The sequence below is a fragment of the Lytechinus pictus genome, chromosome 15 (genome assembly GCF_037042905.1).
Source record: "Lytechinus pictus isolate F3 Inbred chromosome 15, Lp3.0, whole genome shotgun sequence".
NCBI classification, from domain to species: domain Eukaryota; kingdom Metazoa; phylum Echinodermata; class Echinoidea; order Temnopleuroida; family Toxopneustidae; genus Lytechinus; species Lytechinus pictus.
The window spans coordinates 18,169,064-18,290,959 of record NC_087259.1 but is presented as its reverse complement, the minus strand read 5'-3'; the positions used below and the strand labels follow the sequence as shown (position 1 = coordinate 18,290,959).

Genomic DNA, 121,896 nt, shown 5'->3' with positions numbered 1-121,896 from the left:
ACCCCAAGAAATTTAGTACTGCCAACTCTTTGTAAATTAGTATTTTCGAAAATTATATTACCTGGACGTTCCTCTATGATATTACTAAAGAGCATATAATTTGGTTTTTTGGAGATAAAGGGATAGTTTATTAGCTTTGATCCATTCAGATACATGTACTAGTTCGTGATTAATGGTGGCAAGCAAATGGCGTGGATCCTTATGGGAGAAAAAAATATTAGAATCGTCAGCAAACAGAATAAAGGATACATTATTGGAGGACTTACAAAAATCATTTATGTATGTAAGAAAAAGTAGGGGACCCAAAATAGAGCCTTGCGGAACCCCACAAGTAACAAGTTTCGGAGTTAAAGTTTTCGAAAGAGACAAATTGTTTTCTATTGTCTAGGTAGTTCCTGAACCACTCCAAGGCTATTCCCCTGACTCCATAATAATTAAGTTTGTGTAATAAATTTTCATGATTAATGGTATAAAAAGCCTTGGAGAAGTCCAGGAATACCCCAACAGTATGTTGAAACTTGTCGATTCCGCTGGCAATCTTATCAACTATTGTTAATAATGCATGTGTAGTATTGTGATTTTCACGAAAACCAAATTGCAAGGGGTTCGTCGTACGAACAAATATCAATTTTTCAAGTACTTTAGAAAAACAGGTCAGCAGTGATATGGGTCGATAATTACCTAACGCAGAACTGTCACCTTTTTTAAATACAGGTATAACTCGAGCTAGTTTCAGCGATGAAGAAACAATCCCAGTAGACATACATAAATTATAGATATATGCCAAGGGTTTAACAATGGTATTACAATTCTTTTTTAACAAAATGTTGTTGATGCCATCATGCCCCGAGCTTTGCTTATTTTTTAAGCCATGAATTATATCCGCAATTTCTGCCTCATCTGTAGGAGAAAAATATATTGAATTTGGGTTGGGGTCATAAAAAAAAGCAGTAAAGTGTTTTGTAGAGTCTGGTGATCATCTCTCCCGCAGTATGTAGACATGACGAGCTCCAAGATCTTATCATCTGATCCTTTCTCCCACAGTATGCACGGATTTGAGGGCCTTTTGCACATCTACCTTCTGAAAAAAAATATTACGATGACAGATTAGGGACTACCTAGGTCACGGTGGCTGATATATATATATGAAGGACGTTCTACAGTTATGTTCATGCGCATCATGATCTGCGCATATTTTACACTCTGCGCGCGACGTCACAATAGACGAACTTGTGATTTAATCAGCTGTAGGTAATGTGAACTGATTTTTTTCTCCTTATCTTTACTAACCGAAGATCTGATGTGTTATTTTAACAAGTTAATAACCTGGAATTATTCCATGGACCATTTTTTTATTCCTTTACAATTTCAAAATAGTTTCTCTGTAGTGCTGCAAAGTATGATGAATATGACCCCGAGTATGAATAAATGGAAAAGTGGTTCGGAATTTTTCCTCACATAGATACTGCTTTTGGCGCGTTTTCGGGTGTTTTAAGAAGCATATTTGCTCTAATTTGCTGATAGTTTGAAAACAAGCACATGAACCCATATTTTTTAAAGTTTGAACCTCTTAGATATACCTTCCTCTACAACTTTGTAAAGTTTGGTGAAAATGACATGGGTTTTGAACAGAATGCAGCATTTATTTTACTTCTCAATAAGTTTGTTATTGAAATTTGAAATTTTTGAGGTTGAGCATCTTTCCCCCAATTTCTAAGAACTGAGAGTGTTATTAGACTTAAATGAGCAAACAATTGACAGCAATATGCATAGATTATCCATCTTGCGGATATAATTATTAATCATATTTCAAAATTTAATGAAACTTTCATGGATTTTGACTGAGTAATAGGGCTTTAAACTCAATGTTGTGATCTCGTGAGGTCTAAAAATGCCGAATTCTTTTGGATGCGCAATTTTTGAGAACATCTCATCCATTTTGGGTTAACTTTTAAGCTCCATAGCAAAAAATTAAGCACATGGACGCATGTAAATTTTTGCATATTTTGAATATTCATGTGCTTAAGTATTTATGTGGAAAGTATAATGAAAACGACATGGATTTTCAATATTTATGAGCAGGACTACGGAACCACTGGCATTTTAGACGGTATTAGCAGACTTTTGCTTGTTTTCGGCGCATTTTGGGCTGTTTCAAGCAAACTCGCAATACTTTGGACACTGATAATTTGAAAACGAGCACATGGACCCCATGTTTTTAATATTTTAATGTCTTCAGAATATATTCTTCTACAAATCTGGAGAGTATGATGAAAATGACATGGATTTTGAACGTTAAGGGGCAAAACTACGGAACCATTCGCATTTTAGACGGCATTATTAGACTTTTGCACGTTTTGGGCGCAGTTTGGGCGATTTTCATGCCAACTCGCATCACTTTGGACACTCATAGTTAAAAAACGAGCACATGGACCCCATATTTTTAACTTCCCTACGCCTTTGATATGCATTCCTCTACAATTTAGCCGAATATGATGAAAATGACATGGATTTTGAGAAAAAGTGCAGCTTACAAAATACTTTTTAAATTTTTTTGTAGATTCACGTCTTTGAAAATTAGTTTTTTCCGAGTTTTTGCACAATTCTTGCCAAATGAGGGCGCTTCTGACTCCAAATAGATATAGTTTTACAAATTAAAAGACTTTCTCTTACTTTGGTAAACACTTTGTTATTATCTTGAAAATTTGATGAATTTTGATGCGGTATTCACTGAGTATATGATTTAAACTCATTTGGTGAATTCGTGAGTTCTAAGAGAGGCACAATTCCCTTGATTGCGCAAAATTGCATATCATTCAAATACGGCGAATTTGAAGATCCGTAGAAAAAAAATTTGCACATGAACCTATGTTATTTTTTGCATATCCATAATGCATAGATACCAAAGTAACTCTCTGTAAATTTGGTGAAAATGACATGGACTTCATTTTAACTGTGGAACGTCCTTAAAGGTCAAGTCCACCCCAGAAAAATGTTGATTTGAATAAGTACAGAAAAATCAAGCTAGCATAATGCTGAAAATTTCATCAAAATCGGATGTAAAATAAGAAAGATATGGCATTTTAAAGTTTCGCGTATTATTCACAAAACAGTGATATGCACAACTCAGTGACATGCAAATGAGAGAGTCGATGATGTCACTCACTCACTATTTCTTTTTTTTTATTGTTTGAATTATACAATATTTAATTTTTTACAGATCTGACTATAAGGACCAACTTGACTGAACCATATAGTATTAAACAATGCTAATTCTACATGTTCAGGAGGAATTAATCGTTGTTTCACTTGACAATGAGGAGAACATTAGAATATTTCATATTTAATATAATAAAATACAAAAGAAATAGTGAGTGGATGACGTCATCAGTCTCCTCATTTGCATACTGACCAGGATCTGCATATAACTGTTTTGTGAAATTAAGCGAAACTTCAAAATATACTTCGCTGGATATTTATGCTTCCTTTATCATCATGATTATCAGGGAGCTGAGAGAAGAAGCCATAAGGGTTGTATAAGGTGCATAAGATGTTATACGGGTGAATGAACGTATGCCTCATACAGCAAGTTTTTTTTATTGTTCAAGGGGTCTTAACATTTTCTTTCAGATTTTCAGGGCGATTCCATGCTTAGAAAAATCCGCCATTTTCACATTTGTTAAGCTACTGTAAAACAAAAAAACCAAGGAAATTCACTTTGTTTCGTGGTGGTAATAATTAAGTACTACTGTATTGGGTAGCCATTTAAAAAAGTGACAATCAACAAAAATGTGTTGTCCATGGGTGAATTAGAGGTGAAAATGTTGCGTGTCGTCCAGGATTCCTGTACGATACACAGCATTTTCACCTTTATTCATCCATAAAATCAGACATTTTTAGCTGGTTATCATTTTTTTCACACTACTACTCACTCTAGCTTTGTCATTGACGAAAAAGAAGAAAGAAAAGGAACATTTGATTGCTCATGCATTCACCTGAGAGACAATAAATTGTCGGAATATCCCATGCTGCACGCATGGAATCGCCCGTTTACGGTTTTTGACCGAATATAATCAGTCGTCAGTACTTTCATAGCTTTGTTCATAGATAGCTCACTTAAGCGTGTAAAAAGGAGTCGTCCTATAACAAACCTTGTTTTCACCACCATAGGGATAGAGCGATTAAAGTTTTTATCCTTTTGTATACAAGGACAGTATCCCTTAACAGAAACCACATTCCTCAAATAAACCCAGGATATCTTTCGTTGATATTCGTCGTTTTAGTCATTTATTTATCATGATGAGGGTTTGTTTATTGGTCACCGTGATCTCTGCGATGGTTTTATTTGGCTTTACTCGCGGAGAGGAAATGTTTATGGACCCCGATGGCGCTAAGTGCAAAGTTCCAAAAGTTGAGCTGAAAATGGTAAGGATTTTAACTTTCACTCTTCATTACACGGTATCATGTACTTAAAAAAACCCGACATTTCATTGTACACGCTAACCACGCTAATGGCGTCGCGGCGCAAAATGGAATGTTTTTTTGTACATTCATGATACATTGTTTTATTTTGATTTTCATGGAGGGAATGGAGTCTTACATAACCACTCATCCTACGAACGAGGTTATAAGTCAAACTCTCTTACTTTTACATTTTTTAGAACAAATTTTGTCTATGAGTACGGCTCACATACCACTAGTCCCATCCCCTACCTTTTGCTGTATGGCAAATGGTCGGGGATGACGAGTGTACATGTACATAACCAGGAACCGACTTGAGAAGCCAAAATAAATACAATATTCGTAGGATTTTTGTGCAATTTCTAAAAGACTTAAGCAAGAGGAAGAGTGAAGGAGAGGGGGTGGGTATGATCGACTAGCAGTTTAAGTTTGATTTTTTGTTTAAGTTTGATTTTTTGTATAATTTTGTTTTTTCGTATCGATCTGGGGAGGGGGGATATATCCCCAAATATATCAGTTGTGGGTGTGGCCTGTATTTTCACCCCCCCCCCACAATTTAGGGTGGAACATTGTAATAATGTTGAATCATAATTTATGACACGTATGATCATGATGATAGTGAGGGAGTAGAAGAAGAAGAATGATGATGAGATGATGGTAATGATGATAATGATGATGATGATGGTAATGATGATTTATAGACCAGCGGAGTTTATTTGTAACAAATACTCGCGTGTAGATGGGGGGAATTGGGGGTACACCCCAAAGAAGTTTCAGAAACAGAAAAGGAAAATGGTAATTTGATATGTTAAACTGTCTTAATCTATTCCAAAATTAGATTTTCACATTGAAAAGACTAAAAAAAAATTGCTCGAAAAGTAAGACATTTGTGACACATTCCAGGGTGTGCCCAGTCATTTCTAGAGTCACCTAGAGAAAATACAAAACAAATGAGGATTGAAAATTACAAGAGGGTATAAAAGGGAAAGAACCGTGAAAACAGACAAGAATAATGAAGATGGCCCATTTTCGGGTAAGTATTTACAAAATTTCAGCTCGCGGTTCGCGCTTGGATTATTGATATCATCCTTACGTAGTACCTAAAAGCTTTTAGATTTTCGAAATTTGTGTCATGGGCGTTAGTTTTTATTGCGGACGGAAATCTCTCAAAGTGATTTGCACGTGTTGTTCATGACGGACACAAGAACTTTTTTTTTCAATGGAATCACCCAGATATTTTTGTTTTTATTTTTGATGACACTAAATTATAAGCATGTTGTAATATGAATTAACAAACAAAAGCAAAAAGGCAGATAATTAAAATTAAAAATGTATATAATTGTCTAAGAAGCGCTAATGCATATTGTTATTATCATTGCTACAGTCGAAGCCCTGAAAAGTATTATCATTCACTGATCAATATTTCACTTAATTTTTGAATTTCTACAAAGCTGAAACCAGGGATTAACATACAAACCAAAAGGAGATCTGAGAGGACCACAGGCCAACCAATGACGTTTGAAGTCTGGTACGATGAGTCAGTCCTAAACTCAACAGAAAAAGATGTCGTCATTGTAAGTGAAAATAATATAAAAGCGTTTTACAATGTAGATGATTTAAAATGTACAAACAAAATACATTTAGTAATTATTAATTATAAACTAAAATAAAAGATCAAAGTAACTGTAATTGGAGCTATGATGAATAGGCTTTTTCATCAGATAAATTAGTGTTCAATTTGGATCTGAACAATGTGATATTAGGGAAAGAACGAATAGAAACTGGAAGAGAATTCCACAGACGTAGTTGGGCAGAACTGGAAAAGGACCTATCACCTCAGGGGCCTAGGAACGATTTCTAAAGGGGGGGGGGGGCTGGTTTGGAAAAAATGACAAGAAAAAATCGCTCCCAAAATTAAGGTGATTTCGGTCAAATTGAGACGTTTTAGCATAGGCCTATATACCAACCTGATTCCCAGGGGCTGATGCCTATGATGTGTAACATACGAAGTACCCCTAGACAAATCTTGGCAGTTGGGTTTACTTCAGCTTCACCCTCAGCAACCCCACTTCCAACGGCCATGTATCACATTCATGACATTGGTAGTGACGTCAGTGATCACTCAGTTAAGACATGTTAGAGTGAATTTAAAGTGCAGGCCTACATTTCAATGTTTCACATAACTTTCACTTTAAAAAGGGAAAAATTCACTCAACAACAAATTAAAGTAACCCTTGATCTAATTGAATTTATTAACCACTCCGAGGAGTCAGTTATTCACTAGTTTAAGGTTTTTTTAGAGAGTGGTCTTTCTCTTAAATTGGTATTTCATAATCCTAACTCAAGCTACATCGACTCTCTATTCTTCATTAAATCCCAGAATACTACTCAGCAAACAGTCGAATTGATATCAAGACAACTCAGGGTGAAGGAAAGATTAAAAAGCTTCATTTTCCCCAGGTAACATTTCAAACCTTCTTGTTATCATTTGTTCTTTATTCATTAATGAAATTGCTACTAAACATTCTAAAAAAAAGTGGTCAAGATAACTAATCTGTCGGTGTATGTATACGCCTACTATACATTTTTGTGACAAATCAATCTCAATAATGGCATATGTTTAGCCAAGTATGTTTAACAAATATGCGAAAGAAGGCCCTATTAGTCAACGGTCTCATATCATGCATATAGATGGTTTAACCGCCATCAAATGTAATTAAAGTTTTCATAACAGTTTTTTTTTTGTAAAATCATTACTCCGTTAGCCGCCAAATATTTACATTGAGCATGTTAAGTTGATGATTCAACTGAATTTCAATGATTTTAAAATCGACCACCTTATTTGAATTATAATTTTACGACGATATTTTAACCAGTTGCTATGTACCCGTCTTCAGCAAACGCAAGACACCATTTTTCAAACCAACAGCAAATCTGTCTAAAAATAGACCAAACGGGTCGATTAAGCCGTTTCATGCATACTAACGTCTAGATGGAGAAATAATAAATTTACAAAATAGTGTCGTTTTCTACCCGTTTTTTTATGTTCATATGAGCCATAACAGGGCTACGAAACGACTACTAAATGAAAACTTGAAGTTGATCACTGTGAATGATAACATCGATTTCTCATTTCCAATGGCAGGTCGTGTGAAACCGGGTCATACATCTTCAATGGAGAAGTGTTTAACTGCACATGTGGAAGTCCCACTTGCGGTTTAGCGACATTACCTGAACATCATTTAAAAGTAGGTATTCATGTCATTGTTCAAATTGATTTCCTTACCCCGTGTCATCTACAGAAAAAGGCATATGAGGATTACGAACACAATAATATTATCTTATATTTTTTAAAGAAATCATCATTCCTAGTATGGCTTCTAATATTTCAAGCACCTTTGTGTTTAAAATAGCTAGCCCCTGTATTTTATTGAACTTAATGTATCACATGCTTTATGTATAATTTGATTATCAGTCTTTGACTATATTATTTATCTCAATATTCATTTATATGTGAACATGTTAATTTGTTATTGACTTATGAATAAAGTGCAAAACTTCTGCCAAAGAAGAAAAACACTATTTATTTTTCACAACTATTAGTCTCTATTCTGCCTTCAATCATTAAGTTGCCAGTTATAAACCCCAGCATATTCATTATCATCATACTCGTTTTGAGTACATGTATTTCTGCTATTCCGTAAAAAAAAAAAAAACAGCAATTCATTATCATTCATTCGTACGAAATTCTCTGACAAGCAAAGAGAGGGAGAAAGAAAAGGTCCTCAAAAGGAGGTGCATTACTATCATGATTATGAGTCCCTTTTTTCCAACTCGATCCGCGCCTGACATGCCATCTCCATCATCATCTTTGTTATTATAGTTATCATTACTATTATAAATAATACTACTAATAAAAACACAACATTTATTATGCGCCCTCTGTCTACTAAACTTTTCCGAGGCGCAGATTTGAATAATTGTCATTTTTTCTTGTTGCCGTTTGTCACGATTGTTGTGGGTTGACTATCCATTCTTTTCCAGCCATGTCTGAAATGCCAACGAGATGAAAATGGGACCGAGTACGACTGCGAGCCCGAACCAGGAGGACCAGAGGAGAGAGGAATTAACGATGTCCATTTCGTGCTATATGTCACCTCTGTAAATGCATGTACAGAAGGACTTATTGCATTCGCCGGCCCATGCTTTCTTGATCTAACATTCAATAGGTGGGACTATTGCTTATATTGGCCTATACATAAAATTATGCATTCGATATCTTCAATTTTCACCCCTATTATGCAGATGACAGGATCATAATATATATACTGTCCATTCAAAGATATCTGGCAAAACTCTTGCCCAAAAATGAAAATATATAATCCTTTCCCATCATTCTATCCATGTTTTCAGTGTAACAGTCTTTTAATTTCATTTCAAGATACTAACGTGATCTTTTTTTAAGATCACAATATTTATTTTGACTAATGATTCGAATTATTTTGAACCCCAAGACCAATTGCAGGGGCAATGAATATTTGCCCGGATTCTCTCAGACAATACGCACCGGAAGTAATTCAGCAAGTTGTTCAGCATGAAATCTACCACGCAATAGTAAGTAAAAATGGTGTGAGAAATTGAATGTACAACAGTTTTGGCAAATGTGATGTACGTTGCAGGCTTGTTTGTAATTCCTCACACTTCTATAACTATTTTTCTGTAAACATTCGCTTGATCCAGCGTTGAGGCATGGCTGCTATGTCATCTCCACCCGACAAATCGTGCGATCAGATAGCTAGGCTAACCTGTATCGTCTAGTGGTTATGACACCGGGTCTCGAGTTCGATCCCTGGCAGAGGCGTTTTTGCCCTCACCAAATATTTATGAATAGAGTATATTTTTATGGTAATTTTGTTATTAATTGATTAGATTTATTTAATCAAATTAATTGTCTAATGACCTTTTTTCACAGCACGACAAGAGTTTCCAAAGCTGTTGTACATTTGATTTTTTACATGCTTACATACTGTACATTTTGTTTGTAAGATCACATCAGCAACTCGAGCATTTACGCGTATATCGAATGAAAGTAAAGATACATTATATTCTTTTGGAGTGCGGGGGCACCAGTTTAAAACGGACAAAACTGTTTATTTGCACAGCACAATGTCAATCATGTTATGTATAAGATAAACAAAAATTTAGGGGGGGGGGACAGGATCTATGAATCTTCGAATAAGAAACGCACGACTGACATATTGTTAATCACAAATTCTACAATAAATACTTAAGGTTTTTATTCGTATTTTGAAAGTGGATCTAAAAGCAACACAGTTTCTATTTTCTCCCTTCCAGCCTAGTGATCACGTCATTAAATCTAGGATAAATTGCCATTATAATAGGATATTAAACAATTTTGAACGTAAACTATTCTCTCAATCGCATATAACTATTCGCCTTCCTAAGCTCAAATAAATGCTTTTAAATTCAATCTACTTTAATCTACTATGTGGGGGCATCGTGGTCGACTAGTGGTTATGACGCTTGTCTTTAAATCTGAGGGACGTGGATTCAATTTCAAGCCATGACGCGTTTTCCTTCAACAAGAAATTTACCCACAATGTGTTTTTGTGCATTACTGTAGAGCGCTTAGATACTTCTGAAAAAGTAAGTCTTAAGCGCTGTCTAAGCAAGAGTAATGATTATAATTATCACTTTGTTAAAGGGGACTCAGCTCTTTGATTCCCTCCATAACTCATGTATATTCTAGACATTGACTATCAATAATCTTTCCAACCCCACCTTAGTGACCAGTTGCTTTATTGCTTAATGAGGGGATGTGTGACCGCCCCCTATTATTCAGTTTCAGTTTGGTTTATTTTTTATATCTCACAAAATATCAAATACAATGTTACATCCATCAAAAGACGGTAAAATCACTTATGATGAAATAATACATCACAATATTTAATTATGAATAAGACATAGATTATAAAATTGAACGTTCAGATTAGATACAGATATATCAATAAGATGACGATATGAAGGGTCAACTATTTAAAAGCCAGATCTTGTAATTTTTTCCCTATTTATAAAATTAGAAGTAATTTTCAACTTGTTTTAATATCAATTTGTTACCCAAAAAGGAAAAAGAGAGAGACAGTAAAAAATATTGCCAAAAAAGAAAGAGATAAAGAAGAAAAGAAATAAAAACAGAGGAAGGTGGACTGACAATAGTTAAGCGTAACAATCGGGAGCCGAGGAATTGCCATTAATTATATATGTTTAAAATATAAGTTTCCAATTTACGTTTAAAAGTATATATAGCCAACTGGAATCTTTTAAATCGGTGAGAAGATCATTTAAAAATCATGAACCTGTGACAGTTGTATTATGTGAAAAAGCTGTACGAATACGTGGAAGATGATAATAATGCCTTTGACGAGTAGGATAGCTGTGAATCTCGTAATTCCTTCTAAATAAGGAAGATACAGTGGTGGGTAATTCTTTTCTTGAGAGAGTTGAAACATTAACATTCCAAGGTTAAATGCATAAAGATCATAGATTTATAGAGCATTACATGATTGTTCAAGGCGTTAAAACAAATAGAAAATAGGGGACAAACGGACGAAAAAAAGAAGAAGAACGGTGTACAAACGAGAAATCTGAGCCATTATCTCTTTATTTATCCTAAATTCAACTGTGAAAAACAAAAGTGACTTCACATTTAGGTTGTCGAGCTGCACCCCTTATCAAAATATCCGGGTGCCACACTAGTGTCTACATCACAAGAGGTAAAATATTACATGAGCTGAAGAAATATGAACTAATCCTTCTCTTTCCTTTTCCTCGCACAGGGCGTCAATGTAGGTATGTTTGCATTTTTTAGAGATGAAAATGGGGACCCATTAACACCCCTGCAGGAAAATGGTTTTCCTGAATTTGACAGTAGGTGAGATACAAAAGTTCTAATTTTTTTTTTTATTCAGATTGTATTGTTCCTGTTTGTTCGAGAACGAAACGAACGATGATTTATTTTCCGAGGCAAAGATATCGAGCACGTATATTCGGTAGTAATTGTTTGACACAGAGCAATTAAAATTCTATAATTTTTAAAGATCCATCTCAAATTCATTTTCTAAATACAGTATAAAAATATGATATTATATATATATATATATATATATATATATGTATATGATATTTAAAATTATAGATTTTTTGTAGAATTTCCGTAGAATCAACACGTCCATAAAATGTAATCATGACGTTTCAATGTGGAAAAACGAAGTGTTGCCGTTAGGAGTTTAATAAAGGACAAGTCCATCCTAACAAAGAGTTAATTTGAATAAAAGGAGAAAAAACCAACAAGCATAACTCTGAAAACTTCATCACAATCGGATGTAAAATACGAAAGTTATGACATTTTAAAGTTTCGTTTAATTTCACAAAACAGTTATATGCACATCCTGGTCGGTATGCAAATGAGCAGACTGATGACATCAACCACTCACTATTTCTTTTGTATTTTATTGAATAAAATATATGAAAAAAAAAAAATCAAATTTTACCCTAATTGTCATATAAAACAAAACTTTATTCTTCCTTTAACATGTGGAATTATCATTATTTTCACAGTTTATGGTTAAGTCAACTTGGTCCTTATTGTCAAATTTGTAAAAATTGAAATATTGTATAATTCAAACAATAAACAACAAAATAAATAGTGAGTGAAGGACGTCATCGACTCTCTCATTTGCATATCACTGAGTTGTGCACAATTATAACTGTTTTGTGAAAAATAAGCGAAACTTAAAAATGTCATAACTTTCTTATTTTCCATCTGATTTGGATGAAATTTTCAGCGTCATGCTTGTTTGATTTTTCTCTATCTATTCAAATCAATAATTTTCTGGGTGGACTTGACCTTTAAAGTGACTGACGTATCTTTTTGAAAACAGCAATGTTTTGGGGGAGAATTTCTCTTGACAATGATGAAAGCTGGTTAACAAATTCCATTTGCGATATCCACTCAAACCAGGGGCTTATATTTTTTCTAGTAACTCATCGTTTATAACAAAATTTACTGGGCTTCCTACTCGATACCCCTCTAGATCATGGTTGTTCCTAAGACTAAATATTGTTTTTCCTTCTTTAACAGTGCTGGACACTTCAAATGGAGTGAGCGTGTCGCTCGAACCAAGACTTTAGATTGGGATATCCGTGGAGGGACAACACAGCGGAACGTCACAATCTTGGTTACACCGAACATTGTTGTAAGTGCAAACGCGTTCGGGGACTTCGGCCATATGGCGTTCCATATATAATAGGCTGCTTTGTGTTCCTCAAGGAACCAAGCTTGGTCCTTTGATATTTATGACGCGGAGACACATGCCAATATCGAACAACGGTAGAAATGTAGAGCATTCATGAAATTCTGGAGAGAATGAGATCTGAAGAAGAAGGGATCTGCTGTACTTATGCAGGGTATCTCGAATTCATAAACTCGATCATCTAAGGTTGACATGCAAGAGAAATGATAGTAAAATTCGAATATCTGACATGTAAAATGAAAACCGTGCACACCCGTTGGGCAATAATCTGAGATGAGTTGTTAGCTGACTAATGTCCGGTTGATAAAGAGTTTTGAAAATGCGCACCTAGTTGAAGTTGGACCTGAAGGATTACGGAGGACGGTCCAGGTAGGCCTAGAAAACTATACTGAAGAATGGGTTTTTAATCTTTGTGTTTTGTTTCGTAGCGGGAAGCTCGAGAACATTTTGGTTGCGACTCAATTGAAGGTGTTGAACTTGAGGACGATGGCGGTGATGGAAGTGCTCTTAGCCATTTTGAGTCTCGGATATTCACGGTAAGGTTGTCTCTGGATGTGTGTTTTTTTCATTCGCCGTCAAAAGAGTAAAGAAGGCACCAGGGGACCGTTTCATCAACATTTTTGTCTGACAAGTTGTCAGATCTGACATCTTTCCTTGATTCTGATTGGCTGAGAGGCACTGTTACTATAGTAACTGTCGGATCAAATGGGACTTGTCAGATAAAACGTCCGACAAGTCCTTTCATGAAACGCTCCCCCGATTGAAAGCGAAAATCAATATATAGTATGCCTTGCAATAGTAGATCTTGCTGGAACTCTCCATGCTCTGACACCTGCACTCCGTAAAACGAATTTATGTTTGACCCTAGGACTGATTATTACGATTGATTGTATAGATCATGACATAATAATAAATCATTCAAATAAACCTTAAAGGTCAAGTCCACCCCAGTAAAACGTTGATTTGAAGAAACAGAGAAAAATCAATCTAGCATAAAGCTGAAAATTTCATCGAAATCGGATGTAAAACAAGAAAGTTATGGCATTTTAAAACAGTGATATGCACAACTCGGTGACATGCAAATGAGTCAGTCGACGATGTCCATCACTCACTATTTCTTTTGTTTTTTATTGTTAGAATTATACAATATTTCGGTTTTTTTTTACAGATTTGACCATAAGGACCAACGTGACTGAACCATATAGTATCAAACAATGCTAATTCCACATGTTCAGGGAGTAATTAATTATGATTTCACTTGACAATGAAGAAAAAAATAGAATATTACATATCTAATGTATGTGAAATACAAAAATAAAATAATGAGTGGATGATATCATCAGTCTCCTTATTTGCATACCAACCTGGATGTGCAGATAACTGTTGTGTGAAATTAAGTGAAACCTTAAAATGTCATAACTTTCTTATTTTACATCCGAATTTGATGAAACTTTCAGTGTTTTGCTCGTTTGATTTTTCTCTTTTTATTCAAATCAACTTTTTGTTTGGGTGGACTTGTCCTTTAAACATCATCGAAAGCTATACGATTCTTTACGAAAGACCCTAATGGTCCCAAATCCACAACGCCCATATTCTGCCATTCCATTGTCACCTATTGGTTCATGGAGTAAGATAATTTCGTTTCTTTGAGTGCATATAATTTCCATGACATAGACTTAAAACGAAATGGCATGGTGATTTTCAAAGTGACTATACCATGTATACAGATGGATAATAATACAATCATTATTAGTATTTACAACATACTTTCGTAATATTTGTTCATTAACTTGACAGAAGAGTGTTTATACCATTTGACAGTGTGAAACGTGGTAACCAGCTTGCAGAATTTTATTGCATTCAAGGCGGGAATTATATGTGTGCAAAATAGAGGTCCACTGCAGCTCTCGTTGCATTTACCCCTTCGTCCACTTTAGACGGAATCGATGGCGCCGCAACTTACTTTTGGTCGGAAGTTTTCTAGATTAACCTTGGCATGGCTCGAAGATACAGGATGGTACGAAGTGGATTATGCCTATGCTGACCCGTATACCTGGGGCCGTGGTCTGGGCTGTGGATTTGTCAATCAGAGTTGTAAATGGTGGATGGACACCCAAAGAGAAAGGTGGGAAATAATTTTTTTTAAATCAAATTTCATTTTATTCTACTGAATGATGATGATGGGGATGATGGTGTTATTGATTCGAAACTTTATTACAGTAATCAATGATTATATGTTCGATTATGTAGGCATATTGTTAAAACATTCCATTATGTTGGCCTACTCTCTATATGAACATATTACAACTTAAATTTATGGATTGAAAGTAGGGTTGTGGGTCTAATTAAGTGCTCCGGATTCTTGTTTTCCCCAAGAGGTGTTGAAGGGGGATTAAAGGGGTCCATATTACAAATAGCTCCAAAAATTGGAATCAAACTCGAATTGCGATTAATCTGAAGAAATATCTACGTAAAAGTAAACCAATCACAGTTCGGTTTTCATTCAAATCTACCGGCTTTTTTAATCGGGTACAGGTCTTCAGACTCCCTGCAAATGAGCAATGTATATACACCTGGTATCAACACCTGAGGTCTGTAACACAAAGCTTAGCAATGGTCGTAGAACAATTTTCTACGATTGATTGCATTGACTACAATGTACAATCAATCGTGAAAATCAAGCGTACGATCAATCGCTAACCTTTGTGTTACGGGACCCAGGTCCTTCTTTTCCTATATATATATATATGTAGGAAAATAATGACCAGGGCGAAGCTCACGCCTCTCGTGCTGACAGTGGTTCCCTTGGTTCAGATATGAGTTAACGAATGCTCAAATTGAATCAGTTAAACACTGAATATTCTATAAAATATGGTAGATCAGAATAGACATTTTAAAAAGGATTAAACGATATTGTCAGTCGAAATTCATGTTCAAAGAAGGAGATATATTTGAGCACTTTTCTTCCAAATATTGCAGGCGAAGTGCTTCAAAATATTATTCATAACCACTGAAATATACAGTAGAAGCCTTTCTATAACTTTGTTTACTTCATGTTTCAGTGAACTTTCCAATAAAAAGATAGGGTAAATTATGATATTATGATCTAAAGACGCGAAAACTTTATTGATCCCGATGATATTTTTGTAAGTATTTCACAATACGAAACGTAAATCAGCAGTTGTAAATGCTCTGTCTTTAAGTATAGGTATGGTGATGGATTATTCTGTAAGCAAGAAAAAGAAGAAGCAAGGGGAAAAGTAAGATGGTTTCCTGTAAGTAATAAGTTATTGTGTGAATATTGAGTATCTTGTTGACATATCATCTCGAGAGGAAACTATTATTTTGTCTTTGTTTGATTGTATTTAAGTTTACGGTATTAGAATGATAAAATTAACGTGCCAAACATTACTTTTATTTCAAACTGAATTACCTCGTGCATAGCTCCTCACGAGTCTTTCAAGCATAAGGTGCATCAAATAAAGGCCCGGGGCACTTCCATTGACGAGTGGATACCATGCGCGACCATGGGGTCTCGAAAAGCACCCTAAACACGTATTTTCAATATTCTGAAAATGCACCCCTTAACAAGTATTTGCATGTGAAACCCTACCCTTAACAAGTATTGGAAACAAAACGATACTCTTGGCAACTATTCCCTGATTTGACCCCCTAAACAAGTACAGCGTTATATCACTGACGTCGGTCGCCGGTATACCTACATCATTGGGTTTAGTACAGCCCACCTCCCACATCTCGCGCAAATCGTACTCTAAACAAGTAGTGTTGACTCTTGGGGAAAAAAGTACATCCTTTATAAAACATTTTAGTCTTAATCTTTTACACCCTCGCAAATTAGACCCTAAACACGTCCCAGTGTGCAAAATATATGGGGCCCATATGGGTTACTTGTGGGCTTATCAGGGCTAAAAATGTGGGCCCCATATGCGTTGCCCATGTGGGCTATGTATGGGCCCATCTGGGCCCCTTGTGTTTTTTGCACCGTACACCCCGTCTGGGGCCTATATGGGCCAGGGTTTCGCGTGGGGTAAATATGGGCAGGCCCACATCGTACCCATGTAAACCATATGGGGCCCATTTGGGCTATGTATGGGCCCATATGGGCCCCACCTGGCCAATCTGGGACCCATATGTACAACCTATGTGGGGCCCATTTGGGCCAAGTGGGTTTAGTGTGGGTTGAATATGGGCAGGCCCACATTGCTCCCATATGGGCCCCATATGAAAACAATACTGTGTTTTTATATGGGTCCCATGTGGGCCATGTGGGTCCACGATGTTTTAATCAATTAAAAAAATATATTAATTTGTATCAGTAAGGTGACTTTATATACAACCCAATACTCTAATCCTTATCATTTTATCATATCCTATAATCCTACATTCTAACCCTAAATCCTAATCCTATCCTAATCCTATCCTACACCTAACCACTGAATCTTGTTATTGACTTCTATATATAGAGCGAGTTTGCTATACTTGACAGGCTATGGTTAATAACAATTTTCAATATTTAACCTTGCAAATTTTCTCCTGAAATTAAATGTTTTGATTTTTAATTTTATGGTAATAAGTTACATACTTTTCTGAAACTTTTCATGGTGGAATCCTTGCATAAACATAAACATATTAATTGTTGTAGCCGTATTAGCTAAAATTTTGGTCATTTACTGTTGTGATGAATATTCATGAGTGCAGTCCAGATCAATCATCCAGTGATATTGAGCTCAGATGTGACCCATCTGGGTCCCAGAAGGCTTATCTGGTACATATGGGCCCAGATATAACCCAGATGGGTCCCACATATTTTAGCCCATCTGGGTCCCACTTGGAAATGCCCATCTCCAGCCCAGATGATATTCATCTGGTACATATGGGCCCAGATATAACCCAGATGGGCCCCAAGTGGGCCCCATGTGGACCTACCCACTTCTAGCCCATATGGTTTCCATATGGGCCATATGGGTCTTAGATAACCCACATTGGACCCATATGGGTCCCAGTTATTTTGCTATCTGGGGTGTTCTCCTTTGAAAATTCAAAATTTTTCTTTATTTTAAGATGCATTAACACGATTAGAACCTAACCTGTGAATTAATTGTAAGATCACAAACATTTTTTTTTATCTGTAAGCTATTTATCATCAATCGAATTAGCCGTATACATAGGGTACCCGATAAATCCCTAAAATCAACACTAAACATGTGATTTCTAGAAAAGGCAGGCATTCCAAAGCGAACTTTTATGGGGTTGAGTTCTCATCATAAGTGTATCAAAAAATGTGAAAATGAAGAAAATCTTTGTTTTCTTCTTCTTTTTTCCCCCCTTTTTTTACCCCTTCGAGATTTACCAACAATGTGAAATATACCTTGATTACTATCTATGTCGAGCTTTAAAATACATGATCGGATTTTAGTGTCAAGTAACAAATGCAAAGGCTAACATACTAATTAACATTTATCAATCAAACATGAAAATAAAGAACGGATTTTGTCAAAAGCTAGAATTATTTATGAAAGATATAGGTTATTCTCATATTTGGGAAAACCTATATACATTTTCTAAACGACATCAAGTTAAATCAGTGGGTACAGTTTCAGGAAGATAGATACTGGAAGAGAATTATTGTAGTAAACTGAGAACGTATATAAAGACCTTAAACGTAGGCCCTACATAGAGAAATATTTATAACTAGACATTGATAATCTATAAGTTAGGAATTATTTGAAGATAAGAATTAGCAATAGTAAATTTATGACTGAACAAGGGCGACAAAAACAACTAGAAATCAATCAACGTACTCGCGCCCATCCTTAACCCGCAACGAGAAAAATTATGATAATAGGCCTATACAATAGTGCCGTCATTTAGAGAACTGAGCTAATCAGGTTACTTCTTGTACATCATGCAAATAAAAGTAATGATTACGATATAAGTAAAATTTATGTAACTAAATAATATGAGTAATTATAATGACGGACTATGATACATTCGTGTTAATAGATGACGTCATGGACGTGTTGTAATGACTTAATTGTAATATCTTGAAATCAGTAAGAGTTTAGCAAAATGTTTAATAATGTATTTTCTTTTCGAATGGACACATATTTTGGCGATTGCTTATATTTACTTGTTTATATATATATATATATATATATCTCTGTTTTGCCACGTTCATTATTTATAATATTTGATGACAATCCTAAACTGTGGATTTTATTTGAATAAATTGATTTGATTTGATTTGATTTGTAATTTCAATGTTCTTCAAAACATTTTTTTTTTGACCAACCGTGTTATTTTGTTTTGAAATCCTCCTAATATAGTGATTTACCCCCCCGTAAAAAAAGAGAAAAAAAACAAACAAACAAACAAACAAACAACAAACAAACAAATTAAACAAAACAAAACAAAAACATACACACATTTTGATAGTTTTTCTTCTTTTTATGAAATAATTCCCCGTGAAGTGATGAGTTAACCATTCCCCTGCACAATATCTAAAAAATGCGAGTGCGAATTAGCGTGAGCAGATTTTTTCCACGATATAACGGCCTATATTGTTCCAAGCCCCCCCCCCCCTCGTCCTTTTCTTTAATGTAATAATAATAATAGTTGGGCATTTATAAAGCGCCATTTCCTTTCGGTTACATGCAAAGCCCGGTCTCTCTCTCCCACTTTATCTTTTCTCTTCTCCTGTCCACTCTTATTTTTTTCCATTTCCTCTCCTTTTTGTTTTCCTCTCTTTTTCCTCCCCCCCCCCTGATTTTTAGACCACCAATATGGGGGTGGGGGGGGGGGCGGTCCCTTCGGCCCCTGTATCGCCAATGTATACATACAGACCCATTCGATACACAAATGTGTGTGCTACCTATGGATTTATTATGTGTCTATCAGTAGATTAATAGATTTATATCAGACCACATCGCCTACAGAGATACTGCATATGGCCAATTATTAGTTCTACTATTTTATGTGGGTTGTAGTTTGGAGGATTAATTTGGCCCCGTATGGGTTTATGTCTCAATATTGGCTTAGGCGATAAGCCACACCGCCCATATGGAAACAACATGGGGCCCATATGGTTTTATTATATGGATTCGTGGGAGGACCCATATGGGCCCATATAGATACTACATGGAGCCTATATGGTTTTATTTCATGGGTTCTAGGTAGAACCCATATGGGGCCAATATGGGTTAAATATGTTTCTATCTGGGCTCAGGCGATGAGACACATCGCCCATATAGATACCACATGGGGCCATATGGTTTTATAATGTGGGTTCGTGGGAGGACCCATATGGGCCCCATATGGGTTTGATATGTCTCTATCTGGACTCAGGCGATAAACCACATCGCCCCTATAGATGGCGCATGGGGCCCATATGGTTTACTTATTTTTTGGTTTCAGGTAGGACCAATATATAGGGCCCATATGGGTTTGATACGTTTCTTTCTGGGCTCAAGCGATTCCATATACATACAAAGTGGGGCCCATATGGTTTTACTTCGTAGGTTCTAGGTGGGAAGACCCATGTAGGCCCCATATGGGTTAGATATGTCTCTATCTGGGATCAGGCGATAAGCCACACCGCCCATATGGAAACAACATGGGGCCCATATGGTTTTATTATATGGATTCGTGGGAGGACCCATATGGGCCCCAAATGGGTTTTATATTTTTCTATCTGGGCTCAGTCGACCCAGAAATATGCCACTTCGCCCATATAGATACCACATGGGGCCCATATGGTTTTATTATGTGGGTTCTAGGTGGGAAAACCCATATGGGCCCAATATGGGTTTTATATGTTCCTATATGGGCTCAGGCGATCCATAATTATGCCACTTCGCCCATAAAGATACCACATGGGGCCCATATGGTTTTATTATGTGGGTTCTAGGTGGGAAAACCCATATAGGCCCCATATGGGTTTTATATGTTTCTATCTGGGCCCAGTCGATCCATAATTATGCCACTTCGCCCATATAGATACCACATGGGGCCCATATGGTTTTATTATGTGGGTTCTAGGTGGGAAAACCCATATAGGCCCCATATGGGTTTTATATGTTTCTATCTGGGCCCAGTCGATCCATAATTATGCCACTTCGCCCATATAGATACCACATGGGGCCCATATGGTTTTATTATGTGGGTTCTAGGTGGGAAAACCCATATATGGGCCCCATATGGGTTTCATATGTTCCTATATGGGCTCAGTCGATCCATAATTATGCCACTTCGCCCATATAGATACCACATGGGGCCCATATGGTTTTATTATGTGGGTTCTAGGTGGGGAAACCCATATATGCCCCATATGGGTTTTATATGTTTCTATCTGGGCTCAGTAGATCCATAATTATGCCACTTCGCCCATATAGATACCACATGGGGCCCATATGGTTTTATTATGTGGGTTCTAGGCGGGAAAACCCATATGGGCCCCATATGGGTTTTATTTGTTTCTATCTGGGCTCGGTCGACCCTGAAAAAAGACCACATCGCCCATATAGATACCACATGGGGCCCATATGGTCTTTATTATCTGGGTTCTAGGTGGGACAAACCATATGGGCCACATATGGGTTTTACATGGTACATGTGGGCCCCAGTAGGCCCACATGATTCCCATATGGGCCCCAGATACTTTGCTATCTGGGGTAGTTCCTAGCGAAAATAGATACCCTTTTTCATTATTTTAGTGTTTTTTACACCCTTATTACGTTAAGTACGTAACGTGCCCTATCTTGAAAAAGACATCCTTTTTACGTGTTTTTGGTCGCGCATGGTATCCACTCGTCAATAATGTAAGTGCCCCCCCCCCCGGAATAAAGGAGGCTCTGTTCAGCCTCTTCTGTTTGTAGGCGCACATAATATCTCTATAGAGATATATTTTTACTGCGACTACTCATCTGCGAACTTCGCACGCGAAAACCAGTACCAACATTTTCAAAGGCAGGCTCTACACAACACGAAAAAGAAGAAGGAGGAGGAGAAGAACAAGAAAAGGGAGAAGAAGAAGTAAGAGAAGACAATAATTTGGAGATAGGCCCCTAGCCATCACCTGATAATGAGCAGTGCACGCGAACTAAATGTCGGCCTCCAAACTTTTTAGTCATATTCGTCATTGGTCATCTCTGAAGTGGGACCAAATGGTTTTTATTGCCATCTTTGCCACGTGATATAAATCTTGTAACTCTCATTACCGGATAAATTTTGTGTTCCTAATACAATAAGCAAATCAAAGTATTTCGATTAATAATAACTTCAAAGAAACAAACTCGGTCAATAGAGTACCGAATTGTGACGTCAGTTGCCATGGTGTCATGGCGGGCTGGTTCTAAACAGAGTCGCAGCTGACGATCGTCTGTACACATTTGTATTTGCAAATGACTTTGGCTCGTCTGAAAAGAAAATAGGTTGCAAGTGATCAAATTCGGATAGCAGCCATTTTCTCCTATGAGAAACACGCGCTTTCATTCGGCGGGTTCATTTGTTTAGAACCAGGCCGCCATGACACCATGGCAACTGATGTCATCGCTTCGGTACTACCACAGCTATGGTGAATGGGCACAATGCAAGATAATTTCCTTGAACACTGTTGAATGTATTGAGTACTGATGAACTGAGGAGCGACAACTCTTATACAAACTTTGCTCATTCTCTTGAGGACGACAAGAACACACCTGTCGAAACGTCGAGATTGGGTGGTCCTTTTCAGGACCAACACTTGCCCAAGAAAGATACATTGTGTACCGTGAAACCTACTACACTATGTATAAAGTCAATATATATACGTCTGTCATAATCATCGTCACAATCTTTCATATTTTTCCCGATTTTATATACTTAAGTTTATCATTTCTCTCCTTTCTTTTTTTTCGCTTACGCAGAGGACTATCTTTAGGTCCATATTGCGAGAATCCAACTGAACTAATGTGCAGCGTGGATAGCAAGACTGCGGCGATTTGTACGAACACAATGCACAACGAATTATTGCCAGAACAATATCAGGTGCCTGCACCAGTTTCAATATTAAATATTTTTATAATTAAACAAGGAATATGTCATTTAATTTGGTTGATTGAAAATAGAACTTGATCAGATTGTGTTATACATCGTTAATTTGCAAGTGTTGATTAGTAACTTCTCTGCTTGACTCGTTAAATTGGGATGATGATTGAGCGTACTCCAAATATGAAAGTTTCCAAATTTACTTGATTTTAAAATGAATGAGTGCAAGCCTTATACAGGGTGTTTCTAAAAAAGGTAATCGAAGTTACGGGTCAACGAGTTATGTTCCTTCGAAGGCGAAGGGTACACTTTTTCCAAGTTTTGGGTTTTGATGTACAACCAATGTGAAAATTATTTACCTATGAATTAAATTGAGTTTTAATGTAATATCAATAAATGATTAATGGAGATTTATTCATTATTGAAAATGTCATGTGGGGGTGATGCTTTATCCATCGCTTAATAATATGTCTTAACAAACCATGAAAATACTACCATCAGATGATGTATTTAATTCTAATTGTTTCATCCCCATTTCCAGTATTTTGATTCATTCCCTGGGGTGAATGAGACGGATTTAGGAAAGATTGGCGGTGCTTACATCAACCTAGAACACTGTCCTCTAATATACGTAAGTTGAAGTAATTCTCTCTTTACCAGTACCTCAGTAACTATCTAAAATGTACACGTCATTCCGCCATAACGTACATGTTTATTCAAGTATTCAAGGTAATTGATGTTTCTTCTTTGTATATCTAGTTACGGATCTTCAATTATTCTGCTATTGATCATGTTGATGACGGATATTAACTTTGATAAACCCAGTCCTTGTCACGCAGCATGTAGTTTACTATTGCGAGGTATATTTTGTTATACGACCTGTCGGACATGTAAAAGATAATAATAATAATACATGTGATTTCTCAGGCGCCAAATCCATTTAAATCTAAATGTTCAAGGCGCATAGGTAAAAAGGAAACAAAACACTATCCAATAATACGAATGAGGAGTAGTACAAAGATTTAGTTTAAATGATTCGACGGAGTTGATATCACAGATATGTTAAGGGAGGAAATTCCAGAATGAAGGCCGAGCATGAACAGAAAGCTCTTTCCCCCATTTCGTATTGCCTTTTGGAACCAGAAGAAATCCCGTTGTTTGCCTATCCTTTACACAAGTTTTAAGGTTGTGGATCGAGATGAATTCTCACTTTGATTTTTTCTAATCATTGATTATATCTTGATTACAGCCTCTCAATGTTTTACACACCAATGATTACAGACGACAAACGTGTGACAAAGGTTAGTGAAACAAGTAATTTCATTTGATACGATCTTGGCACTATATGCATGATAATGGGTTTGTTATACGCTACACTCTTGACTGCACTTCATGCCGGTCCTGCTCCTAAAAGAGTTCTGACGGCTGCCTGACTACCAACAATTGTGAAATGTAAAAACTGTACAGCAGTCTATAATTGTATTACTTTTATCAATGCATCTGTTTTAGTAAGAATATATGCCGGACAATGCAACAACTTTCAAATTTCGATCATGGGATTGATGATCTCATTGATGATAGGGTAATAGATTGGATTATTTCCACTTTGTATACCAAGGATTGTCACATTCTTACAACTCTAACACAGTTATGACTATACCTACTTGGTCTACTTTCATTTTGGTAGAATTACCATTTGGTCCAACGATCTATCGTTTAGATTTATATGATAGCGGAAATGGTCAAATTTTCACTGCGTCTTTTTATCATTTTGTGCTTGGTCAAATGATAATTTGGTCTACAACATGTCATCTAACATAGAGTAAAAGGTGTCAGACCAAGTGGATAAAAGACAGAATGGCCCATATTCTGAATCGGGTTCTCAGGTTTAAAGTTGTGGTTCAAGTATGGAAAGCCAATTGTTACATAAATCACTGACAGTAGAGATATCATATCTCAGCTCATTTGGCTCTCAAATCATTCATAATTGTCCAGGAAGTATAAAAGATGTTTGGCTTCACCATGGATGAATCAGGAAGAGCACAGTAAACATAAGAAACATACAACTTAATTAAAAAATGCACTTTTGGCTTCCCATAATTTTAGCACAGAGTTAGACCATGGTCCAAGTTAAACCTGACTTCAGAATACGAGCCAATGTCTACAGCCTTTCTAGCAATTATAAAATAGTAAATGTAAATTGGTAACTGGCAAGTAGGCCAAACGGTAAGTAGATGATTTGGTTGGAGACGAACAAGGATTAGACCATATGGGATAAGACCAAACGGAAAGTAGAAAAATCAGGAGTAGACCAAGTGGCAATTTGCCACCAGATGCGAACTCAAAATTTCTTTTGTCATAACTAAATCTCTGGAATCTCAAATGGCAAAAGTTGTATATAGTAATGACAGTCAAATATATTCTTTTACCCTTTAGATTTCAATAAATGTGACAGCAACCCTTGCAACAATGGAGCGACTTGCATGGATGTAATAACAGGTGTAGACCAAGTGGTAATTAGTCTAGATCTGGACGTTAGTAGTTATTTGTTTGGAAACCCCTACATCAGCCCTCACTTTTTTCACCTTCTTCTACTACTAGTAGGAGAAGGTGAAAAGAGAGTGGACTGATGTAGGGGTTACCAAACAAATGACTACTAACGTCCAGATCTAGACTAAGTGGCAATTTGCCACCAGATGCAAACTCCCAATCTCCTTTGTCACAACGAAATCTCTGGAATCTCATACAGCAAAAGCGCGTGTAAGCCAGAAATAAACAGCACTGTTTGATGTAGTCATGACAGTCAAATGTATTCTTTTACCATTTAGATATCAATGAATGTGACAGCAACCCTTGCAGCAATGGAGCAACTTGCATGGATGTAATCACAGGCTACTTCTGTGCTTGTCATGCGGAATATGAAGGACTCCACTGCGAGTACGGTAGGTCAAAGAGAAAAGGGAGACCGTTTAGTGGTGGTTTCGTGGGTTGATAATCAAACCAGAGGTGGCGCTATGGAATTTATTTTATTTTATTATATTTCAGGGGAGACGACCTAATGTTATGTTGGGTTAATTTTTTTTTTCAATTGAATAACCAGGGAGTTTCAGGGGTTACAAAATTTACCAGATCCATACCTCTATTTCTTACACTCTTTAATGTTTTCTGTTTAATTTCCTGTTTTCGTCCTCTTTAAAATACTTGAAAATCATAGGGTAGACGACTCCTAACCAATTTATGTGATACGTCTGAATCAAGAGTTACAGCAAATACCTGTAGACCTAGATGTTTTACAATAAGATTACTGCCCTTTAACAGGTTGATTCTTTTTCCCCCAGTATTTTCATGGACATGCTGGGCAATCACGTAATGGTCATTTAATTGAAGTAGAAGAATATTTGTAGGCCTGTATTTGTTACCTAACATTAAGTGCATAAAATAAATGTAATTTCAATACTCAAATCAGTACTACTCTTGTGGGTTGGAATATGACACTTTAAATAGGAACATATTTGAAACCAGCTATCTTCTTTTCTCGGCGCAGGTAAAACAATTTGCACCTCATCTGATCGATGTGAGAGAAATGAGGTTTGCAAATATGGACTGTGTAGCTGTGGAGACGGTCGTATCAGGACAGAGCAAGGTTGTCAAAGTAAGTCATCCAAAAGCAGTCGCTAGATTTAACTTTGTGCATAAGTAGATGAGAGGCACTAGTACCATGAGCGCTTCTTTGAAACACTGACGTACCCCTATATCTTTGGGCGTTATCAAACAATTCCAGAGAGAGAGAGAGAGAGAAAGAGAGAGGGGGGCGGGAGGAGAAACTTAAGCGGGATATCTACAGGTTATGCCAATGAAATAAGAGATCCAAGTTTTCTGGTGATATCAAACTCGTATAGAAGTGGAATAGTATCATCAGCAGCAGTAGCAGTGGTAGTGGTATTGCAGTATACATGGTAGTATTTGTAGTAATATTGGTAGTATTAATGTTGCTGTGATAGTAGTAGTAGTAGTAGTAGTAGTAGTAGTAGAAGTTGTTGTAGTAGTAGTAGTGGCTGTTGTAGTAACAGTGGTGGTGGTGGTATTAGTAGTTGTATTCGAGGTAGTAGAAGTAGTAACAGCAAACCAGCAAAAGTATAAATGGTAGTCATTGTTGTATGAGTAGTGGTAATAGTGTTAAGAATTAATGAAATGGTAAAGTTGATGGTGGTTTTCTTGTGTTCGTATGCTGCTAATTCATTAACACAACCACAATGAATATATTATATTTTGTATTAGTTCCCAGACGGTTTGATATGAGTTTTGAGCTGACAGAGATCAACGGGTCACCTGTGAAATACCTTGACTTCCTTAACACTAGCATTGGAGTGATAACGGAAGAACTAGAATATGCGGTAGGAAAACACACACCCTTCATAACAGCAATTATATCGTTATGAATTGACGAAGAGGACTGAGTTCATTATTTCAGTATGTTCTTTGCGAATAGTTGCGATTGTAAACAATAAGTCTTCGTGATAACCATGTATCAAAGGGTTCGAACAGGTGACTTGTATTATTAGTATAAATCTGACAAGATACTTAATTACACTTGGGCTTTTTTTATATCTCTCTATTGGATATTTTATGCCGATGTGACGTCACACTGGATAAGAATGAGATTGAGAAGACAATGGTACTTGGAGACGAATCTGAAAAGACACTTAAGTCATGGAGCCCCATGCTTAAATGTTTAAAGATGAAGGATTTGTCCCAAACCTCAATTAGATTGGACAGATTTTAACCCAAGATAGATATGATATGATATAAAGCTTTGATTTTTTTTTTCATTTATCATGAATAGACTGAACAAATCAACCCCAATTAAAAGGGAGAATTACTGTGATTGGTCTTTTTTTCAGATTAACCATCGGTTATCAAGGTGGGAAATATTCGTGAACTCTGTCGTAAGCGTCGACATCAAATCATTTTTGAACGGAAATTCCGTAGTGGAGGCCGACATCGTTCTTGACCCGAACAGTACATCAAATGACGTCATGATTTATGAACTAATGACGGATAATTATTACTTTGCCGCCGATGACCTGTCGGTTGGAAACTCATCTTTCACAGTGAATGTTACTTCTATTGCTGTTCAAGGTACAACATGGCTCTCAATAATGATGAATTAAAATGGAGCGCTTAAAGCTCGAAAGACAGATAAATTTTTCTTCTGTAAAAAATATCCTAATTTTGTCATCAAATTGGTATTTTATCAATAGTCTGTCAATACCAAAATTATTGATTATATTAAATTCTAAGGCAAGTTAATGAAAAAGAAAGTTCACACATTTTTGTGGATGATGAATTTTGTAGAACGATTTGTTGACGTTATAGCTAGGCGTCGTCATCTTAAACACAATCTTTGTCTAATTGAACGCAGTGTAAAAAGTAGTGTCTTACCCAGTTTTTCTTAAAGTCCGTATACAAAATTCCTTTTGCATGGACTATACAAATACTTTATGGTGGATACGTGCGAACTTTATTTTGGGTTGTAAGGATGGGATGCTTGGGATGAAAGTCAAATCCCCTTACCATTTCAAAGCAGTGAAAAGAGTGAGCACTGAGGAGAAACTGGGAAAATTGGGAGGAAAGCTAAGAGAAAAGAAAGAAAGTAATTTTTTTCGTCCTCGAAAAAAAAAGATTGAAATGACGTTGAACATATCTTTCTCATTTAGATTTGAATGAATGCAATGAGACAGAATACTCCGCTTGCTCTGTCTATTCTGCCTGCAACAACTCGGTTGGTTCCTATCAGTGCACATGTCTTCAAGGATTTGTAGATCAAGGAGACTCCATAGATGGACCAGGAACGCTCTGCATCGGTAAGAAAGTGTAATTATTTCATCACAAATATTATACAGATTTAATAGACAGATAAGACTGGTAGATTACAGAGTCCAGTGTGTAGCGGCAAAAGTTCTAGTCAAACTAGTAGAGCATCTTTAGAATCATATGAGAACCCAAACCTGTTCACGTCATAGTTGACCCTATTCTAGTCGGACAGAGGAGATCAGGACCCCATATCACAGGTTTTTTTTACAATCAAATTAATCGGTGCCAATTAGAAGAAGAAAAAATGCAGTAGCACAAAAGAGTTGATTTAACATGTTTAAGTCAGTGCAGCTCTTGTTTCTTAATGTTTGAGACACGAAAGATAAAGCATACTATTTTGAGCATCTGGATTAAAAAAAAATTGTTTTTGTCATTTTGTTATTTTATATATAGATATCGATGAGTGCAGCGATTCGTCGTTAAATGATTGCTCTCCGTTTGCTGAATGCACCAACACACCCGGTGGATACGACTGCGTTTGCCTATCTGGGTATACAGACTCTACCCAGAGTGATGGAAGGATATGTGACGGTAATTAGCAGTTCACACTGTTTAAAATGAAATTATTTTAAGTCAGCGCTTTCCTTTTGATATTAGATTACTGAATCTCGCATAATCATGACCATGATATCACTTGCCCCTTTCTCCTGTTTTCTGTCTTGAGCATCTTCCTCGTTCATCTTTACGATATTGGCTTGTCTGAATCTAATTTATGTACATTTTGTTCTTCCTCTGTTGAAAGCATTTCACATCTGTTTTGGGACTGCCCTGTAACTCAACAATTCATTCAAAACTTCCAAACCTCTTTTTTTAACAATGACGTGTATTTTAATAAGAATTTACTTTTGTTTGGTTGCCCCTGACGCTCAATACTCTACTGTAAACCGTTATATTCTTTACGCTAAATATTTTATTTTTTCGACACGTTGTAAGGGAGATCGGTTGTGTTTTAGTTCTTTTAAGAACGTATTGAAACGCTATTGTGAAATTGAAAGGGTTCTTAGTCAAAAACATCATAATTTTGTTTTATCAATAGATAATAGTACGCATGTACAGTTGTTGTAAACATGTTCGCTTCATGATTTTTCTGTAAATTGAATTGATTTCGTGTTTGATTTTGAATAAAATCTTTCTATGAAAGAAAAAAAAAAATAATAAAATCTTCCTCGTTCAGACCACCCTTACGTATTTCTTTCTGCATCATTTCTGTCCATGTTATCTCTGATCATTTTCTCTCATGGTATCTCTATCTCTCTCCCTTAATGAATTATTGAAGATATCCAAACCTATTTAATGAATGAAATATTGAATGAATTTATATCTTATCTCTTTTCCAAAATCAGATATCAACGAGTGTCTTTCTCAGCCATGCTTTAATAGCGGTACGTGTAGAAACTTCAAAGATATGTTTACCTGTGAGTGTGCTACGGGCTACGAAGGACAGTACTGTGAATCGAGTAAGTCTTACGTCATAATATAATCATTATACATTTTTGAATAAATTTGAGTGAGAATGGGGTGGCATTAACCGGTAATTCACTCGTCACGGTAAAATGGGTCATTTGACTCGAATCAATTCGACTCTCAACTGTATAACTGTACTCTCTACGTATAAAGACTACGTAGAAATAAGAACGAAATTTAACTTATTGCCCCGAATCAACCTCTTGCTCTTTCATCGATTGATAATTCAGTACTCCAGATACTCTCTCTCTTTTCTCTTTTTTTTTCTGCCGTCCATTCCCCCCTTCCCCCTCTTATTTGTCCTAATCCTTTCCTCTATTTCTTTCCTATATTCCTCTATCTCAATATAACCCCTCCCTCTCTCTCGTTCTTTAGTGATGGCGTCCTGTGAAAATGACGACCAGTGCTTCACACTAGGTCATGAGATATGTAGTACTTCTGGGTTATGTACTTGCAGACTTGGATACCTCAAAAGAAATGGAGTTTGCCAAGGTAAGAATATCAAGTACTACCTCCAACTTCGCCTCTCTCTCTCCCTCTCTTTACCCTTTGTCCCCGACACAATCTTTCTATATGTAGTTCTCTTATTTATTTTACTAGATTTTTAGATTTATAACCTTTTCTTCCTACCGGTCTTTGCATTTAGTTTGTTGAACGATGGAGTTGTTTGGGAAATGTGACGATGATAACGAAGATATTGATTGATTTTTTTGTTTCATTTCCGATGGCTGCATGAGGTTACCAAAAGTTTGTATTAAACCATGATGATAGAAAATGTGATGATAATGATGATAATAATAACGATGGTCAGTAATCACTTTTTTTTATTTTAACTCTGATAATAATCATAATACTAATATTGATATATATTGGAAAAATCATAAGTCCATATGATTTTTATTTTATGAAAGTATTCGTGATTATATGTATATGAAAATTATATTATTTACCTTGCATTGATTTCTATTTATTCAAGCAACTGAAACGTACAAAGGTTCACTGCGTTTTATATCTATCAACGGATCGCCTTTGCTTTACACTTCTGCTCTGGCTGATCCCTCGAGGGAAGGGTTTCAACAATTAGCTCAACAGCTTCGAGGCACGGTGAGGATTCCACATAACCTTTCCCTAAAACTTATAACATTGCAGTGATGAGGATAATGATGTAACAATACATCTTCAACGCATCGAAGGAAGGCATTATCTACGGAAATCGACCTTACATAAAAGGCGCCATCTTCAGTCACACCAACGAATAAGACTCCATACTGACCAAGGGTATGCCATTGATAATTACGTAATAGACTTGGTTGGTCTGGAGTCAATTTAACCGGTGTGACTACGGCATGAGTGGGGTTGATTGTACATGGTGCTGAGATACTACTCTCGGACATTTTAATGAACGTCGTCTACGACGCGACGCCTTTTCTGATGGCGGATGAGTAGCGATATTGTTGAAAAGTACCTACACCAGCTCTTTCTAAGTTTATGTATCTCCTTTCACATTTAGACGTCTAAGTTGGAGAGTATACGGGGTTGGAAATTTAACACGTTCACATGATTGCATTGGGAAATTAAGGGTTTTGCCGTATATCGCACATTAGAACGACTGGAAAGATATAAGCCATTATCTTTATTTCGTTGATAATTGGTAAAATGTTGTCTTTTTACTAAAAAATAAAAAAACACCTATAGATCTAGGATTAGCCGTAGTACCATCCCATTTCTGCAAAGAAAGAGGGCTTTTTGTTTTATATTCTTGGTGAGGGAAAGATCAAAGCTAATGGTCTCGGGGGATTTTGAAGAAAAAAAAGTGTGGAGGGATATACCAGCATCCAAATCTTGCAAAGGAAAGTGCCTTTATTTCATATTCTTAGTGAGAGGAAGGTCAAATGACGATGTATTTTTGGAGGAAAAAAATGAATTTAAATCTATTCTTGCTAATGTGTAGGGATTTAGAAAACGTAAACAGGTGTTGCAATGAACGAATGTTGTACTTGTACGTCTTCATGGTCTTTAGGAGTGTGGCTGAATGTTGTCGAATTGTATGGTAATAAATCCTAGCGATGTAATTTTTTCTTTAAACATTTTACATATTTTTATCCTTTAGCTCCTGTCAGTAATTTTGAATATATTGGACGTATCATTGACGTCATTTCGTGCCGGAAGCGTCATCGCAGAGTTTGATCTTGTCGCTGCGGTCGGTTCAACTCAGGCTGCGGTTATAACCGCCGTTACGAGAGGTCTAGGGAGCGGGACGATTTTAGCTGGTCAAGATATAATCAGTGTTGACCCTAGTAGCATGATGATTGATGGTAAGAAAACGTTGGAAATGAACCTTATATGCCTTCCAGCCCAGTTACAATGGGTTTTTTTTTAGGGGGGGGGGTAGACCTACATCATTTTGCTGGCTAACAATGCGGTCGCTCTATTGATAAAATGTCTGTCACTAAATTTTCCTTGATTAGGGACCATTTTAATATCGATCTGGGTTTTCATAATTTGAATATTCCTACAGAAAGGTGTTTTCCCTTTTATCATTGGTGTTCGATGTCACTATGCATATTGGGAAACAAGTTAGTGCTGAGATGATCTAGAAATGTTATCTTGAATTTTGACGTACCGCTGTATCTCTTTCGGTTTTCCACTCCCATTTTCTTTCCATCTAATCCCATTTCTATCTCCTTCCATCATATCCTCTTCCTTGTTTTCGTTCTTCTTCTTCCTCTCCTTCTTGTTCTTCGTCCTCTTCTTCATCTTATTCCCGTTATTCTTCCATTTCTTCTCTCTCCTTCCATTCTCCTTTCTTTTGACAACCTCCCCCTACTCTCTCGATATATTCTATGCTCCTCAAATCTTCCATCTCCTCAGATCAAAATGAATGCACCTCTGCCGACCAGAATGACTGCTCACCCTTGGCAACATGCATCAACGAACCCGGGTCATTCTCCTGCACCTGTCTCCAAGGCTTCCTAGACATCTCACCTCCTGGTGCGGGCACTGGAAGGTTGTGCGAAAGAGGTAAAGAAACAGTAACTGGAGGGAATATGGGGGGGGGCTCGTGGTGTCACTATTGGACTAAAAATATACTATTACCCCACTGAAAATGACCATTTCCATTTGCTGTACGGATTTATCATTATATATATTTACAATTTTCGTTTTGAATAATTTGATGGATGGAATAGCCTTAGACTAAACGAAGGAAGACCATGCGATGAGTAGACGAGTTGGCAATAGACGAATTGGCAATTTACTGATGGGTTAGGGTGTGGATGAGAATATTATGCGAGGGTGAGCGAGAGTCTGATGTTTGTATGTGTACATATGGGCTAATGCGCGTATTGGTGTAGGCATGGAGCAACTTGGGGGTCGAGTAAGATGTACGATCATGACGATGGTGGAATCTCACAACTTCTTGGGAAGCGACCATAAACCATTATACCTCGTGCACTTTTGTTCCATTATTTTTACCTTCTACCAGCCTACTTACCATCTGCTTATTTCAACTTACAGATCATGTTGATGTAACAAATTCCGAATCCATCACCATCATTATATCCATCGTTATTGGTGTCCTGGTTGTACTTTTCATTGGAATGATACTCTTATTCATCTGCTGTATAGTATCTACGAGTAAATTGAAGAAGGCCGAAAAACAGAACATTCAAAATTATATCCACAATGATATCGTCGTATACTCCACTCCAGAAAGCCGAAATCCACCTCCTGCACAGAACAGTTTAGCTCTGGTAAAATACACGCGTGAAGATGATAACCGCGTGGTTACGGCGGAAGAGCCTCATCCATTGAGTCTGGTAGAGTTTAGGGAACATGGATCAGGATTGGACACACGCCCTAAACATAACAATATAACTCAAATACAGAATGTTCCGAACGCCGTATTCCGATCGGAGGAACCACTTAACCAGAATTTCCACCTCATGCGCGACATAGAGCTTGGTCAATTTGGATATTCCAGTCGTCAACGTAGCGACCTCGCATATCCAGACAACTATTTCTCTTTGGAATTCCCTGGTCGTCATCGACTAGGTCCACAATATCCCAATCGCAGTCGACTGGCCCTGCAATATCCCGATCGTCATCGACTAGCCCTGCAGTTTCCCGATCGCCATCGTTTAGCCCTTCAATATTCCAGTCATCAACACCCATTGGATTATCGTATGGCTTTAGAGTACCCACTACCCAACCCGTTCGCCACATTACCTCCTAAAGAACATCGCGACAAATATGATGACAGGAGGCGTCACCAAATGGTAAGTTCCAAAACACACGCCCAAAATTATGTTCAAAATAAATCCATAAACATGTAGGCCTCCATCATCATTTTGAATCAGATGAAATGTTTGAATACAACATGCCAAAGTCACTTTAAGCAACATCAGTGTAATCTGAACTGCCTGTCCGTACCTCTGATTTAGAATTCATCATGTTCACCTTGCTGTCTAGACGCAGTCTAGTGAACTATTATAATTCTGTTTATACCAATCTAATCAAATTTAAACCAATTATTAGTGAAGGTTGAAGAAATAAGGTGCGATGACATCGAGATTATTAGTTTTGTATTGTGTTAAATATTCATTTTCTCTCTTCTTCAGTATCGTCGTCAGCTCATGTTAGAAGATGGTCATAACTACCCAAGCCTGCCTAGGATTGGTAACCATTACTTCTGACGAGGGTACATTTAACAATAATTCAAGTCGACCATCAGTTTTGTCTTCTGTACGGGTCTGTCAACTTTAGTTTAGATTTCAAGAGTAAGCTTATTCTGCAAAGCAATGTGCATCATTTATCGGTGAATTTACTATAATTGGTCTAATCCAAATATGTCTTATTTTTTGTTTAATCTTGCTTGATCTGATCTATTTTGTCCAAAACGTAATTGTTGCCACCGAGCAAAGTTGGTCATTTCAAGAAATTCCACTTGGCTATGTCTCTCGTGCAGTGCACATTTTGACGAAGACCACCGTGACGTCAAGAACATGATTTGAAGAACTAGTATTAGATCAAATGGTCAGGTAAAAATTTAGATAAATTGGTCGCGAGAGTATTCAACCCTTGGGTGAAATGATTATCACAAAGTGACCATCGTAGATCAAGTGATGATTTGTTAAAGGGTTTGGTTGTCTTAGACAAAATGGAACGAAGAACAACTATGGTATAGATCAAGGAGTCGTCCAGAATCGAGTACAGAGACCCCATTTTAATTGCATGAGCTCCCTCCCATATATTGCGCTTTTAGTGGAAATTTACATACTATTTAAAATTCGACATGATTGATTAAACTTGTTCTAGTTTGATATGTGATGGCAAGTGTTGTTTTATCATAACGTATACGTTTAAGTGTTAAATGGTCGTTCTTTTAATCTAATCAGATGCTCAAAAAAATCGCACCACGAAGGCACAATTTTTAATTCACAAGGACTTTTTTTTAAATAAATCTTTGCAATATTTTTTTTAATATGACTTTTAACAGTTTCTCAATTTGGTTTTAGTCACTCGAAAAGCGGTTCATATCACTTTTTAAATGCTTTTTAAAAACTAGGCGAGGTAAACACCCTCTTTGCTTTCTCAATTCAAGTATTGTATGTTTAGTCTCGGTAGACTAAGCAGCATTTCCAGAGTTATTATGTGGACGTTAGTTTTTTATTATATTTTTATGAACGACAGTAACGCATGGTCCTCTGCAAAATTTAGGGGTCATTTTAATGTTTTCTAGGAAAAAAAATATTTATCACACATTTCATATTGTATATTATTAGCACAAAAATGTTTTGTCATGCTTTTGTCGAGGAACTGTTTCTCAAATGTGCAATGTTAATTAACGGTGTGATATATGACTTTATTTAACATAATAGAATTTCACTGGGTCGTTGTAATTAATGTAAAGCATTTAAACGCCTTTCGGATATCTCAGACCATTTTGATGCAAATGGTCATTAAACTTCATTCAAGAGATGTATTAAGGTCAATGGTCATGTCGTTTTACACGTTTCTCTCTATATGGATGGTCTTTACTAGTTGATATCAAAGGCACATTGCCAATCCCTAATACTTTGTATTCGGATTTCCTCAGAGTGAAACAGTAGGAAATATACACTTCATACTTCATTCTATGTTTGTTAAATTGTTACTACTAGTTTTTCTTGTTATCTAGCAAACTGTAAACTTGGGCGACATACGCATTAGGGCGATTCCATGCTAGAAAAATCAGCCATTTTCACAACATTTTTCAACCTGCTGTCCAAACGAGCGAAGAACTTCAATTTGCTTTGTGGTAACATCAAAGTACTACTGGGTAGACATGCAAAAAAATGACAAGCAACAAAAATGTGTTGTCCATAGGTGAATTAGAGCTTTAAATGTTGCGTGTCGTACGGGACATTTCTGCGTCCCGTACGACACACAACATTTTCACCTTTAATTTAACCATAATCAATTTTTGTGTGTGTTGGTTATTAGTTTTTCACATGACTTCTCACTATAGCTTTATCATAGATTAAAAAAAAAAAAGAATATTGTATTGCTCAAGCATTCGGCTAGGAAACTATAAATTGTTGTCAAAATTCCCCGTACGACACGTATGAAATCGCCCATTAGCCATTAACAGGGTCAGAACCCCCCCCCCCCCCCCGGGTATTTATGTTGATGTCCAGGAATGTCTCTTTCGTAATATGGAACAGTGATTATTTTAATTAATGAATGGGGTGATATAATGTTCCTATATTTTCCACCCAAAGGGGTCACTGGTGAAAAAAATATCTACATATGAATTGTTTTTTTCAGAACAATTTTCTTACGAGAAAAAGAACAGGAAGAGAAATAAATGAAAAGCCTAAACATTTATTTTAAAATTTAGACTCACCTTTCCCAAATTGATGCTATTTCTCCTATTTTTTTTTTCAAGCTGGTAAATAAAATGGTTAATCGCTATAAAAGAAGAGTCTCGTCAAGGAGAAATGTATTGAAAATGCTAAAAAATAATTATTTGAGGGGTTTGTATTAATGATTTTGCCCCGTAAAAGCGGGTATTAATTCAAATCGCTCAATTGTTACCGTGTTCTTTGCATCGGGGGGGGGGGGGGGACACGTATAAAAAGTAATCAATACTGATACAATGGTTTCTCCTTTCATTAAGGGGTATGAAGGGTGTATATAATACAATTACTACTGGTTTGATTTTGTTTCTGATCGAATGATATCTTCCTTATTTCTAGCGAAATTTATGCATCAACGAAGCTTTAATCAGTCACACATTTAATTAGGACATATTGACTGACTTGTTCATATATACAATACATATATATATATTTATATTGTGTTTATTAAGTGTTCGTCTGGGGTTATAAGAAGATATATACCAATTTGTTTGGCTTGATTTCTTGTTATGGTTTCGTTATTGTATTTTTGTTTTATTATTATACCTGTTCTAGAAGATGTGAAAACTAGCATATTCACTGAATTACTTGGAGAGGGAATCATTAATCTAGTTTTATTTGTTGGGCACATTACCTTGACAGTTTCATTCAATCAAACTTAACAATTTGGGTTAATGTAACACAAATCGTATGATGCAATTGAACTCGTTGAACGTATAACAATTTCAGAATAATTGCATTGCAGGAAACCTGTGTTTATTTATAATTATATGGTACATAATCTATATCTTCATTTCATATTTCAAGAATAAACAAACGTCAAATCCAATTATTGACTCTTCTTTCGTTTTTCTACCTGAATGTTTAACAGGAATAATGACGTAAGCATTTGAATAAAGTTGTTTCGTAAATTTACGTCTGTCAATGATTAAGAGAAGCATTGTCCATTCATACAACTTCAACGGTCTTTTTAAATTCTATTTTATTTGATTTCTGCATTAACATCAGAAATATGCAATAACATATACAGAGGTAGTAAACATAACGAATCAACAAAACAACATGTATTGTTATACCTAAGAATAATAACAAAAATACAAGTTAAGAAAAATTGATATTGTTTTTTAACCAAGCAAATTTCTTAAAACTATTCGGCCCCATTTCCTATAACATATAAAAGATTAGCACTCCAAATTTAAGGTCATTTAGACGAAAATATATTTGACAAGCAAAAAAAAATGTAAGGTCATCTCGTCCTAAAATGCACGTTTTATTTCGATTTTGAATGATGTATTTCTTACTATCATAAAAGACCCCAAATAGTGGGGGGACATTTGATATTGTGTCCCCCCTACTATTTTGAGTAGGGGGACACGTCCCCCCTGGCATTTTCGCCTATGCCTGTAATTCCCCATGCAGTCATACCAACAAACGGACTCTAAACCGATCGATGATACAGTATGTCGTCATTAATACGTAATAGCCTTTGTCGGTCTGGAGTCGCTTTCACAGGTGTGCCTGTAACTTAATTCTAGGGCAAACAGCTTACAAAAAAATTACAATCAATCGTAAAGATTGAGCATATCCCTTAAAGGGGAAGTTAACCCTGACAAAAAAGTTTATTGCAAAAATTGAAGAAAAAAGTATTGGCGAAGGCTGAGGAAAATCCATTAAAGAATAAAAACGTTATTAGCATACTAATTATTTGATATGCGAGAGGCTGTCGTACACATCGTATGGTAAAATAATATCAATAAATTGTCATTCTCTCAGAAAACTGAAAATGGTTTTTATTGTTCCTTTCAGTTTATCACAAGAAACATCATTTCACTATTTTTACAACAAACTTGTTGTCGGGGTGAACTTACCCTTTTACGAAACACCTCTCTGATGTGGCGTTAATGGACAGTGATACAAGTTGTGAATGATTGCTCAGTCATATACACACTACTCTCACCCTTGCGTTTTTATGGAACCACTGAATTTTACTTTTCAAATGCTTTAAAACATACGTATCATACAATATATTATAGAGATTCAGATCTGAGTACAAATTAGTAAATACTTACCACGCTTACAACCTTCCCTACTTTCAAATGTTTAATAGGTTATATTCAAATTCAAATTTATTTATTTCACTTCCATCAAACAAAAACAAATTGTATACCATATATAAACATAAATATTTGTATCCGTTGCCAAAAAAAAAAAATAATATACATGTTGTGAAAAAAAAAACACTTAGACAATTTGGGCAACACATTGTAGGTTTAAATATGTATACTATTTTTCAATAGAAATTATATTAAGATGGAATTGGAGGGACCCACTAAAAAGCAATGCTTGTACAATGTGGGCCCCTCAAAAAATAGATAACACAACAAATAACAAAATAACAGACTACAAATACAGATATATGTAATCAAATGAAAAAAAAAATTAAATGAGAGATAAATAATACTCACAATATAAATACGAAGTTATCAAAAAATATAGTTTGATATAGGACAAAACAACCCGTCCTAAAATATATCTACCCTTCCCCACCCCACCCCCCCCCCCCCCAGAAAAAGAGATATATATTCTTCGCGACTTTGAAAAAGGACTGGACAGACAAAAGACTGTACTTTTACATAATTCCCGTGCCACCTTGTTCCCGAATTTCCCACTTCCTATGTTCTTAAACCAATCAAGAACAGTAGGGTTAATCATGATGTAAGTGGGGAGCTGGTCAGCCACTCATATTTAACCAATATATAAAATACTTTTAAAAGTGTTTCGTAAAAGCTTGATGGAGCGCTGGGTGGCGGGGGGTGTTCTATGATTTCATCGGTTATATTATATATAATAATATGTTTTAGCTCCCTGTCGGTTTTCTCGATATGACACGGCGATACATTTGCCCAATAAGCATTTCTCCTCTTTAGCAATATAGGTGAAACAAGAACACGTGGTGTCGTTGAGGCACTCGAAAGCACATTCGATGAGGGTCGATATCGCATGGTGCGTACTGGTCACGTAAGCGTCCTCGAGTTCACTGTCATCAGCTACAAGTTTGAAATATGCTGATTTCTTGCGAACTGACAAAAAAGAGAAAAGGATTACATATCATTGAGTGGCGTAACGAGCTTTTATAATTCGGCACGACAATGTGTATGGGGAAAAGAATATCGAGATTGTCACGAGTGAAGAGAAAACTTTGAGCCATTTTGAGATTAAAATTTAACTTTGTGATAGAGTTCTAAAGATCTATCGATAAATGTAACATATCACCCATTTTCATTTTCTTTCGTTTTCCCTTCTTTTTTTCTTTCTTGGTCTTTTTTTTTTTTTTTTTTTTTTTTTTTTTTTGGGGGGGGGGGGGCAGTACCTCCAGGTCCCACTCCATCTAATCTGCACGGCAGTGACATTCATGGGTTACAATTGGTATGAGGGGGAGTCTTTTCAGTCACTAAAATGTGGAAATTAAAGACAACCCTCGATTAAACAGTTACATTGTAAAAACATGAATAGTAAAAGAAAAAATACCAGAAAATTAACCAACGGGGATATCCTGTTATTTGCTGCATGTTTATAAACGATTTACGGCTGGACTGTACTGATATTAATATTTTGTGTACATGTGTGCGTGAGTGAGTGCGTGTGTGAGTGTGTATGCCAGGTACCTGACCACGGAGGATTAGTTTGTTACTGGGGGTGCTGAGAATTGTCACAGCACCCCACATCTGACATAACAAACAGTGAAAAATACCCATTATTGGGTCGAAAGGGAAAATGCATGTTTGCTGTGTATTTCCCCCCAAAAAAATTGGAGCAAAATGCATGTATGAAGGGTAAATTTCACCGCAACATTGCGTAAAATTTACAAAATATTTGGTTTCGTTTTACCCAACAAACATGCATGTTCCCATTTTACCCAATATTGGGTAACCTTTTTTTTGTGTGAAAGTAACAATAGATAATCCTCCGTGGCCAGGTCCGTAGACGGCGGGTGTGTGTTTGTGCGTCAACAAGTTAAAAATACTATGACACTTTATTTGAAGTAGAAAAACGCCTTTGCCCGAAAGTAATGCGTTTCAGTGTACCAGCAGTCCATTCCCTATTTTACGCCTTTTGGGTGTAAATTTTTGCAGTAGGTAGATGTACTTTGCTAGTTTGGAAACAACTAAGCAACCAAAGACTCTATTATTCAACTTTATCTCATGGCATTGGCATAGTGATGTTCCTTTAATTTACTTTCAACGCGTACTAAAAACTACCCTACACATGCTATTTAAAGGGGAATGAATCCCTTTAAACGGGTTACCTGTGGAAATAGAAAAAATCAAAGAAACAATTCTGCAGATTTGAGAAAAAATTGACAAATAATTAGAAAGTTCATAAGCATTTGAATGTTTAAATCACTGATGATTTGGACATACTTCCATTTTCGCTATAAATCCAACTCCCAAATATAACATCCTCGCCCCCCCCCCCAAAATAAAAAGACGTCGGCAACGCCTGGGTGCCCGAAAGGGGTCCATGTTCGACGTGCGGAGCCATGTACGTGGCAAGCAATTTGGAGAAAGACCCTACGGCGCCTATTGTATCCTCCCTGTGTCTGACACAAGAATTACACTTCACTTCTATTGCCATGCTTAGCACGCTAATTAATAACATTGTAAAATGAGTACTACATATCTAGGCACAGCGTTTTAAAATATACAACCTAACAAATAATTCATCATGTGGCCATTGTTTGGTAAAATTCAATTGATTAAATTGAATTAATAATTCATCGACCGTCGGCCAAAGAATTGGCCTGTACTCGGCAGTTTGTTTGGTTGATGATGACAAGTTTAAAAATCCTATCAATAAGTTTCTGATGAGACACGTTGTTCGACTCATCTGTGACTTACATGGTTGTCTTGAAGGTGAGGCTTCAGATGCGGTTACCTTCTCTGTTGTGCTCGTTTTTGTTGATGACGGTGTGGTAGCTCCTACTGATGCTGTAACGGATGTTGCTGGTGTAGTGGGGTCATTGCTTGCTTCTTGTTCTGTGTGCAAAAAAAATAACTATCAAGCTATCCTTAAAGGGATGGTCCAGGCTGGAAAGATATATATCCCAATGAATAGAGTAAAATTCACAAAGCAAAATGCTGAAAATTTGATCAAAATTTGATAACAAATAACGAAGTTATTGAATTTTAAAGATTTGCACTATTCCAGTAAAACAGTTCTAGGCATGTCTTTATGAATATTCATTAGGTGGGCTGATGATGTCATATCCCCTCTTGTTCTTTTGTATTTTATTTTATGAAATTAAGTTTATTCAAATTTTTTCTACCAAGAACTAAAACAATTGGATTGACAACTGATTAAATGCATTAGTTATTTATTACCGCAACTCATCATAATAATTTCATCGTAATGGAGACACATCATTTTCACATGAAAAAATGAAACGTTTATGATTTCATGTAATAACATAAGAAAAAGCGAAGTGCGGATGTGACAAAATCAGCCCACCTAATGAATATTCATGACGATGTGCATATAACTGTTTTCGCAAAATATTGATAAACTTTAAAATTCAATAACTTCGTTATTTGTTGTCCGATTTTGATGAAATATTCAGTATTTTGCTTTATGAATTTTACTCTATTTATTTAGATCCCTTTAAATTGAAGAATCCCTACACTTATTTTTGGAACTCCCGTCGTGCTCCACTCTCAACTTATGCTTGCACTGTGACATCACTTTTGATAACCAAGTCAAGCAACTTTAGCAACAACAACACACACAAAAAAAAATCAAAAAATAAACATTCGCTCTAGGTATGCACGTAGGTTGATAATCAAAATGTCTTATCATAAAAAAAATATATTCCGAACACTCACCCTTTTCACAAATGGAATAATATTCATCATGACAATCAATGTCAAGCCACTTGAATTGATAATCCGAGTCCATGCGATAACAAACTCTGCCATTATCGAAGGAGTGCGGGGAATCGGAGTCGAAGTTATGATATGGCAGGCCAGAGCCGTCCTCGTCCCATCCCAAGTCTGTTAGACCTATCCAGTATTCTTTAGTATATTCGTGATCAAGGAGTTCAATCATACCAACGATGCTGTCTTGCTCGCTTTGAGATGCGATGAAAACAAGGTGCATGCCGATGAATTCGCAGTTCGACATTGACGTTGAGAAGTTGACCTCATTTGAAGAGATATAATAGCAGGACCCTTCGAATTCATGGAATTGTAGGTCATGACTTGATTCGAATTCACCACAAGCTGTAAAAACAAAAGGACAGATGGTGAAGCATATATCTAATGGTGTAGCTTTGCAACTTTTTGGGCTTACCCTTATTATTCACAAATTCGCGATGTTCAACAACGGAAGGATGAAAATTGCATCTATAATCTCCCTCCGCAGTATTTCATTTTTGTCGTAGTGTATGTGGAGATGGGACGGATCCATATAATAGGCTTTTGCTATCACCTCGGGTTTAGATCGCGTCGGGTCGGGTTACACGATTGCCTAACCGGACGCGACAGCCATTCAATGAGGCGCCAGAAATTATTGACATTTTGGACGCTATATGGTCAGTTCCCCCATGTCTGCGCGGTCTCCCAAGTCTGCGCACCCGCGTATCTGCGCGATTCTAGTAAAAGAAGATACGCAACGAGCACGAACTTTACACATGCAATACATAGACAGGTATTCATAAAAAAATCCGACTCAAAATGGTGGAAAAATAATGAATTCAGGGCATTTCATGTGACCGCCTCAAAATGCAGCCTTTGTCATCAAAATCCCTGAATCGTGTGCAAAGTGAATGAGTGCGCAGACATGGGGTACCTTTTTTTTTTCAATCTGAAAATGACTGCCCAAAGGTTTTTTCAAGAAAATCTTATATTTTCTTTCATTTTTTAATGAGAAATTTGGTACACTTACTCTTAATAATACAAGGAACACTATTAACCAAAAGATTTTGTGAAATAAGAAGAAATTCATGTTAAATCTTAACCCAAATTGTTAGGTGCGCAGACTTGGGGCCCACCATCATACCTTGCTAAGCTGTTGCATACATGTACATAATCTTTAGTTGGAAATTTCCACTCACCTTTCTCCGCTTCACAAATATAATAGTTAGTTTCGGAACAACCGTCGTCGTACCACCTGAAAAGAGATGATGATGATGCCGCATATATCCGAAAGCATTGCGCACCTTCGTTGAAAGCACCACTTCTAGCCCAGCCAATATTATCGTAGGTCAGGCGTGTCCCATCGAGCCAGGTTATCGCAGTTAACCCTATCCAGTAATCCTCGTCAGATGCATCACTGTCTTGGATCTTCGCCACCAAGAAATCCTGTTCCTCCTGCGATTCAATCTCCACCACTCGCATGCCAAGTTCCTCGCACGATGATTTAGAAGAGTAGAAGTCGGATGTGCCCTGGGAGAAGTAATAGCAGGACGTTCTGAATTCAAAAAGACCTGTTTCACAAGCTAGAAGAAAATGATGTGTAATGATGAGAAAATACTAGCATCATCCATGTAAATGATGTTTAACTACATGAAAGAATTCTGGTGATTCATCTGTACAGTATTTACTTACAGTTTTCTTTGAGCTTGAATAATTCTGATACCACTACTCTTCCCGAGTAGCCGACCCTGATTTCCTGAAGATTCAACTTCTGGCTCTAGGATCTCTGATGACGTTTGTTTTTCTCCTTCCATTTGTTTTGTAGGATAGAAAAGTCATTTCATGAAGCAATCTCCAGATGCATGCTTCATACATGATACAATTGGTCTGATTTTAGACACATTGTATATATCATCCAGTTGCTTATTTCATCTGATTAGTTCTTAAGTTTTCTGCATTATTTGCCTCGGCATTTTCTTCACTCCTTTTTAAATGAAAGTTAGATATGTTTCATCATTTTTTACTGTATTATGAAAAGCCGTTTTGTAGAATCCATTTTTACTTAGATTATAATTCCGGTGAATTATCGGATGGTCTAATACCACTTGGTCTACTTATCAGTTCGTCCAACTTCACATAGTCTAAACTCATTTCAATTACAACCGGTTCGGCTAATATCCAATTCGTCTAATTCCCACTTGGTTTAATATCCAATTCGTCCAATTTCCATTTGGGCTAATTCTCACTTGGTCTAATGTCCAATTCGTTTAATCCCCACTTGGTCTAATATCAAATTCGTCTAATGACCACTTGGTCTAATCGCCCATTGGTCTAATGCCCAGTTGGGCTAATCAGCACTTGGTCTAATTTTCACTTGGTCTAATTCACAGTTGGTCTAATGTCCATTTATTCTAATATGACATAATTCATTATTATTTATTTGATCTAGAATTAACAAAATACGTAATGGATAAAATTAATATCATGGATCCGTCAATACATGTCGCCAGGATCCGGAGGGATAGAGCTGGGGTAGGGCTGCTGGGCGCAAAACCTCACGGTGAAGGACTATCGATGACGAGATAGTTGCTCATCAAATGAATTATTCTAATCAAATATAATTCTTATAATTAGGCCTATAGGTATATCGATAATATAGAAGATGATGAAAAATATATCATACTCATCATTACATCATTGCATGCAAATTTACAGAACAATAAGTTGGGGACCTTTCAGCTTATAATGGTCGAATGGCAGGGTTTTATCAGAATAACATTATGAAGAAAGGAACGCGTTAATTGTGTGAATACGTATCTGGTAAACATGTCGATGCCCCTTTTAAATCATTGTTATGCACCATTACGGGCAATACTTGAACTTGATGGAAAATGAGCAATAGTTATCATGGTTATGCAGTTTAGGGGATTCAAAAAGTTACAAAGCCATAAGATCATGTAATTTTGTTATGAATATTTTGTTTAGTTATTTCAATAATAAGTTTGGAGGCAAATAACAGACCAGTTAGATACAGTTTGATAACAGTCAGTGAAAAATCTGGGAATTACCTCAAATCAGGGGAAAATGCCTTAAATGAGGGCAAAATCAGGAAATCTTGATCGGCCTAAAAGTCGAAGCACGATAGTCAGTCAGACAATGTTATATTTTGTTGTATATTAAAACAACATTCATTGAATGACATTTTATGTTTTTTTTATAGTGTAGCTTCTTTTACTACAATACAAGTAGGCCTACTGGTACATAATGAAAAATAATAATAGGCCTATGTGTATATGAAAATACAATATATCACTGCAACAACCTAGAAAACATGAAAAACTGGGAATGAGTTTAAATAACAACCAGGGAATTTTTAAACTTCATCAGAGAAAAATCAGGGATTTTTGTTTTCTTAAAAAATTAGAAACCCTGACTGGGTTAAGCAAGCCATTAACTATCTAGAGGAGATCGTGTAGGCCTACATAGATGTGGATGAATACAAATTTTTCCTTTTTCACCTCTATTATCGTTTATCAGCGTTATTTTACAGAAAATAGCAAATTTTTTCGTTTTTTACGAAAACCTTCAAAAGTCCCCTTTATAGACAAAATATCCCCAAAATTTGTTTAATCCCCAAATATTTGTTTTTCTTCCCCAAAGGCTTTTAAAAATCCCCTAATTTCAACAATTTGAGGATGGAAATATACCGTACGTCACTCTAACTGTATACTCCAATATCGAGAAGCGCGCGTGTGAAGATTTGAAGCCGGCGCGCGGCTTCAAACTTAACAAATTTCACCAGAAATTTGAAAACAAGTCACCAAACTCTACAAATTAGACCAAGTGGCATGTATACGAAATGAATGTTAAACTATCTGGAAATTAGACCAAGTGGAAATTAGCCGAAGTGGAAACTAGACCAAGTGGAAATTAGCCGAAATGGAAATAAGACCAACTGCACACTAGACCAACTGAGTAATGGACCAAGTGAGGATTAGCCGAACTGGGCATTAGACCAATTGGCTATTATACCAAGTGGTCATTAGACCAATTGGCTATTAGACCAAGTGGTCATTAGACCAATTGGCTATTAGACCAAGTGGTCATTAGACCAATTGGCTATTAGACCAAGTGGTCATTAGATTAATTAGCTATTAGACCAAGTGGTCATTAGACCAAAAGAGAATTGGACTTAGTGGGTTTAGCCCGAATGTTGTTAACCCATCTGATGATTAGACCAAGTGATGTCAGACTAACCGTCAGTAAACCGACCGGTGAGAAAAAAAAACTTGCTAGTAAGAGTTGTCTATCGGTCATCAAATGGTGACGTTTATGAATTTATCGAAGGAATGTTTAAAATTATTTTAAGCACATAATTCAGTAATAAAAATATAGTAATTATGGGTGACTTTAACATTAATTCATTTTGTTACAACAGTGATAACTCTTTTAGTAATTTTGTTGATACTCTAAGTTAAGTACATTATCTTTGATTCCACTGATTAATAAACCAACAAGAGTAGCAGAAAACATGCAAAACTTAATAATGTTTTACCAACTTGTATCCTATTCCCACTGCTCGTATTATTGTAAAACTGATATTTAAGATCATTTTCCCATTTTTGCCAGAACATAGTATTGAAGAATTCTTGCGATGCATTTGGTAGAAAGTTAATACGCAAATTTACTCAAGATAATAAAGCAATATTGACTGACCTCGGGGCGATACGACATATATCGTCCAAACTAGATTTATATCGCCCGAGTCGTAGACGAGGGTGATATCATATCTATAAAGATGACTGGACTAAAGACAAGAAACTGATGTGTGAAATATTTAATGATTACTTTTCTCACATTGGGGTTACTCTGTCTAGCACTATAATACCCGATATACAAGAAACCTTTGTAAATTATTTAGACGGTGCAAATGATAGAAATGTATATTTTTCGTTCCTGTCGTCAATTTTGAGGTTATAGATTATGTAAAAGGCTTGAAAAAGAAGAAGAGCCCTGGTTTTGATGGTACAAGTAATGATTTGATAAAAGATGTAATTCCATTTATAGTTGCACCTCTTACATGTTTAACTTTACATTGGTGCAGGGGAGTGTTCCTACAAATAATGAAAATAGCTAAAGTTGTGCCTAAAAGGAAACCCCTCAGAACTGGTAATTATAGACATATTTCTTTACTCACTGTCTTCTATATAAGATTTCGGAAAAACTTGTATACTATAGATATACATAATTATCTTTACTAAACGGCCAATAACATAACGTGTTCACAAACCTCAGATGCACATATTTGAAATATTCTTGGGTTAATTTAACACACACTATTATACACTGTTTGCAGAAACATTTTCTGCAATTTAAAAGAACAGATCTATTAAAACATGAAGGGTTTTATTACAAGAAAATTGAAATAATTGTACTAATATTCTGTAATTTAACACAATATAAGATTGCGGGTGTTTTGGGACTCTACTGCAAGAACTTTTCGGGGTATAACAGAGTTGGAATAATGTGGGTACAGTCGGCACCATAGCAGTGGCGAATTAAAATTCAATGAAATTCAGCGACAATGCTTGCGACTGTTTTACAAATGCTCGCAACTTTAAGATAGACTGGAAATAAATAGTAGTTATGGGTGAGACCTCATACCAATTTGACCTTTGACCCATGACCTTTGACCGCATGACCTTTGACCGCATGACCTTTGACCCCAACTTCCGGTCACTGTTGACCCCGTGACCCCACCTTCCGGTCAATCATGACCTTTGACCTTTGGGTACGCGGTAAACAGGAAATTGGATAATGGAGCGCGGGAAGCGATTTTAATTGGATAATGGAGCGCGGGACGCGATTTTAATTGGATAATGACTCCGCGTGGGGACGCCATCTTAATTGGATAATGAAGCGCGGGACGCGATTTTAATTGGATAATGGAGCGCGGGACGCGATTTTAATTGGATAATGACTCCGCGTGGGGACGCCATCTTAATTGGATAATGAAACGCGGGACGCGATTTTAATTGGATAATGAGGGTCGGCGTCATTGAACTTGGGATATCCTATTCAAGGTGAAAGCCGGCTCTCTCTGTCTCTTATTACAACAATTATTGGTAATCCAACATGTGATTATAATCCTGATAACAGTGGCATCTCAAGCTCTACTCATTCCAGACTTTCCCCCATCAAAACTCTCTGACTTTTCCATACTGTTTTGTACATACCTCCATACTTTTCATTTTAACTCACATGACCTGCACGGCTCTCTGACCCGCAAAAGTATACTATATTGAAACCCGTAGACGACTCCTTTCAATCAACTTCATTCATCCGCAGTACAGATGGTGATAACATGAAACACTATACAGTCAAGGATGATTCTTTATTATTACTATCATTTATTCTATTCCATTTCAATGTAGATAGGTTCAATTAGTGTATAAACAGCAGATTTTGATACAAAGGTAAAAATAATGTAAGATATGTTCTCAAATTACGTTGTCACAACAAAATAATTAACTGTTCATTGTTAATATTAAAGTGAAGTTCTCGTTTTTTTTTCTTTCCCTTCGCTTAACTTATTGGATTGTAACACATGTCTATGGATGGCATTCAGAAAATATGAACACAATGAAGTTCAAACTGTCATTTATGCCCGCATTTATGTTGACGGCGTTTTCTTGGATTATTCGACAAGCTGATGTTTGTGCCTTTAGTTGTAGGTTCCATCTTCACCCTCCGTTTCTTCTCCACCATCATCATTATCGTCATCGTCACCTTGATACTGGAATAAACCATCGAATTGTGAACCATGCCTGGCTAACACTCTCTGTACGGCTTTCCGGAATTCCATGCCATTCTCTAATCTTTCCGTGAGATCGGACACGATTTCATGATTGATGTCAGCGTCTTCGAGGTACACGTTCTGCTGCAAGAACTGAGAGTACAGATCGAAAAAGATGCGTTTGACTGCCCACATTAGTTTCACGTGAGCCTTTGCTTTAGCGTCTTCTTCTTCCATTCCTTCTGAGATGTATTTCTGATATTTTTCGTCTCTCAAGTCCTTGGTGGCCGTCATGGCTTGCTCTAACCATCCTCGATAAGCGAGGTTGTCTTCAGTTTCTTCCATGTTTGCTGTCATTGACGATTCGTGTCCATCGCTTTCTGATACGCTCGTTTCGGAATCACCGTTGGATTCTTCAACTCTTTGCATTTGAGAGGATGGGTCGGATTCTTCATCTTCACTCGTTTCTTCTCCAGTATCATGCTCAATTTGTTCATGCCTCTGCATGTTATATTTCCTACTAAAAGTTTTATCGCATCGTGAACAAGCGTAACGGTTGGACATATCCAATATATTCATGCTGACTCGATGATTATTTGTTGGGAAATGAAGAAAATTAACGTTCAAACTTGTAATTATACGTAATCATGAAACGCGCGCGAAGGTACTTTGATTCTTACGGATTTTTACGCATTCTTACGGATTCTTACTCATTCTTACGGATTCTTATGGATGTTTACTCATTCTTACTCATTCTTACTCATTCTTACGGATTTTTTACGGATTCTTACGGATGTTTACGGATTCTTACGGATTCTTACTCATTCTTACGGATTCTTACTCATTCTTACGGATTCTTACTCATTCTTACTCATTCTTACTCATTCTTACGGATTTTTTACGGATTCTTACGGATGTTTACGGATTCTTACGGATGTTTACGGATTCTTACGGATGTTTACGGATTCTTACGGATTCTTACTCATTCTTACGGATTCTTACTCATTCTTACGGATTCTTACGGATTCTTACTCATTCTTACTCATTCTTACTCATTCTTACGGATTTTTTACGGATTCTTACGGATGTTTACGGATTCTTACGGATTTTTTACGGATTCTTACGGATGTTTACGGATTCTTACGGATTCTTACTCATTCTTACGGATTCTTACTCATTCTTACGGATTCTTACGGATTCTTACGGATTCTTACTCATTCTTACGGATTCTTACTCATTCTTACGGATTCTTACTCATTCTTACGGATTCTTACGGATTTTTTACGGATTCTTACGGATTCTTAGGGTCATCATGGGTCATTCTAGCGTGGATGAACATATTTTCCTTGAGATTATATGAAAGAGCCGGGCTCATTATCCAATTAAAATCGCGTCCCGCGTTTCATTATCCAATTAAGATGGCGTCCCCACGCGGAGTCATTATCCAATTAAAATCGCGTCCCGCGCTCCATTATCCAATTAAAATCGCGTCCCGCGCTTCATTATCCAATTAAGATGGCGTCCCCACGCGGAGTCATTATCCAATTAAAATCGCGTCCCGCGCTCCATTATCCAATTAAAATCGCTTCCCGCGCTCCATTATCCAATTTCCTGTTTACCGCGTACCCAAAGGTCAAAGGTCATGATTGACCGGAAGGTGGGGTCACGGGGTCAACAGTGACCGGAAGTTGGGGTCAAAGGTCATGCGGTCAAAGGTCATGCGGTCAAAGGTCATGGGTCAAAGGTCAAATTGGTATGAGGTCTCACCCATAACTACTATAAATTTTGAACATGTTCGTTTTTTATGCGAAATCAAATAACTTCTGGCAACTTGTTACAAAATTATGGTACATTTTGAGATTAAATTCACAGTTTTTTCGCCAGCATTCGATACTAAAAAAATATGGTGAAAGCATCGCAAAATGCAGAATGTACTCAATGTAATTATTTAGCCAAAAACCGTTAAATTATCAAAGCATTAAAATGAACGAACCACACGTTGCCAATGATATTAATCAGACACTTACGTACGCTACAATGTTGAAAATTGTAGTGATAAAGTAACAAATCTTAGACAAATATCATATACGTGGAAAATGCGCTGATGTATTAAAACAAAATATGATGAAATAATAAGATCATGCAAAAAGGAGGACGCTTATAAAAATATGACGGAAAACTTTTTTTTTCCACAAAAACCTCTGGCAGGTCAGAAGGCTAAAATACAGATTTTCATACAATAAAAAGCATACATCTTCTTACAGTTCCAAAGTGTAAAACAAAGTGGGGGGCATTCATCCATGCAGAGCCCTAACTATGGGATTCCCTCCCACGAGAGATCCGAGATAGCAAGAGTGTCTAAACCTGCTAAACGTTTAAGATCAAGCTTAAAACATACATCTTAACTCATTTTATCAATGATTTTCTGTTACTTCCCCCCCCCCCCCTTCACTTGTGCGCCTTGAGCATCTGTTAAGAGATGAATGGCGCCTAACAAATTGCATATTTTATTATTATTATTATTACATCGGAAATACATGAGAAAGATCAAAATAGCATTCAGTAGCAGGCATCATAAAAATCCTACGATCAGTTGGCTTGAAATAAATTAAGACTTAGCAGTAAAGAGGCATATTGCTTCTTGGTTTATATATATGCGTGGTGACTTTTGCATTTGCCTAATATTTATCAATCTGTGATTGGATAACTGGAAGTGTATGAGCTGTAAATGTGCCATGGGTAATCAGTTAATATAAAAACTGAGAATAAGGATATTATCGGGACCTTTGCTATTTGAATTATACCATGGACCTCTACTTACCGAGGGAAATATCCAAATTAGTAGTGATCCAAAATGCAACAAGTATAGCATAACATGAAATTTCCATCTACATGCAGAAAAACAATGACAAAATATTGTACTGTCATATTAACAGTCGGACATTTTTTTTTTTACCGAGAATCGGAGTATCGTTTCAAGTATAATGAGGATAAGAATATAAGAATGACCAATCATAGTTCATTCGATTATATTTAAGAGAAGAAGAAGAATTGCGTATGCCCAATAATGATTTAGGTCCCTTTTCTGTTATTTCGGCCACTTCTGATTAGAATTTCAGTATATAAATTTCACATAAGATGGGTTCTTGTAAAATCATCAATATCCCATGATTAATTCAATTAAGCTAAAAAGACCTCGACTTGGGTCGTTATCATTTTCATACTCAAATACTAGTAAGATATGTATTTCTCACACAAAGCCGTTACATAATTCTGCGTAACTTCATTTGTCTTCACTATTTCAAACTCGTCTTGCTCATGATTACCTCAAACCACATGCAAATCTATTCTTCGACGCACAATATTTCGTATAATATCCATCAAAATCTTCTATAAACATTGAGTCATTATTTTTTATAATTGTGAATATGCGCTTACATAATTATATTTAAAAATTACTAAACGCAAATATTAAGATGCGAAAATATAAAGTTCTGCTTAATAGGCATTTTCGTCTTTTTGAAATGAATTAGCTAGTCCCAGAATCATGTTAAAAACATAGAGGAATAAAATCATACACCGAAACATACCTCAATACCAATAAGACTGCGGTTCCTCATCTTTCTGAAATATATGCCAGTTACGATGGATGCAATAGAGGTATCCAGAGCAGCAAATCGGATGATTGAAATATGCGAAGCGAGCCAAACATTATTATAGTCGGGTTGTAAAATTCCATGATTATATAGCATGGATGATGAGCATTACCGGTATCATATTCATGATAGGCAATTAAATACGGCTTTGCGGGCGTACCGCACTAAAAGTTGGCGAAGCTCTAGTTGATGCAAAAATGTATCTAGGGGGGCATGGGCACTTAATAACACAAATAATATTTACCTAATCATGATATGGACAGCTCACTATGGGATATCAAAACATTCCCCGAGATAGAGAATATTACAATAATTCATGAATGACAGCACCAAATATTAAAATTTCTGATCTTGAATGTACAAAATCCAGGCAACAAATTCATTGTTACTTTTATGATCGTTAATAATAGCCGCATTTTTCATCCAAAACTAAATACACGCACCGTTGCTTTGATAGAGATAATAATGTAAAGCATTTATTCAATTTCAAGATTTCATCAATTTTTCATGAGTGTTGATCAAATTCGATCATATCCTAAATTCACCCCCTCCCCACTTAAAAACAAAGGGGTTAAATGCCTTATTACAATGCGGGAGCGGTAAATCTCACATCATCAACAATGCTATATAAGATTTATATCAAACAGCAGTTAAAATCTTTGATAATGTATTCTACGGTTGTCAATTTACGGCAGATTATTTTTTCATATTGATGCTGTGCCCATTTCAAACCTAACCAAAACATGGGGACAATAAAAAACATGTTTCCCAAAATCCCCGATAAAACTTCATTATACAGCGGGCGCGCATACCCAATTAAGCTAGGCTGCATGCATTAAAACATTGATGTTACCTCTTGTTCTGTTACCTTTAACATTTTGGCTTTGTCTTTCATTGGCGGTTCCAGTAATTGGCGGTAGATAGGGGACATTATTTTCACTATAATTGAATTGATACTATAAAAGAAAACAATCAAGCAAAAAAGAAAATAGTGAATGACCTCGAAAATAACCAGTTTTTGTATAAAGCATAAAAAAAGCAATTTCTCACTGTTTATTTATATAATAGTTTACTCCGGAGGCTTGACGGCTTGCCTTCGCCTACATCTCATCCTCTCATTTTAGTGACCGAAAACTGGTGAAAACGGATGACAACTTAAAACGCGATTATATTCCAATCAATAAATACGGGGCGATGGCTCCTCAATCATTAGTTGCTAAATTGAAAATGAAATCCACTGGGATCAGAGCGTGATTATTGCGATAGGTATGGTCGTTGAAAATTGAGTTTTGATCGTGGTGTCTATAATTATCAAACATGTTCATTCTTTTTTTGTGGTTGAAAGAACACAATTATTTCCACAACGATAATCCGTCGTTTCGTATTAATAGTGGCACGAGCGTTATGCGCTTAAGGACAAAAGGATCAGTAGAAAAAAAAACACAATAATATGATTGATTCTTTTTTTAAAGCTCCCAGAGGTGATTTTTCAATTTGTGATATTGGAAATATCAACAGAACTTGTTGTGATACCCGTAACACAAAGATTCACGTTGATTACAGATTTTATTGGTTCCTAGCTGGTCAGTGTTTTGAACAATATAAGGATAAAACAATAATCTTGGTTGGTCTCCGTCATTTTTATGGATGAACTTCAAACATTAGTGCACAGCAAAAATTGTGGTGTTAACCGGTTTACATAGAGGACCACACCAATTATTTTACACCGGTGTTAAAATGAAAGTGTTAGTTTAACACCTATATGTGTTATTACAACACCTTTGGTTGTTACATTTACACTTTTCGGTGTTATGTTCAATCTCTACGGTGTAATTCTAACACCTCAGGGTGTGGTCCTCTATTAACACCAACTGGTGTCAGTTTTAACACCACAGTTTTTACAGTGTGTGACAGAGCCCTGCATCAAGACATTTATCATTTCTTATATCATTTACGATTTTCTACCATCACTAATGTACGAATCGAGTAATACAAGTGAAAACATGATATAGTAAAAGCAAATTTTGACGATGTTAACCCTAAAAGGACTAGGCTATTTGAGATGTACTGATGATGGGGGGATACGGCACCCCTTCTTATCTCGGTCGCCGTTCGCGCGATCGCGCCGAAATTTCGCACGCGCATTCTTTACCACATAAACTACAAGAAAGTATAAAGAAATTCTGGAAAGGAATATTTTCTATTTATTATGAATAAAATATGCAAATATTCGTGAAAATTATCTAGCACCCAATTTCACTTCATTTTTTTTTCTTTTTTCCAGATGTCATCTTTGTAATCTAATCTTTCCTTTTGCATTTCTTTTTTTTCCTTTTTTTTTCATTGTTTTTTTCAATGGAAAATATTACAGACTATCTAACAGCTAAATTAATGAAGCAGACCATTTAGAACGAAAAATAATCACCCTGTTATGCATTTCATCTCCCATAGACTTTGTACACAAAGTATAAAAATTAGCCATTTTCGGCATAACATTGTTTCGTAAAAAGTCATGTGGCAGCGCGATGCTATACCCGTATATACCGTGTTTACACTTAATCGGCTTTTGGTTCAGAACCAAAAGCCGATGCAGAATCGGCTTTTGGTTTATCTTGATCTGCGTTTACACGCTGTTACAGCTCGCGGTTCAGAATCGGCTCGCGTGTCAAAAACCTGAAATGATACGCACACCAACAATATACGTCATAATAAAGACAACGCTGGATCCGTGCGCTTACAATTACGTCACAATGGTAAAAGTAAATGAAAGGCGCACCAAGCCGATTCTGCATCGGCTCGCGGTTCTGAACCTACTACTTTGGTGGTGCAAAATTGCTGATTCTGAACCGAGAGCCGATGCAAGTTAATCGCGTTTACACGCTATGAAAAAGCCGATGCAAAAGCCGATTAAGTGTAAACACGGTATATGTCGCGAATTTGGACTTAGAAGTTGCGCGAGACTTCAAAGAAAAAGAGTCATAAAATTTTGCGGAGCTATCTTTTTGCGTTTCGGAAATATAGCGCGAATCGTTGAGGGGGGTCATGGTCCCCCCACCTTGGGGTTGATCTGTAAAACACTCACACAGGCCACCGATATATATATATGTGTGTGTGTGTGTGTATATATATATATATATATATATATATATATATATATGTATATATATATATATATATATATATATATATATTGTTCTATTTTGTTTGTTTCAATGCATTATAGGCCTGATGAAGGCCCTATATTGGCCGAAAGCTCACAATAAAAGAGATACTTGGAAGCTACGTCTAGCGTTAATGCTTGAATTATTTACGCCTATACGTAGAACATGACGCGCTGCAATACACGTTGTGCAAAGGGCCCTCTTCATTTATATATATATATATATATGTGTGAGGATGAGGGTGTGTGTGTGTGTGTGTGTGTATATAAATAAATATATATATTTATATTCAATATATTATATAAATGTTATTTAAAATACATATGTATATACATATACACTTGGTATGGGATTGGTTGAGGTTTCCAAGAGTGCTCAATGCCGGGGCAGACAGAGCAATATATATTCATACCTTGGTCAGCTCGGTCTACAACCGTCGCTTTCACCCTCTCGCCGATCTTCGGGCAGACTGATTGATTTGACGACTCGTTCAGAATGTCGCTGCAGACACCAACCGCGTAGCCAGGATTTCATTTTGGAGGGGGCGGTAAATGCACGCGAAGCGTGCCAACACTTACAGAGCGCGCGAAGCGCGCTCCCTAGGGGGTGGGTGCAGGGAGGGGGAGTTTCCCCCTCCCTTGCGAAGCGCGAAGCTTTCGGTGTTTCATAAATTAAAATGAAAAGGAGCCGTCTCTCTTGTCTCTAGTACCTATATCAGCTCCAATTCAGTTGACTATATTGTGATTTTGAACCTTGTTTTCAAAAGTGATTGTGAACGCACAAAAAATAAATACAATGGCGGAAATTAAAATAATAATAACCCCGCGCGAAGCGCGGAAGCTAAAGCGTTTTATCAAATTTTTTTGCAAAGAAAAGGGTATTCTCTAAGATATATTGAATACTTCCCTTGGAAAGATCAGATTTGATTACAAACAATTTAGCGACAGTGCATATCTTTAACTCCCAAAACAGAGGAGAAGAAGTGTATATGCCGGGAGGAAGATATTCCTCCCCGCGCAGAGCAATGAAACTCTGAAATTTCAAAGGGCGGACGTTTCATCAATTGCAGATATCTCGAATACCCCATCGGCTCTAATTCAATTGATTTTCTAAGATAATTGAACTTCATTACAAGGAAAATAATGTGCAAAAACTTGAAACTTCTGTGATTTATTGAAATTATATAAAAAAGGATGATGTATAATTTCTTTGACTTATCCTGAAGCGCTTCATTTTGAATGATAAAGAAACTTAAGTGCCATTCAAAATTTCAAACTGAGGGCGTAAAAAAGGACAGAAGATGAATGTGCAAGAAGTTGCCTATATGGAGGTGACGGCAGAAATTGATATAAAGATTTTACCCGCCCGGAGCTGACCCGACCAGAAGTTGCGCGATCAATAAAAAAAAGGTAACTTCATATACTTCGGTCTAACCTTACTCTAATTCCATGTCCTAATGTATACATTTGAACTTTAACAGGCAAAAAACATATAGCTGAGGTGGAAAAACAGGGTTAAAGAAAGGGTGGGGGAAACAATGGAGAACTGCAATATTGTCATTTAACCGCACGCAGCGCGGAAGCAAAATTCATATATAAATTTAGAGCAAGAGTGAATGAGTTTCTCTTTTGAGAAAAAAATAAAGAATAAAAAGAAAAAACCCACAAAGCTACGCTTCGTCCCTTTCCTCCCTTCGCTTTTCCTTTTCTCCTCTCTTTTTTCTCTTCTTTTTTTGTCTTTTTGGGGACGTTTTTTTTTGGGGGGCGACCGCCCCCACCGCCCCCCTGGCTCCTGTCCTGAACACAAAAAACGCTTACTCAATCATATGAACTTCCTACTCCGATACTCTCAAAAGTTCTGGGGCCCGTTTCATAAAGGACTTGCAACTGTTGTAAATTTGCCATTATGGCAACTACTACGGTAACAAAGCTCAGCAGCCAATCATAATCAAGGTTGCCATAGTAGTTGCCATAATGGCAAACTAGCGTTACAACAGTTGCAACTCTTTGTGAAACGGGCCCCTGGGCCCCGTTGCATAAAAGTTACCATTATGGTAACTTTGCCATCCAATGATAACTTCTCTGGAATCCTTGATTGTGATTGATGTGATCAGCGTTACCATGGTAGTTACTACTGGATGGCAAAGTTACCATAAGGGCAATTCCATGAAGTATGTACGTCCGACCCCCTATATGTGGGACCTTCATGAAATTTGTTTCTCTGATTTTTTTTTCGACAGTCTGTAATGTTCTCTAATTGACCATGACTTGGTCAGTTTATGAAGTGAAGTAAGGTTTGAGAAAAATGGGGGTCGGACGTACAAAAACGTTGATTATTTTATGGAATTGCCCATAATAGTAACTATTATGCAACGGGGCCCTGTAGCAGATTTAATCAGCGTTTACGGCACATCCACTGAAATCACAAATCTCTCCGTTATGTTCAAGAGTAATTGTTTGCCGATTCACGAAGTGACTTACCAAAAGATCAATGTTAGTGGCAATTAATCGGATATCCTTCCATTGATAATTTCAATATCGCTCCTGTAAATCACATTCCAACAAACTGGTTTTAGACTGAAGCTATCATACATTTGCTTGCATTTGAGAATTTTGGTTATTTTGTAAACAATTCCATTTCGTTTCACCACATAGCTTTTTAGTTGGCCTTCGCTGTATACAAATGGATACGTAGAAAGTGTAAACATTAAACCACATCATGATGTATGCACCAGATCTCAAATATTGCGGACTCCATTTTTGCGAACCTATTGTTAACATAGAGCACTCTGTCACAGGGAAGACAATGGACTGATGGGTTTGTACTGGTCCCTGTGCTTACTTTCAACTGTTATGTCAGTCCCCTCTCTTTCTTTCTTTCTCTTGTCTTTGTAGGCCTACTATTTTTGACTTCCCATATTTCATTTTTGGGAATTGAAAAAACAATATACAAGTTATTCAATATTTGTTGTTTTAGTGTGCATTAATGTCAGCAAATAAACGTGATAAATTTTAGAATTGGCTCGTTAATGAGGGTTGTACAGGAATTCATCATCTGGATCTCCCCAACAGACGCATTTAATATGTCTTTCCTTGTTAGAGCCCAGTCTCTATACTGTCTTATTGTCTTGGCAAGCCCCCCCCCCCTTGCAATGTGTTGCAATTAATGAAACTCAAATTGTTAATAATCTCAACCTATGTCATTAAGCAGGGGCGAATCCGGCTTTTTCCCAATTGAAGGAGGGGGGGGGGCAGAAAATATTTTCGTCCACATTCTCTCCGAACGGCACTCAAAGAGCTAAGAGATTTTAGTGGATGGTAACCCTGAAGTTTAAAGGGATACGCCAGCCTAAAAATAATATGATTTGAACTTATAAAGAAAAATTAGACAAAGACGCAGAATCAGGCTATGTTGCAGTGGAAAACACTTTATCCCTCGGATAGGACGTTAAATGGAGGCCCCGTGTACAGGAGAGTAACCACATTTGCAGGCAAGAACCCATGATATTCGTATAAGAGTAGGGGGAAACCCCGGCGTAGTAGTCTTGCATTCCAATCTCTGGAGGAGATCATGCGGGTCAAAGTGATTCAGCTCGCTTTTCGGCTTACAGGCACAAGTGACGCCAAACAAATAATAATGGTAATATTGAAAGGATGGGAACCCAGGCATATTACATTTGAAAATCTATCATATCTATAGGAATACAAAAGCATCCCAATAATTGACAAAGCACTCCACTGAGGTTAGTATCCATGCAGCGTACCGATGTTATTCATGTTAACCAATTTAGAGCCGACTGGCTTCTGCAGAAGTGAAATATCATTATTTATTATTTTTTGTCTCTGGAAGCATTGTTTATATTGGATCAATCAAATTTCAAATTAGTTATGAACAACAAAAGGGGAAGCCTTGTGATAGTTTCATGCCAACATAATATAAAAGAATCGTGAAAAATACATATGCAATTTTATAACTACTTACAAACTTGACTAATTTCAGCATAATCACACAATTTGCGCTAATTTAGAGCTCATCCCTTATGTGAATATTATTTTGTATAATTGATGCGTGCTCGTGCGTGAATCTGAGATAATTAATATTACTCGAATTCTGGTTATTTATGTTCGCAGATACCCGTTATGCCCCCAAAAGTACGTACTAATGCATCATTAAGAACTGGATATGCCAAGTTAGAATCTGAATTTATCTTGTTGCTCCGATAAACTGTCGCAAATGAATATGTCTTTGTTGTTGTATACGTGCCCTTTCAGAGGCCTAAAATACAAAAAAATGAATAGAAAAGTAAATATTTCTATTTATCAAAAACATAGCAAATAGAACAGAATCAACTTCAAAAAATAAAATGCGGAGCATAAGAATAATTGCTACCTCACTAAAGGGCACAGTTCATATTTTAAAAAGGGCACTTTTCCTACTGGAATTTTAGGTTAATTGCCCTTTTCGGTTCCACTGCCCCTACAGAAAGGGGACAGAAAGGAAGTTTTTGCCATCGAAAAACTCAGTGTAACGTATTTAAAAAAAATTCAATTGAAACCAAGATATGACTGATTTATACATAAAATGTTCAGAGATATTTCCTTTTATCATATCATTCATTTTTTTTTGTAATCGGACGGCAATTAGTTATTCATTCGAGCCAAACCATTCTCACTTTTTTATATAGCTGATTGACAAAATGTATGAATATGGTTGTCTATGGAACACTAAATCTATGGAGGGTAATTAATGAACTTCCTTTTCCCAAATTGTGAAGAAATATCACCAACTTTGGAACTATGTATATTTGATTGGCGGAAGAATTAGAGCTATTTTATTGTTTTAGGTGATGAATTTGATCCCTCGATCAGGAGATTAATAAATGCCGATTTATTTTTAAAAATGAGCAGGTCAAGGAACCATTTTCTGGTCAGATATAGATTGTCAGATTTATATCCTATCCACTGGTAGTAAACATTCGACCCCCGAATTTCATCCTTATCTTTAATGATTTTTTAAGTGCCAGTTTAACACACGAGTCTATGGGAAATGTTTTAGGCCAATGAATTAGACCTGATTCAACTCGCTCTTTTATATGTTTCAGCATAGCTGGCGCTGGACCACAATACACAATAATAGAGATACCACAACTGGTTTTTTTTTTTGGGGGGGGGGGACCAAACGGCCTTAATTTGTTTGTAGTGATGACCATCTGGTAACAGATGTACTCCAGCACTGCGCAAAATAATTGTTGCTAACCTGTAGGCTTTTAACCAAACTTGGCATAATTTCCGGTTAATGGGGTGAATCATTTTTAGTAACGTGTTCGAGAACACACCACCATGCTCAAATCGAGCGGTGTGTTGCAAAAAAGCTGTTCGTAATTTACGCACGAATTTACGCACGAACGGTGACAAGTTCCTTAATTCGTGCAAAATTTGACTTAATATTTGTAATGTCCATCAGCTACGATTCTAATCCCAAGGACTTATAGAATAACATTCTTTTGTTATATTAGCATCGGCCGGATGCAACAGATCTGAGTTGAAGAAAATTCATCACACAGCGTGGAAATAGTAAATTAAGCACACGAAAAACAGATCACCAAGTAGTAGTTACACGGACAGACTTAATTTGTGAAACCCCTCATGTACTTGCATTGGCAACAAACTAAAACTCCCTCACCGGCAATATCGATGCATACATTGGCCATTTCATTGTCAGCCGCCAAAGCATTTTCATAGGTCTTTTCGGATGAAAATGAACCGCATTTGAGTGAATAAAAATGGGGATCGAGGCATGATCTTGGATATTACCTTGCTTACGATAACACTGCAAGCACCTGCGTATTGGATCCAGATCAAGGAATTATGTGACTCATGAATATAGTCTAATGATTTGGATATTCTCATTCGCATTATCACAGGAGACACAAAGTGTTCATTCAACATAATGTTCTGATTAATCATCTACTGAGAAATGTAAGTTTGAATTGAACTTTGTAATTTAGTAGGCCTATCATAATGCTACCATTCTTATCAGTTAACTTCCGCCATTTTATCATTCAGCTCTGCATCATATAATCGCAAAACATGTATAATCATAAATTCATAATAAAAACCTGTCTATAAAATATATCAGTTCTGATGATCGAGATTTCTCGGTTTCGTTCAATCCATTTACCGGCATTCAAGTACAACGCAAACCTTTAAAAACCTTATTGTTTTGAGTCTCGATCTTCCTCATTCTTCACTTGTACATTGGTGCATTGTGGTAGGTCTCAATTGATGTGTACATCTATGCTTTGGGGGGTAATTTTTTTTTAAATCTAATTCTGAAAATTCGAGTTTCGTTTGTTCATTGTTCACTCCTCTATTTTTAGATTGCGGAAATTAATTCATATTTAGAAAATTGTGCATGTTCAACGCCCCTTCCAAAATGTGTATTGTTATCGTTATTCTTTTAATGGAGAGAATCAGTGTAACTGTACAATTATAAATATAAAAGGCGATGCGACTGGTACTGAGTAAATAATTTATATAACCATGATAAAGGAAATTCACTACACTAATTAGCATAAAGCATGTACAAAAATACATCTTCTAATGCAAAACATATTCTAAGAATTTGAAGTAAATTAGCATCCATTTTATTTAACATATTAGAGAAATGAAATTACATGTTATCGTATAAAAAGATATTTTTTTTATTCATATTTACTCAATAAAAAGTAGATTTTTTCAATTCAATTCAATTGTATTCCCACAAACATACATAACATGATATATATTTTCAAGATTTGTTGTTAAAAAGAATCAAGCCCGGGAAAAATGACAAAACGAATTGGCAAAAATTGAAGAAAATTTAATTATTTAAAAGCAATGCCAAAATTGTATGGCACTCGAGGAGGAGCAGATAACAGGTAAAAAACACGTGCATTGAATGTGACATCCCAGGGAAACGCCAGGTTAACAATAACATGATTGGAACAGATACAGTAAAATCAGACAAACAAAACACTGCAGTCTCATCAAAATCGCACAAGAAATAATGATGTTATGACATTTTACAGTTTTCCCTTATTATTTTTTGTATATGACATTTCTATTTGTTTATTTGTATCTGAAATTTGTATTTGTTTATTGGTTTCCGTTCTCATAATACAAAATAAGATAACATTACCATTTCATGATAATGGATAACAGTTTATTCGTATAACACTGTCACAATTATATGGTTTATATTACTTTATAAATCATATGAAAATTCATGATTATACGGTTGACTTATCATAAAAAACAGAAACCCTTGAAAAAATGAGAAAAATTACACATTTATTTCAAATTAAAAGTAAAGAACAGGGAATGAGAGGAGGAGATGAGTAATATACTAATATACTCCCTCAGGGGGATTTAAAAACTGCGTTCAAACGATAATGATGGTAATGATGATGATGATGATGATGATGATGATGATAATGATGATAATGATGATGATGATGATGATGATGGTGATGTTGATGATGATGATGATAATGATGACGATGATGATGGAAATGGTGATGATGATGATTATGATAATGAACATAATTTAGTTGTATGCGATATACCCTGTATACTCTACCATATAATACTTCCTTTATTTCGAAGTGAATCTCCTGCTGTACCGAGCATAAACCTTATTTATGAGTTACATGCATGCTTACTCATATAACATTATTTTAGGAAACATGCATTGTAAAGGCAGGTAAACATACCTTTTACCTTAGAAATGTAAGATGACCGCGAAAACTTAGTAACACGATATTTGTTAATGGTAGACATGGGTAAAATTACCTTATTGTGTAAAATATTGTTATGAATTATCGCTAAAGCAAGAGAGATTGAGAAAATTGCTGCTGACATGTTCAACATTTAAAGGACAGAGCCTCGTAGATATGGCGCTGCACAGGGCCAAGTAAAGGATCTCTTTGGGAAAAAATACCTCATTATTACTTTAAAAAAAAAACTAACCCGAGACAAAATTTTAATTCACATATATACCTTTAAAAAATTCTGACAGGCATGAATGAAAAGAAGGGCATTACGCTTACAGGGGCGGTGGTGTCTTTTTTCTACAGTACATTCGCCGGGGATTTGTCAAGTCTTATGGTAAAAATGGCCACATAATCTCCATACCGTTTACGAAGGAACGTACATGTAAAACAGCATTTTCTAAGTTTATTAGTGGTAGTAATGGCAACAAGATCAAGGAATGTGAATCATTAATAGCCTTTGAAATTGTTATAGCGTCGGTTGTCTTCGAAACTATGATCTAGCTGTGATAAGGTAGTATTAGGCCTACGGCCAGGGGGCCGTTTCTGAAAAGGCTGTTCGTAAATTACGAACGACTTAAAGAACGACTAGTGATACTTTCTTGTAGTAAATGATATTCGCCATTAAATGATCATTAGTGATTATTTAGCGGGTAAGAAAGGTTCACCAGTCATTCTTAAAGTCGTTCTTAACGTACGAACAGCTTTATGAAACACCAACCGGGTATCATTATGGCACCTATATGTACATAAACAAATTACAGGCGAAAGATGCGCGCGAGAACATAGTTATACAAAGGATATCTTTTCTGAAAAAAAAATCTGGCAAAACCGAGATCAACATATGTAATCAATCTTTTTATTATTTTTCAGCAATGGGGAACGCAAGGAAAATCTGTGTCATAACTTCATCGTTGATGTTGGTTGTTCTGGTGATTGTAGATCAGTTCTATGACTATCATTATCTGAATTCGTCGCTGACTTCGGGGTTTGATGTTCTGGTGAGTGTACGGGAGCTGGATGGCGTTTTATAAACGAACAGTCAACAGACAGATCACCTAATAATAGTAATGATACTGATAATAATGATAGAAACAATAACGATAATCTACAGAGATCGAATTTCGATCGAATTGATGGGAGTCAAAATGATTAAAGTGAGGAATCTACGGTGGTTTGGAGGATACATTCCGCCCATTTTGTTGCCAAACAGAAGGAAACAAGAGAAAGAGTGATGTTTTGTCTCTCCCAAAGTACTCGAACCCTATTCCGTTCTCCGGGCGGAAAATATTCAGTTTAATTACTTAGTGTTTCTCGTACCCTTCTCCATTTTACTATTTAGGAGTAAATTTCTTGGTAGCAAATGTAGAGTGACAGATGGTATCAGGATTAAAGAATTGCAATCAAGACAACTATTTCTTGACGCCATAAGTTCAATTTCCGGGCGTCTGGTCTGAGGGGTATTACTTGCAGTGCGTATCAATAAAACGTTACATTTTGGAAAAGCTGTAAAATATTTCGCTGCATGAGGAAGAAGAAGAAGTAAATAGCGCAGCAGCAGTATAACGGTTTAGCAGTAGGTCCCCTACACATCTAGTTAAAAAGAATAGCACGTGGTAATGTACATAATGATTTACTCAAGGGCCGTACGTGTATGGCGCGCCATCTGTTTCATAAAGGCGATAAACTCAGTTTATCGCCGAAAAACCTAGTTTATCAATCGAAAAACCTAGTTTTTCAATTGAAAAACTAAGTTTTTCGCCGATAAACTTAGTTTTTCGCCGATAAACTAAGTTTATCACTTGAAAAACTAAGTTTATCAAGAAAAACTAAGTTTATCGCCGAAAAACTTAGTTTTTCAATTGAAAAACTAGGTTTTTTTGATAAACCTAGTTTATCAATTGAAAAACTAAGTTTATCGGCGAAAAACTAAGTTTTTCACCGATAAACTAAGTTTTTCAATGAAAAACTAAGTTTTTCAATGAAAAACTAGGTTTTTCAAGTGAAAAGCAGAGTTTCTTGAAAAACTTAGTTTTTCGACTGATAAACTGAGTTTTTCCAGATAACTGAGTTTTTCAAGTGATAAACTTAGTTTATCGGCGAAAAACTAGGTTTTTCAAGTGATAAACTTAGTTTTTCAATTCTGATAAACTAAGTTTTTCGAATCTGATAAACTGAGTTTTTCTAAGAACGCCATTTGTCCCATAAAGGCGATAAACCAGGTTTTTCAAGTGATAAACTGAGTTTTTCTAAGAACGCCATTTGTCCCATAAAGGCGATAAACTAGGTTTTTCGCCGATAAACTAGGTTTTTCAATTTCGATAAACTAAGTTTTTCAATTCGAAAAACTCAGTTTATCGAAATCGAAAAACTAAGTTTATCGAATCGAAAAACCTAGTTTATCGCCGATAAACTTAGTTTTTCGCCGATAAACTAGGTTTTTCGATTTCGATAAACTAAGTTTTTCGAATTGAAAAACCTAGTTTATCGAAATTGAAAAACTCAGTTTATCGAATTTGTGAGCGGGCGCGCGCACTTACTGCATGCATTTACACGGCAAACAAAGCTGCCATTGCGATTATTACAAGAAACACAGTATTATACCACTTTTACCACGTCTGAAGTTAGTTTTGGACGTCAAATTCATCAACGCCAACTGTACTGCTGGATAACTGAAACTAAAGCCAAGGTAAGTTCCAATTATATATTTTTTTATAATACAACGGCAGCCATGGTTGTCGGCTTTCATGGTGTTACTGTTAACAAACCTGACACCCCAACCTGAGCAGCGGATACCGCTGATCCCTGCCCCGAATATCGGGGGAGAACAACGGAGAAGATGATGGTTCGATGCTTTCCGTGCCGCTTGGTTGCTAACCCAGAGAGCCCACACCCGCGAAGCTGCCCGGCCGCGGTGTGGATTCTCCCTGCTGCCTGGGTACGATTACGATTCTGCTGCTTTGAGTATGATATTGATAGCTAAGTAAGAAGAACTTTTGTCCATGGTGACTCGATGCTAATGTTGTAACTTAGGCATGAGCGCGAGTGCCTGTTAAGTGTTACCATTGAGGTTATCCAGCACAGTAAGAAGAAAAAAGCACGGAAGATGTATTTCATTTTCAACACTGAAAGTATCATTGATCATACCCAGGCCCGGGAGCGCCGGCATGCTTCGCGGGCCGGCGCCCAGGAGCTCACCGTGTATTTACCCATACTCACAGGACAAGGGTAGATTATGTTCACTATATCTTTAATCTAGCAAGATAAATTGTGAAAACAGAAATTATGCACTTAGGCCTACCACGATGGATGAAGGTCTATCGAGTGGTACATGTACTAGGCTATGTAGTATCCTGACATCGAGGCACGGACTGGAAGTTGGAACCTCAAAAAAACGAGAAGTTCTCCCAGGTCAGAGCTCACCGTGTATTTACCCATACTCACGGGACAGAATACCTCGTGGTACATCTCCTAATTTTTTTTCAAAATTCATAACAAAATGGCTGATCGAGACTGGGGTAGCAGGAGATAACTTTTTCGTTTTTTTGAGATTCCAGTCTGTACCTCGATGTCAGGATACTGCCACACGATTGACCTTCATCCATATAATCATGGTAAGTGCATAATTTCTGTTGTCACAATTTTCTTTCCAAGTTATTGAGACCACAATCTACCCTAGTCCCATGTCTATGTTTAAATGCACTTTGGACTCCTGGGCTCTGGCTTGCTTCAGGCCAGCAGGCATGATTTTAGCTGTTTCGCTGTAGTTTTTCAGGCAAATTACACCATTATGTTTCATTCCTGACTTTCTGAGTCATGGTACTTTCCACCAAGAAAGTGAGTAAAGTATGAGATAAATAGGATCTATATATATGTAACATACAAATGTGAAAATTTGGAACGGAAAGTGCACGAGTCAAGTGAAAGTTTTAACGCATGTATTAAGTGCCCATTACAAGCGGCTAGGTTCAATGCTTGTATTTTCTGGTAGCCACTTTTGATGACAACAAAGGGCGATGAAATGTCCAGCTCCTACGTCACTCTCAATGGGACGGTTCGCCGATGAATATTCATTGGATCATGTGCATGGGTGTGTGTGTGTGTGTGTATACTATACCGAGTGTAAATAACGAGAGTTTTCAAATGGTGAGTGTGTATAAAACAATGTAGGGATAGGAGTTTATTTAACAGAGAATGAGTAGTATAGTGCAGAAAATAAAAGCGTACAATGAAGTTTTACAGAAGAGGAAATAATATAAATATATGGAGGACAGTGCAAGATGAGGTAAGGCAAGTACAGTGATGTTGTTTTTTCAAAAGTATTAGTAGAGGAAATAATACAAATATATTATTGAGGACAATGTAAGATGAGATAAGGCAAACTTGTGTGCAGTGAGGGTTTTTTCAAGAGGAGATAATACAAATATGGAGGACAATGTAAGATGAGATGATCAAGGGCTCAAGGCAAGTGTACAGTGAGAGCTCATCTTACATTGTCCTCTACAGTCTACATCATCATTATACATTATTTGATAAAACCTCAATGTACACGTGCCTCATCTTACATTGTCCTCTACATATTTTTTTATCATCTCCTCTTTTGAAAAAACCTCACTGTACACTTACCACACAGCTCATCTTACATTGTCCTCTTTTTATCTTATCCTTATACATTCTTTGTTAAAACCTCACTGTACACTTAATTGCCTCATCTCATCTTACATTGTCCTCTAGATATATATTTGTATTATCTCCTCCTTTGAAAAAAAAACCTCATTGCAGACTTGCCTCATCTCATGTTACATTGTCCTCTATAATATATTTTTTCCACATGATTTCCTCTACTACTAATACTTTTGAGAAAAAAAAAATCACTGTACTTGCCTCACCTCATCTTGCATTGTCTTCCATATGTATTTATATTATTTCCTCCTCTGTAAAACTCCATTGTACACTTTAATTTTCTGCACTATACTACTCATTCTCTGTAAAATAAACTCCTACGTTGTGTTATACACACACACACCATTTGAAAACTTTCTTTGTTTTTTACACTCGGTATTGTACACACACACGTGCACACGACCACAATCTAATGAATATTCATCGCCGAACCGTCCCATTTAGAGTGACTATTTGAATTAGTTGATATTTTTGATAGCAGATATTGTTTTAACCAAAAGTAAGGTTTTGTGAGAGAAAAGGATTTCCAAAATTAGGAAAAACAATTATTTCAGAAAAAGGATAAATTATGCACCTAGCATTAGAATGTTTTGTTTTTATATGTGGAAACTGCACAGATAGTTTGTGTGTGTGTATTTGAGTTTTTGTCAGACGTGTATCAATCAGATATGATTATTTACGTCTGGGACCGACCTTTAACATCACCATCCAAAAGACGTGACCAGGGCTCGAACCTCGAACCTCTGCATCAATTTGTAACTTCCTCACATAGCTTGGATTACAGGCGCACGCCACAACGCCCAGTTAGTGTGTGTGTGTGTGTGTATTTGAGTTTTGTCAGACGTGTATCAATCAGATATGATTATTTACGTCTGGGACCGACCTTTAACGTCACCATCCGAAAGACGTGACCAGGATTCGAACCTCGAACTTCTGCATCAAATTGTAACTTCCCCACGTAGCTTGGATTACAGGCGCACGCCACAACGCCCAGTTGAAATGCAAACATTAGTCTTCTTTCAGACATTTAGATTTGTCTTTGGCAGAGTTAAATGCAACAAATATGCATCATTTTTTAACTGCTGCAGACACCTGTTCAGACATAGAAGATTATTTTTACCAACAATATTCAATTTATTTGTCAAGTCCATTTAATTCAGACTAGAGTCAAATATGCATTACATGTAGGTTCATGATGATATAGAAAGTTATGTAAACTACAATTTCAGTGATATATTTATGGTCATGAAACTGAGGATGTTTTTTCCCTCTTTTTCTTTTAACCTCCTAGATTGAATAAACACAGTTACATTGGTTCTTCGGAGGCCAGCTCAGTTGATTGTTGTACTTATACAATCCCAAGAGGAATTTGCCATCCGTAATAGTTCCTTTTCGTCAACAAGCCACCTGACTTAACAAAGGTATGTTTTATAGGGGCATATGGGTCATATCTGCAAATTGTGCAAGGCTACAAAAAATACACAAAATGCACAGGGGTGAACAATTCTCAGTATTGACGTTATCATGATGAAGTTTACAGTTTCGTAGGAAATTGTCTTCATTGTTTATTTTTGTTTGTATACATAATTACAAATTTTTAGTGTTTTCTAAGTTTGTAGGAGCAGGATGGGGATGCACAACTGACATAGAATGTTATCATGATTATAATCAAAATTGAAACACTTAGTTTCTCAATATGAAAGAATATGTCATTGAAAAAAGAAATGTATTCTACTAAAATTGAAAAACTTAACTTGCCTTATCAAAATCTAAAAACTTGCTTTTCGATATAAAAAACATGTCTCTCATTTGTTTACTTGTTACTGTCGCAGCTTTAATGAAACTTCCATTTAAAAGTTGTAAACAACGGGTCTCCTGGAGGATACAAGCACTTGGGCTGGTACCAACCTACACCATGGACGAGAAGAGGTTTCATATTCAACAAGATGGATTTTCCATTTCTTTCATTAAAAGAAAGAGTACCGAATTCCAATGACTTGGGCAGTCCTTTGATCGATGAGGTAATACAGCTTTATAGATACAATAAATAATTTTTTATGCAGTTCATGCAGGTATATCAAAGTTCAACTCTTATTTTTGGTACATGTATTTCCAAATTCTTTAAAAGAAAGAAAGAACAATCGAATTGAATGAAAAATTAACTTTTTTTATATATATATTGTATCGTATCCGAACATCTACCCCCTGGACATCCACCCCCCGGACATCCACCACCCGGACATCCACCCCCCGGACATCCACCCCCTTAGGACATCTGCCCCCTAGGACATCTACCCCCTAGGACATCTACCCCCGGACATTTACCCCCCGGACATCTACCCCCCGGACAATTACCCCCCGGACATTTACCCCCCCGGACATATACCCCCGGACATTTACCCCCCGGACATCTACCCCCTGGACAATTACCCCCTGGACATTTACCCCCCCCCCCAGACTTCTACCCCCGAGCATCTACTCACGGATATTTTGGATACGGGGGGTTCCAAAATTATGCATCATTTCATAAGTGCATGCAGACCCAAAATTGCACAAAAACGTAAATTTGTGTACAAATCCAATGCAAATAGAGTTTTTAGCCAAAATTCATAAATGTATAATTTTTCCATTTACTGATTGAAATCAATTAATTCCATCTTATTTATGGTCCAAATAAAGTCCCCGACAATTTCCATTGAAAAAACAATAAAAACATAAAGTCCAAAAACAAAGAAATACATAAGAAATTTTGAAAACAGTTAAATACCTGAAAAAATTAATGTGATTTTGAAATTTTTTGTTAGTGCATTTGAACAGATTAATATAAAGTGTCTGTGTACCAAAAATTAGCATTTTAGGGGCATTATTTAGTTAATTAAAGCAAAATTCTGATTTCATGCATAAATTAGCATAATTAATTAGCAATGAGATTTTTCACAGAGTTTGATCATGTAGTTTTGTATATTATGCCATTGGTAACGCGGGTGCCAAGTTTCGTCGCGATCAACGGCCGAGATCATAAGGAGGGGGGCTGAATCAGCCCCCCCCCCCCCACAGTCTTCTTAGGCATCGAAATAGCCCAGTCTATTTAGGTTTAATTCATGTGTAATATCTGTTTTATAAATCTTCCAAATGATACCAAATATCGTTCAAGTGGGTTTAAAGGGGAAGTTCACGCTGACAAAAAGTTTATTGTTAAAACAGAAGAAAAAAATAATAAAAATATTGCCTAAGTTTTGAGGAAAATCCATCAAAGAATTCAAAAGTTATTTGAATTTCAATTATTTGAGTTGTAACGTCATATTCGGGCAGCATTACTACATAATGAATTTTTTTTTTCTATACCTTTTCTATATCAAAGGACCAATCATTTTACACCCAAACATGAAAAGAAAACACAAAATAACAAAAATATGTCCTCTGGAACCATTAAAAAATGAAATTCATGCATTTTATATTACATAACTTTATTTGGCAGCTGCTCGTGTGTGTGACGCCACAAATCCAAAGGCTAAGCTTAGAATTCTAATAAATTTTTTAATATTTAACAGATTTTCCTCAAACCTTCACCAATTTTTTTGTCTCACCTGCATAGCAGACTTGTTTTGTCCAAGTGAACTTTCATGTTAAGATTGAATGAGTTGCAATTATCTTAACTTTAATATATTTTTAAAAATTATTTGCTTCTAAATTGAAGACAAAGTGAAGATTGAAATGGTTTGATTTGTTTCAGTAGCAAAAGAGGTGCAGACTGCAGAGCTTCAAAATATTTGATATCGCTATAATATTGTCAGTACTCTATATCATTCTTATCATTCCAACTATTTTGAGGCCGCCTGAATCGCAAACCCTGTATGGCCAGTTTTTGTTTATGACAAACAATGATGAGGGATGGCTGAAAATCCCTCCAGGTAAGTTGGGGTTTATGTAATTGACATGGTAACCAAATATGAATTTAGTAATTTATAACAGGATGTATATTCCTGAAACAAAGTGCAATTGTTTGATAAATGTTAATTGAATTGGCCACTATTGTAATTTTAAGATTGTCCTTATTGTTAGCTTTACATAGACACCAAAAACAGAGGATATTGTTCCCAACTGGAATTATGATATTACTATGCTATTGTCATATTTATCATCATAATAATGTATCTGGTAATGTAATGCTATCTTAAAGGGATGGTCCGGGCTGAAAGTATGTGTAGCTTAATAAATAGAGTAGAATTCACTGAGCAAAATGCAGAAAATTTCATCAAAATCGGATAACAAATAACAAAGTTATTGAATTTTGAAGTTTAGCAATATTTTGTGAAAACAGTCGTCGTGAATATTCATTAGGTGGGCTGATGATGTCACATCTCCACTTGTTCTTTTGTATTTTATTATATGAAATTAGGTTTATTCAATTTTTTTTCCTCCAAGAACTAGAAAAATTGGATTGTCAACTGAATAGTGCATTAAATATTTATTGCTGCAACTTATTTCATTATAAGGGAGACATTCAGACAAGTATGAAATAATGAAAAAAATATGATTTTATGTAATAACATAAGACAACAGAAAGTGGAGATGTGACATCATCAGCCCACCTAATGAATATTCATGACAACTGTTTTCACAAAATATTGCTAAACTTTAAACTTCAATAACTTTATTATTTGTTATCCGATTTTGATGAAATTTTCGGCATTTTGCTCAGTGAATTATACTCTATGTATTAAGATATAAATATTTTCAGCCCGGACCATCCCTTTAAGTTTTGAACCAGGATTTGATTTTTGTGGGATATAATATACATGTATTTTATATACACCTCAGTTCAATATGTGTTACAATGTAACTGTACATCTGATTAAGTTTATCTTATTGTTACTTAATAAAACCACTTTACTCCAAAGGAGTATTTTGAATATTGGGTTCTTTCACTATGAAGTATTCTTTATCCCGCTTAATATTCAACCTTTAATGAGAGCTGTGGTAATGAGTTCCATGACATTTGCTCTGGCGACAATTGCTCCGCTGTAAATTCCACACACTATTCAGCTTCAACCCCTAAACCTACCATGAAACCCTATTGCAACCCTGACCCTCGAAGACAGAATTAATCCTGGGGCAATTATCGCAGGAGCAAATGTTGGGTCACCTGGTAATCAGATGGAAATGATTGGAGAGATGAAGATTAAATGGGGGGGGGGGGTGGTGGAGATGATGGAAGGTGGGATGGCCATGATGATGAGTGATGGAGTTGAGAAGGGTGGGGACGACGAGTGGATGGAGATGATGAGAGGAGGAATGGGGATGATGCAAGGATGGATGGAGATGATGTGGGAGGGATGGAGATGAGTGGGTTACAAGAGACGAGCAGGGAGATGAGGTGGATGGAAACGATGTGGAAGGGTTGACATGAGGAGAGGTTAGAGATGAGAGGAAGGATTGAGATGAAAGCTGGAGATGTGAAAATGGTTGGAGATGAAAAGGGAGTGATCATCATCAACTTCATCAATATCATTGCCATCACCACACCATCATGATCATCGTCACTATCATGACCATCATAATCACCATCATTATTAATATAATTACTTTCATTATCACCACCAAATAAATTATCATTGGCGTAATGAGCCAAAGATTTTGAGAGGGACAAGATATGGCAGATTGTGCCAGTATTTTTTTTTTTAAATTGTGAGCAAGCAAACTTTTCTATATTTTTATTACATAATTTTACGTTTTGATAGATTCTGACATAATACTGAAAATCTTCTCTCTTTTCTTTTTCTTATTATTTATGTTTTGTATTTTATTATCATTTTTTGGGGGGGAGGGGGGGGGGCTCTTTCCCCCAAGACCTCACCCCCACCATCATCACCAATTTCATCATCACTATCATCAAAATACCCGTCAACACCACTGGCTTCATCATCACCATCATCGACACCATTACTATCACTATCCTCATCATCACCACCCACCTCATCACCATCACCAGTCTATAATTATCATCTTCACCCACATCATTATCCTCATCACCACATCTTGATCATCATCTTCACGATTATTTCATCTGTGATTTCATACATAGAAACTACATGTAGTACTAAGTATATGTCACATTATTTTTTACCATGCTTGAGATTATACTTTATATGACTTGATTTTATATTATATTCTCACCCAAAAAGGACATTTCAATGATTACTAGTAGAAATCAATGAAGATGATTTATATCTCCCTTATCAAATCAGCGCGTATTGTAAAGCTTTGACAATAGAACCAGAGAATAATGTATTTCAGAACTATTTGTGAGAATTAATGAAAAGTAAAATATCAAAATGCAAACCGGCAGCAAGAGAAGTCATATTTGCGTTAAAAAAATGAATATTTCTGTTTGTTGGAATTTTTAGAGAATTAGTATGATTAACATCAATCAAAAAGTGGCATGAATATTCATCCCTGCATAAAGACATGCAAGATTAATTTTCTAAATGTGTTGGAAACTGCATTCCCATGGTAATAACAAGAGGTATCCCTTTTCAGCACTGTTATTCTTTTACCTTTTCATTTTTTTCCATTTCTTTATTCGTGCCCCTTTTCCCTTTTTGCACCCCCTACATACGACCCTGACATTGATACAGTAGTAATATCTATTTGATGGAAGCTCCTATACAGTCAGTGCGTCCAAAAAAAAACTATACACTTTTGAAATGGCTGCCAAACAAAAAAATATATCACTTTGGGGGGGGGGAAGCCAATAAAGTCAACCTTCAAAGACACCCATAAGTGTTTAGCGAGCACTCCCCACTATGTTAATTTGAGTAAATAGAGAAAAATCAAACTTGCTAAACGCTGAAGATTTCATCAAAATCGGATGTGAAATAAGAAAGTTATGACATTTTAAAGTTTTGCTTATTTTTCACAACACAGTGTTATGCACAACTCAAATGAGACGGCCGATGATGCCCCTCACTATTTCTTTTGTTTTATATTGTTTGAATTATACAATATTTCATTTTTTATAGATTTGACAATAAGGACCAACTTGTCTGAACAATATAGTATTAAATAATGCTAATTCTACATGTTCAGGGAGGAATTAATCGTTGTTTCACTTGACAAAGAAAAGAAAAATAGAATATTCCATATTTCACATAATAAAATACAAAAGAAATAGTGAGTGGATTATGTCATCAGTCTCCTCATTTGCATACTGACCAGCATGTGCATAACTGTTTTGTGAAATTAAGCAAAGATTTAAAATGTCAAAACTTTCTTTTTTTACATCCGATTTTGATGAAATTTTCAGTGTTATACTTGTTTGATATTTCTCTTTTTATTCAATCCACTATTTGTTGGGATGGACTTGTTCTTTAAAGAAAGGGTATGAAAATAAGGCTGGGCATGAATTAGCCTTACAATTTCTGCCAGTTCTGAGAGGCAAATCCTTTAATTGAAACCTGAAAAATTAAGGGTGTTGTGATGAATTAATGATCAATCATGACCAGTTTGGTTGTTCAAGTAAATTTCATAAATTATTAAATTGAACTTCAATGCATGAGTGAACACAAATTGTACTTTTCTGGGCAGCATTTTAACTTTATCATGTGGATCTTCATGGGGGTCGGGATAATAGGGAGTGAGATGGCACTTAGTGGGAGAATTAGGTTGATGGAATAAGGGTTAAGAGAACATTTAGCCCCCTCCCTCCCCTCCTGTTGACAGACAGATTGCTATTACATGTGCATAAGAAAGTCAAGAGCACAATGTTGATTTAATGATAAATAATGAAAATCGGGAGTGGTGCATCAAGTTTTACCTATCAATCATTTATTAAACAATTTATCAATAAGTCTACTCATAATCAATGTGTAATGTGATCAATCAAACATTCATATTTTTCTATAAATTATTAATAAATCAACATAATCAGTCAATATCTTGGTAATCATTCCATGAAAAAACAAGTGGAGCGCCTCTGGCAGTCTCACTCGCATCAAACGATTCACACTCTGAAACATACTATGAAATAATTATTCACAAAAACACCATTCATGTATAATGATACAATACTACGTTCATTGACATTTGACCTTGATCATGTGATCTAAAACTTGTCAGAGATACTTGATTACCCCTATATCCACATTTTATACACTATATCTATAAACTTTGAGAGGTCATGTGACCAGTACCTCACACAAGACATTCAGTGATATTTGGTTACTCTTACATGTATGTCCAAGTTTCATGAATCAGATCCATAAAGCTCTCAAAGTTATGATGGTAATTCAACAGATACCCCCATATGGCCAAAGTTCATTGACTCTAAATGACCTTTGACTTTGGTCATGTGACGTGAAATTCGCACAGGATGTGTAGTGGTACATGATTACTCTTATGTCCAAGTTTCTTGAATCAGATCCAAAAACTTCAGAAGTTATGATGGTAATTCAATAGATTATGGCCTAAGTTCATTAACCTTTGAACTTGGTCATGTGACCTGAAATTCGCACAGGATGTTCAGTGATACTTGATTACTCTTATGTCCAAGTTTTATGAACTAGACCAAAAAACTTTCAAAGTTATGATGGTAATTCAACAATACCCCAAATTTGGCCAAAGTTTATTGACCCTAAATGACCTTTGACTTTGGTCATGTGACGTGAAATTCGCACAGGATGTGTAGTGGTACATGATTACTCTTATGTCCAAGTTTCTTGAATCAGATCCAAAAACTTTCGAAGTTATTATGGTAATTCAATAGATTATGGCCTTAGTTCATTGACCTTTGAACTTGGTCATGTGACCTGAAATTCGCACAGGATGTTCAGTGATACTTGATTACTCTTATGTCCAAGTTTTATGAACTAGACCAAAAAACTTTCAAAGTTATGATGGTAATTCAACAATACCCCAAATTTGGCCAAAGTTTACTGACCCTAAATGACCTTTGACTTTGGTCATGTGACGTGAAATTCGCACAGGATGTGTAGTGGTACATGATTACTCTTATGTCCAAGTTTCTTGAATCAGATCCAAAAACTTTCGAAGTTATTATGGTAATTCAATAGATTATGGCCTTAGTTCATTGACCTTTGAACTTGGTCATGTGGCCTGAAATTCGCACAGGATGTTCAGTGATACTTGATTACTCTTATGTCCAAGTTTTATGAACCAGACCAATAAACATTCAAAGTTATGATGGTAATTCAACAAATACCCCAATTTGGCCAAAGTTCATTGACCTTAAATGACCTTTGACCTTGATCATGTGACCTGAAATTCACACAGGATGTGTAGTGGCACAAGATTACTCTTATGTCCAAGTTTCATGAATCAGATCCATAAACTTTTAAAGTTGTGATGGTAATTCAACAAATACCCCCAATTTGGCCAAAGTTTATTGACCCTAAATGACCTTTGACCTTGGTCATGTGACTCAAAATTCAAGCAGGATGTTCAGCAATACTTGATTAACTTTATGGCAAAGTTTAATGAACTAGGTCCTTATACTCTCTACGTTATCATTTAAAAAACTTAACCTTCGGTTAAGATTTGGTGTTGACGCCGTCGGAAAAGCGGCGCATAAGGTCTCACTATGCTTTGCAGGTGAGACAAAAATCACTTTCAGTCACAAAAAGTTACATGTTGAAAGGTTTTACTAGAAGCTACATATACATTGCCACTACAAGCATACATGGCAGTATTAAAACTCAAGTTAAGGATAGAGATAGAGAATTAAAAAAGACACTGTGGAGACAAAATTATCTCAAATTTACTTCTTATGCCAGGTGTAAATTAATGCAATGAGTCATTATACAGAAAAGATAAATAATATCAAGCTTCTATTTTAGCTTTGTTCCTTTAAAAAATACTTAAATGAGAGAACAAATTGTTCTTTTGTTTTACAAAAACAACATTGCCATAAGTAACAAGTCACACTCTGAAAAAACAAGTGGAATGCCTCTGGCCGTCTCACCTGCATCACGCGATTCAATATAGCAGCAGTGCTGATTTTGAAAACTACTATAACTCGCACAAGATGTTCAGTGATACTTGGTTACTCTTATTTCCACGTTTTATGAACTAGACCAATACACTTATAGAGATATGATGGCAATTCAACAAATACCCCCCACGTGGCCAAAGTTCTTTGACCTTACATGACCTTTGACCTTGATCATGTGACCTGAAACTCGCACAGGATGTTCAGTGATACTTGATTACTATTATGTCCAAGTTTCATGAATCAGATTCATAAACTTTCAAAGTTATGATGGTAATTCAACAGATACCCCCAATTCGGCCAAAGTTCATTGACCCTAAATGACCTTTGACCTTGATCATGTGACCTGAAACTTGCACAGGATGTTCAGTAATACTTGATTACTATTATGTCCAAGTTTCATGAATCAGATCCATAAACTTTCAAAGTTATGATGGTAATTCAACAGATACCCCCAATTCGGCCAAAGTTCATTGACCCTAAATGACCTTTGACCTTGGTCATGTGACGTGAAACTCATGCAGGATGTTCAGTGATACTTGATTAACCTTATGTATAATTTTCATGAACTAGGTCCATATATTTTCTAAGTTATGATGACATTTCAAAAACTTAACCTTAGGTTAAGATTTTGATGTTGATTCCCCCAACATGGTCTAAGTTCATTGACCCTAAATGACCTTTGACCTTGGTCATGTGACATGAAACTCAGGCAGGATGTTCAGTAATACTTGATTAACCTTATGGCCAAGTTTCATGAACTAGGTCCATATACTTTCTAAGTTATGCTGTCATTTCAAAAACTTAACCTCAGGTTAAGATTTGGTGTTGACGCCGCCGTCGCCGTCGCCGCCGCCGTCGCCGCCGCCGTCGGAAAAGCGGCGCCTATAGTCTCACTCTGCTATGCAGGTGAGACAAAAACCACAATAATGATAATAAAGCATGGAGTGGTTTTAAAATGAATTCTCTGTAAACTTTCTAAGTTCTGTCTGAACATCTTTACAAATCAATGGTTATAAAACGAACCCAACATGTATCTCAATAGATAATAAAAACCTATAGATTTTTTTCTTGAAGTGTTGATCCTGACCAATCACATACTTTCCATCAAAAACTTCGCATTCAATGAATTGTGAAAGAAAACATAACAAAGTACAACTTTACAACAAAAACAAAAGAAAAAACCACTCCTAGTCTCCTAATAGCATTTCCTAGTATTTATCAAAAAACGTCTACAAAGACAATATACAATCATGTACAGTAACCAGGGCAGTATTGAGCTCTATAATACCCTATAGGCCAAGATGTTCAATTCACAATGGACTTGAAATAGATTAGTTATTATCAAAGTATAAACACAAACAAAATAATTGAAGAAGTGGCTACATACATCAAGCTATAGCTCTTAATGTTTCCTTACACCAGATGTATGAGTTCTTACAAAAAGGATGATGCTTTTACAAACAAAAATGTATTGTAAAGTACAGCTTTTTTTTCATCAATCCTTCGGGGATTTGTTTAAGACATACATCACTATCCTGACTACTCTGAGAAACACAGAAACAATAACAAAAGCAAAAAAGAGAAAAATTTGTATTCCATTGAACATAATTTCTCAAGGATAACGATGGTACATGTTTAAGCCGCTCAATGAATAGCACCATATGTCTACATAAATAATATGCACCATAAAATTATTGGAAAAGTGTATCCTGTCAAAATCCTGATTTATATGTATTTTCATTCAAATACCCTAACCACTTTCATCTTCATGAAGCCAATTGATAATGGAACCAGCCAGGAGCCCCAACAACTTGGAAACAGTCGTGTAAATAACAAATACATGTGTAGTATAATTATGATAATGGCAGATCTTTCATATGAAAGTCATAAAACAATACCTTATTTTTTGTTTCTTGTAAGAAACCAAAAATTAAATAATATGTATGAAATATAAATTGTCAGTTATCAGTTTCAACTTAAACGAAAGAGAGACATGTTGAGATATCAACACAATTCCTGTTTACCAAAGGACAGGTCGTGAAATAAAAATAAGAAAATCTCAGACAATTTTTCATCATCTAAGTTTCCTTTAACATTTAAAACTTTGCCTTTAAAATCTTCAGTAGCAAAACCCCTTTGATCATAGGAGTGGGCTATACATGGATCAAAAATACCTTTTTTGACATTTTAATATGGCAACAGTTTTGATCTATTCCTTGTAATGTATCTCAACATGAAATGACAAATATTTTTTGCCTCGGGTCCGAGAAAAAAGTGTGCCAGGCCAAAATCCAAAATGGCTGCCAACCCCCCCCCCCCCAATCAAAGTTTTGCCCACATATAATATGTTGTTGTTTTTTTTTTTTTGGGGGGGAGCAGGCAATTTGTTTTACCTGAAATTATTACTTAAAAACCATTAATTTTGGAGTTAAAAGGTGATTTTACCTACATTTACACATACAATACCCTTTTCAGCCCCAAATTAGGTTTCTTGTGGTTCTTGGATATTGGACGATACCAGTTCCATAATAGCAAATAATTTCAAATAGCTATTTGCTCTTATTCTTCTACTTTGGGTTTTACGGATATTTGCGAAATATATATTATTGAAAAAAAAAAATCTTATTATCCATAGGGGCTATACAGTATACATTGTATTGTACATACTACACTGCATTCATGTATATTCATGCATTGACCATCATGACAAGGTCTGTATATAAACTATAGTGTGATACTAAATGAGTTATTGAGAAATTGAAGATACTGTATGTTTTGTCTCAGATTGAAGACATATTTTGTCAATTATGCTCATTCAGGGGGGGGGGAGGAAAATATCTTTAACAATGGATTAAAGTCACCCCCCCCCCTATTATGGCACTTACACTGGCTTTCTGATTATGGTAACTTTGCCATCCAATGGTAACTTGCATGGAATCCTGAAAGCCATTGACCAGCGTTACCACATTTGGTATACCTGACTCCATAATATAGGATTAGAATACCAGGTAAAAACAAGCTGCCAAATGAAGATGTGGCTGAAAATATGATGTACATGTATGTACGTACACTACATGATGTTTACATGCAATTTATGTTCATCATCGGGTTACATCATGTTCATCAGCTAACAAGCAATCAAATTCACAAGTCACAATCTAATTCTAAACCTCAGAAGCTCACTACTACATGCATGCCACTGGTATATATATAAAGTCCTAGTTGTATGCCATGGTGGTCAATGCATGGATATGTATGCAGTGTACAGTATGTACCATATATTGTACACCGTGCCACCCCTATGGATACCGTAAATTACATTTTTTCATTTGATAAGATGTATTTCGCAAATATCCGTCAACTCAATTTAGAGGAATAAAAGCAATATAGCTATATGAAGCTGCTTACTACTGGTCAACTGGTGTCATCTAATATCCAAGAACCACAAGACGATGGAACCTAATTTTGCTTAAAAAAGGGTCTAAAAATTTGCAAATTTAAGTTAAAATCACCTCTTAACTTTCCAAATAATGGTTTAAAAGAACTAATTTTAGGAAAAACAAATTGCCTGCCCCCCAAAAAAAACATGAATAGACACCAAAACCAGATAAAATGACCACCAAGAAAGAAGTTGTGGCCAAAACTGTGATTTGGGGGGATTTTGGCGGCCACTTTAGATTTGGGCCCGGCACACTTTTTTCTCGGACCACCGTGACCAGAGACAAATAATATTGTCATTTCATGTTGAGATAAGGTTAAAGGAATACAAAACAAGTGGAGTGCTTCTGGCAGTCTAGCCTGCATTACGCGATTTAATATAGCAGCAGTGCTAACTTTGAAAACTACTATAAAATAATCATTCACAAAAACACCATTCATATAATGACATTATACCACGTTCATTGACTATAAATGACATTTGGACGGTGAATAAAACTTGTCAACTACACCCATGTCCACATTTCATTCACTCTATCCATAAGCTTTCAAAGTAATGATGGCAATTCAACAATTACCCCAACATGGCCTAAGTTAATTGACCTTAAACTGACTTTTGACCTTAGTTTTGTGTCCTGAAACTCACAGGGAATTTTCAGTGATACTTGATTACTCTTATATCCCAAGTTTTATGAACTAGATCCATAAACTTTCAGAGCTAGGATGGTAATTCAACAAATACCCCCCAACACGGCCAAAGTTCATTGGCCTTAAATGACCTTTGACCATGTTCATGTGACCTGAAACTCGCACAGGATATTTGGTGGTACTTGATTAACCTAATGCCCAAGTTTCATGAACTACATTGTAGATCCATAAATTTTCAAAGTTATGGTGGTAATTCAACAAATATCCCCAACCTGCCAAAGTTCATTGACCCTAAATGACCTTTGACCTTGGTCATGTGACCTGATACTCAGGCAGGATGTTCAGTAATACTTGATTAACCTTATGTCCAAGTTTCATGAACTAGGTCCATATACTTTTTGAAGTTATGTCATTTCAAAAACTTAACCTTAGGTTAAGATTTGATGTTGACGCCGACGCCGTCGGAAAACGGCGCCTATAGTCTCGTTTTCTATGCAGGCGAGACAAAAACTGTTGGCACAGTAAAACCAAAAATCACCCATTTATAGCACACTCCTATTGATAAACACAATGTATTGATGATTTTGATGATTATTCTTGTAAAATAACTTTGTAGATGAATAAGTGGATTCCTTTTCTTTCTCATCACAGGAACACGAGTGAAATAATAAATAATTTGAGAATCGCAGACTTCACTGTCAAACTTTCTCGTAATCCTTTGTTATGGAATTATTCTGATAATATCGACCAATTATCTCAATTAATCACTGCATGCCATGGTGAAGATGATCCCTTCTCTTTGTACTCTACATGTACTATGTAGCTGGAGATTTGTACCAATAAGCCTGATGCTCGTAGATTTGTTCTCACTTTTCCTCAAACGATATACCTGTTGCTCGAACAAGAAGCGCTTTTTGAGCGATGCTGGCAGATCCGTATTAAACAAAATGGGCGCTATGACGAGGGGCTGTCTGGCCTTCACAATCACGGGTCGTTGAATGTAATGCTTTTTTGCTGATATGACTATGAGGTCAAAACACGATCTCAATCCATCATGGCCCCAAAGTGCATTATGATTGGGTCGTGACCACGGCCGACATTCTGCTCACTTCCATGACCATGTGTACATGTAGATCTTCTTGGGCTTGGGCTTGGCAACCTGTGGCCGTGTGGGCATTAGTATTTGAACATTCTCTCTGACTCTTCCTTTGACAGGTCAATGCTTTAGTTTGAGAAACCCAACTCTTGAATCACATTTCTCACCACCTAGCTGTAGCACTTTCTCATCTTTTTTTTCTCAACGCCATATATGAGCAAGTTCATTTTTCTATCGTGAAACTCTAAGTTATAGATCCAGAATTATTTGTGTCAGATCTGTCTTAAGCTTTTTTTGGCGAGCATTGCCCTTGCACTAATGTTGCAGTTGCAGTCAATGTTAGAACGAAATTCATCCATGGCCATACCCTTTCTCATGGTAGTGATATTTAGTATTCAGTACCGTAGTCCGTAGGTCTAGTTTTTCTATAATCTTATCCATAGGCTTTACCAATTCTGCGGACTCCGGCTTGGCTGTTTCGGCTCACCGACAGTAGCTGTAGCAACGTTTTCGACCGAACTTTCGCCCGACGACGCCCCGGGCGCGGCTGCTCTGCTCAGGCGCTGGTATGACCCACTCACACGTATTGTTCATTGCACCGGCTCGAGTCACCGACGAAGATTGGGTTAACGTTAGGATTCCTATCCCTCAACAAATAAGGTCGCTGGCTAATTTCTTGAATCTTGCTCATAATCTTTTCTATTAAATATACAGAATCATATCTTGTTCTCCGGTCCGGTAAAAAGGGGGGAAAAACTCAAAATCAAACTTAGAGCCTTCCAATATTCTCCATGTCCAGGGTCGAATGGCGCCCACTACTGGCTTACAGTGAATAACCCTGATTATCGAAATTGAAAAACCTAGTTTATCGAATCGAAAAACTTAGTTTATCGAATCGAAAAACCTAGTTTATCGAATCGAAAAACCTAGTTTTTCGAATCGAAAAACCTAGTTTATCAAAATCGAAAAACCTAGTTTATCACTTGAAAAACCTAGTTTTTCAAATCGAAAAACCTAGTTTATCGAATCGAAAAACCTAGTTTTTCAATTTCGATAAACTAGGTTTTTCGGCGATAAACTGAGTTTATCGCCTTTATGGGACAAATGGCGTCCTAATGGGGCGCCATTTGTCCCATAAAGGCGATAAATCTAGTTTATCGAAATTGAAAAACCTAGTTTATCAGATTTGAAAAACTTAGTTTATCGGCGATAAACTAGGTTTTTCAAGTGATAAACTAGGTTTTTCAATTTCGATAAACTAGGTTTTTCAATTCGATAAACTAGGTTTTTCAATTCGAAAAACTTAGTTTATCACTTGAAAAACTTAGTTTATCAAATAACTCTGTCTATCAAATGAAAAACTGAGTTTATCGCTTGAAAAACTAAGTTTATCGAGAAAAACTAAGTTTTTCACTTGAAAAACCTAGTTTTTCATTGAAAAACTTAGTTTATCAGTGAAAAACTTAGTTTTTCGACGATAAACTTAGTTTTTCAATTGAAAAACTAAGTTTATCAAGAAAAACCTAGTTTTTCAATCGAAAAACTAAGTTTTTCGGCGATAAACTTAGTTTTTCTTGATAATCTTAGTTTTTCAAGTGATAAACTTAGTTTATCGGCGAAAAACTAAGTTTATCGGCGAAAAACTTAGTTTTTCAATTGAAAAACTAGGTTTTTCGATTGATAAACTAGGTTTTTCGGCGATAAACTGAGTTTATCGCCTTTATGAAACAAATGGCGCGCCATATACGTGCTGGGAATCGATCCTCGGACTCCCATTGTGTAGTCGGACACATTTCATCATTCGACCATGGCACCTGTTCGATAGGGTTTTCTGATAAACCTGGGCCCCGTCTTGCGGCAAAGAGTTACGATTGATTCAATCAACTTCAAATATATGGAAGTCCAAGGAGGTGACGTGGCCGAGTGGTCTAAGGCGCCTGGCTTTACATGGAAAGTCCGGGGTTCGATCCCCGGCTGCGGCACCAGCTATGCCCGTGCTCAAGGCATTTAATCGGCAATGCTCTTTTAACCTGCATTTAAATAAATGGAAATGTTATATGCATTATTGGTAACCTGGGCCCGTATTCCATAAACGAGATAAGCTTTTTGCTTAATTAAGTCTTAGCAATTTGTCTTAGCATTTTGCTTGTCTAAGAAATCTTCCCTAACGATATTCTATAAACTTTAAGATATTTGTCTCAAGTCAGACGATATGGCTAAGCCAAAATCTCAAAGTCAAATTCTATGACCTTCTAAACTGCTGCAGGGGTGACTGCAACAAAATAGCAAAAATATAATTGAAGTTGTTTTTTCTTAACAATTTTTATTTTATTGAAACTAATTACAACTATTGTAGTAAAAGAAGAGCATTCATCACCCATATATGGTAAGAATGTTTTATTCAGATTATCTATATTTTGTTAATTACCAAAACATTTCAATCCCAAACCGAGTGACTTGCACAGTTTTTTATGTATCAGTCCCATTCATTACTTTTCATGTATTGTTTGTCAAAATCTAAATGGAATAGATTCCTCTCGACATCTTTATTCTACTTCAGTTGAAGTAGACCTAGGGTCTAAGGGAAAACATTTGTAACTTTTGAGACTAGTCTTGGGTCTAACATTAGGCCTAGATCTAGCCTAGGCCCAAGATCTACAACTAATATCCGTCTGTTTGGAGGAGAATTGAACATTGTCTTTACTTTTTCCTTCCTGAAGGCTGAAGCAAAACGTAACTTTGTTAGTCTAGTGCCGTAGTGGAGCAACTGAGACTGAAGCTACATAGGCCTTGATATAACGATAGACCTAGGCCTATATTAGTATTGGTCTAGGCCTAGAACATGCAGGACTTAGCCTTAAGACAGGGATAGATCTATCTAGATCTACATGTAGGTCTAGAATAGATCTGACTTAGACCAAAAGCTAATTCAGTCTCCGACTGTATTTTGGTTGTTCCGCTATTACGAGTACGACACTAAACAGTCTAACGTTACGTTGGCCTAGTCTCACCAATGTGATATGACAGTAAATGTCAGAAACTTTTAAATAAATCCCCAGAAACGACGGTTATTCCTGTCAACAGTGCTAACGTTAGATCTATCGCTATGCATTGCTTGCCAACTATGGCTAAAGTTAGATCTAGCCCTAGTAGTAGTCTAGACATCTATCTAGATCTACTCCTGCTTTAGGTCCATCTGTTTGGAGTTTTTACTTTATACATTTTGAGGACTTGTTTAGATCTAGGTTTCCAGGACTAGAAAACAGGCCTAAACCTAGACCAACACTGGCAACAGCTCAGTCTAGACTAGGGCCTAGATTTATATAAGAATTTAGATCTAGGGCCTAGGCGGCCTAGCCTGTGCTTTCTTCTATTCATTCTAGATTCTATTTCTAGCCTATCCGTTGGCCCTAACGATAGGACTGGCTGATCTAGTCTACTGTTTGATCTAGAAATCTCTAACCTAGGCCTAGATCTAGACTAAATGACTTACTCACTTAGACTAAAAGTTAGACCCTATCTAGATCTAGAAGTAGAACTATACCAATCTAGGTGTACATAGGGTCATAGTAATAGGTCTAGATCTAGAGACTTGTAGACTCTATCTCAATGTAGATTCTAGATCTAAAAATAGTAAATGTAGGCTAGATCTAGTCTAGTTCTACTCATCTAACGTTAGGCCTGAGAAAGGAAGTAGGCTAGGGATCTAGCATTGGATTATTTCTAGGACTAAAGGATCTTGATCTAGGCTTAGATCTAAACTAGGGGCTGTAGTTCGAAATCTTGAGGTCTAGCCCCCCCCCCCCCCCCCAAAAAAAAAAAAAAAAAAAACTAGAACTAAGCCCTCAGCTACATGTAGTTCTCTATGTAGCCAAACAAAAATCAATGTGTGAGCCAACTTTTATAAGAATTGGTAAAACTAATAAAGGGATTCAAACCACAAGATTTTCACCTTATTTCATTATATAATATGTTGTTACCTTGGCAACACGATTTCTGATACAGACAAAAATAGTCTTGCACATCTTCAACTCAAGACTATTGTGTGTGCCAAATTTCATGAGCATTGGTTGAAAAAAGATGAAGGAGTTCGAACTACAAGATTTTCACCTTATTTTCGTTATATAATATGTTACCATAGCAACACGAATTCTGATACAGGCAAAAGTATGTCTTAGACATCTTCAACTCAAGACTATTGTGTGCGCCAACATTTTAGGAGAATTGACCAGTTGAAAACTGATAAAGTAATTCAAATCACAAGATTTTCATCTAATTTTTGTTATTTTATTTGTTGCCATGGCAACGCAATTTTTTATAACGGCATATTATATACTTTGCACATCTTCACATCAAGACTAACGTTTGTGCCACATTTCATGAGAATTGATTAAAAACTGAAGAAGTCGTTGGAACTGCAAGATTTTTACATAATTTTTGCCCTAATATACCGTTACCATGGCAACACAATTTCCGACACATGCGAAAATGTGTCTTGCACATCTTTACCTCAAGACTTATGTCTGTGGCAAACATCATGAGAAGTGGTTGAAATATTATGAACTTGTTAAAACCACAAATTTTTCACCTAATTTTCGTTATTTAATATACTGTTACCATGGCAACACAATTTCCGACACATGCACAATCGTGTCTTGCACATCTTTCCCTCAAATCCAATGTGTGAGCCAACTTTCATGAGAATTGGTAGAAAACTGATGAAGTAATTTAAATTTTAAATTTTGGCCATAATATACTGTTACCATGGCAACACAATTTCTGAAAAAGCAAAAAAAAAAATACACCTCCTTACCTTAAGACCAATGTGTGTTCCAAATTTCATGAAAATCGGTTAAAAACTGAGGAAGTAGCTCGAAATGCAATATAGGTATAAATTCTAAAAAAAAAATTGGCCATGATTTGTTGGATTTAAACCAGGTTGTCTTAAAACAATTAAGACAACTCACAACTGCCTTAAAGTTAGGGCTAAATTCTTAGCCATGTTGTATTTATGAAATACAGACTCTGCAGTTTTAAGAAAAGTTACTTGGCCATTCATCCTATATCTGTCTTAGTCGCGCAAAACCTCTTAGCCAAATTCTAAGACAAAATTCTTAGCCAATTCTTTATAGAATACGCGTTTTGGCTAAGAATTTTGTCTTAGACAGAAAATAAGACAAAATGCTTAGATTTTTGACTTAAGCATGCTTATCTCGTTTATGGAATACGGGCCCGGGGCCCCATCTTACAAAGAGTTACGATTGATCCAATCAATCGTAACTCTATGGAAATCCATCAGTGTCATAATTTAATCTACAGGAAATTTGTAAATTGTCCTTTGTATACAAAAGAGAACACACCAAATTGTCAAGAAATCAATGAATTTATGCAAGGAGCTTCCAACACATGGATATACATGTTTCATATCTATAATTTTTTTAACAAACATGCATTTTATATGTTGACTCTGCTGGCTTTCCATAGTTGCGATTGATCGGATCAATCGCAAATCTTTGTAAAATTGGCCCCAGGTGTGCACTTGTTTCTTTAGGAAATTTGCACAATGTCCTTTGAAAACAAAGAGAAGCACCTTGAAATTTCAAGAAAACTATGAATGTATGAATATACATCATATCTAGAAAAATTTTTGATCAAACTTGTATTCTAGATTTTGTTGGCTTTCCATAGTTGTGGTTGATCGGATTAATCGTAAGTATGGAAAGCCAGCAACGTCAACATCTGTTATGCATGTTTGTTCAAAATATTGTCTTACTATAATACATATTCGTACATTTATTTATTTTTTTGGAAAATTTAATGTGCATCTTTTTCATGTTTTTGTTTCCATGCAAAGGACATTGTGCAAATTTCCTTTATAAAAAATTATGACATTGATGGATTTCCATATAGTTACTGTTGATCGGGTCAATCGTAACTCTTTGCAAGACGGGGCCCTGCATTGGAAGATATTTACAATTAATTAGGAAAAAGGGAAACATTCATTGTAAACCACTTCATAATGTCATAAGGATCTTGCTTGCGGATTCAAATTTACGAATATTTTTATTACTCATTGATATTCCATGTTAACAGCTACCACTGATTCCACTTTTTTGTCTTCATCACTGTGCGATATAGGCAATTCGGTTCAAGATTGTTGACCATGCCCCGGCTCCTCTCGCGCAGTCATCCTCAGATGGACGCAAGAAACATCCTTTGTGTCCAGGAAGAACAGCTCGGACATTCCCTCAATTCTCCTACCCCTCGGTCCATCCTATCAACTGGACAAACCACATGGACATCACCAACCACACCATGACGACATTCGAGCTTGTAAGCCCAAAGGAAACTTACTTCATATGCGACGAAATCGAGTTGCGTGTACATGCGCGTAATGGCCGCAACGAGTCTAAAAAATATGGCGGTGACCTTTTCCGAGCAAAGATTTTCACCAAAAACTCGACTTATTCTGCGAGTTCTTCATCTGACGGCGAAATTGTTGATCACGGCAACGGGACATATAGCGCATATTTCACTCTTAAATGGACAGGAATTATCTCGATTTCTGTGTCTTTGATAGTTCCAAGCGAGGCTTCTTATGTTTTGGATCGTATACGCGCTGAACACCAGCCCAGGATAGCATATTTCGGAGGATTCGTGTCCAGTAACAAATCCGAAAAGGAGGGATTTTGCAACGTACAACTCAGAAAACCTATGGTATGTTATATGAATATTTATTTGTTTCTGAATTGAATCGAAAATCAAGAGTTTATTTACTCTTTGTTCGATTGTTGGTCTGATTTTCATGTTTAGCCTTTTGTAGCCAAGTTTGCCAACTTGGTGCAAACAATAATTTAAATACACGTCAACGAAACATCCACTGATCCCATGTAAAACTTAATGTTTCCTTGATTTTTTCCCAAATAATGTGCATTGAGGAGTGGAACCAGTTACCTTCTTAAAATTAAGTTAAATTCTAGCAAGTTTTTTCTTTCAAACTATGATTTCCTAGTTGGTCAGCATAGATATTTATGTTAGTGTGTGTGTGTGTGTGTGTGTGCGCGGGTGTTTGAGTGTGGTGGTTTTGTGTGCGTACCCTTGCTTACTATACTTATCTATAGTTTATTACCTTTGGTCAAAATCAATTTATTGTTCTTTTCAGTATGAGGGCCTCGCACCCAATTCAGAATGCAAGCTTTGCTTCTTTTAGGGGTTCCAAAGTCGAACCTATATACGACGCTCTGTTTGGAAGGCGAGAGTTAGAACCACTGGAGTCTGCCGTTCTATTTCCGATGCGTCAACATTATATTCAAGATTTTGTTGTGCAATATGGAATAGTAATATCAAGATTTAGGCCTACACCGATAATATTCAATTTCGTTTTTTGTAAAAGAAAGTGGAAAGAATAACAGAGTGACTGACAACCTATGAAACAAGTTGTAAATTTTCTTTCATAATTCTAGGAAGCAACATGATGGCTCCATTTAAAGATAAATACATTGACAGTTTTCTGATGCTTGCATTCAAAGGAAGACCACTTCAATTGGAGATAATATGCGTTCATACGGCATGACGGATTAACTGTCATAATTCTACCCGAACGATTCTGAAATTAAGAATTTTCGTGTATTTATGTTTTTTTTTGGGGTCACATTGGCCGATCAAAATATTCGCACATTAGAAATAGGTAATATGATTTATAATAATAAATCTATATATCTTATAGCTAGGATATATGACAAACCCTAGCCTATATGTAAGAATAATAAAACGGGTATTTTAAGGTTTCATGCAATACAACCTCGAGATATATTTCTTTCTTTTTAAGATACTAGTGCATTTGTCCCGCGACCTTTGCGGGTTTTTAGGACTTTTATATATCATGATAACAATCATATTAATCCTGTTTATTTCTCTCGAACAGAATGAGACTGAGTTTTGCAATTTCACAGATGCGGCTACTAAATCTCCATGGTTTTGCGAAAAGCCAGCTGGCTTTCGTTGCAGCGAATGGAAGAAACATCGAATCGATGGCCGCAGATCGGAACAGCAAGCCCTGGAATTGATCAATCAAACAGAAAGGGAAGCATTTCAAGTGTAAGTTATATGCTGGGGGTCGTTTCATAAAGCTGTTCGTAAGTTAAGAGCGACTTTAAGAACGACTGGTGAACCTTTCTTACATGTGCTAAATAATAACCAATGAACATTAATGATGAATATCATTTACCAGAAGAAAGGATCACCAGTCGTTCTTAAAGTCACTCTTAACTTACGAACAGCTTTATGAAACATACACCAGGTCATCAGTTCCACAGAATGCTCTGTTAAACTGAATCAAATCCAAACTAAATAAAATTTTCCATTCTACGATCAAAGACATAAAAATTTAGGCTTATACTGTATTAATGGATACTATTAAGAATATATAGAACAAATAGCCATGCAAACAATGAACATATTAATGAAAGTTACTTTAGCTATTCTTCAAGCGCACTCAGTAAGAACGCTCTTTTTATACGCTATTGCTATATGAACCTTACCATGCTTACAGCAGCTGTTTAAACACGCGTTTAAAATCTTAAACAACAAAGTTTAATTTTTGATAATTGATTCTCAATTAAATTAAGCATGGTTGTTTAAACTTTTAAACAACTACTGTAAAGTTGAAATAAATAGCGTTGTATAAAATTTTAACAGCGTTTTTAATGTACACATTTGCCTGTTTAATTCATCTAATCTGACTTAGAGTTAGAGCATACAATATTTATGAGCATACATTTCAAACAATTAAACAATTCAGATCATGACAAACAGTCACAATTACATACATATACAGTGCATAAATGTTATGCTTGCATCATGTTTGCATTTTATGAAAAATCTGTTTCTTATCTTTCATCATTCGTTCAATCAAATGATTTCCCCCCGGGGGGGGGGAGCAGTCAAATATATTGTTGTAAACACGCGTGACCAAGTAATTTCCAAACACCCCCTAAACGAGTTTTTCTCTGTGTGCAAAAAAAAAACCTAAACAAGTTTTTTCGCGGGCTTTATTTACACATTTTGGCCCCTAAACAAGTTGTCGCCAAAATATGACATCGGGGGAAAAGGCTTGGGGAAAAACATACCCTAAACACGTTTGGTTAGTCTTTAAAACAAAAGGCTTTGGGGAAAATATACCCTAAATACGTTTGACCCCGCGATTGACCATTGACCAGTCTTTCAAAACCACCCTTTTTCTTGAAAATCGGCGTTTTTGATACCCTTATCGAGTCCACGCGCGGACCGCGTCCAAAACTGAAAAACACCCCTTTAAGGACGTTCCACAGTTAAAATGTAATCCATGTCATTTTCACCAAATTTTGCAGAGAGTTACTTTGGTATCTATGCATTATGAAAATGCAAAAAATAATATAGGTTCATGTGCTTATTTGTACGGGTCTTCAAATTCGCCGTATTTCAATTATATGCAATCTTGCGCAATCAAGAGAATTATGCCTCTCTTAGACCTCACGAATTCACCAAATGAGTTTAAATCATCTTTACTCAGGGGATACCGCATCGAACTTCATCAAATTTTCAAGATATATAACAAAGTGTATAACAAAGTAAAAAAAAGTATTTTAATTGGTAAAACTATATCTATTTGGAGTCAGCAGCGCCCATATTTGGCAAGAATGGTGCAAAAACTCGGAAAAACAAATCTTTATAGACGTGAATCTACTAAAAAATTAAAAAAGTATTTTGTGAGCTGCACTTTTTCCAAAATCCATGTCATTTACATCAAATTCGGCTGAATTGTAGAGGAATGCATATCAAAGGTGTAGGGAAGTTAAAAATATGGGGTCCATGTGCTCGTTTTTTAACTATGAGTGTCCAAAGTGATGTGAGTTGGCATGAAAATCGCCCAAAATGCGCCCAAAACGTGCAAAAGTCTAATAATGCCGTCTAAAATGCGAATGGTCCTGTAGTTTTGCCCCAAAACATTCAAAATCCATGTCATTTTCATCATACTCTCCAGATTGGTAGAAGAATATATTCTGAAGACATTAAAATATTAAACTTAAGGGGTCCATGTGCTCGTTTTTAAACTATATTGGTGTCCCAAATTTAGCAAGTTGGCTTGAAAATCGCCAAAAATGCTTCGAAAACAAGCAAAAGTCTCTTCATACCCTTTATGATAGTGGAGAGATTTTCCAACAGGAAATATCGTATTTCATATACGAGCTCAGTTGCGCAAAGTTGCTGGGTGAAGAATGTAAAAAAAAAGTGTAAAAACACATAACGTATCGCCTCTCTCGCACACTCACACGTATATACACGCATATAAAGCACGTATACCACCACCCGCACACACGCTTCCTAAACACTTCATTCAATTCCCCATCTCCGCTTATCCCATTGTACATGTTGTATTAGTCTAGGCATAGTGTAAACATGCATGTTCCGGTGTGGTGCTCAATAAGCTCTAATTGCTATACTGCCCACCCATGGCAGAAGGAAGTATGGGACATTACAGTGATTTCATTTTATGAAGCAAAACGTATTTTTTCAACAGCCCCAAGAAGTGTTTGAATGTGATCCAAAGTTTTTGTATCAGTATTTGTAGTCAGTTTTGTATACTATTTGACCACTTATGAATTTTGTGGTTGCCCGGCATATTTTACGACAAATGTCCCATACTTCCTTTTGTACTGGGTTTCCTGAAGTTACTCCCAGTCCTTTACCATGACAAAAGGAAGCAAATATTCAAAATGGGTCTTCTTTTTTGTAGGAAATGTTCAATCACCAATACATATTAACCCCAAAACAAAAGACAACAAAATTAACATGTTTTAAAAATATCCATGGTAACTGCATGTTGGCTACCCTCAATCATAAATATGTAAATATGTATTTTGAGTTCATGTTCATGGACACATGTATATATCGTATATTTGGTTTGCTGCATTTCTCACTATTTTTCAAACAGAGAGCTATACAATAGTCTATTTATTGATAACTCCTGATATAGAAAAAAGGAGTTGGTAGTTTTATAATTGCCATGGAAACGGGAGACGCCAATTTCCAGATCACAATGTATGACGATCTGTCAATTGGTACTGTATAATGCACGTACCACATATAACCGTCTTCATAGAATCCAGTATGATGGGGATTTTAAAACTATATATTATATATTAATTGCATCAAACTAATATGCAATGTACACTAGTCATTGAAGGAAATACATAAAGTAGCATTGAACTCGAGCTCTGCTCCCTCATGGGTGTTTCTTCGCAAACAAGACAACTAAACTCTTCTTTACAAGTGTAGTGACTTGACTATATCTTTTTATATATCTACATCTATATATTCTTTCCTTGTATATATTTTCATTTATATTTCAACATTCTGTATATGTATATAAATTCTTTCTTTTATTTCCAATTTCATATATTCTCACTTGTTCACGCCATGTGTATGTACTACAATACTGTACATTCACAGAGCAAGCCAACTCATTTTCTGTCCAAATCTACTTGGCAAACACATTCTTATATTGAGAAACAACCTTTCTTTTGTTCCTAGACTTGGAGCAAACATCCTTTCATTGTTCCTTGTTTATTGCAATGAACTTGCAGGTATATACAACATCACTACAGAGATGCTTGCATGTTTGCTTTTCTCACAGTCTGTTTCTCTCTTCTTTGTTCTTTTCAACTTTGTTTTGCCTCCCTTTTTGGCGCTTATTTCTTTGTCTCATCTTTTCTGATGTTGGTAAAAACAACTTGTTTTCTCTACCACATCATCACTCTACTCTCTGCCTTCGTCCTGACCACTCATGCTGACCATCTCATCCAGCTGCTAGTGAGGATCGACTCAAATCTTGTGGAGGATCGACTTATACTTATCTCTCTACATTTTCCAATTCTTACTTCTTACCGTCACTTCCACTCCTTCGAAGTCTATATTCACTCTGCATATTTAATGAGCTCATTACTTCGCGAGACATTTTGTGACATCTATCCCTTTTTCTACTATATTTGAAATTGTGAAGTGTATATATTTCTATTCACGGATTTGTGCAATTTATCTGAGCGGCTGGACCCCATTTTATCATCTGGCGAGCAAGAATTAAGGTAGGATCTAACTTTTATATTTATATTAGGAGATCGGCTTTGCCAATTTCCTAAACAAGTATCTGAAGATGACATGGCATTGTGTCTGTGCATTCAGGCTTGCTACTCTTGTTTGTTCAGGGGATAAGCTGAGATTGTAAGCCGCCCTTGACTCATTCTCGTCTCATACTTCCTTCTGTAGTGGGTTTAAAGGGGAATCCAGCCTTGGCCATAAAATGTTGTGTTGGGAAGGAGAAAAATAAATTAAACAGAATGGTGAAAGTCTGAAAGAAATCGGACAAGCAATAAGAAAGTTATAGCTACTTTAAAATTGAGATCACTAATACTATGTAGATTTCAAATTGGCAACTGGGCTGACAAGGGGCAAGGACAACTTTCCCATAGGCCATGTACTTAATTATCAAGGATTTGTGGTTTTCTCCTAAGTACCCATTCCCCTGGGGCAGTAATCTAAATATAACCCAGGTAGTATATTGTTTTATATCCTCATGAAAGAAAAATATAATTTGAAATAAAACTTTTGGGAAAAATGACATTTTAGCCATAATATGTATTGGAGTACATGGAAGAGTAGTCATTGCCTTACATCACTATGACATCCCATATGCGGCCAATTTGAAGTCTCCATGGGTATAGTGATTACCAATATTTACAACTTTTAAAAATTCATAACTTTCTTGTTGTTTGTCCAATATTGTTCAAACTTTTACCTATCAACTTGTCTGATTTTTCTTTTCCTTATAAACACAAGTTTTTATTTGGGTTGGATTCCCCTTTAACTCTTGAAACTCAAGATACTTCCTTTTTAATATCTTAATTACTCGTTAATTATGATATTAAGGGAGTTGCAATATGGTGCAGGTTGTGTAACATGACTATTAGAACAGTTTGGGATGAAAAAGTGAATTTTGAAAAAATTGTCCCATACTCCCTTTTGTCATGGGTGGGCAGTATAGGCAACGTATTTTCATTAGCAACCATACCTAGGATGACTGTGGACCAATTAGCCTATATTCAATGATTAGGATGCAAATTAGCATTTAAGACTTCAAATTGTGTATAAAAAGTATTGTCTAAACTTTGTTGACATGGTGACTGCATATTACAACAATTAATGCAGTGATGTAAGTCCGGTCTCGGACACACACGAAAAATGGCTGCCCGTTTTCGCAGGTTTCACGGGCGTGAAACATTTCCCATAGACAGGTGATAGACTCGTGTGTTAAAGTGGCACTACATAGGATCAAGGAGCTTCCTTGAAAGGATCATGGACCTAGGTCCATGGTCCAAAGGAGGGGATTCGTTGAATGTCCATTCGTAATAGGTCCATGATAGGATGAAATTCGAGGGTTGAATGTTTACTACCAGTGGATAGGATATTATGTCTGACATTCCATATATGACAAGAAATGCATAGGCGGATCCAGGGGTAGACTCTTGTCGAGGCCCTGGCGGCTGCTTCCCGAGCGAAGCGAGGGATTCCCTAATTCGCGAAGCGAGCGCTCTGCTTCGCTCTCTCCCTTGCTTTGCCATGTTCGCTCGGAAAGCAGCCCACAGGGCCTCGACAAGAGGCTAATCCAGGGGGGGGGCCGAGAGGCCTCCCTATTGGCGGAGCAAAAAAAAAGAAGAAAAAAAAAGGAAAGAAAGAAAGAAAAAAAAAGAGAGGTTAAAAAAGAAGAGGAGGAAGACGATTGAATAAAAAAGATTGAAATGAGGGGAAGACTTGGAAAATAAAAATAATCTTTCATGTCACTATATAAATTTGTATCGCATTGCCTGTTAGGTGATTGACATAACCTGTTCAATATGGAGCTTAAATATCAAGTTTGGAAGTCAATGTACAAAACATACTTCACCTCGGAAATCAAACTTTCATTATTTTGTGTGATTTACAAATTGATTTATATTAAGTGCTCGGAAAATATGTCAGTTTTATGGTCAGAATATTAATATTTTCTGCTGGCGCTGCGCGCTCGCAAATTTGATTGATCAGGTACTTATTATTTTTATGTATTCCATGAAGTTTTCAAAATATCCCTTTTCAGGCCTGATTGTCAAAACGTATCAGCTAGCGCTGCACGCTCGCATTTTGATTGGCGAGTTATGTATGTGTCAATATTGATTACAAACTACTTAAAATCCCCTTTTCATGACAGTTTATCAAAAATTTCGGCTCGCAATTTGCACTCGCATTGATTTAGCGCCTTCATTATGTATTAATGAATAAGATATCAAATTTAATAATTAAATTAATTGTCCCTATTATTTCATCTCGCGCTTAATTAGCAAGAGGAATAGAAAGATATAGTCATCATTTTCATACGATGACATGTCCTAAGGATGTCCCGGCCCTATGTCAAAACTCAAAGTAATGAAAAATATCAGTCCTTTATTAAGTGCGATCCATATCCACCTTACAATTTTCTTATAAAGTGCTTGAAATATAGAGCTGAAATTGACCTTTTTTTTTTTAGATCGAAATATCAAATATTTTAAGCTCGCGCTTCACGCTTGCTTTGATTTTCATAATAAAAGATGTATTTAAAATGCCTAGATTCTAGATTAAATATGAAACACGTGCGCGCATCTGCTCGCGCTTTGTGCTCGTTTTTAATGATTTACAAAACATGAATAGTGTCCCGTTTTTAGGCCTAAATTTTCCCGCTCGCATCAGTAAAATTTTGTTTAGTTATATAGCTATCCTGTTCACGATTACAAATATTGATTAAAATTTTCCATTCTTTATGTAGAAATGTCAAAAAATTTCAGCTCGCGCTTCGCGCTCGCATTATTTGATTGTTGAAATATTTATGTCTCCATGGCTAAGTGCAAGCAGTCCTTAACAGGTAGGGCCTGCCTTTATCGATCAGTTCAAAACGTATATAAAAATTCTCTGCTCGCGCTTTGCACTAGCTCGCATTATTAATGTAATGTAATTACTCATCCTTTTCATGATTTACAAAACATGAATAGAGTGTCTCGTTTCTAGGTCCAAATCTCGAAAATGTCCATCAATTGTTAAGTTATATACCTATGTTTAAGTGCTTAGAATTTAAATTCTTTAGGTAAAAATGTCAAAAATTTTTAGCTCGCTCCTGGCGCTCGCATTGTTTGATTATTGAAATATGTAACGTCTTCATGGCTTACTGCAAGCAGTAGGTAGGCCTACATTTTCGCTCAGTTCAAAACGTGTATAGAAAAAATTTGCTCGTGTTTCGCGTTTGTAGTAATTATTTAGTTGCATACACATCTTTTTCAGGATATCAAACATTGCCTAGAATGTTCCAATTTTAGGAAAAAATACATAAAATTTCAACAACAAAAAATTGCGAGCGCTTCGCGCTCGCAAAATATAAATGAGGATTATGATACTATATATTTATGTTGATTTATAAGAATAAAGCTAAGAAGTAACTATTAGGATTATCCCTTCAAAGAAACAAACCAAAATCATGTTCGAGCTGCCGATCGGGGAAAATATGGCTGAAAAAAATTCCGCCCCCCCCCCCCTATTGGCGTAGGCTGGATCCGCCCCTGAAATGGGTTCCTTGACCGGCTAATTTTAATAATAAATCGGCATTTATGAAGACTACATCTGACAGGATCCATCTGGCGCAAATATTTACTGCTGAATGATACGCGCCGTAAGCTAAAACAACAACAAGAACAACAAATTCATCACTTGAGACAGTAAATTGCCCTAATTAAAACTTCCGCCAGTAAAAAAAATAGTTCCAATGTGGTGAAATATCTTCCCAATTTGAAAAAAGGACGTTCAGTAGCTAGTACCCTCCCTAGAATCAGTGGTAGATTGTCAATCATATTTATTCCTTTTTGTCAATCAGCAATATCATGCAAATTTAAAAATTGAGAATGGGTTAATTGGCTCGTACGCAATCTGAGCTGCATCGTTATCTTTTGAACAAGGCCTCTTGCCTATACACAGGGAATATTCGGGGGAAATGTCTTTCTATCCAGAAGGAAATTATATAGCACATTAGTTTTTTTTTTTCTCTTTACTGCTAAAATCTGGTTTAATATGGATGTATGGCTCGGGTTCAACACACAATGTCCCTGACATGCACTCTTATGCTTATATACAGAGCGAGTACGACAAGGCAAAGGTTTTCATCAGGTTATCATGATAAGAGTCCTGCTGTGGTAACTGTCTTGCAGGGGCGTCGATCAATTTTTCAGATGGGGGGGGGGGGGCAAACTCATGAATCAACGTTCCAAAGGCACTCGGTCACACAAAACAAACAAACTCACCCACATACACGCACACACATAGGCCTATATATATGCATGTATATATATATATATTTCCATTATATATATATATGTATGTTTATGACTCATGAGAAAGAGACACATATCTCACCAACAAATTAATGCCAGCGCGAAGCGCGAGCTGAATTTTTTAGTATACTGACCTGAAAACAGGAAAAAAGGAACCTGTTTAGGACTGTTTGTAGTAACTCATGAGGAGGATACATATCTCACTACACAGATGCGAGTGCCGAGAGCGAGCTGAAATTTCTTTATATTCTGACCTGACTGAAGTTTGATATTCTAAGCATTTTTGGTACCAGTGATTAAGATGGGTATCTAAAAGAACAATAGATGCGAGCGTGAAGCGCGCTAGCTGAAAATTTCGATCTGATATTTCGATCTGAAAAAAATGACAGTTTAGTGGACGTTTTTTAATAAAGAACAAGATTATATCCAACAAAAGATTATTGCAAATCGAAGCGGGAGTTCTTTTGAGGTTTAGAACTGAAAACGGGACATTCTATTCACCTATTTAATCATAAGTATTGTTTTTTGCTAAATAAAATGATGCGAGCGCGAAGCGCGAGCTGAAAATTTGTATATTCCAATCTGAAAGCGGATATTTAAGCATGAGTTTAAATAAAGAACGAGTTGTGTATCTCAATCTCACTTGCCGATTTCTGTGTAACATTACAATCTTATTTTATTTTTGCACATCCGGAAGTAATGGGGGGGGGGGGGTTCAAAACGATATGTTTGCCCCCCCCCCCAATATTTTCATTGGTGGGACAATCGCGAGTGTGAATATTTTTCATATTTCAAGTTGTTTTTGTATTCATAAACATGATGCTTATCTAACTAAACAATAAATACGAGAGCTATTAAGCATACTAAGCGCGAGTTTTTATTTTTTGTATTAATATTGAGATCTTAAGACTGAATATTTTAAGCACTTTTTGTAATCATTATCATGATGAATATTTAAACAATTAGTGCGTGCGCGAACCGCAAGCTGAAAATTATTGATAATTAGACCTGCAGAAGGGACATTTTAGGGAGAAGTAATCGCACAATGCGTATTTAAAAGCCCCCTCACACCTGACCGAATGTAGGCGGACGAAAGGTGACGAATGGGAAAAATAAAGAAAATGCACGCGAATTCAACGAATTCAAATAAAATTTCCGTCAAATCATGCGATCAGTAACTATTGTCAAATGTTAACAACGAACGGTAAGCGAATGATAAATATGACATGCGAACTATATCGATTTTTCGGTTCACCTCTTTGATAAAATTGCGACCGAAGGCGAGCGAAGGGTTAATATAACTCAATAAGACGACGAACAGTGAGCAATGGTTTGATATGGCGTGCGATTAGAAACGAAGACGAGGGAATAGATTGGGCAATCTTGTTCGTTGTGTCATCGTGTTGCTTCGTTACTGGTTCTTTCGAGATCGATCCACTTTGGCAAAAGCGCCAAGAGGGACTATGCGCGACGGCAAAAACACACGAACGATTACGCAGACTAAATAAGAGATGCGAATTTAAACAGATGACGAACAAGTTTTCAATTCGTCGGGAAATTTTAAACATGTTCAAAATTTCCGCGCGAATTTGGATAATCGCAGCTGTTAGTTCAGAAGATGTACGAACCCAAACACGAAGGGTAAATATGATTTACTATCAGTTACCATTGAAAACGATTTGTGTAAAAATGTCTTTCGCCAGCCATCGCAAGGCATATTTACGGCAATCCGGTTAGGTGTGAGGGGGCCTTAAGCAATTAATGCAAGCAGGAGGGATGAGCTGAAATTGTTTATATAAATATACCTGAAAAGAAACAAAATTAAGGACTACTTGTAGGAATTCATGAAAAGGATACGTAATCTCATTGGCGTAATGCGAGCGTGAAGCACGAGCTGTTTCTTTTCATATATCCTCATTTAAAATGGGACATTTTAGTGATAATTGTTTGTAAAAAAAATTATGAAAAGGATTTTTATATCCCTTATCAAATCAGCGTTTAGTGAAAGCTTTCACAATTAAACCAGAAAAAAATAAGAACGGTTTGTAGAAATTAATGAAGAGTAACGTATCAAAATGCAAACCCGCAGCTAGAGATTAAAAATTATGATATTTGCGTTTGGAAAAGGAATCTTTTTTGTTGGAATTCTTGAAGAGTATAGAAATATCACGAATCAAAAGTTGTCACGAATATTCATCCCTGGGTAAAGATATTAAAAATGTGTTGGAAACTGAATTACCTTGGTAATAACATAGGACGGGGTATTAATCACCTTCAGCTGTATTCCTTCATTCATCCATTTGCGCCCCCTCTTTCCATTTTATGCGCCCCCTGAAAGTGGCGCCCAGGGCACGTTACCCCTTGCCCCCCCCCCCCCCTAGAACTGAGTTAAGTTTCTTTGGAGATATTATGTTACTCGGGTACTGATTATGTTAACTCATGTTTCTCTGATATATCTCATATGTCATGCACATGTGTATCTGAATTTCACTTTTATACAGCACAGTAGAATACCCTTTTTTCACAGTATCTGGCAAAATAAGTTCTCAGATGAAGGTTTGGGGAATTTACTTACAGAACAGGGAGAGTGCTGAGAAACAAGTGAAAACTTAATCTTGGTATGTTTCTAAGGACTTTCTTAATTCAATTCAATTTAATTCAATTCTGGTTTTATTGTGAAAATGGTACATGACAAAAGTCCGAAGACTCATATTATCATATTTACAAAGTAAAAATGTACATGTATATTATTAAAAGATTACAATATATCACAATTCTAGTGCTAGACGAATAATCAACAAATAAAGTCAGAAAAAATAATTTTGGACAATCTAAAAAAAGATTAAAATTGATTGAAATTATAACATTGTAAAACTGTCATTGTCCAAAATTAAATCAGCAAAGTTGCGAGTATTAAAAACATATATAAATTAACATTTACACTTTTAAAATATCATGATTAAAAGTCATGCATATCTAAAACTAGAAAAATATGTATATAAAAAAAATTGTAAATAGCAAGACAAATCAAATAATATGTAAGTCCTATAAAAATATAAACCAGATCAATGTTGTGAATAATTGCAATTTCAAATTTGTTTGAGAATACATGTATGACAGTCATAAACCTAAAGAGGAATAAATATGATGTTACAATAGATTGGTATGAAGTCTGGAATTAACCATGTGATATACTGTAGATAGTACACCACCAGTCACAATCCCTTGACCACCCGTTCACCTGCCTAAACCAGAGAACAACAAATTCAGTGCACTGAATCCATTGTTCTCCGGCCGAAACAGGGAAATAGGTAGCCAAAGAAACGTGACTGGTACTGTATGCTTTATAGTAAAAAAAAATAAATAAAAAAAATAAACGAACAAAAAAATTATTGAAGTTGGGCAAAATTACAGATCGAATAGTCGTTTTACATGTAGGTGGAACTCAAGTAAGAAAAAAAGAGCATTGGAATAAAAAGGTGACAAACCTAATATAAAATCAATAAGATTAGATAAACAATAAAGGGGACTACAAAAAGTGCTACAGTTGCTAAAAACAATAAAGATGCATTTAAATTACATTACATTACATAGTTGAACAATTGCAAAAAGTGGGGGATTTGCAACTGTTGGTATCTTTTTGTTCTAGTAAAAATAAACTACATGTAATATTCACACTAAAATCAACTACATACTTTCGCCTTATAATTATTTTGTGCGTTTGTATATACACCCCCCCCCCCCTCCCCCGAAATTGTGAAAACGTCAAAACGTACAGTTTTTATACGAAAATTTTTCACAAAATTCACGAAAAGTGTGCATCAAATCCTTCAGTTTCACATTATAATATGCAAAACTCCCCATTGACAAGCTCGGTTGCTTCGTTTTCACACTTTCGCGTTTTTCCGAAAAAAAATCACGCATCCTGCCCCCCCCCCCCAAAAAAAAAAAATTATGCATACGACCATGTTCTGATTATGTACTTTTACACATGCGTCGGACTCGGTCTCGGACTCATCACTGAATTAATGTGTAAACATTTGCGGTTTGAACTACTTCTTCATTTTATAACCTATTCTCATGAAATTTGGCACACAAAATAGAGGTATATGCCTAAAGATGCGCAAGACTTTAAACTGATGGAATTTCTTTTCCTGACTCACTCTTTTTTTAGCCGATGCGTAATGTGTGCTTCATTTCATCCCCATATTCTAATGAATAACCTAACATTGTCACACACTAATAGGTCGAACAAAATGCTCCGTGGTTCGGTAAAGTCTGTGAGAGTGATCAATGTGAATTCCACTCAAAGACCCATGAAAAGGATCGAAGATCTACCAGTTTGTACACTAGGCTACAACAGCGAGCAGCCAGAAGTTGCGGGCTACTACGAAATGGACAATTGGTACCCTCCAACTTGTCAGGTTCGTCGCTTCAGAAATATGGCTAAAATGAAGAAGTGTTTCAGAAACAGGCAATTCTTCTTCTTTGGTGATTCCACTATACGACAGCTACACGAGTACTATCTCGATACGCTGAAATTATCCAAATCTTTCCTCGGAGAGGAGGGGTCTGGCTACACAGGACCAGTTTCGGGCCGAGATGTGAGCAACAATATAACGAAATTTTTCGCTTTTCATAAGTATCCCGTTGGCAAACAGAGTTGGACCTACGACAAAGATTTGGAGTATATTGCGACGAGGATCAACAACCTTTCAAGTTCCGGGTTTCCGGTGGTAGTTGTTTCTGTTTGGGCGCACTTTGAGTCGGCTCCTCCTGTGATTTATGAAGAAAGGGTCCGGGGAATAGTACTTGCCATGGGGAAGTTGCTTGACAGGAACAAACGAGCTGTGGCCTTATTTAAGAGCGGCAACACGCGACAAATTAAATCATTGGGCCAACATGCTTGCTGCAGTGATTGGTACGCGAGAGGCACTGAAGAGCGCATGCGTAAGATCATCTTTCGGGACAAGAGGATTGGTTTCATCGATGCTTGGGATATGACTCATGCGCAGTTATTAGCTGATGATGCTCATCCCAAAGGCTCTCATGTTGCCAACATGAACGATCAACTTCTCACGTTCTTAGGATGCTCCTGAAATGATGTTCTGTATTCATGGTATTGTTCTGTGTACATATTGATATACCTTGCCGGATAGTAAACACAGGACGGTTGTCACCTCACCTCACCAGGCTGAGTCCATCTACAGTTGGATTAAGCCCTCTTCATGATCCTTCCATGACGTTCTGTTCTGAGCCACAATGGAAAATAAGATGTACACAGTGTGAATGATAAACACAAAAGCCTGTATTGTGAACTCTGGATTTATTTAAACTCTAGGGCCGTTTCATAAAGCTGTTCGTAAGTTAAGAGCGACTTTAAAAACGACTGGTGATCCTTTCTTGTGCTATGTGATAGATCCCATGTAATTGATTTATGACCTAAGAACATGTTCCAGTCATGCGTAAAGTTGTGCGTAACTTTACGAACAGCTTTATGAAACACCCACCTGGGGGCCGTTTCATAATGCTGTTCGTAAGCTATAAGAGCGACTTTAAGAACGACTGGTGATCGTTTCTTGTGGTAAATGACATTTTCATTGGTGATGGTTTAGCGCGTTAGAAAGGTTCACCAGTCGTTCTCTATGTCGCTGTCACATTGAAAATACATTTTATTTTATTTATTTATTTGTCCTTTTTTTAGCAAAATTATTTAACCTTATCTTGTACTCTAGCAAGGTTGCATAGAGACAGGAATTTGATTTTACTCTTCAATGAGCAGAGCTTCTTTAATTTAGGTTGCCATCGATGACCATAGCTAATTGAAATAGTTACTTTTGTCCAGGGCAGTGGATTTTTCCATGCCGTGCTTGGATAGGTCCCTTTTGTCCCAGGTAGGGATCCATTCCTTTTGACCAGCTGCTTGGGATAGTTTAGGGCAAGGGTGTGTGTGCAGTAGTTTTCCATTAGGTTTTGGCAGACACCATTTTTAACTTTGGTGAGCACACAGCTTATGTGCAGTTCTGAAGCCAGTAGAGAAATTGCTATTTTTGCTTACCATTCTGACGGCATATCTCTAGGCTTTTTTTCTTTTGGAGCAGCCTTATTTTCCAGTTTGTGAGCTGCTAATCTTTATTACCTGCATGAGGTCAGAAAGCAGTATTTAAATCATTTTTTTAGCCTGTTTTGCTGAAAGTCATCGGTGAGTGTAAATGACTTTTCCATCCTTAAATTTTGTTATACAAACAGAAAAAGGAAGAAGAAAAATAACATGTATAATATAATGTGAATTAAGATGTGATTTATTGTGATAGTTTTGTAGAAATCAATATACATTTTCTTGGGTTTATAGAGACTTTAATGTTGTTGAAAAGTTACATTTGAAGTTGAAGCTTATACTAGTTAGTAATCAAATGTTTGAAAAAGTGAGATAAATAAATGTATAAAAGTCAGACAAGTTTGAATTGGATTTATAAATGCTATTTACAAGTAAAAGAAGAAATATTTGTTTTAGGATATATTGTAGAAAGGGTTTTGGTTTATTTAAATTTTAGATGGTGCCAAGGTGGGACGTAATTCCCCGAGACTTCTGGTTATTGAAGCCGAGCACTTCCGAAAGTCGCGAAGGACGCCGAGATTCCCCGAGAGTAACCGAACAAGACTTTGGTGACGTATACACGTGATTGTTTGTCGAACTGAAGCAGGAATATATGAACTATGAACACTGATGAGAATGATAATCTGATGGACATTAATAGTTTAGAAACTTGATTTTATAAGGGAACTTTCAATATATGTTGCTTTTTATTTTATCTCCTTGACTGATGTTGAATATAAATACTTGTGTTTGTGGATGGATCAATACAGGATCCTCACAGTTAATGTTAGTGATGAGATGAGGCAAACGATGGTTCAGAGGAATAAACGAGAGTTTTTGAAAAACTCTGATGATAACAGTGAAGTTGAGATTATATTTGAATTTATGATGTTTTTGGTGAAATGGTAAACTGCATGGAGTTCGCAGTATTGTTTGAAAATGAAATGTTTTATAATGATATGTGATTAGAACAAAGGGTCGAGAAGCTTTTGACTTAAGTGTTATATTGGTTATATTATATTTGAATGTGAGTCAGGTTATGAGTGGATCAGTACAGGATCCTTCATAGTTAGAGTGAGTGGTGTTATTGAAAAACAAAACAATTATTTTGATGATATGTTAAAGATAGACCAACTTTAAACCAGGTCGATCAAAGGTACATTCAGTTGTAAAGATATATATATATATCAGTTTTGGGTGTCTCGAGACAAGGTAAATTTGAAGTGGAAATAAGTGATATCTTTTTGAGAATCTACATTGTATTTTTTTTTGGTCCTGAATTTTATCAGAAAGAAACCATTTTTATTTCTAATTGTAAACCAACAAAATTATACTGAAATAAATTGTAAATAATATCATACTGAATGGCACAAGTTTGACGTGAGTTTTATTTGAGTATATCCATGTGACAGTCGCTCTTAACTTACGAACAGCTTTATGAAACACCCGCCTGGTCTAAAGTCATGTCTAATAATGGTGATATACAAATTGAGACACAAATTTCTTATAATATGTTTACAATGTCAACCGACACTAAAACCATGGAGAACTGTCTTGGAAAGAATCTAAATGTGTGCTTTACTCATGGATAAAGCCAACTGTGACACAAATATCTTATAGTATAGTAGGTTCAGTAGATCATTCAGAACTGTCTGGGAAAGATGAATATGATAGCTGTCTCTACCATTCGCGAATGAGGATATATCAGCATAAGGAACATCTATGTGAACAAAATGTCGACCATTGACTTCCTATAATTTAAGCAGAGTTGGACCGTGCTGATCTAATTCAAACTAGACTCCAGGGGCGGTATTCTGAACATTGTCTTTTCTCCATATTTTATCTTTTCTCAGAGATATGACAAAATCGGTATTCTGGTGGATGTCATAAATTTTGTCACAAAAATTGTCATAAATTTTGTCTCTTCTCTTTAGCGCGCACCAAAAATACGCGGCTTTAAATTCGCGTAATCCTTTTATACAAGCAAAAGATATGACAAAAGTTATGACAGGGGTAGCAGTCATAATTTTTGTCATATCTTTTCGTACCAAATAACCCGATACCCTGCCGACTGAATGTCAAGCATATAATGATATTATTTAGATTAGATTGTGGTATTAGTGTCACTCATCATCCATGACAATTTTCAAAATTATTTTTTCATGGTACAATTAGTTAGGCCCTACATATTAATTCCTCCTTTTTTTTTCTCTGTTTTACCTTTTTCTCTTCTAAATCATTCATAGCTCCATGTCTCTCTATGTAATTAAGCGCATCAATGTACGCGTAGTTGCGCGATGCCAGCAACTTTGGGGATACGCCCTACCTGCCACGGGGCCTTCTCTCACTGCACTGGGATCTAACGATGATTTTGATTGGTTTGCTTCCGAAAAGACGGCGGAAACTTAGAGAGATATGACGACAGGGAATCTTCTTCTTCTTCTATATCCTTCCTCCGCTGTATCGGAGATCCGCAGTTTAATACTGCATTAATATTAGCGTTACATATTTTGACGTGAGAGTAAGGTAGACCGAGAGAGGTGAATCTTATGCAGGAAATTTAAGACAAGTAGGTTGAGGTCATTTCTGGAGGAATCTGTTAATTCGACGTCAGGTAGAAACAGGACGGAAACGGTAAATTGTTGAGGTTCTTGATCATTGAAATGCTCAGAAAAATACTGCAGTTCCTCGTCTTCTTTTATTAAGTTTAGAAGTGTTTTCCTGTGTGTGCTAAACGCTGGGCATTCTCCAACAAAATGTATGGTAGGGGGTCCTAAAGCTGCGCGGGTCCTAAAGCTACGCACCACTCATCGCGCATACAGTTTTTATGGCAAATAAGCACTCTGTGTGTGGAACTGTGACTGCAGAGTGACGAACGATTCCTATTCAATTTTTTCTTCAGAGGCTGCAGTAAAATCTCTAAATGCAGAGAAACCAACAACTGTTTGGAATTTTGGAGTTATATTCGCTTAAATTTCATTTTATCCTATAATAATATGAATGTATTTTAGAAATTGAGGCACAAGAAATACTATTTTTTTGCATGATAAATCGAGTGCGTAGCTTTAGGACCCCTTCTACATCGGGTGGCGAAATCAAGAGGTGTTCGGAAAACTCGGCGGGATTTTCGTATTAGTGAGTTTTGCGATATTTTCTTCTTGGTTAATGATCTTTAGAATGTTTGCCACAAATTAGTGAAAGATATTTGTTGAAATATTAAAATTGAAATATTAAAATTGGGGTAGTTTTTATTGTTTGAAAACAAAGTGCGTAGCTTTAGGTCCCCCCATCATACAACACTTTCCAGTTCGGAGTGGCAGAACTTGCAGGACTTTGTGGCACTTTGATTCAGAGACAATAACCTTCTATTCGTTGGGTATTCGTTGGGTATGTATGAATAGACAATGTTCAGGATACTGATTTGTGACAATCATAGCGGTGTCACATCTCGGAGAGAAATGACAAAATTTATGATAATTTTAGTTATGACAGTGTTCCAGAACACCACCCCAAAATACGGGAAGCAGTGACTATATAACCACAAAAGGGGGAAAAATGCCCCTCATTGTCGCAGTTGAATGTATTTCATCACATTAATTATATTGGATAGCTCAGAATGGAATACCAGAAATTAATATTGCAAGAGTTTTGGCAAGACAGCACCTCCGCAAACATATTCAAGAGTGAGGTGCAACATGTCAGACTATGTTAGTCTGCATTTGTTTGTAAATATGAAAATATTATATATATGTTGGCTTTTTTTACCACAACTTCAACGGTGGATACTCAGCACTCAGCATTCAAGTCCACAATACAGTACGACAATACACCACAGGTGGTATGTACTTATATAGGAAGAAGAAGAAGAAGAAATATTCCACGAATCGCAGATGAGTGGAATGTTGGCACTAACGAGTGGAATATTTCTGGTCAGGATCGAGGGCTGTGATTACAAAGGTTTGTAAAAAAAAAAAAAAAGATTGATTATTTACTGATTGCTAAAATTGGTAAAGACTTACAACTCTTGTCCATGGGTTTTTTGTAATTTCTTTGTTTACCTCTTATTTGACCTAAATTGCTACGTCAGGAAAACTGTTACTCATAATCTGAATGCAGATAGGCCTATAGAGGTGGAAAGCTACGCCAAATAGGCGGTAATAAAACATAGGAAAAGATAGCCTCGAGCTGTAGGTTTCATTAATTCAAGTATGCGGGAAAGCTAACCATGACATCCGCATATGATGAAATGCGTAATGTGAAGAGCAACAACGAAAAACAGCCAGTTTTTCTTCCTACAAACCTATGGAATCAAAACGCTTCTATTTCAGAATGACGTCACGGTCTTGAGGCCGAGGTTACTGGCAGCGATATACGGATAATTCAAGAACATAGCCAATGTATTGCCAAAAATACCCTTCATGACAATGAACAACCAAAAAGCCTTTATCGGAAATTGGCGAATCAAAAAGGCAGTTTAGTTGTGGACTGTGGACAAACGACATCTTTGCAATTTTTCGTCTGCTCCGAATCTTAGAACGAAACTGCTGTTCTGGTTCACCAATTTTCGACAAAAAAAGCTCCCAGCTGTTCTTTGTTTTGTCGAGTTTGACGGGCATTTTCAATATATTTACTGTGTTCTTGATTCCTCCGTAGGTAACGGAACGAAAACTTCCTAAAGCCTAATTGCGAAGTTCGCTAATTTGAGTTATTTTCCTATATACGGTTATGCATGTAGTACAAAGCAGGAGAAGAAAGCTAAACGAAGTAGCTAGAAAAAAGCAAGAAGTGTATAAACATGAGGGTTGCAAGACGTGTAACTTTTATACGTAACCCATTGTTATTCAACTTACTGACACACCACATCATGGTCGTCTTGCCTGCCCGCCCCCACCCCTTGACAAAGATCAAAACATCCTGGGGCCCGTAACACAACGGTTAGCGATTGATCGTACGCTTGATTTAATGACTGAATCTGAATGTACATCTTGGTCAATGCAATCAATCGTAAAGATATTCTTCTACGAAGCTGTGTGCTACGGACCCCAGGGCCCCGTCTTACAAAGAGTTATGATTGATCCAATCAATCTTATCTCGTTGGAAAACCATCAATGTGGTAAAAAGCCTTGCAATCAGACACGGTTCTAACATGTGAGAAAAACACGAACACTGCATTTTACTGTCATTTTTGGTGTATGTTCTTTCCTACAGTGTCACAATTAATATTTAAATGCTTTAGTTCTTTGACTAAAATGTACCATTTAAAGCTATTGCACTCGATAAAGTTACATCAACTTAATTCGATGGAGCAATACATGTAAAAAAGGTAATCACACCAATGTTTGTGCCTTGAGGGGTGTCTTTTTAATCACGAATATCCAGTACTCCATTTTGTTAGATGCATGTTTAAACCATATATTAAATGTTCACTTTGTTACTTGCCTTTTCTTGTCGTTGTTAATAAAGCGACGGTGGGAAGATCCTCCCGAAACCTGCATTTCTTTTTAATAATTTCCTTTTTTCGTTGCTGTAAAAATGTAATTATTTCACACACCCTAATTAAAAATAGCACAGAACACTTAAATATGACAGTTATTTTGAGAAGGTTAAAAATCACCTTGCTTTTAATGAATGTTTTCATGTATGTAAATCAGACGTAAATTGAAAAGTATATTCATTCAAGTACATTCATTGCATTACATTTTAAGTAATTAGTAATTAAGTATGATTTCGTAATATAAGTCAAGCAAGTTAAAAGTAACTGAATTTTCTGTATACATAGGCCCTATATTTTCTTAGAAATGTAATAAATTAAAAAATTCTTAAATTTTTAGTTCGTAAGTCATTCGGATATGTAACGGAAATAATGTTTATTATGTCTCATGAACCTGTCCACAGAGGATTATTCTATTGTTACTGGGGGTGCTGGGCATTGTCACAGCACCCCCAGTTTTTTTTTTATTTGATATCACTTTATTGAAGTCACAATAGAGGAAAGAAATATACAAGTAAATACAAAGACATAATAGAGATTAAGATATGCTCAGGTCATGACGCATTACTGTCGATGCAGGGCAGTAAAATAAAACTTAATGTACAGTTTCGATGTAACAGGTACACACCTTATACATATAAAATATATTAAAAATGAGTATGTGAAATGATAAATAACAGCCAAAAGTTAGGGTAAATATTAGAAAAATAGAGAAAAAGAAATATACATACACACACATATATATTTATACTAGGTTTACAAATAAGCATAAACAAACATCAGGAGTAATTCCGACCACAGTACTAAATCTGATAGGCCTACTATTAAGATAAAAGAAAATTATGGATAATTAAACAAACTGTATATAATCTCATCAATGTCAATATAATATCTAAACTTCAACGTGTACATTATAGACTTAGAGAGAAGAAAGGGAATGCAATAGAAAGGAAAGAAGGAAAGAGAAAGAGGAATGGAGATGGAATGAGGAGAGAAGAGTTGGGGTATAGATAGAAAAAGGAGAGAGAGAGAGAGGGGAGAAGAGAGAGAGGGAGAGAGAGAGAGATGGAGAGGGGGAAAGAGATCGGAAATTATGAACAACAGTTATTGCTCCAAAAGATTGTAGTCGCCCCAGATGGATTCGTCCTTTGCACAATATATTGAGAAAGATGAAACAACCGCCAATTTACTCAAATTATCTCTAATCGAAGAATATTTTGTATGTCTGGCCTCAAGAAAAGAAAAGAAAGATTTGATTCGTTGGGTGTTTTCTTTGGAAAGAAAACCCCTTGAACCAATTTCAATTGCTAGGGAATCTACTCGGTAGCCATTATTCTCATTGTCGGTAATCAAGGCAGTGTACTTTTCTGTTTTGTATTGGTGCGCTTTGTCAATTGCAAATTCGAAAGGGACGGTTAGTTCTAAAATTAATAATCTTTTGCTACGTTCATTTAAGATACAGAGATCTGGTCTTCAATTCGTTTGCGTGCATGACATGGGGATGGTCGAGGCCGGAGAATAACCATTCATGTTCGGGATGTCGTGAAAGATTTGCAGTTCGTGTTTATCAATTGTGTTTTCTGTAGCCAGACGTACAAAGTATTTCAAAATATTGTTATGGCGCCATGTATAGCGGATTGTGAGAGGAAGGTAGGGCAGCTATTCAAGACATGATTTAATGTTTCGAGACCTTTACAATATTTACATCTGTTTGTAACAGATTTACCCCATCTAACCGAATTAGCTCTAGTGTTGGTTGTGCCGGTTACAGAATTTATGAGGAATTTTAGCACTCGTACAGGTAAGTTATACATTATACTTTTCCAGATGACAATTGTCTTCTGTTGACAGGAGATCCAGAAACCGACCTTGAATAGTATTATTTTTACATGTGAATGCCAAATCTCACTCACTTCTTGAGTGAGCAGCTTTTTCGCTTCTGTTTTCTTCCCTTGTTCGATTTGAGAATATACTCGACGGGAACGAGAAAAGAAATGGGTTAGGAAGAAATCAACTATTGTTAAATCTAACACTGTGTCAGATTTAACAATAGTTAATTTCTTCCTAACCAATTTCTTTTCTCGTTCCCGTCGAGTATCCAAACAGTGATTTACATTTTTGTCACCCTGTTCTCTCATAGTTACGTATGAAAGTGTATGACATTCTCTGTATACATCTGAGATATTCGGAATGTTTAGAGTAGACCATTTGGCATATGTATAAAGGCCAACGTCGCGGCGGGAGGCATACCGCGCCATTTCTTAAGATAAACGTTTGAAACTGAATCCAAAGCTAAACAGTGAGAGTGGGTAATATAATTTACGGTAAGATCAAAGCGTAGTGATGGCAACAAGTATCGAGAGTAAACCTTTAGTTTATATTCATTACGTATCAGAGAATCAGCTATATTTTGCAAACGAGTTTCAAGTTTATTTGAAATGTACGCATGAACGTCAGAAGAGGCGAGGTTTTTGGTTATTACAGACCCGAGAAATTTGTGAATGTCATTGCCAATCGAAGACACTTGCTCTTCCCCAACCATGAACTCCAGTTCGTTGAACTTTCCAGATGTAAGAGAAAGAGAGCGACATTTTGAGGGTTTTAAAGAAAGTCCCATTGATTTAATGTGCTTGTCTATCTGATTTAATAACCTTTGATGTGTTCTTTTATTATTAGATATCAGGCAAAAATCATCAGCAAAAGGTGTCGTTATGATCCGTTTTCCACTCAAATCGTAACCATAAGCCGAGTTATCCTTAAAAAAATTAATTATTGGATCGAAACACATAATGAAAATTAATGGGGAGAGTGGGTCCCCCTGAAAAATGCTCTTCCGAAACTTAAACTCGTTTGAAATCCAATCTTTAGTAATTACTCTTCCAGAAAGTGAGCTGTACAAATTCTTCATGTATAACTGAACAGAATTAGGAAATTTATGTCTTTGTAACATGTAATGAATAAGATCGTGACTAACCGATCCAAAAGCATCGGCCAGATCGAACCATGTCACATGTACTGTCCTAGATTTACTTTTCGCAATAGATATTCCTTCGTGGCCAGGTCCATGTTATGTCTACATATTAAGAAATGTAAGGGAAAAACACGAAGGAGTAAATTATTTTCACAGGGAATGAGGGTTAGAAGACTCTTTGTCCCAGTTCAAACACCAGTAACATTTTGTGTGAAAGGAAAATTGTATTTTCCAATCATAATACTCTATATCGAATATACTATAACGATTCCCAAAATGAGATGTTATTGAGTTGTGTTTTCTCAGGTGATTTGGATGCATGCTCCTTATTGTATGAAAATCTGTAATCCATCAATTGATTTCTGTCCTAATAAACCATTTATATCATATAGCATAGGCAGATCCAGGTGGTCGAAGTGGCAGCCCCGCCCCCCCCCCCCCCCATTTCTTGGCGTCGGAAAAAGGAGGAAAGAGACAAAATGAAAAGGATATGAGAGAAGAAATTGGGATAAAGAAAAATTAGGAAAAATGACAAATAAAATTGCGATTGCGCTCTGCACTCGCCTTGCCTGTATTTAATGTAAAATGTATTTTGTTCACGTTTATTTACAGAGCGCTTTCAAGTTAATGATCACACAAAAATTGTTCATTTCGAGTTTTCTACTTTAGTTAGATACGAATCCTGTTTAATACTGCAAACAATGCTTAGAATTACCCTTTCCGGATACCTATACAAAATTTTAGCTCGCGCTGTGCTCTCTTATTGAGGTACGTATTATGTTCATTATATTCTCTACAAATAGTCCTTAAAATATTACCTGTTTTCAGGTCAGTTTACTATAAAAAAAATATAAAAAAAGAAACTGGTAGCTCTTCGCACTCACATTATCGGTTCAAAAAAGGAACGTGTGTCCTGTTGTCAGTGTTGTGTATATACTCTCGAGTTAAGTTTCACAAAATTATATGTTTTTATGGCATTATACACATGCGGGGGCAATATAATAGTACGGTCTACTTTAACGTCATCCCAATATTTTGTCTTTAAAAATGCAATAAAGCTTGTGGAAGAAAAATGTCAAGAAAAAATTATAAGTAATCGCTCTCTTTATGAATAATATTATTGAAACATTAATTTGAATAGTAAATAATGCATCCCACCACAGTATATTATAATTAGAATAATTATTTATCATATAGTATAGGCCTACAAAGAAAAATAGTTTCACTATGTAAATTCGCCGGATTTTTTTGGAGAAATTAAAAATTATACATTTTTGGAAAGGTTATTGTATAAGGAATCAGAATAAAAATGTTTCCATTTGCGCCTATACCTATATGGCCGCCACCTTGGATTTGTTTACAAAATGGCCGCCAACAATAGGGTTCTCGACTTCTAAGAAGACTCTGGCTCCTAAACCACCATTTATGGGGTCAAGGAATCTGTTGGTATCAAGAAAGAAAATCATTTTAATGATATTTTTTGTCTTTTCCTAAGTATTTCCAGACTAAAAAACACATTAAAGTCCAAATTAAGTGTTGCAAATTAAGCGACCTGAACATAAATTATGTACTTTTCAGTAAGGGAAATGTTAAGCCAATGTGTCAAACATGCTTTTTATAATCATTTATAATGTGTTTCAGGTCACATGAGAAAGGTCAAATGTCACTTAGGGTCGATGAACTTCGACCATGTTTGGGTATCAACTTGAAATCTTAACTAATGTTAAAGTCTTTGAAATGTCAATATAACCTACAGAGCTTTCTCCAAAGGGGGGAGGGGGGGTATTTTTATTCACATTTTCCCCGGTCGGCATCTCAAAGCTGATTTTTGTTGGTTTCTTTGAAGAGGTAGTCTTATACTTCTTTATAAACAACTTGGATCACTTTGTATGAGCCCTAATTAAATGATGCGAGCTAAAATTTTGGGAAATTTCATTTTGTCCTGAAAATTGAACATTCTGAGCAACGTTTGTGATCATGAACAAGATATGTAATTTTTACATTCCTACCTAAAAATTGTTCCTTTTCTAAGCATGAAGAAGATAGGTATGTAACTAAACAAATTATGCGAGAGCGAAGCGCGAACGGGGGAAAAAATGAGATTTAAATTTAAAAATGGGACACTATATTCACATTTTTTAATCATGAAAAGAATGAGTATTTTTCTACATGAATAATGCTAGCGCGAAGCGCGAGTGCGAGTTGATATATTTTTCTGATATTAAACTGGATAATTTAAGCAAATAAAGAACAAACTGCGCGTGTCTCAATAAACTTGTGCATAGTCGGATCCAGGGGGGTCCGAGGGGCCCGCCCCCCCCCCCCCTATTGGCGGAGAAAAAAATGAAAAAGGTGGAAAGAAAGAAAGAAAAAAAAAGGAGTAAAAATAAGATGAGGAAGACGTGTGAATAAAATAAGGTCAGGGAAAACTTGGAAAACAATTTTTAAAGATATTTCATGTCACTATATTTTGAAATTTTAGCTCGCGCTTCGCGCTCGCATCGTCTGCTCATAAGGCTTATATAAATAGCTTTAAATATCAAGTTTTTAAGTCAATATACAAAACATATTTCAGCTCGGACATCGAGCTTTCTTTATTTTGCTTGATTTACCTTTTGATTTTTTAAAGTGCTCTGTCTGTTTTAAGTTGTGAATATCAACATTTTGCAGCTTGCGCTGTGCGCTCGCATTATTTAATTTACCAAGTAGGCCTACCTATATATCAATTCTATAATACACTAATTAAAATCCCGCATATATGACAGATTATAAAAAAAAATCGGCTCGCGATTTGCGCTCGCATTATTTGTTAAAAATATATCAACCCATGAATGCTATTCATGAATACAAAGTGCTTAAAATATCCAGTTTTCAGGCCTCAATGTCAACAAATTTTACGCACTCATTAGGCTTATTATTACTATAATAATACAATTTTTAGGAATTCCTAGTAACTGACTTGTCCCCTTTTCAGAAAGGGATATCGACAAGTTTAATATCGCGCTTAGGGAGAGGAATAGGAAGATAGTCATCATTTTCATATGATGACCTTAGGCCTAGAATGTCCCGATCCTATAGGTCAAAATGATAATAAAATATCAGCTCGCGTTTCGCGCTCGCATCATTTATTGAGTGTTATCCACATCCACCTCACAATTTCCCTACACAGTGCTTAAAATAGTGCTTAAATTGACCCTTTCCTTATGGAATATCAAATATTTTCAGCTCGCGCTCGCATAATTGGTTTTCATGATAAAAAATAAAATGTATTCAGAATCTGTCTAACTCTTTAACACGCGCACGCATGTTTATTGAAATACGCAGCTTGATTTTTATTCACAATGTGCTAAAATTATCCAGTTTCAGATCAGAATATCAAAAAAATTCTGCTCGCGCTTTGCGTTCGCATTATTAATGTAGGAAGATACGAAATTATACCCATCCTTTTTCATGATTTATAAAACATGAATAGAGTGTGCCGTTTTTAGGTTTGAAATCTATTCTTTTTCCTCTCGCGCTTCGTGCTCGCATTAATTGTTTGTTTATATACCTATACCGTTCATGATTACAAAAAGTGCATAGAACGTCATTTTTTTAGGTCGGAATGTCAAAATTTTCAGCTCGCGCTTCGTGCTCGCATTACTTATTCGTTGAAATATGTATCATCTTAATGGCTAACTGCAAAACGTCTTTAACAGGTCCCTTTGCGACAAGGCCAGAATGCATATTTTTGCTCGCGCTTCGCGCTCGTAGTAATTTTCTACAGGTTCACAAACATTGCCCAGAATGTTCAATTTTCAGGACAAAAGACATGAAATTAAAAAAAAAATTAGCTTGCACTTCACGCTCACACTATTCAAACAGGGCTTGTGAGATTATTATACATTTATGTTGTTTATTAGAATAAAGCTAAGAAATGAATGTTAGGACATGGGCGTTTTGGCCCCCCCCCCCCAAAAAAAAAAGGAAAGGGATAAGGGTGAAATATAATATCATTTTCCAAATATTATGTCAAAATCTATCACGAACTAGGGTTTTTGTAATAAGAATGTCCAAAATTTTAGCTCGCTCGCTCGCAACTTTATATCAATTTTACGCGATTCGGCATATCGAGCCCCCTAAAAATTGTTGGCTCCTTACGCCTCTGGGACAACGCCTTCAAAGAAACAAACAAAAATCATCTTTGAGCAGCCGATCGGGAAAATATGGGTAAAAAAAATGTCGCCCCCCCCCCCCCCCTATTGGCGGAAGCTGGATCCGCCCCTGCATGTGTGCGAGATGCGAAGCGCAATCTGTTTTTCTTTTCTTTCTTTTTTTAGATTTAAACCTAGAATCTGGGCATTCTAACCATATATTTCTTTCATTATGAAAATTAAAAGTATCTTCTTAAATCAACAATGCGAGCGCGGGCTTAAAATTGTCGATATTCCGATCTGAAAAGGGGCAATTTTTATTGTCATCATATTTATCTTTCTAAGCGAGGGCTGAAAATCGTTGATATTCTGACCTGAACCTGCTGAAAGAGGGACATTTAAGTATATGGAATTCACTCAAAAGGATATTATTTCATAATCTAATAGGCCTGCGAGTTTGAAGTTTGTGGATATTAAGGCCTAAAAACTTGAAATTATGAATACGATTGCATGGATGGATTAATATATTATTGTGATTAATGTGAGCGGCTGAGCGCAAAATGATAGCCGAAAGATTTGATAAACTGACACTTATCAAATTGATGACAATGCGAGCGCGCAGCCGCGGCTAGCTGATATAAGTTCTGACAATCACACCTAAAAAGGGAGATTTTGAAGGAAAAAAATATGGAATACACGAAGTGATTAGATACTTCACAAATCAAATAATCATGATAATGCGAGCGCGCAGAGTGAGCTGAAAAAGTCAAATATTCAGATCACGAAACGAGACATTTTTCAGAGCATCTTTTAAAAATAAATTTGTAAATCAAGCAAAATAATGAAAGCTCGATGTCCGATATCGAGCTGAAATTTGTTTTCTATATTGACTTCAAACCCATATATTTTAGGCCTCATTTCAGCCTATTATGCAAGATCTGTATCTCAACGAATACACGTAGGCAATGCGAGCGCGAATTTTCGTTTATAGTCAGATAGTGACATGAAAACTTCTTTTTATTTTTCAAGTCATCCCCTTACCCTCGTTTATTCACTTTTTCCTCCTCTTGTTTTTCTATTCTCTATTCACCTCTCCTCTCTTTCTTTTCTTCATTCCTTTTTTTCTTTCTTTCCTTTTGTTTTAACTTGGCAGCCCGAGAGGAGGGGGTAAACCACTTAACCCCCCTCCCTGTAGATCCGCCACTGGTATCTTCGCATTAAATGTTTGATTCGATCGGTTATGCCCCCCACCCTATGAAAGACCCTTACGTGTAAAATAACGTCCCTGACAATATTTAACAATGTCTTTGCCATAAGTCTACTTTCGGAGGCCTACAGACTCTACAGTAGGAGATCCTGGGGAGGGGCAGGGACAGTGCCCCAATTTTTTAAATACTAAAAATTGCCCCTTTAAAGAAAAAATGCCCCGTTACATGTCCAGTGAACCTTCTAGAAAGACCCGGTTAATGTATAAATTCTTCATTTCCAAGGGGAGTCCACACTTTACAAGCTTTGCTTTTTAGTGGACCCCCTCACTTCCATTTATGCTCAATATTATACTGTTTATTATACTGTAAGAATGCTCGTCTGTAAAATTGTATTTGATTGGTTTTACTTTATATTACTTTGTATTATGTTTTGAATGGAAATGGAATAAAGAATTGAATTAATGATTGCCCTTTGCCTTTGTCTCAAAGTGCCCATTCTCGTATCAGATACGTTTCCCTCAAACCCGCTCTTTTCAAGCTCCTGACTAAAAGCCGGGAAAACATTGCTCAGGTTTATTGCCCCGTTAGCTCTTTATTTTTATCTCATACTGAAATTCCTCTTGCTCCTTTTCAGCTCTTCATCTTTCTTCTACCTTTTTTTATTTTTACAGTTTGTTCAAAATGTTCGGTCTGTTAATGTATTTAAGGTAATAAGCGTTCTTTCGTTTTTGCGGGGCAGCGAAGCCACACCACGAGGGGGGGGGGGGGGCTTGCCCTTAAGAATATCGATAGAAAAAAGGTTATCTTTTTCAAAATGAAATTTTCCCTTTGTGTGGTAAAACACTTGTTTCTTTAATCTGCGCTTTATTCGGCCTTGAATTTGACCTTCTTTAATTTTTTTTCGTATTTCATATGAGTTTGAGTTTATTTACTTAAGAACAATAACGATAACAATGTGTTAACATCACAGCACAAACATAACTATTCTAGTATGATGTAATTGCTAACATTATAAAGGATAAAATTAGAAAACAAACGATAAATCTGAATACATAAAATGTGACGTGCGTGTATAAACCTAAAACAAATGTTTTAACATTTTTTTAAAGATCCCAGTCACAGTTTCCAATATTGATAATCTAACAAAAAGATACGTATATGGTTGAATGTTGTTGTTAAGAAGGAACCAGAAGGTAGCACAAGTGCTAATCTAGACTGATTCCTTCAAATCTTTGGTATTTTTACATAAAAGAAATACATGTGAACAGTGAATAATACTATAAACGTTGTTTGA

At 36.3% G+C, this 121,896-nt stretch overlaps 4 protein-coding genes and 1 long non-coding RNA gene across 5 annotated transcripts; 4 read left to right on the top strand and 1 right to left on the bottom strand.

Annotated features, from left to right (window-relative positions):
- Nucleotides 1–4,032: 4,032 nt before the first annotated feature.
- LOC129277364 (uncharacterized) lies at nucleotides 4,033–37,904 on the top strand. The gene is made up of 26 exons (XM_064110102.1): nucleotides 4,033–4,425; nucleotides 5,913–6,035; nucleotides 6,842–6,921; nucleotides 7,607–7,709; nucleotides 8,506–8,690; nucleotides 8,976–9,075; nucleotides 11,319–11,413; nucleotides 12,623–12,737; nucleotides 13,223–13,330; nucleotides 14,732–14,919; nucleotides 22,718–22,838; nucleotides 23,380–23,469; nucleotides 24,088–24,139; nucleotides 25,667–25,780; nucleotides 26,383–26,490; nucleotides 27,117–27,232; nucleotides 27,740–27,977; nucleotides 28,556–28,702; nucleotides 29,106–29,243; nucleotides 30,056–30,169; nucleotides 30,552–30,668; nucleotides 31,153–31,280; nucleotides 32,287–32,491; nucleotides 33,048–33,197; nucleotides 33,693–34,453; nucleotides 34,796–37,904. Exons 1-26 carry the CDS (start codon nucleotides 4,297–4,299, stop codon nucleotides 34,868–34,870), a joined length of 3,900 nt encoding a protein of 1,299 aa, XP_063966172.1. The 5' UTR covers nucleotides 4,033–4,296; the 3' UTR covers nucleotides 34,871–37,904.
- A 1,743-nt stretch (nucleotides 37,905–39,647) lies between these two features.
- Nucleotides 39,648–53,639, bottom strand: LOC129277843 (macrophage mannose receptor 1-like). The gene is made up of 6 exons (XM_054914018.2): nucleotides 53,371–53,639; nucleotides 52,602–52,668; nucleotides 44,184–44,567; nucleotides 42,955–43,350; nucleotides 41,974–42,111; nucleotides 39,648–40,155 (listed from the first exon to the last, which is right to left on the bottom strand). Exons 1-6 carry the CDS (start codon nucleotides 53,530–53,532, stop codon nucleotides 39,914–39,916), a joined length of 1,389 nt encoding a protein of 462 aa, XP_054769993.2. The 5' UTR covers nucleotides 53,533–53,639; the 3' UTR covers nucleotides 39,648–39,913.
- A 13,300-nt stretch (nucleotides 53,640–66,939) lies between these two features.
- LOC135156834 (uncharacterized) lies at nucleotides 66,940–72,477 on the top strand. Its single transcript, XR_010295886.1, has 3 exons — nucleotides 66,940–67,096; nucleotides 70,382–70,511; nucleotides 70,923–72,477. It is a non-coding gene; the product is annotated as an uncharacterized LOC135156834 (long non-coding RNA).
- Nucleotides 72,478–89,891: 17,414 nt separating this feature from the next.
- On the top strand, nucleotides 89,892–92,382 carry LOC129278426 (NXPE family member 3-like). The gene is made up of 3 exons (XM_064110015.1): nucleotides 89,892–89,897; nucleotides 90,420–90,998; nucleotides 92,206–92,382. Exons 1-3 carry the CDS (start codon nucleotides 89,892–89,894, stop codon nucleotides 92,380–92,382), a joined length of 762 nt encoding a protein of 253 aa, XP_063966085.1.
- Nucleotides 92,383–104,700: 12,318 nt separating this feature from the next.
- On the top strand, nucleotides 104,701–110,794 carry LOC129277366 (NXPE family member 3-like). The gene is made up of 2 exons (XM_064110550.1): nucleotides 104,701–106,904; nucleotides 107,257–110,794. Exon 1 carries the CDS (start codon nucleotides 104,812–104,814, stop codon nucleotides 105,799–105,801), a length of 990 nt encoding a protein of 329 aa, XP_063966620.1. The 5' UTR covers nucleotides 104,701–104,811; the 3' UTR covers nucleotides 105,802–106,904; nucleotides 107,257–110,794.
- The last annotated feature ends 11,102 nt before the right edge of the window (nucleotides 110,795–121,896 follow it).

Excerpts from the sequence above, each read along its gene's own strand:
- LOC129277364 (XM_064110102.1), top strand. The coding sequence starts at position 4,297 with ATGATGAGGGTTTGTTTATTGGTCACCGTGATCTCTGCGATGGTTTTA. Across the intron at positions 6,036-6,841 it reads CAGAAAAAGATGTCGTCATT|AATACTACTCAGCAAACAGT; the intron begins GTAAGTGAAAAT and ends ATTAAATCCCAG. Across the intron at positions 33,198-33,692 it reads TGGAAGGTTGTGCGAAAGAG|ATCATGTTGATGTAACAAAT; the intron begins GTAAAGAAACAG and ends TTCAACTTACAG.
- LOC129277843 (XM_054914018.2), bottom strand. The coding sequence starts at position 53,532 with ATGCTATATAATCATGGAATTTTACAACCCGACTATAATAATGTTTGG. Across the intron at positions 52,669-53,370 it reads GCAGTCTTATTGGTATTGAG|ATGGAAATTTCATGTTATGC; the intron begins GTATGTTTCGGT and ends TTCTGCATGTAG. Across the intron at positions 40,156-41,973 it reads CTCACCTTCAAGACAACCAT|TTCGCAAGAAATCAGCATAT; the intron begins GTAAGTCACAGA and ends CTTTTTTGTCAG.
- LOC129278426 (XM_064110015.1), top strand. Across the intron at positions 90,999-92,205 it reads TACAACTCAGAAAACCTATG|AATGAGACTGAGTTTTGCAA; the intron begins GTATGTTATATG and ends TCTCTCGAACAG.
- LOC129277366 (XM_064110550.1), top strand. The coding sequence starts at position 104,812 with ATGCCTAAAGATGCGCAAGACTTTAAACTGATGGAATTTCTTTTCCTG.